The 143,686-nt window shown below is 45.8% G+C and overlaps 2 protein-coding genes across 4 annotated transcripts; one reads left to right on the plus strand and one right to left on the minus strand.

The window, feature by feature from the left end:
• Positions 1 to 1,838: 1,838 nt before the first annotated feature.
• On the minus strand, positions 1,839 to 14,759 carry PIH1D1 (PIH1 domain containing 1). Of its 2 annotated transcripts, XM_060255436.1 has the most exons (12): positions 14,709 to 14,759; positions 14,405 to 14,525; positions 13,402 to 13,499; positions 11,659 to 11,725; positions 11,074 to 11,259; positions 8,666 to 8,727; positions 7,169 to 7,253; positions 6,839 to 6,935; positions 5,607 to 5,657; positions 3,790 to 3,880; positions 3,528 to 3,671; positions 1,839 to 2,131 (listed from the first exon to the last, which is right to left on the minus strand). In XM_060255436.1, exons 3-12 carry the CDS (start codon positions 13,486 to 13,488, stop codon positions 2,045 to 2,047), a joined length of 957 nt encoding a protein of 318 aa, XP_060111419.1. In that variant the 5' UTR covers positions 13,489 to 13,499; positions 14,405 to 14,525; positions 14,709 to 14,759; the 3' UTR covers positions 1,839 to 2,044. The 2 variants fall into 2 exon arrangements, with proteins under 2 accessions (XP_060111419.1, XP_060111418.1); XM_060255435.1 differs by lacking the exon at positions 14,405 to 14,525 and having other exon boundaries at positions 14,709 to 14,753.
• A 9,383-nt stretch (positions 14,760 to 24,142) lies between these two features.
• Positions 24,143 to 118,303, plus strand: ALDH16A1 (aldehyde dehydrogenase 16 family member A1). 2 transcript variants are annotated; one of them, XM_060255704.1, is made up of 18 exons: positions 24,143 to 24,248; positions 28,330 to 28,709; positions 35,791 to 35,893; positions 38,263 to 38,389; positions 39,602 to 39,780; positions 50,235 to 50,312; positions 52,265 to 52,449; positions 52,844 to 52,996; positions 54,175 to 54,372; positions 55,707 to 55,805; positions 57,627 to 57,763; positions 58,106 to 58,211; positions 58,955 to 59,124; positions 68,971 to 69,138; positions 77,046 to 77,250; positions 78,334 to 78,519; positions 106,780 to 106,905; positions 118,026 to 118,303. In XM_060255704.1, the coding sequence occupies exons 2-18, from the start codon at positions 28,443 to 28,445 to the stop codon at positions 118,200 to 118,202; spliced, it is 2,664 nt and encodes an 887-aa protein (XP_060111687.1). In that variant the 5' UTR covers positions 24,143 to 24,248; positions 28,330 to 28,442; the 3' UTR covers positions 118,203 to 118,303. The 2 variants fall into 2 exon arrangements, with proteins under 2 accessions (XP_060111687.1, XP_060111686.1); XM_060255703.1 differs by lacking the exon at positions 24,143 to 24,248 and adding an exon at positions 25,918 to 26,749.
• Positions 118,304 to 143,686: the final 25,383 nt, after the last annotated feature.

Genomic DNA, 143,686 nt, shown 5'->3' on the forward strand with positions numbered 1-143,686 from the left:
GGCGGTGCAAATATTCCTGACAAGGTTTGTTTGGTGGGTGCCGGCTCGTTTCCTTCCTTCCAGATCTGCTCATGCAGAAGGTGGGGAAACGTGGGCAGGAGAGGTAGAACAGATCCAGCTTGCCAAGCCTCGCCCTGGTGGACCACAGCGAGTTAATTTGACATCTCTGAAGAAACAGCAGCCCGGGACAGCTCAGGGATAACGCAAGGGATGAATGCGCCTCTTCACCCAACAGCAACCTTGCCCCCAGGCTCCCTTTGGCTTATCCTGCCCTCATCAGCTGGGCACTGCAGATTTCGCTGTAGAAGCAGAAGTAGAAAAACCAGCATGACGCAGTGGCTAAAGTGTTGGACCAGGATCTGGGAAACCTAGGTTCGAATCCTCATTCGTGCTATAGAAGCCTGCTGGGTGACCATGAGTCAGTCACACACACTTAGCCCAAACTACCTCGCAGGGTTGGTGTGAGGATAAAATGGTTGAGGAGAACGATGTCAGCCACTGTGGGTCCCCATTGGGGGGGGAAGGTGGGATATAAATTAAGTAAATAAGTAAGTAAAGCCAATGAACATTTCTTTCCTTCCCCGGGAGGACAATTCTTAGATTCCGGGTGGGTCTTTGTCTTTTAAGTGAAAATCTTTTACAACCACCTACTTCAAGCAACTGAATGGGAAGGCTAAGGAAAACTGCAGTTTTGGATACAACATACCAAAACTGCACACACACACCCCCCAATCAAATATAGGGATGGCCCAAACATGTGAAGCTGCCTTAGACTGAATCAACCCCCTGCTTCGGCAGTGTCAGTCTTGCCTACTCAGACTGGCAGCTGCTCTCCAGGGTGTCAGGTAAAGGTCTTTCCCATCACCTACCGCCTGGTCCTTTTGTAACCGAAGAAGCCAGTGATTTGAACCTGAGACCTTCTGTATGCAAAGCAGAGGCTCTTCCACTGATCCACAATCCCTCCCCCTCTTCTGCATCATCCCAGAAGAGGCTCAGTAAAGAGAAGAAGGAAAGGAAAAAGGAAGGAGTGATGCTACCACAAGGAGAGAAGGCGCACACAGAGAGACTCAGGACAGAGCTGGATTAGTGGTTTGGCTAAAGAGGCTGAAGAGGAGGGCCTTGGCTTGAGTCATAAGGTAGCCATGATCCTACATGGAGGCCTCTGTAACTGCTTGCAACTGTTTCCACTTAAAGCCTACATAGCTCAGAACAAGGGCAGAAAGAATCCTACTCACAGTGGTAGGAAACGTTACAGGTATCCTGGCTTGCATTGAGGAGGTGCAGAGATGGCTGCAATGTGCCAGGGATAAAAAGGAACAATGCCTGAGCACCTATGAAATCTGCCGGCGGAGAAGGGACTGTGGAGGCAAAGAGGCCTTCTGAACAGTGGGTCAAAACAGACTGCACCATTTGAGACTGCGGGGGATATTTGGGATGTTCCCCTCCAAGACCCTGCAAAAAATAAAACCCCAGCCCCTTAGGGAGAAAGATTCTACTCAGACCTACTCACAGGGAGGATTCTAAATGAAGAAACAGTAAACAAACAGGATGCTCCAGCAGCCATCTGAAGATGGTCAGTCTAGCAGCCCCTCCCCTTCTTTTTAGATTGGCAGAGGAGGACCCTCCTTCCCTTCACTAGGTGATGAGCGCAGGGGGCATGGAGCCGAGCCAGCCCCAGCCAGCCAAAGAGGCTCAACTGCCTGGAGAACTGCACACGCATGGGCAGATAAGGATGTGGGGAGGAGGAGGCGGATAGAGAGGCACATGAGAAACGCCAACAGCTGCTGGGGAAGTCAAGAACATGCATCGTGGGAGGAGAGAAAGAGGCACACTCTGGATCCCATCCAATGCGCTTTACTGTATGTATCTGGATACGGAGTAAGCTTGCCATCCTTGAGCCAGGTGTTCCTCCTCTCCTCTGGGCTCAGCACTGGGCCATCTGCAGAAGCTGCAAACTATTCAAGCTCCATTCCGCACAGCATGCCGCTCCATTCTCCCTCGGGCCAGGACTTTTGGGGTGGTGTGCTCACACCAGTGCTCTGGCCTATGAGATGATTGCTCTGTCAGATTGGCTACTTGTTGCTGACAACAGCAGAGAGGAGCGTTGGATGGGCATCGTCACAGTTAGAATCTGCAGCAGGGAGAAAAAACAACAACAGAGTTGGGGGCTGTCTGAGGGTTTGAGCACCCCCTGCAGTGCCAGAGAAGGCAAGGATTTTCTCTCCATTAAGTTGCACAAGGCCAAGCAAATGGCCTGCCCACTATGCATTGTGAACAAACAGAAGCTACATCCCACATAGAGCTACACCCCACCAGTGCTGCATTAAGGAGGACAAACTAAAGCTACCGGTACATCCCACATAGAGCTGCCAGATCTTTGGCAGCGTTTGGGCAAAGGTTGACAAAATGAAGGCCTTTTCAATGGTGACCCCCTAACCATAAAAACCTTTCACAAAGATGTTCCCCTGGTTCCTGTGTCACTGAAATTTAAGCATCAAGTAAAGAATGTTTTATTTCCCCACCTCAATTAGTGATTTTTTTCTTTTTTAACTTGTAATTATGAGGGTTGGTTGAATGTTAGTGTGATTTTTGCAGGCCTTGTCATGACAATGTTCTGGTACTTATGTCCCTGCATTATGTCAAAATGCCTGGGACTGAAAGCTGGGGTGCTCCGATCCATAACAACGAACACAGGCTGCAGAATCTGGATTGCTAAATGCTAATATGGCAGATTCCCAAAAGCAAACACAGAATCCATGGTACACTACCAATTTAAAATATGCCCGGCATGTGCTAGGATGGGGACTCACCCACCCCTGGGCTCTGCTGGGTTGCCAAGCACCTACTGGGGGGGGGGGTGTAAAGTTGTTAGATCCAGGTTAGCAAATCCTGGCGATTTGGGGTTGGAGCCTGGGGAGGAGAACAGGGACCTCAGTGAGGTCCAGTGCTACAGAGTCCACCCTCCAAAGCATCCATTTCCTCCAAGGGAACTGATCTCTGTAGTATGGAAATGAGCTGCAATTCTGGGGGATCCCCAGGTGCCCCCTGGAGGTTGGCATCACTATTGGATGCTCCATCACTTTGATGGTGGAAGCCACTGAGGCTTCGCTGCCTCAAAAGCTGCATGGCAGCAGAGGGCCGAAGGACAAGGGGCAGCACAGTGAGGACCAGTATGGACCAGAACAGGAAGTCTTGTGAGAAATGCAGGCTCTCGGTCTCCTGGGCTACCTTGGCCTGGAAAGCAGCCAACGAGGACATGCCTGGCCACTTGCTCCAGGCACTGCAGGGCAGCAGTTTGCCAAAGGAAGATGGCCCCGGTGGTGGGCAACAAGACCCCTTCCCTTTTGATCCCCGGCTGTAAGGGGCCAGGAGGGCTGGCTGGTGGCCAGGGCCAGAGGACAGGGTGAGCCCCCCTCCAAAGACTGGAAGGGGAGGAGATGCCTCTGCAAAACATTTTAAAACAAACCTCAGTTCTTATGCTGGGTAGAAAACTACCGTGCAAAGAGGAAGGGATCTTTTTCGCTCACCTTGGTCCTTTTGTGAAACTGGGCCTTACTCTCCTCAGGGATGATGCTGAAAGGAATGAAGATGTCCAGGTGGTACAGACCAGGGTGGTCCTGCAACACAATTCGATCTTCTCCCAGGTCCAGGTCCAGGGACCGCACAGAGTTCTGGAAAGGAAAACCAGAAGAAGGCATGCGGTGTGCTGCAGCGCCACCTGCTGGGACTAGGCTACCTATGCACCCTTCCCAGAAATCACAACACTTCCTTCCTGAATGAATCCCTTACCGTTTTAGGGAGGCTGATTCTCAGGACAAGGCGTTCAGGGTGGCTGCGTGAGGGCTGGGCGACAATGGCAAAGTCGGGAACTGTGGCAGAACTGAGAAAAGAAAGCAAGACAGATCAGATCTGTAAGCTGCAATGAAGGCATTTCCTAGGCGGGAGGGGGGGGCGGGGAGCATATCCAGTCAATGTATGCTGTCTTCTGGAATCCTTTTAACTGACTCCTACATATAGCAGTCAATAACTTGCCCAAGATTCAGGGCCATGTCGAAAATCAGGGCCAGCTGCCCGCCTTGGCGCATGAAAGGCCTCTGCATTCCAACAGAACATTATTTTATTACACGTGCAGCCAAGTACATGTATATATATCCATCATGTCAATTATTCTATGTTATTCTTGGTCACTAAAAACCCAGTTTTGAATAACAGTAACTTGTGCTTCTTTTGGAAGAAGAGTCTTTGGGAAAAGAAAATTCCTGAGATGCAGGACAGCCCATTGAGAGCACTTCTCTGCATACTGTTTGGCACACAGAGAAAGAAGAAGACCACAGAAGAAGACTGCAGATTTATAACCTGCCCTTCTTTCTGAATCAGAGTCTCAGAGCAGCTTACAATTTCCTTTATCTTTCCCCCCCACAATAGACACCCTGCGAGGTGGGTGAGGCTGAGAGAGCTCTCCCAGAAGCTTCCCTTTCGAGGACAACTCCTGCAAGAGCTATGACTGACCCAAGGCCATTCCAGCAGCTGCAAGTGAAGGAGTGGGGGAATCAAACCCGGTTCTCCCAGATAAGAGTCCGCACACTTAACCACTACACCAAACTGGCTCTCCCAGGAATTACTTTCTACAAACTGCAATGGGCTAGAGAGGTGGAAGTGATCCCTTAGGGATGCAGGGCTCAGGATGTCTCAAAGGGCTGCCATGTTGTTTTTCCATGAGCCTCAAGAGCAAAAGGAAGAGCTGGAGAAAGAACACATAGAAAAGACGAACAGGAGGGCCCAACCCTGTCTTGGAGGGTTGGAGCACCATCCCTATGAGGACAGGTTGAAGCGTATGAGACTTTTCAGTCCAGAAGAGACAATTAAGGGGAAACATGTAGAGGTTTCTAAAATTCAGCACAGGATGAAAACTGCTGACAAAGAAATCCCCTCCTCCCAAAATACTAGAACTTGAGGGCATTCAGTTAAGCTGATGGGCAGAAGGTTCAGGACAGACAAAAGAAAATCAGAGTAATTAAAATGTGGAACGCATTGATGGCTACAGGCATAGACAGCTTTAAAGGGAATTAGACAGATCCATGGAGGATAAGTGTGTCAGTGGCTACTAGCCATGATGACTGAGGGGAACCTCCACATTCAGAGGCGCTAATCTTCTGAATCCCACAGCCAGGGAAGCCCTTGGCCACCATGCCCTGTTGTTGGCCCTCCATAGAAACTAGTTGGCCACTGTGCAGCAATGGTTTATTCTGTTGTCAGGACAGGGAGCGTGGCTCCCTTTCTCCCCCCCCCCCCCGCGCTTCCCACTGTGTGAGGGGGGTTGGTTGAGGGGTGGCAGTTGGCCCAAGGTCCGCCCCCAAGAGCTTTCTGGCCAGATCAGGATGGAGCTCTGGTCTCTCTGGTGTGAATCCGGCTCTTTTCCCATGAGATCCCTGGGTCTCTCTCAGGATGGGCAGTTTCTCAAAATCAAGAACATGAGAAGAGCCCTGCTGGATCAGACCAGGGGTCCATCTAGTTCAGCATCCTTTCTCTGTCTATCGCCACATCTTCCTCAACCCAACCCCCTCCATCCCTGTAACATGCTTCCTCCCATCCCAACCCCAACATACCTCTGTGAATAAAGGGGCTGCAAAAGTGGACTGGTTGTCTCCTGGGTTTGACTGCAGAAAAGCAAACAAGGGCATAACTTGGGTTTAAAAAAGGGCATTAACAATCCTTTTGCCACTCCCCAATGCTGCTGAAATCCATGGTCTTTTCTGGTCTGGCTCATGGCTCGCCGCTCTTTTGTCAAAACCAGAGGGGGGGGCTGTCCCCGCTGGTTCATCTCAGGATTATGGTTTCTACCACCTGACAAAAGCTTCCATACCACAAAGGCTAACGATTGGCACACACCCCGTCCCCTCTGTCCTCCCTTTAGCCCTCTAACAGAAAATTATCCCAAATCATTCTAATGCTGGGATTTCCAGTTGACACCCTCTCCCCCTCTCCCACGTAATAGGTTCCTCTGGGCACCCACCCTCTCTAGTTCACAGCACATCCAACCCTCACAAGCACCGAGAGTTTGGTGAGCAGAGATCCTATTGTACCATCCTGCACTAAAGTAGGCACTCTGGTATGCTATGAAAGCCATCCAAGAAGTCTAATCATGCCCCTAAACCCCCCAAGCCCAGAATGTGTATCCTTTGCTGAGCCCATTCGCATAGCTTTGAGTTGATTTGTTTGGCCTGCAGAAAAGCTTCCATGAATTTCACCAGTGTGGGTGCATGATGTGCCAGGATCAGGACCACCTCCTAGTGTAACCCCCGTTCCAGTCAAAAGGTATTCAGAGACATGAGGACTGCCGTCTAGCTTCTGTTTTCATAAGGCAGCCTCCCCTGCACATAAGCCCCCCTGTGAGCACCAACTGAAAATGGCTGCACGATCCCCTCTCGACTCTGGATTCCTTTATTTCTATCTTAAGCATTTGCCTTGGGCTGCGTGAAGGACTGTAAGATCAGCAGGATTTGCATTAAAGCAGGGGCTGCATTAATGGGAATTTGTGTCTAATCCTGCACAGAAGTGACCACTTAGATGCAGGCCACAAAGTCATGCTAATTTAAGTGTCCTCCCCCTAACCATTCACCAACAGACGATTCTTATTACTTTATCACGTGAGTGTTTTAGATCTCCTTGACTATTAAGCATTATGGATTCATGTAAGGCATGCACATCTGTTTCTTATTCAAGAGCTTATGAAGCCAGGTATTGTCAAACAGAGGCGCTCATTATTTGATTATCTAACAATGTAGGGGTGTGTGTGAGGTTAAAAGGGAGCTTGTGGCAGCCCTAAAGCTCAGCATACCTGCTGTCCATCTCCTGTATGAAGGGTCTGGATTTTGTGCGGATGGTTTGCTCGGAGATGGAACCCATGAACTTCCTGTTCTTCAGGATGCGCCATTCTGGAAGGTGACGCACAAGAGACAGCCCATGAGTCCGGCTGCAGTGTTTCATTCTAAGGCACAAAGCTGCAATCAGATCCAACGAGGAGGAAGCGTGCAGCTTGCATTGCTAGAGCCAGGCCACATTCATTTCTGCACACGGGCATCCCTCCAGGGACGCCACAGCAGGACCTCAGAAGGGGCCTCCCAAGAAAGAGGAACTGGCTTCCCGGAGCAATGCTGACTTCCCATACCTGCGTCGCCGATCTCCATCTTGTATTTCTCTGATAATCCCTCCAAAACAATTGTAATGAAGAACTCCCTAAGGAAATGGTTGCTCTTGAAAGAGGGAGAGAGAAAAGATTAGGAGGCCGTTGTAAATTTCCTGCATTGTGCGGGGGAGTTGAATAGAGGACCCTGGATGACCCTTCCACATCTAGGATTCTATGAACTATTAGGAGGAAACATTCCATGGGCTTAATTGCTAAACATTCTCCAGAAACCCTAGAACACAATATGGGGGAAGATTGACCCAGAAGTAGCCATGTTAGTCAGCAGCGGAAGAGCTAGATCTGAGTCCAGTATCTCCTTAAGAGACTAACAAGATTTCCACAGTAGAAATCAGGGCTTTTTTTGAGCAGGAATGCACAGGAACGCACTTCCGGCTGGCTTAGGAGGTGTGGCCTAATATGCAAATGAGTTCCTGCTGGGCTTTTTCTACAAAAAAGGCCATGGCAGAAATCATTTTAGAGAGTCAAAGTTCTCTGACAAAGGGAGCTTTGCTCTCAAATGCTTAGACCCCCAAAATCTTGCTGATCTCAAAAGCACTACTAGACTCGAATCTCACTCTTCAGCATGGAGAAGAGCTCCCAAACCCAGCGTGCACATGCCAGAGCTTGCTGGGGAATGGGGGTAGAGAAAAAAGTGGCTGGGAGGAATATTCATGCATAAGCTAAGGGGCTGAGGGTGCAGCATCACCATAATGTTCCACCCCACTAATCACCCATTATCCCCACTGACATTTTCCTTGGGCTGAGGTCCAAATCCTGTTTCCAGGGTCCTCACAATGCTAGCCTTGAGCAGGACAGCAGGAGAAAGCAAGGGTTTAAAAAAACCTCAGCATGGGAAGGATGCGGGAGCGTGGAGGGAAAGAATGATGGGCTGTTACGGAGATGGATGATCACAGCCCATCAGCTCCCACCTCCTAGAAGAGGGGTTCTCAGGTGAAAGAGCTGTGCTCTGCAACCCTCCTCCACAGGGGGTCACAATAAAGGGGACATAAGAGTCATTCCCCTCCTGTTACTCCTTGGTGCCAACAAACCTAAAAGGATAGGGCTGTGCTTTGTCCTGGGTGTGTGTGCATGCAAGGGGATGGCACTGGCACATTCAATGAGAGCTCCTGGAGGGCATCTTGCCCAGGGTTGAATCCTGGAGCCAGCCCTGCTCCTCCTGCCTCCTCACCCTGCTGAGCAGCCAGGACTCACAAGGAAAGGTCTCCTAGCAGAAGAGCTGCCCCTCCCCCCCAAAAAAAAGTGGAAGGACCAGCTCAGAGTCCTCCATGCAGAGATACTCACCTCCAGGGCTTTTTTTCCTGTGGGAAACACAGTGGAACAGAGTTCCAGAACCTCTTTGTGGAAACAAAATTCTCAAAAAACTGTTTCAAAATTAATGAGAGGCACCCATGTCTCTCTCCTTCACTCCCCTCTTGAGAGGTCTGGCACCTCATTTTCCAGAAAAAGAGCCTTGCTCACCTCCATCTTGGTGAAGAAGTCGGTGTTGATGGTGACATCGTACGCAGTGCAACCGTGACTGCCTGGAAGGGAGGGAGGAGGAAGAGGAGGAGTCAAGCTCATCCTGAAGTAGGGTGGCCATAATGTCTGAAGGCCAGCCAGGGACACCTTTGGGGGGGGGGGGGAAGGTAGGGGTGCTTCCGGCGATGTCACTTCCGGTGACGGCATGCCACCGGCGGAAACAGGAAGTGACGTCACTTCCGGCGACGGCACTTCCGGTGACGTCATGCCACCGGCGGAAACAGGAAGTGACGTCACTTCCGGTGACGCCATGCCACCGCCAGAAACAGGAAGTGACATCACTTCCTGTGACATCATTTCCCCGCGCCACCTGCCGGAAGCAGGAAGTGACATCACTTCCTGTGACATCATTTCCCCCAAATGACATCATTTCCCCCAAATGCCACTGCCGGAAACAGGAAGTGACTTCACAGCACTTCCTGTGACGTCCCCAAAAATCCCCCAAATATCACCGCCGGAAACACCAAGATTATTTATAGAGAGGGAAAGGGGGAAGTAAAGTTAAATGAAACTCTTTTTTTACTTTTTTCAAAGTGAGAAGACTAGAGAGAACGGGTTCCATGCTGAGAAGCCAGTCAGATTCCAGTGAGATTCCAGTGAGACTGTGCTTCATAATGCAGCCTATTTATTTTGTCCTGTTTGCTCTGTTGGCTCTATCTGCGCCACCTTCATCACTTTCGGGGTGTGGATCCCCCAGTGGGGTGGTCTCCCGACTCCCTCCGCCGGCTGTTTCTGATAGCCCTGCGCCCCCTCTTTCATTTGATATGTGTCCCGTGCGGGTGCCACCCTCTCGCCAGGAGATGCCGCAAAATGAGCCCCCTTGAGGCTTATGGCGGCAGGGCTCGGGGGAAGCGAGCTAGACTGCTGTTCTTTTGAGGGATTATAGAGTGTTTCGAGCCCATCCCTGTGGCATCGGTCCCATCGTTGTGGGACCCAGGGGGCCGGCGCAGCGGCACGCCGAAGCAGCCTGTCACTAATAACACAGGTCGAGATGCAGGACAGGAACCCGGAAGTGACCGACAGGCTGGAAGGAAGGAAGGCCGGCCGCCCCCTCCCGCCAGCCGCCCCCCCCCCCGCTTTCGGCCCCCTCCCTCCCTGCTTACCTTGTTCCAGGGCGGGTGGCGGCCTCTCCTCCGGGCGGCTGGTGCTGCTGGCGGGGCTGGCGGCGGCTGCGGAGAGGCCGGCGCTGGTCTCTGGAGGGCCTCCAGGGACCAGCGCCAGCCTCTCCGCAGCCTCCGCTGGTCTCTGGAGGCCCTCCAGGGACCAGCGCTGGCCTCTCCGCGACCTCCGCAGGGCCTCCAGGGACCAGCGCCGGCCTCTCCGCGGCCCTCTGGAGGGCCTCCAGGGACCAGCGCCGGCCTCTCCGCGGCCTCCGCTGGCCTCTGGAGGCCCTCCAGGGACCAGCGGCGGCGTCTCCGCGGCCTCCGGAGGCCCTCCAGGGACCAGCGGCGGCCTCTCCGCGGCCTCCGTGGGCCTCTGGAGGGCCTCCAGGGACCAGCGGCGGCTTCTCCGCGGCCTCCGGAGGGCCTCCAGGGACCAGCGGCGGCCTCTCCGCGGCCCTCTGGAGGCCCTCCAGGGACCAGCGGCGGCCTCTCCGCGGCCTCTGGAGGGCCTCCAGGGACCAGCGGCGGCCTCTCCGCGGCCTCCGCGGGCCTCTGGAGGCCCTCCAGGGACCAGCGGCGGCCTCTCCGGCCTCCGCCACCGCCTCCGGGCCCCACGGCGGGCAGGGAAGGCGGCGAGTGAGGGAGCCAGCGTCCCTGCGCGTGCGCACACCGCCGTGCACACGCGCAGGGACGCTGGCTCCCTCACTCGCCGCCTTCCCCGCCCGTGCGCGCGGCCCACAGGCTCCCCGCTGGCTATACCGGGACTTCTAATGGTCCCGTTATAGCCAGCCCGGGAGCCGGGAATTGGGGGCCAGAACCGGGAAAGTCCCGGGAGACCAGGACGGTCTGGCCACCCTATCCTGAAGACAAGACACCCAGCTCCTAACACCCACAAGCAGGGCTGGGCTATAGAGGTGCCCTTTGGGTGATGGGTCCACATTTTAACATCTTGCTGGAGAAGCACATGTGTCAAAAACGGCTGACTTCATGCCACGGCTCCACACATTTCAAATTCCTCTCTTAATCTACTAAACTGTTTGTTTTGTTTCTTTAAGCACCCCTCCTCTTTCTGTGGAGCGTGGAATACGCTTGGCATCACCTGAACTAAACTAAAACAGAGAACAGATAACATAAGTTATCTGCTGTGCTTCAGTCCCCTGTCTCAGTATCACCCTCCCACAGCCATTTTTCCCATTTATGCCACTAGCCCATTCCCCCCTGCTATGAGCACCGCTGAACACTCACTGTTGTCCACTTCTGCGTGGGGCTCGCCCAGGCTCATGGGGATCCGGAAGGTGGAGGCGTTCTCCGACTCAATGAGGCACTCGAGCTCTTCATTGGTCAGGTTGGGAGGTGGAGGAACATCAGAGGACCTGCAGATGTTGATGAAAATCTTCTCGCCTGCATTGGTGTGGGTTTTAAGGCAGAACCCTGGAGAGGACAGGTGCAAGCTTAAAATCGTCAGGCAGACGGAAGTTGCTCCATTGAGCCAAAATATTTGATGGCAGGATTAAGACTTTACAGGGTGGCCATCAGGGATGCCAGGCAGGAATTTTCCCTTTTGTATTACACTCCCCACCCCCAGACCTCACCAGTGGTGGAACTACAGAAAGGCTAGCCATACCAGTGAAGGAAACCTCTGTGTGTGCATCAGACAGATCAGGTGACAGCCCCTAGAGAAACTTCCTGGCTAGGCTTCTTTCTAGCCAGGCCACCTTCACCTTGTCCTGATCTGCATAGCAACCAGGTGTAACACCCAGTCCCTTACTCTCCTCTTCCCAGACACCCCCATCACATCTCTGTTCTTTTGTCCTGCCTGAAGCTCTTCACCTGGAAGTGGTCGGATGGGCTTGGAGTCCGTTGGAGGTGGAATTGCACTCTGGATCTTCTGGGTTGCCTGGGGAGACAGAGTTTTGATTGGTTTGTCACACCATCCCACCACATTGACTCAGAAGCCAGTCTCATTCACTTTTCCATATATATTTGAATCCCTAGTATCATTAGGGCCAGAACTCAGACAACACAGCAGGCTCATGTTGCCTTCCAGTCTTCTCCTCGCAATCTCCCAAGATCCTGCAGCCACACCTCCCAGCCACGCCATCGGCAACCACTTACAAGCAACAAGGAAAATCACAGGCCAACAAGGTCATAACCCTCATTGGGAGTCCTTAGAAGTAATATTATTGCTTTTACAATGTGCTGTACACTTTATATTTTAACACAGACAGCTGGGATGTCTATGGCGCTTTCTGGCATTCAAAGCACATCATGAGCATTCTCTTGTTACAATCCACACAATGATCCTATGAATTCCTCTCCAAACTGGGAAACAAACAGCAGGCAAATGTCAATGGAAGTCAGTGCAAAGTGATGTGCAGTATGGGGGAATATCCTATTTTCAAAGATACTCTGATGTGGTGGTGAACTGATGATGACAGACCAAGCAAAAGATATTCGGTGGACAGCTCACTGAAAACATTGACTCTGCATGCAGCAGTGATTTTTAAAAACCTCATGCGAGGGAACCATAAAGAGTGCAACTGACAACAAAATTGCTAGCAAAGTAGAGACCACATATTAAGTCCCTGATGCAGCCTCCTTTGAAATATGGTGGAACCCTCTGCCAAATAACATCAGGGCCCTGAGGGATCTGTTGCAATTCTGCAGGGCCTGTAAAGCAGAGATGTTCCACCAGGCTTTTGGATGAAGACAGCAACAGTTACCATCTTGGCTGGCACCCTCTCCTGCTCTCCACATTCTTGCCCTCCTTTCCCCCTCCCCACGATACAGCTGGCAGTCTGCAACTGTAATAATTTGGATTTTGCCATCAGATTTTAGATTGTAAATAATCATTATTTTAATTGTTTGTTTGCATTGGTAGTTTTTATCTCTGTTGTATATCACCCGGGGCCCTGCTATATAGCTGGGATAGGTGATTCATTAATCCAATAAGTAATAAATAAATACACAGTTATGGTTGCTGCATCTCCAAAAAAGATGCTGAAGGCCTGAAAAAATTCCGGAAAGGACAAGCCAAAAGGATTGTGGTATTGGAGCACCTGTCCTATGAGGCAAGGACAGATAAAAGAAGGAAGCACGGGAGAGACAAGATTATGCCCAGCATAGAGAAAGCAGAGAGAGAGGAACATTTCTTTATTTCCCGTAATATTATAGCTTAGGACCACCCTATGAAATGGATTGGCAGTAAACTCAAGGCAGACCAAGAGAAGTAGTACTACTTCTCACAAAATGTAGCTGATGTGGGGAACTCAGTGCCGCAGGATGCGGTGGCGGTCATAGGATAAGATGGATTCAAAAGTGGGTTGGACAGCTTTATGGAGGAGAGGCCTAACATTAGCTATCAGCCATGACAGCTTCTGGGTTTAGAAACCAAATGCTGCCAAACATCAGGTGCTAGGGAGCAGTCAGCAAACAAGGGCTGTTGTCCATAAGCCCTGCCTGTGGGGTCCCTGCAGCAACTGTCTAGCCACTGCTGTAAAATGGATGCTGGACTGATGAAGCCATGTTTCCAGTCATCTTGCCAAGGAGAAAAAAGCAGTATCAATGGCACACCTGGAGCAGAAGGCGTTGGAACTCCTCCTCTTCTTCCTCCTCTTGCAACTCAGCCGATAGCAAGGACTTGTCAGAGGTAGATGCCATGGTGGGGCAGCCTGCAAAGACCATGACATAACCAAGGATTAAGAACAATCCCCTGCCCCCAACACAGGAAAGAGCATGATCCCTAAGGCAAAGGGCAGCAGACCAAGAGAGTCAGGAAGGAAAAAGCTTCAATGCAGGGAGAACTGCCACCCTTTCTCCTTTTTCTGTTAAGTCCCCATTCACTTCCCAGAAAAGCCAGACTTCAGAAGTCTTAGACTTTGGTCAAATGCTCTATATTCCCCAGAGCTAAAGTTACCACCCTCCAGGTGGGATCTAGGGATCTCCTGGAATTATAACTGATCTCCAGACACAGAGATCAGCCCCTCTGGATAAAATGGCTACTCTGGAGGGTAGCCATTTTATGTGGCATCATGCCCCATTGAGCTCCCTCCCTTCCCCAAACTCCACATTCAAAATCTCCAGTCATTTCCCAACCCAGATTTGGCATCCCCATTTAGAGCAGATAAAATCTGGCAGGGGGAGGGGGATCAGATACCTACAGGCTTGTCTATTATTATGGCAAACTAGTACGAAGGAAAAGAAGGTATTTTGTCCCTTTACATTATAACCCAACTACAATCTAAAACAGCAGGAATCCCCAGCACCCATTCTAGTCAAGACTGTGCCATGAAGCTGCATTGCACTGGTCCACCTAATACAACCTGCCACTTAAGTTTCTTCAGCAAAAAATTGCATCTTGGGGCTACTGCATCCAAACCAGGTATGCTAGCCACTGCTACCACTTCCGCCCCAACTCCCTGTACCTTATTTGCTTCAATGTAGGAAGAACTGCTACCCTTTCCCCTTTTCTATTCTGATGTTCCCTTGTGGAATAGGGACCCCCCCCCCTTCCCCTGCATCTTATGAGCCCTCTGCCCACCACACCTCCTCTTCCTTCGTCTCCCCTCCAACTGACCTCCTTCAACCCGCAACCCTCCTACGCGGATCTACGTGGAAGGAAGCTCTCCCGCGTCTTTATTTTGATCAGTCGACTAACATCCCAGAGGCCCAAACTTCCGGTATTGCTATAGCAACTCCTAATCAAAGAGAAAGCAGAGAAGGGGAAACTTTTAAGAGCACAGAGATAGTGGCTTTGTTCCCCTCGCCTTCCGGCCCCTTTTATTATCACTTCTTTTACTGGCGCTCACCTGGAAACGCTCCCCCTACTTTAGGCAAAAAAACCCAGATTTTAAATCCCCCCTCCCGCTAAAAGAAATTACCTCTCCTGCTTATTTCCTTTCGGTAGGACGGGCGGAAGTGACGACGCACACAGCGACTTGCAGGGCAATTAAACGGAAGTCAAGATTTCTGCCTCTCTATTCAGTTTAAATGTCTCATGGAGTTTGATGCGGGGGGGTTCAGCAGAGTAGGTGCCTTAGGGGAGAGGCCGCATGCTCAGCCAGCCTCCCTAGTTCATCCCCTAGCATCTCCTGTTAAAAGGTAAATGCCAGAGAGCCCCTGGAGATCGGCTGCTTGATCGTATCTAGAACAGCGTGCGTGATGTAAAGTACTTTCCTATGTTCATAGATAGATACATTTGTGTAGGTTACACAGCAAATCTATTGTGGCATAATCTTTCTGGACTAGGACCCTTGGCAGACACACAATGTCTGCCCTGAACCTAATATATCCCATTTAGCCCCACTCCTAGAGACTTCTGATGATTTTAAGGTTCTTTCTTCCCCCTGTGCAAACACCAGTCGTTTCCGACTCTGGGGTGACGTCGCATCACCACGTTTTCATAGCACTTTTTACGGGGTGGTTTGCCATTGCCTTCCCCAGTCATCTACACTTCCCCCCCAGCGAGTTGGGTACTCATTTTACCAACCTCACAAGGATGGAAGGCTGAGTCAACCTTGAGCTGGCTACCTGAATCCAGCTTCCACCAGGATCGAACTCAGGTCATGAGCAGAGAGCTTGGACTGCGGTACTGCAGCTTTACCACTCTGTGCCACAGGACTCCTCTTTTCTTGCTTAATAATTGAACCCAGATATTGAAATAACTGAAATAGTAGCAAAGTTTCTTCATAGTGTTTTGGTTACAGGCAGGGCTTTTTTTGGAGCAGGAACGCAGTTCCAGCTGGCTTGGCACCAGGGTGTGGCCTAATATGCAAATGAGCTCCTGGGCTTTTTCTACAAAAAAGCCCTGTGCAAAACAATGGTGATGTCAGGGGGTGTGGCCTAATATGCAAATGAATTCCTGCTGAGCTTTTTCTACCCAAAAAGCCCTGGTTACGCGCCCTGATAAGTATTAGGCTTTATTATGTATTAATAAGGCTTTATTTATTAATTAGGCTTTATTAAGTATTAAGCTTTATTATGCTGTTATTTCTGTTTTCATCTTGTACTTTTAAACTTACTTTGTATGGACTCTGTATTCTCCTAATTTGTAATTCTGTGGATCTTCTATTGTATATGTCTATATGTGCCAATAAAGGCTGTCTGATGATGATAATCTTTCAGAACTAGGACCCTTGGCAGATACACAATGTCTGCCCTGAACCTGTGTGTGTGCACGTGCATGGAAGCAAGAGATGGGTAGAGAGGAAAAATAATATTAAAGTGTAGAACAGCGATAGTAACACCTCATGCAAGAAATGGGTCTGGGTAAAAGTCGGATCTACACGGATCTTCATGAATTCATATGATTTTTACATTGAAATGAAATCAAACCACTGTAATTCTATAGATCCTGTCTTAGACTATAGTATAGGCAGGACCACAAAAATCATGCCTTCATGAATTCGTGGCGCCTCAGCAATGCAAAAACCTCTGTTGAAACCACGGATCGTCATGGATCCATGTGATTTTTGCCTTGGATCCCCCCCAAGCCCTCCATCCAGTCATATATCATGTCCATGGGCAGAGTTTCCACCACAGAAATCATGGATCCACGGTTTCGTGGCAGCGCCAGAAATAAAAAACTTGGTTATGAACCATGGATCCTCATGGATCCACGTGATTTCTGCTTCGGATCCCCCCAAGCCCTACATCCAATTGCATATCATGTCCATGGGCAGAGCTTCCACCACAAAAATCATGGATCCACGGCTTCGTGGCAGCACCATGGAAGAAGAACTTGGTTTTGCACCATGGATCCTCATGAGTTTACACCCCGGAAATCATGGATCCTTGGCATCGTGGCAACATCATTTTTTTTTATTTTATTTTATTGTTGTTTTAAAAACCCCACATGTGAAGCCCCAGTGCATAAAATTACAATAGTTACTCAAGTTAAACATTAATAGATATCAGAAAGAAGAACATCAACCTAACTTTCATATAGTGAATACAAGAAAAGTAAAGCGATACAGTTTACAACGATATCAAATCAAATCAGCTAAACATTCATCATTTGCATAAATGGACTCCAAATCTCATTAAAACGACACATTTGTCTACGACCAGAAAATGATATTTTTTCAAAAGCTGCGAAAACATGGCTTTGAAGCTCATATCCTCATGGATCCTCATGATACCTGCATTGGCTCATCCCAAGCTCACCATCCAATCTCATGTTGCGTCCATGGAAAGAGCTTGCTCTACAGATATAATGGATCCATGGCTTCGTGGCAGCACCATGGATCCAGAACATGATTTTGAGGCACGGATCCTCATGGGTACTCTTATGAGAAGATAGGAGTCTTGGAAAACAATTTCACAGTAGACCTTTTTCCTGGTTTAGCAGTGTCCCCAAATTGACATTCTACACCAGGGGTGGCCAACGATAGCTCTCCAGAAGTTTTTTGCCTACAACTCCCATCAGCACCAGCCATCAGCCATGCTTGCTGGGCTGATGGGAGTTGTAGGCAAAAAACGTCTGGAGAGCTACCGTTGGCCACCCCTGTTCTACACTAAAATCATAGAATTGTATAGAATCTTAGAATCATAGAGTTGGAAGGGACCTCCAGGGTCATTTAGTCCAACTCCCTGCACAATGCAGGAAACTCACAAACACCTTCTCCAAAATTCACAGGATCTTCATTGCTGTCAGATGCCCATCTAGCCTCTGTTGAAAAACCTCCAGGGAAGGAGAGCCCACCACCTCCCGAGGAAGCCTGTTCCACTGACGAACCGCTCTAACGGTCAGGAAGTTCTTCCTAATGTTGAGCTGGAAACTCTTTTCATTTAATTTCAACCCATTGGTTCTGGTCCCACCTTCTGTGGCCACAGAAAACAATTCCACACCATCTGCTATATGACAGCCCTTCAAGTACTTGAAGATGGTGATCATATCACCTCTCAGTTGTCTCCTCTCCAAGCTAAACAGACCGAGCTCCTTCAATCTTTCCTCATAGGACTTGGTCTCCATGTCCCTCATCATCTCCATTGCCCTCCTCTGGACATATTTCCTTATTAACCTGTGGTGACCCAAACTGAACGCAGCAGTCTAGTAGGGTCCTAACCACAGCAGAGTAAAGTGACACAATCACTGAACATGATGTGGACACTTGGTTTTTGGTGGTTCAGCCCAAAATTGTGTTTGCCTTTTTGGCTGCCACATCACACAGCTGACTCATGTTCAGTGTGTGGTCCACAAAGCCCCCTAGATTGGTTTCATACATAGTACTGCAAAGATAAGTCTCCCCCATGCTATAATGAATATGCAACTAGGTTCAGAAAAAAATCCTGCAGTTGTTTGAGACTTCAAAAATAAAACCCAGAACTGTAAATAGGAACTATAAATAGGCCAGCCGTCCACAAAACTGTTTTTATGTAACTATAGCATGATCCTTATATTCTGCCCCCACTTACATCCAGAGAGCTCACGCAAGAGCAGCTGTCATTTCTGTACACTTCCCAAAAGCACTATATCAAAGAATAGGTACTCCAGTCTGAATATCTGTAAGGAAAAGTATGGTGATTCGGTAACATCATCCAATCCTGGTTCAGTTAATGGGAGAGAGATGGATTCATCAGAATATCACACAACAGAGCAGGCCTTGAAATCCCTAGTCTCGTTTCAGAAACCAATCTATGAAGCTCTTTTGCCCTCAGGCATAGAAGGCAGAGTGCACAGCTTGCTCTTTCATGGGAAAACCACAGATTATGCAAAGTCACTATGTTTTTATTGTAATTAAAAGAAGACTCAATAAGTTTTAATTCTGAGCAGGTAAGTGATGTATGGAAAAAAGTCAACCCTTTGCCACTGCCCCTGTTTCACTCTCAAGGTGTCCCATCAAGACACATATAACATATGTATGACAACACTTCTGTCCTCAGTCATATGCTCTGCAATTTGATGAGGGAAAAGGCCCAGCCACACTGCATATTCCACAGGTATATGGGGGGACTCATGGATGGATTCTCCTTTTGCATCTCATTCCATTAGTCTCCAAAACTACCTTTGTTTGCTGGCTTCGTGTATGTATCACTTTTCTCCCCAATGAAAGCAAAGGGGCTGACATCATTCTCCTGTCCTCCACTTTTATGCTCACAGAAACTCTGCAAGGTGGGTTAGGCGGAGAGTGCATGACTGTCCTGAGGTCACACAGCAAGCTTCCATGGCAGTCAGGATTTGAATCTAGGTTTACTAGATCCTAATGTAATATTCCAACCACTACACCATACTGGCTTTGCATGACCTGGCGAGCCAAGAGTACAGCATGTAGAATAAGAGTGTACAACTTCCCTAAGTGTAATGTACTCAGAGACGAGACGTGCTGAAGGCAAAAGGCTTTATTCGATGGTACATCACAGAACAGGGCAACGCGGGCCGGGACCCGCTTTATATACATTCAACCCGGAACAGCCCTCCAGCTGGCCAGTCCAATCCTGGCCAGTCAAACTTCCCGCCACTGATCTTGATTGGTGGAGCCTTTTCCCGCGCTGCGCAGGGCGACCATGGGACTTCCCCTGGTCGCCTCTGCTGCATGGCCGCGCGGTGCTTCAGTTAATCCCAAGACACTACACTAAGCCTTTCTGCATCTTTGGAATCATGACACAGCATGTTGGCTGCAACCAATAAAATGGCTGTCACAAAACAACTGCTGCAGGGCAAAGCCAGCAAAAGAATGGATGCCACGTTTTACCTTCAGTCACACAGAGAATATCCTTGTACTGTTGGAGGCAGCTGCTGCCAAAGCGACATCTACCAAAATCCACACAGTCAATCAAATGTACAACAACCAATCAGAAGCCCAGCTGGGCACAGTTTGCCACCTGATTTAAAAAAAACCACTCCACTGTTACCAGGAAAGGTGCTCCTAGGGACCATGGCACCTATAGGCATCACTAGTTTGGAGACTTCTGCTTTAGAAGGGTGCATTAAAGAAGACTCTTGAGAGTCCCTTGGACTGCAAGAAGATCCAGTCAGTCAGTCCTAAGGGAAATCAACCCAGACTGTTCCCTGGAAGGTCAGATGCTGAAGCAGAAACTCAAATCCTTTGGCCACCAAATTAGAAGGGAGCACTCACTGGAGAAGATCCTGATGCTGGGAAAGACAGAAGGCAAAAGAAGAAGGGGACGGCAAAAGATGAGATGGCTGGACAGCGTTACTGATGTAACAAACACGAATTTGAGCAGACTTCGGAAGATGGTGGAAGATAGGAGGGCCTGGCGTGACTTTGTCCATGAGGTCGGTCGCAAAGAGTCGGACTCGACTGTGCGACTGAACAACATTAAAAAAATCTGCTGACCATAATCAGTTGTGATTGCACCTACGTTAATGAGTACAAGACAAACTCACCCCTAAACAACAAACTGTCCCCCTTAAACCATTTACAGTTGAATTAATGTAAGAGAGATGACAGCTTTTCATTATTAATGAAAATAATTATTAATGAAAAGTCCTATGAAGAAAGGTTGAAGGAGCTGGGCATGTTTAGCCTGGAGAGGAGGCGGCTGAGAGGTGATATGATCACCATCCAAGTACTTGAAAGGCTGTCATATGGAAGATGGTGTGGAATTGTTTTCTGTGGCCCTGGAAGGTAGGACCAGAACCAAAACTGGTTGAGATTGAATCAAAAGTGGTTTCGGCTCAACATCAGGAAGAACTTCCTGACCGTTAACGATTTCTCAGTGGAACAGGCTTCCTCCTCGGGAGGTGGTGGGCTCTCCTTCCTTGGAGGTGTTTAAACAGAGGCTACACAGCCATCTGACAGCAATGAAGATCCTGTGAATTTAGGGGGAGGTGTTTGTGAGTTTCCTGCATTGTGCAGGGGGTTGGACTAGATGACCCTGGAGGTCCCTTCCAACTCTATGATTCCATTATTCTAATTTGGTGGCCTCTATCTAGTGAGCAAGATGTTTTGCAGTCAAAGATAAGACCATTACAATATCTGCCTTGGATAGTTTTGCAACTCGGTGGCATCAGAAAGTTCAGAATGCAATTATTTGCAGTGAAAGGTATGGACATGATTTTGATTTCTCATGTTACTGTGGTGTTCATGGTAAGGTAGAACCATTACAGATACTTTTTTGTTTGGTCATCCTGTAGACATTGGTGTGATGTCATAATGCACAAGCCTCAAAGTATTTGAAGCAGTGTTTGGCATCTTGGCAGTGTTCTGAGGTTTTCGTGGGTTATTCTGTGGTCATGGATGTGCTGTGTGATGTGAAAGAAACCTCAGGGGGACCACGCATGATGAGCCCAACTATTCAAAAATGAAAAGTCACAGAATTCATGAAGATTAAGTGTTTCAAAGTATGTAAGCACACTGTGACAGCATACAAGGTACTCGAAATCCAATTTGTATTTTGCAAACAAACGCTGGACATAGACGTGACCTGGATGGATAATGAGTGTGGTGAGCAATAAAATTGTGAATGTGTGATAGTTGTTCAGCAAGCTATGACCATGGATATTACATGTGGTATAATGTCGTGTTTTCCTTGATCCAACGCAAATAACTTTAAGATCAAGAAGGATCCGCACTTCGAAACCATATTTTGGCTCCTTGGTACCGGCACAAAGCCATGGACCTGTCATTCCTGTGGTGCAAGGTCTGCCAAAAATCATGGTGGAATCCAACGCAAAAATCATGTGGATCCATGAGGATCCGTGGTCCAATACCAAGTTTTTGTTCCATGGTGCTGCCACGAAGCCGTGGAGCCATGATTTTTGTGGTAGATGCTCTGCCCATGGACATGATATGTGATTGCATAGTGAGCTTGGGGGGATCCAACACAAAAATCATGGGAATCCATGAGGATCCATGGTTAATAACCAATTTTTTGTCCTTGGTGCTGCCATGAAGCTGTGGATTCATGATTTCTGTGGTGGAAACTCTGCCCATGGACACGATATGTGATTGCATGGAGGGCTTGGGGGGATCCAAAGTAGAAATCACGTGGATCCATGAGGATCTGTGGTCCAAAAGCAAGTATTTGGTCCCTGGCACTGCCACGAAGCCGTGGATCCATGATTTCTGTGGTGCAAACTCTGTCCATGGGCATATGTGACTGGATGGAGGGCTTGGGGGGATCCGAAGCAAAAATCACGTGGATCCATGAGGATCTGTGGTCCAAAAGCAAGTTTTTGGTCCACAAAGCTGTGGCTCCACGATTTCTGTGGTGGAAATTCTGCCCATGGACATGATATGTGACTGGATGGAAAGCTTGGGGGGATCCAAGGCAAAAATCACGTGGATCCATGAGGATTCGTGGTCCAAAAGCACGTTTTTGGTCCCTGGCGCTGCCACGAAGCCGTGGATCCATGATTTCTGTGGCTTAAACTCTGCCCATGGACATGATATGTGACTGGATGGAGGGCTTGGGGGAATCCAAGGCAAAAATCTAAGGTCCAAAAGCAAGTTTTTGGTGCCTGGTGCTGCCACGAAGCCGTGGATCCACGATTTCTGTCGTGCAAAGTCTGCCCATGGACATGATATGTGATTGGATGTAGGGCTTGGGGGGATCCGAAGCAGAAATCATGTGGATCCATGAGGATCCGTGGTTCATAACCAAGTTTTTGATTTCTGGCGCTGCCACGAAACCATGGATCCATGATTTCTGTGGTGGAAACTCTGCCCATGGACATGATATGTGACTGGATGGAGGGCTTGGGGAGATCCGAAGCAAAAATCATGTGGATCCATGAGGATCTGTGGTCCAAAAGCAAGTTTTTGGTCCCTGGCGCTGCCATGAAGCCGTGGATGCACGATTTCTGTGGTGGAAACTCTGCCCATGGACATGATATGTGACTGGATGGAGGGCTTGGGGAGATCCGAAGCAAAAATCATGTGGATCCATGAGGATCTGTGGTCCAAAAGCAAGTTTTTGGTCCCTGGCGCTGCCATGAAGCCGTGGATGCACGATTTCTGTGGTGGAAACTCTGCCCATGGACATGATATATGACCGTATGGAGGGCTTGGGGGGATCGAAGACAAAAATCACGTAGATCCATGAGGATCCATGGGCAGAGGATGCCACGAAGCCGTAGATCCATGAGGATCCATGGGCAGAGGATGCCACGAAGCCGTGGATCCATGATTTCTGTGGCTTAAACTCTGTCCATGGACATGATATGTGACTGGATGGAGGGCTTGGGGGAATCCAAGGCAAAAATCACATGGATCCATGAGGATCCGTGGTTTGGAAACGTTTTTTCAGTGCTGTGGTGCCACAAATTCGTGGAGGCATGATTTTTCTGGTGCTGCCTATAGTCTAAGAGAGCATCTACAACATGATGGTGGTTTGATTTCATTTCACCATAAAAATCATATGAATTCATCAGGATCCGTGCTTTGGAACCCAGTTTTTGCATTGCTGAGGCGCCAGGAATTTGTGGAGGCATGATTTTTGTGGTCCTGCCTATAGGCTAAGACAGGATCTATAGAATTACAGTGGTTTGATTTCATTTCAATATAATCCATATGAATCCATCAAGATCCGTGTAGATCCGACTTTTACCCTTTTCCGCAAGAAATAGATAAGCACACATTTAAAGACTTGGGAGACAAACCCGCGGTCTCGATTTAATGCTAAACCAATTATAGTAAAACTTGATGAATTAAAATGCTGCAAATGGGATTCATCTTGCAACTCATTACAGACCTGTCCATGAGTTACAGTGAACATATGGACAGTCCGTGTACAATGCGCTTGATTTTTCTTTATATATGCTCATGTTACATTCAACCCAGTTCATGTACAGCTGAACATGCGATTTAAACATGATTTATTCATTCAGATATCGTTCCCCAGTTTCATTTGTAAAGTGAACACGCGTTGGCTCTTTCGTAAACCAGATGTACGCACAATTCCCCCCTAGCAATACAATTTCATTCTATCTTCTGTATTCCTCATCTTTATACGAGAAGAAGGTCGGAAGTGAGCGAAATCATACCACCCGTTCATTTCTGTACTGTGTTGCACTTTGGATGGAGAAGGTCGGGAGTAAAGTGCTTCTGTGACTTCCGATCTGAAACGGAATTCGTTTTCCACTTTGATATCCAAAGCCAAGTGTCTAGAGTGTTCTACCATCGAGATGTCCACGAGGAATAGAGCGGCACTACTCTAAGAATCGCAGATAGTCGTAGCTTTGCCAGAAGTTCAAACTCAGTTACTTTCCAAATGAGATATAGACCTAATGCTAAGATTGAGTAGTCTCTATGGTAGCTGGGAAGCCGGAAGTGCGATCTGGAGTGGGCGGGCTGTGGGTTTTGATTCAGGCTGGTGAGTTCGGCTTGTCAAAGGAGGGCAGCGCAGGGTCCATGGCTGGCACCGCGGCACCCAGCAGTCGTGGGGCCCCTTCAGTGTTCGCTATCTACAGCTCCATGGAGTATGGGCCTGTCCCAGAGGGGACTGGGGCAGCCCAGGTAAGGGAAACAGCTTGAAATTGCTCGTTCTCCTCCTATCTGAGTCCCCCAAATGCGGGCCTAGAGGCTCAAAACCTCTGAGCGCTGACAAGCATTCCTGCAAGGGAGAAAGAACTGAGTTGTAGTGGGGATTGACGCCTTGGTAGATTAAAACACAAAGAGGCAGGGGAGGATTCGTTACTGGGGAGCGGGGTGGGGGGACGCTTTGCATCAACTACCCCTCCCTGGTTTGGTACAGAATCCACCTTTTGCCTTGCATTTTAGGCTTCTTTTTTTTTAAAAAAAAGCCGTGTTAAATATTTCTTCTGCTTCTCTCGGTCGGTTGCTAACCTTTGCTCCGTTGATCCAGCAGCTTGTGCTGAATAGGCGCCTCGGTCGGTGATTGAGGGTCACTGAGCACCCAGCACTGAAACTTCTTTCTCACGAAGTTTCAGTATATTTTTTGGCGCGTGTCCGCATATTGGGCTGTTTTAAATCTCTTGGCTTGGGTCGCGCTGGCGGGGCGAACGACACACAGAGAGAATGCACGTGTGCAAGTGCCCCCTACTGTCTTTTATCACTACGCGTCCGCGTTCTTTATAGAACCCAGGTGGTGCCGTGGCCGGCGTTATCAGCCTATGAGGGGGGAGACGCTCCAGTCAAACTAAGCACGACATGGGGTAGTTGTGTTTTCCAGCCTACCTCCTAGGATTGTTGTGAAGGCTAAAATGCAGACGAGAATTGCTTGGCCGTCCACGCCTGAGATCCTTGAAGAGCGGGATAAAAACCCTGTGATGGTGACTTTCCAAGATCCTTTCCCTCTGCGGTTCCCAAGTCTCACCTCTCCCTTTCCAGAGAAACCTAGAATCCTGTCTCTCTCACACATACATTAAAATATGCTGTGATCCAGACCTCTTCCTGCTTAGCTACCGTTGGATGGAGTAATAGCTGCTTGCATAGATTTGGAAATCAGAAAGATTCATGGGGTTGGTGAGTTAAGGGAACGTCCATATATATTCAGAGGCAGTATACCTCGGAAGACGAGTTCTGGGAGGCAACGTCGGAAGGGCAGTGCTTGGCACTCTGCATTCGTGGTTGGCCACTGCACGAGACCACCTGCTGGCCGTGACGGAGCGCTGCTTTGATTTCGCCCGGCGCCTCTTATGTTTTAAAAAACCCTGATCGCTACCCAGAGGCGCGCCCGCGCGCTCCTGTAAGGACCCCTGCCAAAATCGAGCTTCCCCAGGCGGGAGATCTCCGGGATCGGGCAGAATGCGGGGTGCGTGAAAGCACAACGGGATCCCGGAGCCTTCGGGGCAGTAGGATCCCGGGGTCTCCTCCGGGGTGAAGCCCCCCCCCCCTCGTTTCTTTGGCGAGAGGGGTCAAAAGATTTCTCTTTCTTGCTTTTGCCTCGAGCAGGAGGGACCGAAAGCGTTGATTTCAATTAGGGTCATCTGCATACTGCGCCCCCATTGGCCGCGGCGCCCGTGGTAAGTCCCACCTCGGGTTACGTCTTACCGCGGAGGTACCCGCCCCTCTACTCCGCCTCGCTCTGTCGGCAGGGCTGGGGGGGTATCCCAGCGTGCACCGGGGTTAGGCTTTTAATTAAACCGAGGTGGGGGGGATCCCCTTCTTCTTGTTGTTGCAATTCCTTCCCCCCCACCCCCTTTTGCCCCCTTCCTGCCCGCCCACCCACCCCGGGATGTCCTCGGCGTCCCCTTCTTCTTTCCTGGGCCCCAAGAGCAGCACGGATCGTCCCAAAGCGCCCCGGACGCGGGCGGCGACTTGGAGCCACCGGGAGACGCTGGATTTCCTCGCGCTGTGGGGGGAAGAAGGGATCCAGGCGCAGCTCAACCGGTGCCACCGCAATGCCGACGTCTACCAGTGGATCTCGGAGCGGATGGCCGAGAAGGGCTACTTCCGAGACGAGGACCAGTGCCGCACCAAGGGCAAGGACCTGAAGAAGAGCTACAAGCAAGCCAAGCTGCAGGACGGCCTCGCCCGCCAGCGGTGCCGCTTCTTCCACGAGCTGGACGCCATCCTGGGCGGCAGTCGGGGGGGCGGCGGCAACGCGGCTCCCTGGTGCCAGGTGGTGATCAAAGAGGAGAGCGATCCGGAGCTGGATCCGGATCAAGGCCTGCCGGAGGACGACTACGCCTGGACCCAGGTCTCCGTCACCGACGGCAGCGATCCGGAGCCGCAGGGCGAGCCTTCCTCCGCAGTCGCCGCCGGTGCCTCCTCTTCCTCCTCCTCCTCCTCCCAGGCGCCCGCTGGGCTGCTCCACCCCGAAGACGTCGCGGCCCCGCTCCTGCTCCACCCCCGGGCCTCGGCGGGCTTCGTCAAGAGGGAGAAAAGCCCCGGCGGGGAGGAGGACGAGGCCGGAGCGGCGCCCTTTCTCGTCTACCCGCCGGAGAGCCCCGCCGAAGGAGGGGACAGGCCGCAGGGCGGGGAGGAGCTGCTCCTGCGCCGGGAGACCCGCGCCCATCTGGAGGCCCCCTGGAGGCCCGGCCTCAGCCGGAGAGGTGAGTGCCCAAAGGGGTGCTCCTGGGCCTGGATGTGTGTGTGTTGGTGGGGGGCCCAATATGCGTAAGGTTAGAGCCAGGTAGAATAAACATCAGGTGTTTGAGCCATGTGCTGAGAGCAGTCCATTTGCAGAGAGTAGAGTTCTAATCCCTGCCTTCCACTGAGTGAGACCGTTGGTCTATCTAGCTCAATCTGGTCTACTGGCAGCGGCTCTTCTGGGTCTCAGGCAGAGAACCTTTTAGAGCCACCAGTGAATGTCAGATGTTTGAGAGCTGCGAGGCAGGAAGGATAATAGATGTGGGGAGGGAGAGGTGGAAAGAAAGCAACTTTAACTTCAAATGCCTTCTCCATGCATGCTGATGGGGTGGGGGCTTTGAGAGCCACACAATATGTGTGAAAGAGCCACATATGGCTCCCGACCCATAGTTTGGCCACCTCTGGGGATAGAGCTTCTTCAGCATTAGGCATCCACCCACCACCACCCTCTCCCAAATCTTCTGCCAACAACCCACTAGTGGGGGGTGTAGGGAAATGTCTGTTGGGTATTCCATTATACTCTATGGAGACTGGTTCCCATAGGGCAGTGGCTCCCAACCTTTTTGGCACCAGGGACCAGTTTCGTGGAAGACAATTTTTCTACAGATTGTTAGGGGGCGGCACTGGGATTTCTGCCACCTTGCCTCTAGGTGACCAGACGGCAGATGATGATGATGATAATAATAATAATAACAATAATAATAATAATAAAATTTTATTTATATCCCGCCCTCCCCGCCTAGGCAGGCTCTGGGCGGCTAACAACATTTCATAAACATACAATATAGTGAATATAAAACTTTAAATGGCCAATCTGCGTCCCCCTCCCATTTAGAGACCCCCACCAGTCAGCTGCTCTGGTCCTGGGTAGGTGGAAGGGGCAGTGGGGCTGCTCTGCCTTGCTATGAGGCTGTCTCTGCCACACTGCCTCTTCCATCCTCCCAGGTCCTGGGTGGGTGGTGGTGGTGCAGCACCTCTGCCTCACCCCACAGCCCAGTTGCTAGCTGGCCACAGACTGGTACTGGTCCACAACCTGGTGGTTTGGGACCCCTGCCATAGATTATAATGGAAAATTGATCCGCAGGGATCTGGGGCTGTTTTTTAAGGTAGATGTACCACATTTTCAGCATAGCATCCAGTGTCTCCCCTCAAAAGACCAAGTTTCAAAAAGATTGGACTGGGGGGTAATTCTATGAGCCCCAAAAGAAGGTGCCCCTATCCTTCATTATTTCCAATGGAGGGATTTAAAAAAAGGTGTGTGGTGGTCTCTTTAAATGTGGTTGCTAGAACTCCCTTTGGAGTTCAATCATGCTTGTCACACTCTTGTTCTTGGCTCCACCCCCAAAGTCTCCAGATATTTCTTTAGTCAGACCTGGTAACCCTAAACAGTGCCCTTGTGCATTTCCAAGCTAATGGCCCACTAAATCTACTTCTGATGTTTAAAATTCTTCCATTTGTGCTGCTGAACCCATGCTGGAATCTAAAGCTGTGGTCTTGATCCCGTTTTTTGAATGAACGCCTTCTCTTTGTTGCCTTCCTCCAGCTTTTCCTAGACCGCGAACCCTGCTGAGCACACGCGAAAAACTGGCTCAGCTTCGAAACAGAAGGAAGAGGCCCCGGGATGACCGATTCGATGAGCTGATCCGGGATATCCGGATGCATTTCCGGGAGCGGGAGAAGCTCTTCCAGGGCTTGTGGGAGGAGGAGAAGGCCCAGCGGGAGAAGGACAGGAGGCTGTGGACAGCCGAGATGGACTGGATTCGGCAGATGTGGGCGAAGAGCCAGAAAGAGAGAGAAGCTGCTGGAGAAGAGAAGGAGAAGAAGGGGCCTCGACTCATAAAGGAGGAGAACTGGAATCTCTGCAAAGACCTGGATGGGGACACCTCAAAAGACACCAGTGTTCCAGAGCCCCCGCTCTTAAAGGTTGCATGTGCTGAGAGCAGTCCATTTGCAGAGAGTACAGAGTTCTAATCCCTGCCTTCCACTGGTTCCATGTGGCTTCTTGAGAACTTAAGCTCTGTAAAATCGCCTTCCACTGAGTGAGACCGTTGGTCTATCTAGCTCAATCTGGTCTACTGGCAGCGGCTCTTCTGGGTCTCAGGCAGAGAACCTTTTTCAACATTGGCTCCCTGAACTCTTTCCTTGGGGGTGCCAAGGACTGCCACTGGCAGGACTGGCCCTGCCACTAGGCACACTAGGTGATTGCCTATGGCGCTGGCCTTCTGGGGGCACCAAATTAGGCACCCCCATGTGACTCCGTGATGACTCTGGGAAGGCACCAGAAATTAGCCTTGCCTAGGGTGCCAGACAGTCTAGGGGCAGCCCTGGCCACTGGCACCTATTGCTTGCAAATATTTTCTGCGTTGGCCGAGGTGCTCTATTTTCTGTATTGGCTGAGGTGCTCCTCCCTTGGGGAGGAAGGGGGGTGTAATAGCTTGCTTTGCCAGGCTCTCTCAATCACACAGCAGAGCTACTGAGCCAAGCCTCTCTTCCTTCTATTGGCTAAGGCTCCTTCTCCTCCTGGTCCCCTGGGGAAGGAAGGAAAGAACCAGAGCTTCCTTTGCCCAGTTCCCTAGATCCCATGGGAGAAATACAAAGGAAGTCTTTTAAGACCAATGAGTGCCAATGTTTTAAGCATATTTAAAGTTTTTTTAAAAAAAATCTTTAATTGTGTTTGTCTGTGTCCTTTATAAAGTTTATATCCTCTACCAAATCTTAAATAGGGACACACATGGTCCAGCCCATCATGCCCCAGCCCAACAAGGTCTCATTTATGTTAGATCTGGCCCTCATAACAAACGAGTTTGATACCCTTGTTCTAGTCTATGGAAGGTTCTGCTGCTCTGTTGGTCAGCAGGGTGCTGCAAGATTCCTTTGCTGCCCCAGCTGTTTGCTTTCTCTGTTTCGTCTTTAAGTGACCTTAATGGGTCTCTGGGATGAGGGAGGTGGGTGGAGCGGAAGAAGCCAGCAGAATTGCAGTGACTCAAGAACAAGAGAGAAAGTGTGCATGTGTGTAGGCGTGCGCACATGTGTGTGGGCGTTTCCGCACAGTCTCCTATCCCCATCAGGTCAGGAGTGTGCACCGGGTTTAGTGAAGAGTTCCGCACAGGCTGCTCCTGATCAGTTTTTTGGTCCTTCTTTTCTGCCTCTAACGCGGGTTTTCTGGACTCCTGATTTTTGCGGTGTCACATTTTTTGCTTCTTCTTTAAAGCCGCAGCTGTGTGTGTGAAAATCATACATTTGGGGAAAGATTGCCCACCCCTTGACAGATCTTCACTCCCACCATTCTCCCTTCCAATGACGCATATGGTGACGCAGTAAAAGCTTTTCTCGCTACCACCCGCAATGGCGCCTCGCACCTCTTTTTTGAAAAACCTGCATACTGTTTGCGTTACAACGTAATTTCAGGCCATTTCAGCAGTATCATTCTGATAAATGCTATTTTGAAATCGCTTGCTGCTCTTTGTTGCTGAGCCTCAGCATCGCCCTGCGAATGTTTTTAAAAATATTTATTCATGTTTATTTTTATGTTTTGAATCATCCTGCTGTGCATGGCACATTGCTGTTGAGCTTCTTGTTTCATCCTCAAAATTCCTCCTCCTAACGGGCTCTGCACATTTTGGTGTATTGTGCTTTGTTTACGTTTCACTGCATTCTGCCCCCACCACTTCATTAGCATTCCTGCCATCTTTTGCCTCCTTTGAACATAAGAACATAAGAGAAGCCATGTTGGATCAGGCCAATGGCCCATCCAGTCCAACACTCTGTGTCACACAGTGGCAAAAAATTTTATATATACACACACACTGTTGCTAATAGCCACTGATGGACCTCTGCTCCATATTTTTATCTAAGCCCCTCTTGAAGGTGGCTATGCTTGTGGCCGCCACCACCTCCTGTGGCAGTGAATTCCACATGTTAATCACCCTTTGGGTGAAGAAGTACTTCCTTTTATCCGTTTTAACCTGTCTGCTCAGCAATTTCATCAAATGTCCACGAGCTCTTGTATTGTGAGAAAGGGAGAAAAGTACTTCTTTCTCTACTTTCTCCATCCCATGCATTATCTTGTAAACCTCTATCATGTCACCCCGCAGTCGACGTTTCTCCAAGCTAAAGAGTCCCAAGCGTTTCAACCTTTCTTCACAGGGAAAGTGTTCCAGCCCTTTAATCATTCTAGTTGCCCTTTTCTGGACTTTCTCCAATGTTATAATATCCTTTTTGAGGTGCGGCGACCAGAACTGCACACAGTACTCCAAATGAGACCGCACCATCGATTTATACAGGGGCATTATGATACTGGCTGATTTGTTTTCAATTCCTTCCTAATACCAATTCCCAGCATGGCGTTGGCCTTTTTTATTGCAAACGCACACTGTCTTGACATTTTCAGTGAGTTATCTACCACGACCCCAAGATCTCTCTCTTGGTCAGTCTCTGCCAGTTCACACCCCATCAACTTGTATTTGTAGCTGGGATTCTTGGCCCCAATGTGCATTACTTTGCACTTGGCCACATTGAACCGCATCTGTCACGTTGACGTCCACTCACCCAGCCTCAACAGATCCCTTTGGAGTTCCTCACAATCCTCTCTGGTTCTCACCACCCTGAACAATTTAGTGTCATCCGCAAACTTGGCCACTTCACTGCTCACTCCCAACTCTAAATCATTTATGAACAAGTTAAAGAGCATGGGACCCAGTACCGAGCCCTGCGGCACCCCACTGCTTACCGTCCTCCACTGTGAAGACTGCCCATTTATACTCACTCTCTGCTTCCTATTACTCAGCCAGTTTTTGATCCACAAGAGGACCTGTCCTTTTACTCCATGACTCTCAAGCTTTCTAAGGAGCCTTTGATGAGGAACTTTATCAAAAGCTTTCTGGAAGTCAAGGTAAACAAAATCTATCGGGTCTCCTTTGTCCACATGTTTGTTCACCCCCTCAAAGAAATGTAACAGGTTAGTGAGGCAAGATCTTCCCTTACAGAACCCATGCTGAGTCTTCCTCAATAACCCGTGTTCATCAATGTGCCTACTCATTCTGTCCTTGATAATGGTTTCTACCAACTTTCCCGGTATTGAAGTCAGACTGACTGGCCTGTAATTTCCCGGATCTCCTCTGGAACCCTTTTTAAAGATGGGGGTGACATTTGCTACCTTCCAGTCCTCAGGAATGGAGGCAGATTTCAATGAAAGATTACAGATTTTTGTTAGAAGATCCACCAGTTTAACTTTGAGTTCTTTCAGAACTCTTGGACGTATGCCATCCGGACCCGGTGACTTATTAGTTTTTAAGTTGTCTATCAGTTGTAGGACCTCCTCTTTTGTCACCTCAATCTGACTCAGGTCTTTCAACACCCCTTTCAAAATTAGTGGTTCTGGGGCGGGCAAAAAGTTCTCATCTTCCACAGTGAAGACGGAGGCAAAAAATTCATTCAGCTTCTCAGCCATTTCCCTATCCTCCTTCAGTAATCCTTTTACCCCATGGTCATCCAAGGGCCCCACTGCCTCCCTGTCTGGTTTCCTAGTTCTAATATTGTTGGTCTTTTATGTTTTTTGCAATATGCTCCTCATAGTCCCTTTTTGCCTGCCTGATCACAGTCTTGCATTTGATTTGCCACAGCCTGTGTTCCCTTTTATTAATCTCACTTGGACTGGTTTTCCACCGCTTAAAGGAGTCCTTCTTACCTTTTACAGCTTCCATTACTTTGTTTGTTAACCATGCAGGCCTTTTCTTATGCCTGTTTGTGCCTTTCCTAACTTGTGGCATGTATTTTATCTGAGCTTCTAGGATTATAGTTTTAAATAGTCTCCAAGCTTCCCCAAGGGTTTTGACTGTATTTACCTTTCCTTTCAGTTTCCTCCTCACATGCCTATGCCTCCTCAGCTCAGCGTATTTACCCCTTTTAAAGTTAAACGTGGTTGTGGCGGCCTTTTTGGACAACTTCCTATTTATACAAACGGTGAAATCAATAACATTATGGTCACTGCTCCCAAGCGGCGCAATCACTTTTACATCTCTCACCAAGTCTTGGGCATTACTTAGGACCAAATCCAGGATCACCCCACCCCTGGTAGGTTCTGAGACCATCTGCTCCATAGCACAGTCATTGAGAGCATCAAGAAACTCAATCTCTTTCTCTCGACCAGAACACATATTGACCCAATCAATCTGCGGGTAGTTAAAATCACCTATTACAACACAGTTTTTACGTTTAGCCGCTATCTTTAAGCCTTCCATCATATTATAATTGTCCTCTCTCTTTTGATTTGGTGGGCGATAACAAACTCCCATAGTTAAATTTCCTTTTGGGCCCTCTATTTCAACCCAAAGCATTTCTAAAAGGGAATCTAATTCTCTGACCTCAGTCCTACTGGACCGTATATCCTCTCTGACATACAGAGCCACCCCACCTCCAGCCCTTCCCTTCCTACCCTTCCGATATAACTTATATCCAGGAATCACCGTGTCCCACTGATTCTCCTCATTCCACCAAGTTTCAGAAATTCCCACAATGTCTATGTTTTCTCCCAACACTAAACATTCCAATTCACCAATTTGACTTCAAACACTTCTAGCATTTGCATACAAACATCTGTAATTTCCCAGGCAAGCTAGGCCCGCCACCTTCCTCTTGCCGCCTCGAGACTCTGGCAGACAGTCCATACTGTTTGTCACCATCACAGTGGACAACTCTGGTCCATTACCCGGTAGAAAAATAGCAGCCAACCCTTCATTTCTTTGAGACGAGTCCTCCCGAACCAGAGACATTTCATCTCCTGTCGGCTTTCCCCCAAGATTTAGTTTAAAAACTGCTCTGCCAGATTTTAAGCGCCAGCAGCCTGGTTCCATCCGGGGACAAGTGGAGACCGTCTCTTTTGTACAGATCCCACTTGTTCCAGAAAGCATCCCAGTGCCTAACAAACTTAAACCTTTCCTCTTTACACCATCGTCTCATCCACACATTGCTTTTGCTTTTGCCTACTGCTCCAAGCACCCTCCGACATCTGTTTGTGGGCTTGCTTGAGATAAAAGTTAAATAAAATATGGTGTTCCTTGAGTTTGGTTTCTTCAAACTTCCAAAAAAAATAATTCAAGCTGTGGTGGCTACATACATCTGACCAATCAAATTGCAGACAGAGATCGCAGCGTCTATTGGTTACGCTATAACGTAACCACACATGCAAGCAAAAATAAAAAAGTAAAGGAAAAGAGACTGGAAAAGGGGGAAAGGAACAAAATTTGAGAAGAATTAGTCAGTGCAGAACCATTTGCTATGGAGCACACTGAGGTTGAGGCAGTAGTTTGAGGGGGAAAAAATGGAACTGGGAGAAAATCAACCCGCGGCACACAAGAAGCAAACAGATGGTGCGGAAAAGGCCCCGTGTATGCGCCTGTGTATGCGTGGCTGGAGCAGCCAGGGGAATTAACAGACATTGTTGATTCAGGCAAACAGCCCTAAATTTATGACCTCTGTGCAGCTTCCAGCCCATTTTCAGCTCTCTCCCAACTGACATAAATGAAGAGGTCAGCCTAGGGCAGGGTCAGCTGCAGATATTTTCCTCAGATGGTGATTATATAATTCCCACAGGAGTTACAAAGTAAATCTTTTCAAAATGTCTGTCATGTTCTATGACCATGTCTATGGCAAAGTCTTAAAGAGCAACTGACCAAATCTTAATTGTTGCTGCAGATAAAATTGTGTTCCTAAAAGAGGGTTTTTGTCCCATCTGTCTTTGTCCCTTCTTCAAGGAGAGCTTAGGGCGGCATATATACAGTTGTCTTGTCCATTTTATCCTCACAAACAACCCTGTAAGGTAGGTTAGGCCAGGAGGGAAGAGTGGGATAGAAATGTAATAGGGATCAAATTGGAGACCTTTGTGCCAGACATCTCTTTCACTGGCATAATTTGCTAGCAGTATGTGGTTGGTTAAGGTGCCCTCTGTGTGCTGTCTGTGTGTTATGTGGAGGGTAGGTTTGCTCCCAAAAATGGGGAGTTTCTCAGAAGCATTTACCAATGTCCCTGTGAAGTGTCCACATAGTGAGTGAGGTCATTTGGTCCTTTCAAGCCTATCGTTTTCTGCTTTGACTAGCAACAGTTCTTGATCAGAGAAAAAGGTGCTTCTTAATATCTGCTTCTAAAGATGCTTTAACTGAAGGTTCCCTGACCAGAGCCTTTTGTATGCATAGCACATGATATTTGGGCCTGGTCCATGCTGAAATCACCACCAGGTGACACCCTCTTCCCAGATAATTTTGGGGCAGTTGAACCAATGTTTTAATTGCATGGGTGCTGGGATTTACCACTTCCTCCCTCACTTTCACCAAGTTTCCAGAGTTTGGCAGATTGGGAACAAAATATGTGTTCAGAAAGCCAACTTTGCCCCTTCTTCCCTCCCCCACAGTATTCACACAAGCCATTTCAAGCCCCTAAGAACAGCCCTGCTGGATCAGGCCAGTGGTCCATCTAGTCCAGCATCCTGTGACCAACACAGCTCCACTGGAGGTCCAACAACAGAGCTCTCGCACAGTGACCAACCAGCTCCACTGGAGGTCCAACAACAGGACATAGAGACTGAGGCCTTCCCCTGATGTTGTCTCCTGGCTCTGGGATTCAGAGATTTAGTGCCTCTGAACATGGAGGTTCCCCTTAGCCACCATGACTAGTAGCCACTGATAGACCTCTCCTCCCTGAATCTATCTAATCCCCTCTCAAAGCTGTCTGTTCCTGTGGCCATCAATACATCCTTCAGCAGCAAATTCCAAATTTTAAACCCGCTTTATGTAACAAAGTATTTCCTTTTGTCCATTATGAATCTACTGCCCATCAGCTTCATTTTTATTTTATTTTTTAATATGAATTAGAACTGATTGTTTTGGGGATGGTTTCCCCATTCTCTCCATCCTTCCAGGAGAGGACTGGTTCTGTTTTACACCTTCATCATTTATTCTGGATTATATTCCTTGAACCTACATGGATAATCTCCTCTCCTACTTCTTTCCAGGCCTGGCTGGAGTCTCATGGCCGCAGCTTTGGACATTTTGTAGGCGGCAAGTGGCTGAAACCAGAGGGAAGGGAGACCTATGCCACCAAAAATCCCACCACAGGTAAGGAAGACATGAGGTGAGCAACTATCTGTGCAATTCTGTGCAGATTTATGCCAGTCTATCGAATTCAGTGAGCTCTGCATAGGATTGCCCTGGTGGTGTATTTCACAGGTCTCCATACTATGCAGGCTCAGGATTTGACCCTGGCACACAGAGAAACACAATAAAACATTCCAGGGGCCTTGGATTTGTTTTCTGTTGAAGCATGGTTGTGAAATCTGACCTGGATAGCCCAAGCTTGCCCAGACTCATCAGATCCCAGAATCTAAGCAGGGTTGGTCCTGGCTAGTATTTGGATGGGAGACCTCCAAGCAACACCAGGGTCGTGACGCAGAGGCAGGCAATGGCAAACCACCTCCGAACGTCTCTTGCCTTGAAAATCCCACAGGATTGCTGTAAGTCAGCTGTGATGTTCGCGGTTGTGAAAATAGGTATGATGGGATAATTGCTAAAGGGTGGTTATGCGGGGCCTTTTCATGGTCATCATGGTGAGGTTTCATTATTGTCAATAATATTACTTGAGGATGGAGTCAAAGGTGTCCTCTGTGAGTAGAAGGTGTCCTGTAGATCCAGCCCCATGGAGGGAGAGAGGAGGCAAGCTTTGAGACTGGGTAAATTTAGCAGAGTCGCCAGCACTCTCTTGCTCCTTTGTGTGGCTGGAGGAAACCAAATATGTTATGTAAAACACCATTACTTGGATCCCACCTGGATTTTTGCAGGCATGGAGGGAGGGGGGTGATTTGCACTGGTTCCCCCCTCCTGCAAGAGACCTCTTGGGGGCACTGCATCCATCAGGAGCAGCATTTCTGCTTGCGTTTTGTGCTGCCACTGGAGGGAGGAATGGATGAAAATCGTCTGGGAATCTCAGTGGGATCCAAGCCTGGATGCATTTTGTTTTTGTTTTGTGTTTTTTTGTCACTCCAGAAAACCTGGTGCAAAAATCTTAGGTATGTCAAACTGGACTTCCTAGAATTGCATGCTTAAAAAATAATCACGGGAGCATAATGCCTTAGATGTTAAAGAAAACAAAACAGTTTGTGAATAATTATATGCTTTCATTTACTTGAATTGTTCCAGTTGCCTTGGGAGATATGCAAAGTTATGGAGCTACTAATGGGTGTAGCCTGAGGCTGAAGGGACCGGTGTTGATGAATAATAGTTGCTCTGAAATGTATTTATGAAGGGGCCTGGTGTTGGTTTGTCAGGCTGTGGCAACCAGCAGGAGGTTCGGGCACGGGGAGATGTGGAGGGGCTACATTGTGTGCACCATTTTGTCACTTCTGGGGAAAACCTGGAAGTCATGTTAGGTAGCTCTAGGAATCACTGGAAACTCTCTATGGAAAAACCATAGAGTCCCCAGTGATTCCTAGAGCTACCCAGCATGACTTCCGGGTTTTCCCCAAAGTGATGTAGTGTTGCACAGGACACGAGTGTTTTATTCTTATTTTTCTCCCACCGTTGCTTGGATTCTCCCACTGCTGCTTGGAATAGCGGTAGGCAAGGACAGCTGCTGGCAGGAGGCCTCTTTCTGTAACAGGAGCCTGGCAGTCCTAGCTTGGAGGCATCCATGCACTCCTTCCTTGCTTCTAAGTCATTTGCATGAATGACCTACACGTTTTCTCCAAACCCATGAGAGCTAGATACCTTTAAGCAGACAGAGATAAAACACGCAGTAATTAGATCCAGCCAGCTTTTCTCCTGTTGAAAAAGTGAGAAAGGGTTCCCTCTGTCCACTTGAAAGTCTATGGTGGAGATCATGGGACTGGCATGTACCAAACCCCCATGGCTACTGTAGGGTCTGTGGTAAAGAAGAGAACTGGCTGAAACTGAGTGTCGGAGGTGGCTGAATCCAGCCCATTGTCTTCTGACTAACCCAATGTCCAGCCCAGTGTCTTCTGGTTATACAAACCTCAGAGTCCAGCTGCACTAGTTTGGAGATTGTGCACATAACAAATGGCACAACTTGTTTTTAAATTATCCTGTTTTAATGTGTTTTAATTATTTATTAATTTGAATATGTTGTGATGCTGAATGGTGTTTATCTGTCGTGATCCGCCCTGAGCCCACTGTGGTGGATCTGTGGTGACACTCTAGGAATTTTATATTCCTGTGGTCTTTAGCATCAAGATTTAGCATCAAAATTGCCCTTCCTACTTCATTCATCAACAGAGCTACGCTGGAGAAGAAATGGAGGTTGTGAAATTGTGAAAAATCAATAAAATAAACCCCTCCACCACCTGATGATTAATTTAGAAATCTTTTGTATCCTGAATTCCAAGTTGTGGTAGTGGCTCCGCAAATCTGGAGTCTTTCCCCAGCCAAAAGACCAAAAGGAAACCTTATTTCTTTCCTTTCTGCCTCACTCTCAGGGGAGCCCTTGGCCACCACCCTCCAGGGGAATGGAGAAGATGTCAAAGCAGCTGTCAGTGCTGCCACAAACGCTTTTGAAATCTGGAGCCAACAGCCTGCCCACATTCGAGCCCGACACCTCTACAAGTGAGTGGTCCTCTCCAAAGGCAAGGCTTATCATGGCCACTTCTTCTAGAATCCTGGTGGTTCTGGAATTGTCACCAAGGCTACTTTGGTGGTGCCAGATGCACTATGGACTTAATTTTGGTTAACAGTAATTTTTTTCCTCCTAGGGATCTCTGGGAACTGTAGTTCCATGGGGGTAGGGGGTTGTGCGTTTCTTATAGAATTCTGTGAGGATGCCGGTATATACTGGTGTAAGTTTATACTCTAGATATACACATGAGGGTTATAGTTAGGTCTCTAATGAACCCAGCCTTGATTTCTTCTGGATTAGGAAAACTGATATTCAGACATAACAGGAAGGATTGGATCCTAGCTACTGCTAGCAGAAGGAGCACAGATCTTGATTCCATTCCTGTCTGCTTCTCCGTTCCCTTCTAAAGTAGTTTCCTCAGGTTTCAGGAACCTAGTGTTGCTAGCTAGGCCCTAGTGAATGCTAGAAGATTTATGGGGTGGAGTTTGAGGAAGGTGGAGTTTCATGGGAATGCGATGGCACTTCAGATGATGCTCTTGGAATCTCCCAAATAATAATTTAAGGAACTGGTGAAAACAGGGTGGGTTCTGTGGTGATACTCTAGGAATTTTATACTCAGTCTCTATGGGCTTTAGCATCAAGATGGGAGAGAAATTCCTAGAATGTCACCATTGATGTTGCTTACCCCCACACCCATTTTTCCTCCTGCTTCTCAAATTATCAAAGACTAAGAACAGGGGCAAGTGACTGCCTGCTGCCACTAGGCAAATGATAAGTCTTCAGAAATTTCCCTTCCTGCTTCATTTATCAACAGAGCTATGCTGATGGAGAAGAAATGGCATTTTTGACCCCTCTCCACATCCTGGTTCCTAGCAAGCTACATGTTTGGACATCTTCATCAGAGAAAGCAGCAAACAGTTTTTGTTCTCCTGCCTATACACTGGGATTTCACTGTGGTTTGGAATCCTGGCTTGTCTGCAAGAGAGCCTGGTTTGCCTTTTTGTACAATTCAGATGTCACAATGAAATCTGGTTTTCTGGGGACAAAGAAATATTCATTCTCAAAGTGGTGGAAGGAAGGGGAAAATTCAGGCCCGAGGATTTCAAAGACTTGTTCATGTAATAACAAACTACAGTTTGTTGTTGGTTCTGAGGTATTTTCTCAGCCTACTTAAATTGACATGATGCCTTCTGTTTTTCCAGCATAGCCAGGAACATCCAGAAACACCAGCGGTTGCTCAGCCTCCTGGAGAGTCTAGACAGTGGGAAACTTCTCTGTGAGGCCCGGGATGCGGACCTGCCTTTAGTTGTCCGGCATTTCTACCATTATGCTGGTTGGGCCCAGCTAATGGAGGTGGAGATGAAGGGCTGGAAACCTCTTGGTGAGTTGGGGGATATTGGAGTTCTAGTCTCCTGTCCCTGGACCTTGGACCAGTTTTGGGGGGAGAAATGTGGGGCTTTACCAATGAGTGGTTGGTATAGCCACACCTGGGGGGCAAGAGACAACAATGGCCAAGGGTCAACCATAAGAACATAAGAACATAAGAACATAAGAGAAGCCATGTTGGATCAGGCCAACGGCCCATCAAGTCCAACACTCTGTGTCACACAGTGGCAAAAAATGTTATATACACACATACACTGTGGCTAATAGCCACTGGTGGACCTGTGCTCCATACACTGTGGCTAATAGCCACTGATGGACCTGTGCTCCATATTTTTATCTAAACCCCTCTTGAAGGTGGCTATACTTGTGGCCGCCACCACCTCCTGTGGCAGTGAATTCCACATGTTAATCACCCTTTGGGTGAAGAAGTACTTCCTTTTATCCGTCTTAACCTGTCTGCTCAGCAATTTCATCGAATGCCCACGAGTTCTTGTATTGTGAGAAAGGGAGAAAAGTACTTCTTTCTCTACTTTCTCCATTCCATGCATTATCTTGTAAACCTCTATCATGTCACCCCGCAGTCGACGTTTCTCCAAGCTAAAGAGTCCCAAGCGTTTCAACCTTTCTTCATAGGGAAAGTGCTCCAGCCCTTTAATCATTCTAGTTGCCCTTCTCTGCACCTTCTCTAAAGCTATAATATCCTTTTTGAGGTGCGGCGACCAGAACTGCACACAGTACTCCAAATGAGACCGCACCATCGATTTATACAGGGGCATTATGATACTGGCTGATTTGTTTTCAATTCCCTTCCTAATAATTCCCAGCATGGCATTGGCCTTTTTTATTGCAAACGCACACTGTCTTGACACTTTCAGTGAGTTATCTATCATGACCCCAAGATCTCTCTCTTGATCAGTCTCTGCCAGTTCACACCCCATCAACTTGTATTTGTAGCTGGGATTCTTAGCCCCAATGTGCATTACTTTGCACTTGGCCACATTGAACCGCATCTGCCACGTTGACGCCCACTCACCCAGCCTCAACAGATCCCTTTGGAGTTCCTCACAATCCTCTCTGGTTCTCACCACCCTGAACAATTTAGTGTCATCCGCAAACTTGGCCACTTCACTGCTCACTCCGAACTCTAAATCATTTATGAACAAGTTAAAAAGCATGGGACCCAGTACCGAGCCCTGCGGCACCCCACTGCTTACCGTCCTCCACTGCGAAGACTGCCCATTTATACTCACTCTCTGCTTCCTATTACTCAGCCAGTTTTTGATCCACAAGAGGACCTGTCCTTTTACTCCATGATTCTCAAGCTTTCTAAGGAGCCTTTGATGAGGAACTTTATCAAAAGCTTTCTGGAAGTCAAGGTAAACAACATCTATCGGGTCTCCTTTGTCCACATGTTTGTTCACCCCCTCAAAGAAATGCAACAGGTTAGTGAGGCAAGATCTTCCCTTGCAGAACCCATGCTGAGTCTTCCTCAATAACCCATGTTCATCAATGTGCCTACTCATTCTGTCCTTGATAATGGTTTCTACCAACTTTCCCGGTATTGAAGTCAGACTGACTGGCCTGTAGTTTCCCGGATCTCCTCTGGAACCTTTTTTAAAGATGGGGGTGACATTTGCTACCTTCCAGTCCTCAGGAATGGAGGCAGATTTCAATGAAAGATTACAGATTTTTGTTAGAAGATCCACAAGTTCAACTTTGAGTTCCTTCAGAACTCTCGGATGTATGCCATCCGGACCCGGTGACTTATTAGTTTTTAATTTGTCTATCAGTTGTAGGACCTCCTCATTTGTCACCTCAATCTGACTCAGGTCTTTCAACACCCCTTCCAAAATTAGTGGTTCTGGGGCGGGCAAAAAGTTCTCGTCTTCTACAGTGAAGACGGAGGCAAAAAATTCATTTAGCTTTTCAGCCATTTCCCTATCCTCCTTCAGTAATCCTTTCACCCCATGGTCATCCAAGGGCCCCACTGCCTCCCTGGCTGGTTTCCTACTTCTAATATATTTGAAGAAAGTTTTATTGTTGGTCTTTATGTTTTTTGCAATATGCTCCTCATAGTCCCTTTTTGCCTGCCTGATCACAGTCTTGCATTTGATTTGCCACAGCCTGTGTTCCCTTTTACTAATCTCACTTGGACTGGTTTTCCACCGCTTAAAGGAGTCCTTCTTACCTTTTACAGCTTCCATTACTTTATTTGTTAACCACGCAGGCCTTTTCTTATGCCTGTTTGTGCCTTTCCTAACTTGTGGTATGTATTTTATCTGAGCTTCTAGGATTATAGTTTTAAATAGCGTCCAAGCTTTCTCAAGGGTTTTGACCGTATGTACCTTTCCTTTCAGTTTCTTCCTCACATGCCTCCTCATCTCAGTGTATTTACCCCTTTTAAAGTTAAACGTGGTTGTGGTGGTCTTTTTGGACAACTCCCTATTTATACAAACGGTGAAATCAATAACATTATGGTCACTGCTCCCAAGCGGCGCAATCACTTTTACATCTCTCACCAAGTCTTGGGCATTACTTAGGACCAAATCCAGGATCGCCCCACCCCTGGTAGGTTCTGAGACCATCTGCTCCATAGCACAGTCATTGAGAGCATCAAGAAACTCAATCTCTTTCTCTCGACCAGAACACATATTGACCCAATCAATCTGCGGGTAGTTAAAATCACCTATTACAACACAGTTTTTACGTTTAGCCGCTATCTTTAAGCCTTCCATCATATTATAATCGTCCTCTCTCTTTTGATTTGGTGGGCGATAACAAACTCCCATAGTTAAATTTCCTTTTGGGCCCTCTATTTCAACCCAAAGCATTTCTAAAAGTGAATCTAATTCTCTGATCTCAGCCTTACTGGACCGTATATCCTCTCTGACATACAGAGCCACCCCACCTCCAACCCTTCCCTCCCTATCCTTCCGATATAGCTTATATCCAGGAATCACCGTGTCCCACTGATTCTCCTCATTCCACCAAGTTTCTGAAATTCCCACAATGTCTATGTTTTCTCCCAGCACTAAACATTCCAATTCACCAATTTTACTTTGAACACTTCTAGCATTTGCATACAAACATCTATAATTTCCCAGGCGAGCTAGGCCCGCCACCTTCCTCCTGCCGCCTCGAGACACTGGCAGACAGTCCATATTGTTTGTCACCTTCACAGTGGACAACTCCGGTCCGTTACCCGGTAGAAAAATAGCAGCTAACCCTTCATCTCTTTGAGACGAGTCCTCCCGAACCAGAGACATTTCATCTCCTGTCGGCTTTCCCCCAAGATTTAGTTTAAAAACTGCTCTGCCACCTTTTTGATTTTAAGCGCCAGCAGCCTGGTTCCATCCGGGGACAAGTGGAGACCGTCTCTTTTGTACAGCTCCCGCTTGTTCCAGAAAGCATCCCAGTGCCTAACAAACTTAAACCCTTCCTCCTTACACCATCGTCTCATCCACACATTGAGACTTCTAATTTGTGCCTGTCTCTCCTGCCCTGCACGTGGAACAGGTAGCACTTCCGAGAAGGCTACCTTGGAGGTCCTGGCCTTAAGTCTCCCGCCTAGCAGCCTAAATTTTTCCTCCAGGACCTCACGACTGCATTTCCCCACATCGTTGGTGCCAACATGCACCACGACCACAGGCTCCTCCCCAGCACTGTCTATCAGTCTATCTACTACACGCGTAATGTCCGCTACCTTCGCACCAGGCAGGCAAGTCACCATACGGTCAGTACGCGGTTTCGCCACCCGGCTGTCTACTTGCCTAATGATCGAATCACCAACTACCAATACCCCCCCTCTCCCCCTGCTCAGGGATGGTTCCTTGGCGCGAAAGGATTCCCGCTCACCGACCGAAGAAGAGGTCCCTTCTGAGGGCGCATTCCCCTTATCCTCAGCACGGTGCCCTGTTCCCTCTCGACCCTCACGCTCTCTGGCAGCAACGGGGCTGCTACGTTCAGAGCGGGGCTCATCTAATACGCCCCCGAGAGTCTTCCCCAAGTGCCTAACTGACCGTCTCTGCTTCTCCAGGGCAGTCACCTCGGCCTCAAGGGTACGAACTCGTTCCCTGAGGACCAGGAGCTCCTTGCATCGAGCACACACCCAAGACTTCTGTCCTTTGGACAGATAGTCATACATGTGACACTCAGTGCAAAACACTGGAAAGCCCCCAACCCCCTGCTGGCATTCTATCTTCATTGTATATATATATATATTAAAATATACAGTCCTCTTTAAATCCCCTTCTGGCGGGTCAACTTACCTAAACTTACCTTATTGGGAACTTACCTTATTTGGAGAACAAGGAAGCCAGGGATCTGGGTTCCTGCTCCTTAGAGAGCCCCTAGGCGAAGAGCCACAGGCCAAGAGCCCTTTAGCTCTCGCCCTTCGGCTCGCGCCAAAGGCTCGCGCCTTTGGCAAGGCGCAGCTTAAAATGCAAAGAGGTGGAGCAGGGCACTCCTCAGCAATCACTCTCAATCAGCAGCAATCACTCTCAATCTCTTTCACCCTGTGATGAAAGAACCTGTGATGGTTAGCCTGTGTGGTGCCTCTTACTTGAATGTGTGTGTTGCATTTTCCTCTATCAGAATTCAGAATATCTTTCTTGGAGAACCAGCACTTTTACCCAGTTCTCTGTTCTTAGGGTTGATGGTTAGCTAAAATCATGTCTTACATACTAATCTATAGTGTTCAGTTTAATTTAAGATGAATATAGATGAACTGCAACATGTCTGGAGAAAGGCAACATGTCTGGAGAAAGGCAACAAAGATGGTGAGGGGTCTGGAGACGAAGTCCTATGAGGAAAGGTTGAAGGAGCTGGGTTTGTTTAGCCTGGACAGGAGACAACTGAGAGGTGATTCATTCAAGTACTTGAAGGGTTGTCATATACAGGATGACACAGAGTTGTTTTCTGTTGTCCTGGAAGGTTGGACCAGAACCAATGGGTTGAAATTAAATCAAGAGTTTTTGGCTAAACATGGCAGTCAGAACAGTTCCTCAGTGGAACAGGCTTCCTTGGAAAGTGGTGGGCTCTCTTTCTTTGGAGGTTTTTAAGCAGAGGCTAGATGGCCATCTGACAGCAATTTTGATGTTGTGAACTTAGCAGATTGAGAGGGAGAGCAAGAAGGGTTGCATCAGTGCTAAGTTGTTTTTTTGTTATCATCTGGGCATGAAGCGGGGGGAAGGTATTTGTGAATTCCCTGCATTGTGCAGGGTGACCCTGGAGGTGCCTTCCAACCCTGTGATTCTATGACTGTAAACTTGGCTTTTCCCACTCCAGCCCTCAAAAAAGAGGTCTGTTCAGGAATGAATCTTCTTGAAAAGGCTGAACTTCCTACAGCACTCTGCTCTAGTCCCCTGCTTGAGTTTTTGGGAATGAAATGCTTGCGTTGCTGTTCCCTTTCATAGATCATAACTCCATTATAGTGAACTCAGTTTGAATAATACATCCCACTGGGTCAGGGTGCTGAAACATGCAATTCTGCCTGTTGTTGTATATGCAATATCTTGCAGGGCATGTCTTTGAACACTATCTGCTGGGCAGATAGCGGTTATAATTGAAGTGGAAAAGGGTTAATTGAAATAAGAATCTTTGTGGGCAAACAGCTCTCTGGTCATTGCACTGGTGACTTCAATGTAGCCATTTTCAGACTATTGAACCCGGAGCTGAATGAAACTTGGGGTGCTAGAAGAGGAATTCATTTGCAAATTTGGTTTGGTGAATCAAAGTCTAAATTGGGATTGCAGTTTCTTTCCATGCAATAAGAGTCAAGAATAGCTTTGTACCTCCCCCCCACTCCCAACACCATGAATAATAATTATTGGTGGATGTCATCACATACATATTCCTAGGGTGGCCAGAACGTCCCGCCCTCCCGGGAAAGTCCCGCCTCCGCCTCCTGAATCCCGCGTCCCGATTGGCCACGCTCGGGACTCATTCAGAGTCCCGGATTGGCCAGTGCCCCTGTCCGTCATTTTTTCTCCATTATTTTTTTAATGATGAAGCCAATTACAAGGCAGCCTGCCTCCCCCAGCCAATCACAGGGGCACCTGGAAGGCGAGGGGGGGCATGCCAGGCACCAGGGCTCTCACCAGATTGGGCCCTGCTGCCTGCCCTGGAGGCTCCGCCTCCAGGCTTCCCGCCCGACTGCAGTTAACCAGAGAAAGAAGAGAGGAGAGAGAAGAAGGTACGATGGGGAGGGGAGGGGGAGGGAAAACTGGGGTGTTTGTGGGAGGAGGGGAAGCCCCAGGACCATGTGCTTTTGCACCTCCTGTGGCAGCAACTCGTGAGTAGGGAGGCCAATCCCCCTTCAGAGGCAACTAGCCAGGAACGGGGAGGAGGGGAAGCCCCAGGACCATGTGCTTTTGCACCTCCTGTAGCAGCAACTCGTGAGTAGGGAGGCCAATCCCCCCTTCAGAGGCAACTAGCCAGGAACGGGGAGGAGGGGAAGCCCCAGGACCATGTGCTTTTGCACCTCCTGTGGCAGCAACTCGCGAGTAGGGAGGCCAATCCCCTCTTCAGAGCCGACTAGCCAGAAAGGGGGGGGGGGCGGAGAGAGGGAAACATCTTCATTTCCTTTAAATGTGATGGCCAGAACTCTCTTGGAGTTCAATTATGCTTGTCACACCCTTGTTCCTGGCTCCGCCCCAATGTCTCCTGGCTGGCTTCACTCCCAAAGTCTCCTGGCTCCACTCCCAAAGTCCCCAGATATTTCTTGAATTGGACTTGGCAACCCTATCCTTAGGCCAGCTTGCTTTTTAAAATTGGGGTTTCCTCTCCCACTTTGCCGTGTAAAATTGTCTATCACAGGGTGCTTAGGCTGCTTGGTGTAAAGGTTGCTTGTTGGCTCTCTGGATGTTGTTGTGGTGGTGGTGGTGTATATTTTTTTAAAAAAGAGAAATAATATCTGTCTCCTCTCCGACAAGAGGCTTGTTGTGGAAAAGACCAACCCCCTGTTGTCTTTTTTTTCCCTCCTTCTCGCTCTTCCTTCTTTCTTTCTTTCTTTCTTTCTTTCTTTCTTTCTTTCTTTCTTTCTTTCTTTCTTTCTTTCTTTCTTTCTTTCTTTCTTTCTTTCTTTCTTTCTTTCTTTCTTTCTTTCTTTCTTTCTTTCTTTCTTTCTTTCTTTCTTTCTTTCTTTCGTAGGGATCCCTGGAGGTCCCTTCCAACTCTGTGATTCTTTGATTCTAAGCAGGTGCTCTGCCACTGAGCCACAGACCCTTCCAGTCTGCTGTAGACTGACCTTTTGTCTAGCGAGATGGGTATTGTCTGCTCAAGCTAGCATTGGCTCTCCAGGGTTTCAAGTGGAGGTCTTCACATGACATGATCCTTTTAACTAAAGATGCCAGGGTTGAACCTGGGACCTTCTGCATGCCAAGCCAAAGCCGCTTTCTAGCTGCTTATACTGCTTTCTAGCTGTCTTATACTGCTTTCTAGCTGTCTTATACTGACCTTTGGTCTATCAAGATGGGTATTATTCAGAGGTGGAATTCTAGTCGGAGCTCCTTTGCATATTAGGCCTCACCCCCTGATGTAGCCAATCCTCCAAGAGCTTACAAAAAAGAGGGTCTAGTTCCATAGAACTTACAGCAAAACCCCAAAAAGAGTTATAGTGTTTTAAAGGCAGTCTTTGTGTGTGTGTGTGTGTGTGTGTGTGTGAAATCCTTTTCTGTTTGCCATTAGAAGTTGTGGAAAGTACTTCTGAGCATCTTTTAATAGAGGCATGTGAGAGTCCTGAGATCTGGGGTGGCAGGGTGGCATCAGGAAATACTTCTTAGTTTTAGGAAAGGAGAATCTAGGTTGTTTTTGTAATAGTTATTTGAGGGTGGAAGATAAAGTGAGTAAAAGTTTTACACTGCCCACAAATAACGTTCCTGAAATGACCAATAATATTAGTACTGGGATCAATGACTAGGAGTTGTTGCATTCATAGGATGTAATAGAATGCGGGCAGAATGAATTACTACAGAAACTCTGAATGTGCCAGTATTCTCTTAAATATTATGATCAAGTTTCACTGTCTTGATTCTGCACTTGCCCCGTGCATGCATAGAGACCATGTGATCACATTTAAAGGATTGTGCATTATTATTATAGTGAATAATAATCCTTCAGTGGAAATCTGTTGCTCATTCTAACCAGTGTATGTGCTGCAGTATCTTAATTCTTGCTCCCAGAGTTGTGGTTAACCAAGAGAAGACTGTGCAACTTTATTCAGTTTACTTTCTTTTTTGAGAGAGCAAGCAAGGCCCTTCTTTGCATCACATTGCATGTCAGCAGCATTTTTGAAATTATTAACTTAAAGGGTCTATGGTGTGATTCCAAGAATAGTTAAGCAAGCACGTTGTGAGAAAATACAGTCAGTTTATGGCATAGTTGACAATATGTCTATTTTTAAATAGAAGAATAAACTTTTAACTAAATTGAAGTGGTCTGAGTATCAAAATCTTCTAAATTTTGTTTCTTAAAATGAGGCTTCAGATTATGAGCTCTTCTGCCAGTAGGTAGAAATGTCTTTTTAGGTTTTGGCTAAGCAGGATTGGCATTTGGAAGACCACCAAGGACAACTGTGCAGAGAAAGGTAATAGCAAACCACCTCTGCTTCTCACTTGCCTTGAAAGCTCTTGCTGGTTTCGCCATAAGTCATCTGCAACTTGACTGCACTTTACACACATGCACACACACAGTTGAACAAACATTCTGCTGGGATATGGGACCTTTAAGGAATTCTTTATATCCCCTTTGGACACTGGGTGTACTGTTTTCCACTTTGGGAGAAGAAAAATGAAACTGGCATATGACTCATCCGTTGGAAGGGAAGGTGGCATGGTATAGCTAGATCTTGTCAGTCTTAGTTAAGTCTTTGGATGGGAGACTTCCAGGAAGGCTGCTGAGGAAGACAATGGCAAACCACCTCTGCTTTTCACTTTCCTTGAAAGTCCCTTGCCGGGGTTGCCATCCGTTTGACGGCACAGTACACACACACAGCTTATCCATTACACTGCATCTGGCGATCTTTGCGGACTCCGCTTCCTTCAGCTTGCGTGTTTGGAAGCTCTCTGGGGCGGGGACCTGGCAGAAGTCCGGCAGCTGGAGGCGGATGGGAGCACCCCTAAACGGTGTTCCACCCCCGCTCCCCGAAATGCGAATCTGGGAGCACCCTATGGATTGCAAAGCAGGTCTCTCTGCTGGGAGGGAAGGCTGCTTTTGCTCTTTCCCCAGGATCGGAGGAGCGCCTGTGGGGGGAGCGCGGCAGGGAGGAAAGCCGGACGAGAGTTGAGATTGGCCAGCCGCTGGCCGTGAAAGCAGCCTGAGGGGATAGGGTTGCCAATCCCCAGGTTGGGGGCAAGGGATCCCCCAGTTTGGAGGCCCTCCCCCCACTTCAGGGTCATCAGAAAGCAGAGGGGAAGAGGGAAATGTCTGCTGGGCTCTCCATGATTCCCTATGGAGACTGATTCCTATAGGGTGTAATGGAGAATTGATATAGGGTATAATGGAGAATTCTCGGGTGTCTGGGGCTCTGAGGGGCTGTTTTTGGAGATAGAGGCACCAGATTTTCAGCATACCATCTGGTGTCTCTCCTCAAAACACCCTTCAAGTTTCAAAAAGATTGGACCAGGGGGTCTTATTCTATGAGCCTCCAATGAAGGTGCTCCTAGCCGTTATTACCAATGGAAAGGAAAGGTCCCCTGTGCAAGCACCAGTCGTTTTTGACCCTGGGGTGACGCTGCTTTCACGTTTTCACGGCAGACCTTTTTAGGTAGTGGTTTGTCATTGCCTTCCCCGGTCATCTACACTTTCCCCCCAGCAAGCTGGGTACTCATTTTACTTCCTGTTTCCGGCAGTGGCATTTGGGGGAAATGATGCTTCCGGCAGGTGGCGCAGGGAAAACGATGTCACAGGAAGTGATGTCACTTCCTGTTTCCGGCGGTGGCATGACGTCACCGGAAGTGATGCCACTTCCTGTTTCCGGCGGCGCGCGCTTTGCGCGTGCACACACACATTCATTCCCCCCTCAAAGTGTCCCTGGCTGGCCTGCAGATATTATGGCCACCCTACATATTCCATTAACTAATTTCTCTAGCTTGCTGTTAACTGATTTACATAGGGATGTCAAAAGTGGGCTGGAAAAATCCAGAATATTAAGGAGAGGGTGGGGTTTGGGGAGGGGAGGGGAGGGACCTCATCAGGGTGCAGTGCCTTAGAGTCCACTCTCCAAAGCATCCATTTTCTCCAGGGGAGTTGATCTCTGCCGGCTGGAGATCAGTTGCAATTCTGGGCTATCTTTAGGCCCCATCTAGAGCTGTTGGCAACCCCCTGTGTTCCATTGGCATCCAAAGCAGTAGCTAATAGCTTATGAGAACTTGAACTCTGTAAATAATAAGTATTAAATGCTCTTAAAGGTGCAACTGAATGTTTCCTGACAGAACATAACCCTTCCCATAGGTGTTGTTGCTGTCCTCATCCCGCGGAACTTTCCTCTGCTGACTCTGGCTTGGAAGGTGTGTCCAGCACTGGCCATGGGTATGTCCTTTCCTCTGTTGGTGCAAGCATTATTATTATGGGTGAGATCCAGCCAGCTATCCAATTCTCCTCCGCTCTCCAGCCCCCATCCCACATGGCTTCTGCCATGATCCCTGTCAGAGCCCTCTTGCGTTGTCAGAGGGGGGCACTGCCCATTACTTTTTCACTGGCAGAAAGGCTACCTTGGTCCATCTCTGTGTTTTAAGGGAAAAGGCTTAGGAGGTGTATGCAAATCTATATATGCCCTTTGGTAGGAAGCCAGCTTTTAATTTTGCAGTCCAGTGTAAACAAGAATATAAGACCTATGGGAGCCAGTTTTGTGTAGTGGTTAAGTGCACAGACTCTTATCTGGGAGAACCGAGTTTGATTCCCCACTCCTCCACCTGCAACTGCTGGAATGGCCTTGGGTCAGCCATAGCTCTCGCAGGAGTTGTCCTTGAAAGGGCAGCTGTTGCGAGAGCTCTCTCAGCCCACCTCACAGGGTATCTGTTGTGGGGGAGGGAGGAGGTAAAGGAGATTGTGACCGCTCTGAGATTTAGAGTATAGGGCAGGATATAAATCCATTATCATCTTCTTCAAAATCTGTGTAGTCCAGCATCTAATTTTCTGCAACAGCCCTCCAGAAGCCCTCAAACAGAGCATGAATGCAGCTGATTTTCCCTGTTGGTTGCCCCTATCTTCTCATAGTTGAGGGGATACTGCCTCTGGAAGTGAAGGTTCCATTGAGCTATCACAGCTGATAGTTCTGTCTTCCAATAATTTGTACAATCCCCCTTTTTAAAAAGCCAGTAGCTCCCCACAGCATATATTTTTGTGGCAGCAAATTCAATAAACTTTAAGTTGCACTGGGTGAATTCCCCATGAGTCATCCTGTTTCTAATGTTAGAAGAGAGAAAAACCTACCTCTGTCCTTTTACTTACCTACATTTTTAGAAACGTTTTTCGTCCCTCTCCTTTTAGCTGCCTATACTTGCAAACAGTTTTCTTTTTTTGTAGAAAAAAACCAGTAGGAGCTCATTTGCTTGTTTGGCCACGCTGCCTGGCCTGGGAGCACGGGGCTGCCACATGGAAGGTCAGGCCAGTCAGAGCTCTGGCTAGCCCTGCTTGCAAATGTTAAATTGTATCTGCCTTGCATAGTTTGTATTCAGCCACTATGGTGTAGCTGGTTTGGGTACTGGGCTAGGATCTAGGAAACTGTGGGACGTATCCCGGCTATGCTTTGAAGCTTTCTGGATGACCTTGGGCCTGTCACCTTCTCTCTCAGCTTATTCTACCTCACAGGATTGTTGACAGGGCTTTTTTTTTTTTGTAGCAGGAACTCCTTTGTATATTAGGCCACACACCCTTGATGTAGCCAATCCTCCAAGAGCTTACAGGGCCTACTGTAAGCTCCAGGAGGATTGGCTACATCAGATGGGTGTGGCTAATATGCAAAGGAGTTCAAGCTACGAAAAAAGCCCTGATTGTTGGTATTGTGAGGATAAATAATTTGAAGGAAGGGGAAAATGACGTGCCATAATGAGCTCCTGGGAAGAAGGGTGGGGACAAGAACGTATTCTATGAAATAATAATTATCATCATCTGTTTCTTGTACTCAAGGGGAAGGGCAGTGGAATTTTGCTTGGCTTCTGCATGCTGCCCCTTGAATACCTGCAATCAGCACGAAGCCATTATGGGGGCAGAATAGGGTTGTCAGCTTGGAGTTGGGAAATCCCTGGAGATTTGGGGGGGAGCCTGGGAAGGGTGGAGTTTTGGGAGAGAACTCAGAGGGATATAAAAGCCATAAAGCCCTTTGTCTGAGTCTGCCATTTTCTCCTGGGAAATTGATCTCTGTAGTCTGGAGATCAGTTGTCATTCCAGGAGAACTCCGGGCCCCTTCTGGAGGATGGTAACTATTTGCCTGGGCTTCTTCCAGACATTTCCAAGCCTTTCTTTTTCTCCTCGTCAAACAGGGAATACAGTGGTGCTCAAACCAGCCAGCTCAACCTGTCTGACAGCTCTGCTCTTGGCCGAGGTCTGCACTCAGGCGGGGCTTCCTCCTGGAGTCCTCAACATTGTCACGGGTGACCAGGGGCTGGGCAAGACATTGGCCACCCATCCAGGCCTTGACCAAGTGGCTTTTGCCGGTTCTGCTGAGGTAAACTACTTGCTCTGGGAATCTAGGGCATACTCTCAACATCTCAAAAGAATGAAGTTTGTGGGCTGGAAATGACTAAGTGAATGATCTGTGGTCTCCAGTTCAAATCTTGCCTCAGCTGCAAACCTTTTCAGTGGCTTTCAGCCAGCGCCTCTTTCTCAGCTTCCGCTGCTCCCTTGCTTCATTACAATATGGAGACTGCCCTTGCTGGCTGTTACACAAGATTATGGTGATAGTATATATGAACTCTTTAATAACAGAAAATGCTATAAATGTGCTTATTGGTTTTTCAAAATTCATGCATTGCATTTAATGGATGTGGGTGAAGATGTGGCACAAAAGTAGACCTGAAAGCACTTTCTTAGTGAATGCAGCATCTGTTTTGCCCCTCTAGGCAGGTCGCAGCCTGCGCTGTGCAACTGCTGGGACTGGCAAGAAGCTTTCTTTGCAACTTCAAGGGAAATCGCCCTTCATTGTCTTCGACTCTGCTGACTTGGATAGCGCTGTTGATGGGCTGGTGGATGCCATTTGGCTGAACCGAGGACAGGTATGCTTGGTCAGGGGGGATTAATAGACCCAAGAGGGCACGTAGGAAATGGCCTCTCTTTTTATTTGAATGAATGGCAGGCTTACCCTATCACTGGGTTGCCAATCTCCAGGTGGGGCCAAAATTACAGCTGATTGCCAGATGACAGAGATCTGTTCCTCTGAGAAGATGGCTGCTTTTTGTAGGCATGATGGTATTATGCCCACTCTCCCCAGGATCCACTTCTAAATCTCCAAGAATTTCCCTGTCTGGAGTTGGCAACCCTATCCCACCGGCAGCTCATAAATTCTGGCCATTTCAGCAATTTTATTCCCACCCTCAGCAAATTCTCTTCCTGAGATTTTTTTCCCCTGAGGTTTCCTTCCTTGGAGGTTTTTAAACAGAGGCTAAATGGCCATCTGACAGCAATAAGGATCCTGTGAATTTAGGGGAAGGCATTTGTGAGTTTCCTGCATTGTGCAGCGGGTTGGAGTAGATGACCATGGAGGTCCCTTCCAGCTCTATGATTCTATGATGTAGCTATCAAATCTTCTCTCTTCTGAAGAAAAAAAGTTCTCTGAGACAGCCTTCTAAATACTGCATGTGCAAATGGACAGAAAGATGTAACACTGATATCCCATTAAGCCTGCAGGCATGTGAGAGGCAGGGTGGTATCATAACTACAGTAGAGGAGAGAGATTCAAGTTCAACTCTCCTGCCGGTTACAAAGTTTACTTGAGAATTTGGGCCAAATACTATTTCTCAATACAGTTTACCTCACAGGTTTGCTGTGAAGATAAAAGGGGAGAAAACAAAGGGCAGGAAGTGTTTTAGTTTTATTTAGTACAGCATTTGATTAATGTAGTTTTTTTCTATTTGTTGGTTGCTTTAAAGTGTGATGTTAAATTTTGTATTTTTTTAAATATATTTTATGGCTATTGCTTTGTTTACATTGTAACCCCCTTTGAGTACCATGAGGCAGAAAGACAGCTAATAAGAATTCTAAATAAGAGGTAACTTAATTTTTTGAAAGCTGCTGATTATTTTAATAATGCCAGCTTTCTAGATCCTGGCTACTTGGGAAGTCATTGGCATGTATTTGTGTAAAAAAACAAAATTAAACTTCTGGTCACTGGAGAATGAGTAGTCCTTAGAGCCCAGCAGCTGTCTGATCTATTTTGTGTTTCTTCCCCGCTTAGGCCCACAATGCCGGGTCTCAGCTGCTCCTGCAGGAATCCATTGCCAAAGATTTCATTCAGCGCCTGAAGCGCCGGATGGGCCAGCTGCGTGTGGGAGACTCCCTAGACAAGGCCGTGGATCTGGGTGCCTTGGCTGATGAGAAGCAGCGAGACACCATCGAGAGCCTTGTGGAGGAAGCTCGGGGAGAAGGTGCTGAGGTGAGCAAGGGGTGCTGCGTGGGAGGCCTTTTGGGTCCTCTGCAGGGTAGAATAACTTCAGTCATGGCAACACTGGCAACCTGTATTGATTTGTTTTCACTGAATTTTTGTCATCCTTTCAGCCAAATATTAACTTCTAAAAGAAGTTAAGGGTTTGGGGGCCTCTTGAACTGTAGTGGCTTCCTTCAAAGAATTGAGTTGTTTGGCGAAGTACTTGAAAGTTCCATTAGCGAGAACTTGGCTAGCTTAACCCTTACAGGACTACAACTCCAAGGGCTCCATGGGAATAAGAAGTTAATCTTCGTGACTTCAGTGTAGTCCCATTCTTGTGGATGGAGCAGGGACAGGGGGAGGAGAGTCAGTAGCAGACTTGGGTTGTGTTAATAGGGTTGCCAACCTCCAGGTGGGGCTTGTACATCTTATAAAATTATAGCTCATTTCCAAACTACAGAGATCCCCTGGAGAAAATAGCTGCCTTGGAGGGTGGACTCTATGGCACTGGGTCCCACTGAGGCCCTTCCCCAGGCTTTACCCTCTAATCTCCAGGAATTTCGCATCTCAGAGTCTCTCAGTGAGATTCTATATTATACATTCTAAACCTGGTAAAAATGCACCTTGTTTTAGTATTAACTGATATGAGATTCCTGTTGGGGCAGGGAAGGGTAGAAAAGGCTTAACTGTGCAGATGAGTTCCAAAAAGAATAGTAACAGGCAATTATAATAATAGCGATCATAAGAACACTTTCTTGAGAATTCCTGTTTCTTGGGAATACCTTGAGAAATTCCTTTTGAAGACACCTGAAAAGGATTCTGTGTAGACCTGTTTGAGAACTGGTTTGGCACAGTGACTAACAGCAGTGGAGTTTAATCTGGAGAACCAGGTTTGATTCCCTACTCCTCTATATAAACGCCTGCTGGGTGACCTTGGGCAAGTCACAGTTCTCTCAGAGTTGTTCTCTCAGGAGCAGTTTCTGTCAGAGCTCTCTCAGCTCCACCTACCTCACAGGGTGTCTGTTGTGGGGAGGGGAAGGGAAGAAGATTGTAAGCCGCTCTGAGACTCCCAAGTTAAGGGTGGGGTATAAATCCAGTCTCTTCTCTTCTTTAGGATCATTGTTTAGAAATGCGGCTCAGCTCAAAAAGTCTGAGAGTGGCTGATTTAAGTATTTAATGCAGATGTTGCTCTTAAGAGGTTGGGAACTGGAGCATCTGGGTTTTCTGCTGGCAGGTGGACTCTGAAGAACCTAGAGATGTGGATGCTGAGAACTAAAGTTTCTGCAGTGAATGAGAAAGGAGGCTTTTGAGTCCTGCTGGTCATGCTGTTTTTTTCCTTTTAGATCTTCCAGGCCTGGGCCGCCCTTCCTTCAAGTGGGCGCTTCTACCCTCCAACCTTAATCACTGGTGTGCACACGACCTCCCGTTGCGTCAGGGAAGAGGTATGAGGACACGCAGGGTTAATTTTTACTAGGGCCGGTTCCTGGATTCCCCCCCTTTTCAGTTTTAGATACAGTAGTAGTGAAGAATCCCTGAGCACATGCAGAATGCCTTTTTGTCACCACTTCGTCATCCCTGCCTGCTCATTTGTGTGTCACAATAAACTGGTTAATAAACAATGGCTTGATCATCAAATCTTTGTGACATCTGAAAGCAGATGGCCTGAGAAAATGAGTCTTGTTGGTTGACTGCAAACAAAAGCTTTGTTGCTGGTTGGCTAAACCCTGTCGCTAGTTTCACTGTCTGATTTCACTGCCTCCCTGCAGCCACAGTGGCCTCGGAGATCACACTGCAGGGAAGGGTGTCTTCCCAACCAGGAGGGCCAGAGAGGAGGCAACTTGACCATGGTTGGTTTCTTACATTTGGCAAACCATGTTTTCAATAAGCTGCCTGAACACAAACAAATGGCAGGACTTTGTGGCAAGTTTCAGCCCCAGCCAGAGGTGGATTGAGCCATTCAAATAGTCCAGGAGCTGCTTGGCTCACTTCTGACCTCTTGTGGCTTAGGAGGAGATGACAGGGAGACTGAGTTTTTTTGCTGCTGGCTAAGTCCCAGTGGTGCTGCAGGGTCTCAGCTTGTTTTTATCCTAGCTAACAGCTGGCCTTCCAGGGGCTGGCTGCCCATTAACTATCCCACAAGGCAGCAGGCCATTCTTGCTCTTCGTGACCTCCCAGCATTGCTGCTCCAGCCCAGCTTGGAATCTGACCCTCAAAGCAACAGGAGGCCTAACTGTAGAACTTCCATGTTGCCTTTCATTGCCCTTGGGACACCCCTGCAATCTTGTGGAGTGTGTCTGGAAATATAGTGAAGTCTGGCCCAGGGGTGGCCAAACTTGCTTAATGTTAGAGCCACATAGAATAAACATCAAACGTTTGAGAGCCACAAGACATGGACATCAAATGTTTTAAGGAGGGAGGCAAATAGATGGGGAGGAAGAGAGAGGCGGAAAGAAAGCAACCTTAACTGTAAATGCATTCTTCAAGCTGCTAGCCAGTGGGGGCTTCGAGAGCCACACTATGTGTGAAAGAGTCACATGTGCCTCCTGAGCCACAGTTTGGCCACCCTTGGTCTGGGCCATTTGGGGAAAGTAGAGACCTCTTGTGGCAGAAATAAAAAATGTCGTTGGCATCAAATGATAACAGTCTTCTGTTATTAATTGGTTTATTTCACTTGTAGTCTGCTTTTTAGAGACTCAAGGCTGATGGCACATTTAATGCCGTGCAGTATGAATACTACTGTACATGCAGCCCACAATGCTTTAGAAGTGGAAAATACATACAGTAAACCTGGGTGAAAACGTACAACGCAAGCCAACAAAAAACAGCATGATCAGTAGTGCCATGATTAATGTAGTGTTTCCTATTAGCTATGGCCTTTGACCCACCCCCCCTGCTCTTCCTCTGGATTTCCATCCTTTGACTTCACACATCCTGCCACTGATATCTTTCTGTTGAAACCAATCCAGTTGTTACAAAGTAAGAAGGAAGATTTTGATGTTCCCCTGAATGCTTCATCAGTCTGTGCATTTTATGCAAAAAAGAAAGGCAAAGTTGGGCGGGGGGGGGAGCTATTTACTGTATTTTAGGCTTTCTTGAAATGTAGCCTAGGAATCTCTGTAAGAGATCAGATGGCACTGGATGTCAAACAAATTTCAAGATGCATCTCAGTTTCAGGTTATCCTGGGAGGTACACAGTTGATTCCAGAATCCTTCCTCTTTCTCCCTTTGTTTCTTCAGGTTTTGATTAATAGCTTAAATTGCAGGTATTTGGACCTGTTCTGGTATCATTGACTTTCCGGACAGCCAAGGAAGCAGTGGCGTTGGGAAACAGCACCCCCTATGGGTTGGTTGCCAGTGTGTGGACAGAGACACTTCCACTAGCTCTGGAAGTCGCCCACAGGTAAGCTTCCCTATCTCTTGCTAGTATGTTTAGTGATAATCATTTGGCTGTAGGCTGTGTGCTTTGCAGGCAGAATGGCCCTGAGCCCAAACTGATCTGTGGTCACAAGTGTTTGGGGGGGGGGGTACATACCTATACCTTCCTTTTTTGGACATTCTGAAGAGCAGCTGCCAGTCAGAGCAGACGGTGCAACTCAAAAGGGGCCAGTGAGCTGCCTTGACATAAAGTAACTGCTCCCTGGGATACAGAAATCCAGTTTTGCTTTTCCTCCTGGCCCCTTGATCAGTGCCGTGGCTGATGATCTGCACCTGAGTCTCCCCTCCCCCAATTCCACCTTCTCAGTTTGCAGGTTGGAACAGTCTGGATCAATGGCCACAACATGCTAGATGCTGCATCTGCGTTTGGAGGCTGCAAAGAAAGTGGCTATGGTCGGGATGGAGGCAAAGAGGTTGGTCGGGCTGAGATTTAACTGGGGAGAGGGTGGGGCCAGTGCACCTGCAAGTAAGCAGGTGTGATACTCAGCATCTCCAGTTAAAGCAATGACACTTGCTCAGTGGCTGGGGAGTGACCTGTGTCTCCTTGACATGGCACCTGTGGCTTTTCTGAACGCTGTTTCCCAGGGCTTCTTTTATAGCAGGAACTCCTTTGTATATTAGGCCACACACCCTGATGTAGCCAATTCTCCAAGAGCGTACAGGGCCTAGTGTAAACTCCAGGAGGATTGGCTACATCAGGGTGGTGTGGCCTAATATGCAAAGGAGTCTCTTCTACAAAATAAGCCCTGCTATTCCCCAACATGATACCTGCCCCATGTTTCAGAAAAGTGGGCAGGGCCTTTGCCTGTGGGGGCTTGTGATTGGCAGACAGCTTCCACCTTGAAATGGTTGCTGCCAGGGAAAAGATGTAAGCTGCAAGTCCCTTGCCTGGGACTGAAAGAAATGTGGCTCTTTTGGCTAATGGTGATTGTGAATGTGGCTCTCTGAGTTAGAGGGTCTCTGGTTGTGGGGAAAGGCCAATCTGCTACCAGTCAAGAGGAAACAATAATGGTTTAAAAGGACCATCTGAGTCAGGATTAGATAGCATTGTAGGCTAGTGCGGGGACAGGGGGGTGTTATGGCTGCTCAAGACTGAAGGACATACGGTTTAATAGATCTGTCAATTTAAATAGGAATCCTTTCTTTCTGCCCTCAGAGCCTTTATGAGTACGTGAGACCAACCTGGGAGATCCGCCGATGCTCCAGCGCCGTGGACGTCAACTGCAAAACCTTTGCTACCTCGCAGGGGACTGGGGCTCCTCTGAATCTTGGAGAGAAAAGAGTTCCACATTCCATAGCTTCTGATCCAGAAGGAAATATCCCCAGGTGAGAGCAGGTGTGATTATTCGTACTGCTGGATCTGGCGTTAAAAACAACCCTGTGGTATACCGGCTAACAATGTTTAGTAAAACTTTTAAAGAGTCATATAATCTTTTGTACACATTATAAAGAAGTTTAACGTTACAACATTACAAGAAAGGTCCATCCAATGAGTACCCGGATATAGGCTCATTTCGTTAAAAAATAGGAATACTCCTGAGGAAGGCTTTTTTTGATGAAATGAGCCTACATCTGGGTGCTCATTGAATGGACCTTTCTTGTAATATTGTAATGTCATACTTCTTTAGAATGTGTACAAAAGTTTATATGACTCTTAAAAAGGTTTTACTAAACATTGTTAGCTGGCATATCACAGTGTTGTTGTTTGTGTTGCCTGTAATATGAACTGTGATCCCAGGTTGTTACTTAAAAACAACCCCACAGCCAATGGAGCTGAACGGCCTCTGCAGCAGGGACACCACTGCCATGGGGGCTTCTCACCGGGGCCATGGCCAGTGGGCATGGAAACAGACGTGGGCTGGCTTTATAACTTCTCCCACGCCACTGCAGGTGATGGGCAAGCCTGTGGCTGCCGGGCTTGGCTTTGCTGGCCCTCTGAGGCAGCAGCCAACCCATGAAACTTTCCCAGGATATTAATGCCCAGGTCCTGCTCCCATGCCCCAAATACCCAGATTGCATCAGACTCTTCTGTTAGGAGGACTCTTTAGATGCATGCTGTATTTTATTTTTCTTATATACAGGAGTGTGGTTTTTTAAAAAAAATACAGAATTGGCTTTGAGGCTGTGTGGTAGGACAGCAGACTGCTGTTCTGGTGGTCTCTTTCCATTAAATAATAATAATAATAATAATAAATTTTTATTTATATCCCGCCCTCCCTGCCAAGGCAGGCTCAGGGCGGCTTACAAGACATGATAGATATACCATGATATAACAATAAAATACAATAAATGCAATAAAATAAAGTTAAATACAGGTTTTAAATTTAAGTTAAATAAATAATTTAAAACCGATATAAATTAATGGTTTCAGTACATATATAAAGATGGCTAGGTATCATTGCCAAGATTCCATCTTAGAAGGCAAGTTGGAAGAGGGCGGTTTTACAAGCCCTACGGAACTGGTTAAGATCCTGCAAGGCCCGCACCTCCTCTGGCAGCTGATTCCACCATTGGGGAGCCATTATCGAAAAGGCCTGCTCCCTTGTTGTTTTTAGCTTGGTTTCCTTTGGCCCAGGGATTTTTAGAAGATTTTGCGAACTAGATCTCAGTGCTCTCTGGGGAACATATGGTGAGAGACGGTCCCTTAGGTAGGCAGGTCCTCGGCCATATAGGGCTTTAAAGGTAATAACCAGCACCTTGTAACGAACTCGGTACACAATTGGCAGCCAGTGCAGTTCCCGCAGCCTAGGCTGCACGTGTTCCCACCGAGGTAGTCCCATTAGCAGTCTGGCTGCTGCATTCTGACTAGCTGCAGTTTCTGAGTTCGGTACAGGGGCAGCCCCATGTAGAGGGCATTACAGTAGTCCAACCTCAAGGTGACGGTTGCATGGATCACTGTTGCCAGGTCGCCATGCTCCAGGAAGGGGGCCAACTGCCTCGCTCTCCTAAGGTGCAAAAATTCTTCATTAATAGAAGAAGAGGAAGAATTGCAGATTTATACCCCGCCCTTCTCTCTGAATCAGAGACTTGAAGCAGCTTGCAATCTCTTTTATCTTCTTCCCCCACAACAGACACTCTGAAGTGGGTGGGGCTGAGAGGGCTCTCACAGAAGCTGCCCTTTCAAGGACAGGAGCCCTTACAAGAGCTATGGCTGACCCAAGGCCATTCCAGCAGCTGCAAGTGGAGGAGTGGAGAATCAACCAATATTCTCCCAAATAAGGGACTTCCGGGGTTGGAAAATGGAGAGCTAAGTTGCTTTTCCTAACGGGGGCAGGCTGGCACTTCTGTTCAGGGTAGTAAAAGGCATATTAATGCCTTCTGCCTATGTTTCTCAGCTAGATAATTGTCCAAGATATGCACAGATACTTTGAGGAGACATACCTTGACTGAAAGGGAGCTCCTTTGAGGCTTTGAGGGATCTCTGGAGAGAAGTTGCATATTCATCGTCTGCAGAAGTTTTTAGAGTCATCAATTTGGCAAAAGCTCATCAGGATCCAAACCTTCTTTTACAATTTTAAACATCTAATCTACAAAGGACTGGTGTTAGTTTGGTTAAACTACGGAAAAAAGGTACTGATTGCTATCTCTTCATTCCGGGACTAATTAAAGTTAAACAAAACAAAAGTAAAAGGTGGGAGTTGGAAATACTGAAAGCCTGAAAGGAGAAGAAGATAAGGGGCTAAATTTGAACTTTGTAAACTTATTAGACAGTGTTAAAAGAAGAAAGGAATTTATTGTTTAGTCTATCTGTGGTTGAGGAGGCACCTCCAGCGTTACAGATCTGCAACGTTCATAGTCATCACAGGAAGTATGTCAGATATCGTGAGATTTCTCTACCAGTGAAACAAGATTTGAAGGCAAGAAAAGCAGGAAGTATTGGAGGAAGAAGAGGGAAGTCAACGAAGCAAACAGCCTACTCTAGGATTATCATACCAGAGAGAAGCATCAGTGGCCATTGTTGTTGGGAGGACTAAGTTTTAATATTGTTTTTAAAGTGATTGGGACATTAAAAATTGGTGGCGTTAACAGATTTGGCAATTAAAAATTATTACTGTTGGATAGTAGATAAGAAGAATTGAACTGGTAAAAGGGGAAAAAGAATTTTTTTTTAAAGTGAAGCAAAACTTGTGACTCATTTTGGGAGAAATAAAAACTTTAAACATTAATATCTGAGCCTGGGAGGCTCAGTGAAATTGGGTGCATTGGAAAGGGTAAGGTTCACTTTATCAAACCTGATGGTTCAAATTTAATTTGGTGAGATCAAAATTTTTGATTTTTTTTTTTTACATCAGACCCAATACAAACTCGTGCTAGGTCTACTTCAATAGAGAAAATGCAAGCCCAATTAGATGCAATGGAAGCTAGGATAATGAAGGGGGTGAAAGAAATGATAACTGCCTCTAAAAAAGAAATTTAAAAGGATATTGAGGACTCAAAGAAAGAATTAAAAAAAGAAATAGAGAGTCTCAGAAATGATACTGTGGTAATAACAAAGAAAGTACAAGAAGTGGAAGAGAGAGTGAAAACACATGACTGCACCTTGTTAAAATTACAAGAAAAAGTGACAATTCATGACTGCAAATTGATGGAAACTCAGATCCGTCTGAGAGGTATACCTGAAGATGAAGAATCAGACTTGAAAGAATACATAATAAAAATAATAGCAGAATTTTTGGAGGAAGATCCTGAAGGGAATAGAAATATGTATGCCTATATGTATAGAGTAAATTCACTCTATGCAAAAAAGAACAATCTGCCAAGAGATGTGGTCATAAGATTTATGACAAAAGAAATGGTGGGAAAGATCATGAATAAAAACTTTGAAAAGTCATTGACAGTGGGAGTCAGTAGAGTAAGAATTATGAAAGAACTGCCAAGACAAGTGCTAACTGACAGAAAGGCATATAAAAATTGACAGAAAAACTATGTGACAGTGGAATGAGGTACAGATGGATAATACCTGAAGGTTTGAGCTTTGAACTTCAAGGGAAAAGGATTACAATCACAAATACACAGGAACTGCGTAGATTTTATGAAGAAAAAAAAGAATTTGCACCATGATGGATTACAAATTGATATCTTGGAATGTAAATGGACTAAATTCACCACAAAAAAGAAAGGCAACATTTCATTGGATAAAAAAACAAAATTGTAATATAGTATGTTTGCAAGAAGTGCATATTAGACAAAAGGATTACAAATTTTTATGGAATGAACGATTGGGACTAGAATTTTTTACATTGGCTGAACAGAAGAAGAGAGGAGTAGTTTTTTATGTTAAACAAGAATTAGACCCGAAATTGGTATTTAAAGATAAAGATGGAAGATATATAGCAGTAGAAATTACTTGGAATGCCAAAAAGACCTTGTTGTTGGGACTTTTTACTCCAAATGGTGCTAAAGACATTTTCTTTAAAAATATTACACAATATCTTGATGAAGTGACCTATGAGCAAATTTTATTGATGGGGGACTTTAATGGAACAATTCAGAATACGATAGATAGATCTGGGAAGAAAAAAAATGATAAAGAAGAGAAATTGCCAAAGTCTTTTTTTGAATTGGTTAAACAGGAGAGTTTGGAAGCTATATGGAGGAAGTTTAATCCTGAAGTACGGGACTATACCTTTTTTTCAGCCAGACACAGCTCTTTTTCTAGAATTGACATGTTGTGGGGTACTAAAGATTTGGGACATATAACGAAGAAAATAGAGATATTACCTAAAATAGGAGCTGATCATAACCCAATAATGTGGATTACAAAATTGTCAAAAAAGTCAAGAAGATGGAGATTAAATGAAGATTTACTACAAAATAAAGAAATAGTGACACCTCTAGAAAATGAAACCAAAGTGTCCTTCCAAGTAAATGACGGAGAGGATATAGAATTTCAGACGGTATGGGATGCCTACAAGGCAGTAATGAGAGGATTATTAATAACATTGAATAATAAAGACAAGAGAGCAAAAGATAAACAGATGTTGGACATTCAAAATGAAATTAAGAAAAAAGATGAATTAAAGAAAAGACCAGGAAAAAAGAAAATTATAAGGGAGATTACAATATTGCAAGCACAAATCAGATATCTGTTAAATAAAGAATTGGAATGGAATTTGAAAAAATTAAAACAGAAATCTTTTGAGGGAGCAAATAAACCTGGAAAATATTTAGCCTGGCTATTGAAGAAAAAGAGAGAAAGTAAAATTATTAATAAAATTGTGGCTGATGGAAGAGAGATGGTAGATCAAGAAGGAATAGAGAGAGAATTTTTTAAATATTATGCTAAACTATTTAAAAGCGTTAAAGTAAAGAAGGAAAAGTTGGAATTGTATTTGCAGAAGATTAAAATAGCACCCTTAACTGATTAAATGGAAAAAGTTTTGAATGATCCAATTGAAAAAATAGAAATTGAAGCAGCGATTAATGCAATGAAAATTGGAAAGGCACCTGGACCAGATGGATTTACATCAAATTTTTTAAAAAGTTTAAAAAAGAATTAATACCGAAACTTCAAAAATTAATGAATGTGATAAGAATAAATGGGAAAATACCAAATACATGGAAGGAAGCAGTAATTTCGTTGATTCCAAAGGAAGATAGAGATGTCACTAATGTCAAGAATTATAGACCAATCTCATTATTAAACAATGATTATAAGATATACACAAGAATCTTAGCAGAACGGGTTAAACAATATTTAATAAACTTTATAAAGGAAGACCAAGCGGGTTTTCTCCCTAAAAGGCAAATAAGAGACAATATTAGAACTGTTGTAAATATTGTAGAATACTATGAAAGACATCCAGAGAAGGAAGTTGCATTATTCTTTGCAGACACAGAGAAAGCTTTTGATAATTTGAATTGGGACTTTATGTTTGCAGTAATGGAGAAAATAAAGTTGGGGGAAAACTTTATAAGAATGATAAAAGCAATTTATATTGAACAACGTGCAAGGTTATGTATAAATGCAGATCTTACAGAAGAAATGAAAATCAGCAAAGGTACAAGGCAAGGTTGTCTGCTTTCACCATTGTTGTTTATAATGACTCTTGAAATCTTATTGATGCAAATACAGGATGATGAAGAAATTGAAGGAGTGAGAATTAAAGGATTTTCCTATAAATATAGAGCATTTGCAGATGATATAATGTTTATAAATGAAAATCCTATGCAAGTAACACCGTTGTTGTTAGCCAAAATAAAAGACTTTGGAGAATTGGCGGGACTTTATGTTAATAAAGAAAAGTCAAAAATTTTGTGTAAAAATATGCAAGTAAGTAAACAAAAGGAATTGCAGAGATTAACGGGATGTGAAATTACCCCTACAGTAAAATATTTGGGCATGGAAATAACAATGAAGAATATTGATTTGTTTAAAAACAATTATGAAAAAGTTATGGCGTAAAATGGGCGTAAAATGGACGAAGATATGATAAAATGGAACAAGCTTAATCTGTCACTGCTTGGTAGAATAGCTGTAATTAAGATGAACATTTTGCCGAGAATAATGTATTTGTTTCAAACTATTCCGATTGTGAAAGACAGTAAACAATTTAATAAATGGCAAAGAAAGATTTCAGAATTTGTATGGGCCAGGAAAAAAACCAAGGATTAAAATAAAAGTTTTAACAGATGCTAAAGAAAGAGGAGGATTTCAACTACCCGATTTAAGATTATATCATGAAGCAGTTTGTCTAGTGTGGATAAAAGATTGGGTGACTCTGTTGAATAAAAAACTTTTAATGTTGGAAGGTCATGGAAATAAATTCGGCTGCCACGCTTATATGTACTATGGAAAGAAAAAGTCGGATGGTTTTTTTCTCACAATTATATAAGAAATAATCTACTAAATATTTGGATGAAGTACAAGAAATATGGTGATGAGAGAGAACCACCATGGATAGTGCCAGCAGAAGTAATAAGAATAACAGCTGAGACAGGAGAGGAAAAAGGGATGTCATATAATCAATTACTAAAAATACAAAGCGGTAAAATAGAATTGAAAACTGCTGAAGAGTTGAATAATAAATATGATTGGTTTCAAATGCAACAAATAAGTTTGGTGGAAAGCGATGTTAAAACTGAAGGAATAAGACGAGAACAAACAGAAATGGAAAAAGTTCTGCTTGGAGATAATGAAAAATTAATTTCGAAAATCTATGAGTTACTTTTAAAATGGTCTACAAAAGATGAAGTAGTGAAATCTCAAATGATTAAGTGGGCAATTAATGTAAATAAAGAAATACAGATGGACACATGGGAATATTTGTGGAAGAACTCTATAAAACTCTCAACGTGTCAGAGTATTAAAGAAAACTGTTTTAAGATGATATATAGATGGTATATGACTCCCAAAAAGTTGGCAAAGATGAACAATAAGATGCCAAATAGATGTTGGAAATGTAAAAAACATGAAGGTTCTTTCTACCATATGTTGTGGACTTGTGAAAGAGCGAAAAAGTACTGGCAGATGATTCAACAAGAGATTTCTAAGATCTTGGGATACAAATTTAATAAAGTTGTAGAGACTTTTCTGTTGGGATTACAAATGGAAAAATTTCCAAAAGAAGATTGAACTTTAATTTGGTACTTGCTCTCAGCTGCTAGGACATTGTATGCGCAGTTGTGGAATCAAGAAAAAATACCAGAGAAATGGGATTGGATTGTAAAAGTTATGACATTGAGTGAAATGGACAAGTTGACAAGAACCTTAAGAGACTATGATTTAGAAGTATTTAAGATGGAGTGGAAAAAGTTTAGAAGATACGTAGAAAAAGTGTGGAAAATAAAAGGACATTGGACAATTTTTGATAATGACTAAGTAATGAAGCTTTTGTCTTGTTCCCTGCAACCATGGTCGTGATTCAGCAAGGGAAGCGTAAAACATTCTACTCCCCTCAGAGTGCGGAAGAATTCCTGAGAACTTTATAACTATCAACTGTTGTGAACTCATCAAGGCCACAGGGAGGGAATGGAAGGTCTATGGAGACGTAATTATGTTTGGGCCTTAGATGTGTGCTGCTGCAAAAGAAAGGAAAGGGAGGAAGAAGGAGAATACACTGGATGGTCGCTTTAATCTATTACTATTCGCTCAACATTTTTTTTTCCCCGTTTTTTTGTTGCAAGGGGGTTCTGACGGTTTGGTTCTCTTCCCTTAGACTGTTTCACCCCAATGCAATCTACTTTTTCGAGAAGGCTGGGTTTGTTTGCCCTCTAATTTATTACTCATAGATAAATGCCTTCTTTTCTGGGAAACCCCCGTGCCGCCTTGACTCATTACCCAGATTTCCCCCCCCCCTTTGGAGAGAGTCTTTTTTTTTTTCTTTCTCTCTTCTATACCCCTTTGCCTAATAAACTTTGACTGCATTAAGATAACTGGCACGTAATGGATCACCGCAGCTACTCTTACGGCTATTAGATAAGTTTTGCCTGTAGATGGCCTGCCCTGCATCTCCCACTTATGGAACTAGGACAGACTGAGGGATTTGTAACAAGGAGAGTGGACTAGGATTTGGGACAACCAGGTTTGAATCTTTGGTCTACATGGGTGACTTAGGGCTTCTCACTTATCTTAACCCCAGGGGTCTCCAAGTTTTTTGAAATCCTGACACAGGGTGGCAGGTGCAGCCACAAAATGGCTACCCTAAGAGGTGAAACCAAAATGTCCCCAAAATGTCAGGAAGTGAAGTTATGCATAGCTCTCATAGTAAATGTTCAACATTGAAGGCAGAAACTCTGTTGAATAGGATGCTTCTTAATCTGCACAGCCAATCAGAACCCCTGCTGGGCACAAACCCCACATGGCGCTGCCCACTTTCTAAAAACACTCAGTGGGTGCCAGGGAAGGAGTTGGTGATTGACGTGGTGCCTGGAGGCACCGTGCTGGGAAGTCCTGGCTTGACCTGCTTCACAAGGCAGATGTTTTGTGGATAAGGTAATAATAATAATAATAAATTTTATTTGTATCCCGCCCTCCCCGCCAAGGCGGCTCAGGGCGGCTAACAGCATCTATACATGTACAACAATAGGTAATAGATAAAACTTAGTTAACAATAAAAACATCTAAACATTATAAAAACCCGTTAATAATTAAAAAAAATTTAAAATTCACAGTTTGAGTTAAATTAATCTGGCAGCATAATAATATTCTGACGCTGGTGCCTGCCAGTGTAAGTATCTATACTGACGAGAGTCTTGAGACACAGCTACTCTAGGTCCTAATTCAGTAACCGGCATACGCTTGTTTAAAGAGGACTGTTTTGCAGGCCCTGCGGAATTGGTCGAGATTCTGCAGGGCCCGCACCTCCTCTGGGAGCTGATTCCATAGGACCGGGGCCGCAGCTGAAAAGGCCCGCACTCTGGTGTTTTGCAGCTTGACTTCTCTCGGTCCAGGGATAATCATTTTGTTTTTCCCAACTGATCTCAGTGCCCTCTGGGGTTCATATGGGGAGAGACGGTCCCTCAGGTAGGCTGGTCCTCGGCCATATAAGGCTTTAAAGGTAATAACCAACACTTTGTACTGGACTCGGTATGCAATTGGTAACCAGTGCAGTTCGCGCAGCCCTGGCCGTATGTGCTCCCATTTCGGGAGCCCTAACAGTAGCCTGGCTGCCGTGTTCTGCACCAGCTGCAGTTTCCAGGTCCGGCACAAAGGTAGCCCCAAGTAGAGGGCATTACAGTAGTCCAATCTTGAGGTGACCGTTGCGTGGATCACTGTTGCGAGGTCGCGACGCTCCAGGTAGGGGGCCAACTGCCTTGCCCGCCTCAGATGGAAGAAGGCTGACTTGGCAGTGGCTGCTATCTGGGCCTCCATTGATAATGAAGGCTCCAGCAAAACACCCAGATTCTTTACCTGGCGCGCTGGTTTCAATGAGGCGCCATCGAGAGCTGGGAGAGCTATTTCCCCTCCTAGAGCGCCGCGGCCCACACAAAGGACCTCTGTCTTCGCTGGGTACAGCAGGAGAGAACGATGTGATCAGCTACTTTGGAAGAAGAAATGGAATAGAAATTTAAAAATAAGCATAAAGATAGGAGGCACCCTCAGAGAACTTCAATTCCTAAAGTTGTTTTTGGGGGAATCCTTTAGATTGGTGGAACTAGCCTGAACACGATCACTGTAAGGCAGAGGACTTGTCCCTTGATCCTTGTTCCTGTTTGTTCATATGCTGGCAGTGTGGACCAAACTTACAAGCTGTACTATGGGGGAGTCCAGAAGAGGCCGGACTCTATGAGTTCCCAAGCGGTCCTCGACCACGCTGGCAAAATCCTGGCCTATGTGGCAGACGGGAGCATCAAAGATATCCGTAATGCTGTGGAAGTGGCCCACAAGGCTGCCCCTGGGTGAGTCTGACTGGGGAATTGGGGGGAGGGGATGGGACAAGTGGGGCCTGTTGCCCAGTTGAGAGGGGGCAATAATGCCCCTGGGTGTTTCCCCACACATGTGCACACAAAGAACTTTTGGCTGGGTCCATGGGTCTGTTCTACTATTGATGGGGCCTCCCCCTGGTGTTAGGAATATCTTGCCCTGAAGGAAAGCTCCACTATCAGCATAATGGAATAACTCGATCTTTGCCCCCCCCCCTCTCTCCATGAAGACTACAATTCAGGGGGCAGACAATGACCTTTTCCTGTATCAACTGAGGTCCTGTTTTGTTCCCTCACACTTCTAGATCCGGCCCCTGTGCCAAGATCACAGTCATTTTCTGTAGCTGAACTGTTCTTTGGAACACCCTTCCAAAGAAGTGAGTAAAAAACCACTTCGCTGTCCAAGTCTCGGAACGTTTTTTAGGCAATTCTGTTCCAAAGTGGTTTTTTTGCTTAAAAAAAATGCATTAAACTCAGTGAAGGCTTTGTATATTTCTGTTGTTTTTGGCTCCAGTGGTTTCAGGCAGTGTATGTAGGCAGTGCTACTATTGATTATTTCCTGCTTGAGGTGGTTATGATGGAAGGTTTTGTATTGTATTTTTTTTTTGTAATATCATTGGCAGCTGCTTTCAGAAAGCAGGATACCTTTTAAATAAATAAATAATAAACTGATGGACAGACAAAAGAAAGCACTTCTTCACCCAAGACTTCAATTTAAATTGGGTGGATGACAGACAGACAGACAGACAGATAGATAGATAGATAGATATCCCACCTTTTCTAAAGGCTGACGGAAGCTCACAAGTCATAATTAAAAACATTGCAATATAAAACTCCAGATAATGCCCCCCCTCAACTGTGCTCCTGACCTCGTTTAAGGAGGGTGAGCAGATATATCTAAGTGAATGCATGCAGATTTGGAACTGCTTTTTACCAAGTCAGACCGTTGGTGCATCTCACTCAGTATTGCCAACTTTCCCCAATGCCTGCCCTGTGAGGTCTTTTTGCTGGCGATTCCAGGGACGGGGAACCTTTTGCAAGGAAAGCAGGTGTGCTCTGCTGCTGAGCCACAGCCCCCATCCCGGAACCTACCCTTAATCACTAAATTCTGGCTTTGGACCAGGTGGGTGAGATTTGCAAGGTGTTTTTGGCATGGGGGCGGGAGAGTGACAGAGACTGTGTTAGAAGGAAAAGCAAATCTTCCTTCTAGGTCCTGAAAGCACCACCCCTTGCAGCTCTGTAGACTTCAGGTAGCTAATCCCCAAGAGTTATAGAGGACTAGAGGCTTGGGCTCACCCCCATCTTTCTCTTGCTTCCATTTGTTGAGCAGTTTTGGGAATCCGGCTTAGAAGGAAATACTGGCAAATGTTGACTGGCAGCAATAAACTGAGCCTGACTTCCCGAAACTTCCCAGAAATGGGGTGTGGTGGTTCAGAAACTTCCCAGAAATGGGGTGTGGTGTTCACCGTCCAGCAGGTCAATGCTTGCTCCGCCTGCGCACAGGCTCTCATTTTGTCTCCTGCCTTATCCATAGCACTGTTTACCCCCCTGGGCTCGTGTCGGGGAGCAGGAGGCTTTCTGGGCCTTTGCCATGTCGATTGCAGCTGGACTTTGAGCTGTTTGTTGGATTTAACCTTTCCTGCCGGCATGGCCTCTCTGAGTTTTTCCTCCCTCTGACAATCTGCCAGCAACAGGCTCAGCTCTGGGTCTCTCGTCATGAAATACGTTGTGGGGAAGAAAAAAAGAGATGTTTTTGCCCTGACCTTGATAGCCCAGGCATGCCCAATCTTATCAGATCTCGGAAGCTAAGCAGAGCCGACCCTGGCAAGTATTTGGATCCAAGGAATACCAGGGCTGGGAGGCAGAGGCAGGTTATCAAGCCACTTCTCTGAATGTCCTCCATGATCCAATAGGAGTCGCCGGAGGTCTTTGTGATTTCCAGGCATAGGTGTCACATCTGAACGTCTCTTGCCTTGAACACCCTACCAAGTCACCATAAGTTGGTTGTGACTTGACAGCACTTTCCAACACCGCTTGGCTAGCCCAGCCTTGCCAGATCTTGGAAGCTAAGCAAAGCCAACCCCAGCAGGTATTTGAATGGGAGACCTCCAGAGAATACCAGAGATGGGAGGCAGAGGCAGATTATCAAGCCACTTCTTTGAATGTCGCTGTGACCTCCAGACCTAGGTGCACGCACACAGAAATGCAAAAAAAAGTTTTAAATGGGAGGAGGTGCCTAGTTTAATGGCATAGCACCTGCCAGTATTCTGTTCCTAGCCTCTTTTAGCAACATTCCCTCAACTGTACCCCACTCCCAGCTGTGATAGCAGAATCCCAACAATCAGGCCTTTTTTTGAGCAGTTCCGGCAGGCTTGGTGTCAAGGGGTGTGGCCTAATATGAGGCCTTCCTGGGCTTTTTCTACAAACAGCCCTGCGCAAATCAATGATGTGAGGGGTGTGGTCTAATATGCAAATGAGTTCCTGCTGGGCTTTTTCTACAAAAAAAGCCATGCCAATAATATTAGCACAGTGATGCTCACTAGTTTGGGAGTCACATGTGGTTTTTTGATGGCTCCCCTCCCCTGTTAGGTCTTCCATTTCCTAATGTGGCACCTACCTTATGTCCCAGGAAAGTCTCAAGCATATCTGGTGGTATAAAATTTATAAAAAGTGGACAAGGCTAGGGCTTTTTTGTAGCAGGAACTCCTTTGCATATTAGGCCACACATCCCTGATGTAGCCAATCCTCCTGGAGCTTACAGTAGGCCCTGTAATAACAGGATTGGCTACATCAGGGGTGCTTGGCCTAATATGCAAAGGAGTTCCTGCTACAAAAAAGCCCTGGTTAAATCCCACTTGTTCTTTGGTGAAAACCATACGCAATGAAAAACAAAAATTACTAAACTATTAAAGAGTACATCAAGTCTAATGAAAAAGTGCATTATCAGTGCTTTAATGTTGATACTCTAAAATCACGTTCTGCCTTGTACATGAAAAGGACCATGACAGATTCCAGATGACAACTGATTCCCCCTAAGATAGCAGCTGTAACCGAAAAGACCCTGCTTGGTGCCCCAGCTGGTCCTGTATCTTGAATAAGTAAACAGGAAGAAACGGACGGACGGATCCCACAGGACTTTGTCTTGGAAGGACTGCACATGATTTCAGATAGCGAATGCCAGGAAATAGTCATGTTGCAAGAAGTTCTTCTGGGACACAACAGTAAACATCACATATGGATCCATTTGAAAACATCATATCTATGTGGAAGGCATAGGGTTGCCAACTCCAGGTTGGGAAATTTCTTGAGGTTTGGGGATTGAACGTGGGAAGGGCAGCCTGGGAGGGATGTAATGCCATAGACTTCACCCTACAAAGCAGCTGTTTTCTTTAGAGGAACTGATGTTTACGGTCTGGAGGTCAATTGTAATTCTGGAAGGCAACCTTTGTGTGAACCAGAGGACCAGCCACTCAAAGTTCTGGGCTTTTTTGAGCAGGAATGCACCAGAGCACAGTTCCGGCTGGCTTGGCTTCAGGGTGTGTGTCCTAATATGGAAATGAGTTCCTGCTGGGTTTTTTCTACAAAAACATCAGATACATCACCTAGAAGAACTGAGCTACCACTAAGTTTGGAAGTCTGCCGTCTTTCCCCAGATGTACGTGCTTTGTACATCTGTGTTCATGTTCCGGTTCTAACTCGGCACGTTGCCAGCAAAAAAGATAATCTGAAAAGCAATATACCAATGAAGAGAGGGAGAACAAGTTCAGCTGCTTTGGGTCCTTCATCAGGGAGAAAGGCAGGTTGTAAATAAATAAGAGCGTAGTAATAACACTAATAATTAATATAGGACATGCAAGAGCTGCCAAGAATAGGCAGATGTCTAGAGGATGCTGTGTCTTGTTGATGGGTTGAAAGGTCAGAAGAGAACTGCCGTTCATGTTAATCTTGTAATGTCTCCCAGCTTTATACTCTCCTTCCTACTCAGGCAATGCTGGTAAGCCAGTTTGGTATAGTGGTTAAGTGTGTGGACTCTTATTTGGGAGAAGTGGGTTTGATTCCCCACTCCTCCACTTACAGCTGCTGGAATGGCCTTGGGTCAGCCATAGCTCTCACAGAGTTGTCCTTGAAATGGCAGTTTCTGTGAGAGCTCTCTCAGCCACACGCACCTTACAGGGTGTCTGTTATGGGGGAAGAAGATAAAGGAGATTGTAAGCTGCTCTGAGACTGATTCAGAGAGAAGGGCAGGGTATAAATCTATGGTCACCTTCTTCTATGACTGTCAATCTCCAGGTGGGGCCCAGGTTTGTAGGGACGCCAGCCTCCAAGTGGGACCCAGACATCCCCTGGAATTACAGCTCATCTCCAGTCTACAAAGTTCAGTTCCCTGGAGAACATAGATGCTCTGGAGGGTGGGTTCTAGGGCATTGTATCTCAGTGGGGTCCCTGTCTTCTCAAGGCTCCTGTGAAGGACTTGGTCCATGTCTGCTTGGAAGGGCAACTACTTTGAATTTTTCCTCAGTCACCTTCCCTCAGTCACACTTACAGAAATCCTGTCAGACTTTTCAAAATTAGGCACCAGACCGTTTTAAAATTCAAAAACCACAAAAATATTTATTAGATAATAAGGGAGAGGGATAAAATAATATTGATTATAACTTCAATATTCAAAAGGCAAATCAGTTGGCAGATGGTTGGCAGAATAAATAAATTACTGAGAGTAGAGAGTTTATCAGGCTGAGGTAAAATATAACAAATAACACTTGGAGAAGATCTTTAACATAAACAGGCAGGCTTCAGAATCCTACTGAATTCTTCACACAGACTGTGCCTTCTGGGCACTCAGAATGCTGTTACTTCAGTTGTTTAGCCCTAGCTTTAGCTATTTTAAAATAATAAAAATAGCAAACCACAATCACTCTTTCCACACACACATAGAGAACTCCTGGCTGGTGCCAGTATATTCTCCCTCACAGACCCTCTCACACTAGCTTCCAGGACTCGCACCTTGTAACTAGTTTCCTGGTCTGAGTCTTGGGTAACCCTGCTGACCACCAGAATCCAGTTCTCCCTTCAGTGTGTATTTGTGTGATCTAGTTTGTACACGGAGATTGCCTGGTGTGCTGGCAAAATCTCCCTCAGAGTTTCAAACTGCCTTAAAACTCTCTCTTCCAGACAGAGACCACACAGCTCTGTCTCCCCCAAGGAGCCCAGCCTCACCGGCTGATCTCAGCCCCTCGTTCAGTTGTCTTTACAACTGACCAGCCTAAGCTCAGTCTTCACTTCAGATTCCTTCTCTGAAGATTTTTCTCGAAGACCCCCCCAGCTAAGACTCAAATTCTGAGGTGTTCCACTGCTAAGCAAAACTCATCTTGTTACTTTTACGTTGCTAGGGCAACGTTCCAGCCAATAGCTGCAAGCCTGTTCCCCAGGTCTCCTGAGTCTGTCACAGCTCCATTCCCAAATCGCCAAGAACTTCCCAACCTGGTTCTTGAAACCTTATACGTTTGTCATTTTCAGAAATATGTTTTGATGAGAGGATTGAGTGACATACAGGTAAAGCACAGACCCAGACAGCAGCTATCATCCTGTGCCATGATGTTTCTGTTCCCAGGCCTGGGATGGCAGTGCACTCCAAAGAACTGGAACTGTGAGAAGGCAGAGGGTCAGGTTGAAAGACAGTGTTCTGAACTCCTCAGGAGAACAGTCTTGCGGCCTAGAGTGTAGGCTGAACATTAATACATTTTTGGCTCCTTTACTTTCTGATGAATTTTCAGGGAAATCTAACAACTTGGATGGAAGGTTATGCCATGTCTGTCACCTCCAATTTCAGGATCTCAAGTGAGGGAGGCATCTTGGGAAAGGCCTTTTTCTACCTGAGGCCCTGGAAAGCCCCTACCAAATCAAACAAGGCAATACAGAGCTGTTTGGACCAAAGACTTAACAGGCTGCAACAAATTTTCTTTGGCTGTAGGAGCCAGTCTAGAAATTTTGGAGTCAGAATGATTTTTTGTTTCAGCCTTCAAGATTTGGTATTTTAATGAGCATATGGTTGATTACTGTTGCATAAAATGTAATCCATGCCTCTGCACATTGTCCTTAAAGCTGTGACAAAAGTTTTGTAGCATATAAATAAATAGAAGGGCAAAGCTGACTGTGATCACAAAAAAAGTCATCCTCTAACCCTGGGGTCCCTAGTTTTTTTGAGCAAAAGGGTGCCTTTGGAATTCTGACACTGGATGGTTGCCACTAGGGGTGGAGCCGGCCACAATATGGCTGCCACTAGAGGTGGAGCCACTGACAAAATCTCAGGGAGTGAAATTATGCATAACTCAAACAGTAATTCTTCAACATTTCAGGCAGAAGTTCTGTTTAACAGGACACCTTTTAAAATGAACATATTGTTTAAAAACATTTTCTTGCACACCCAGATTGTCTTCAGTCACATAGTGAAGATCCTTGTGCTGTTAGTGATAGCTGCTGCTGCAACTTGTTTAAAAATATTCTATGAGCACTGTTGGAATGAAACTCTATTTTCAAAACGTATATCCTACCTTTCTTCCCTCACAAGGGCCCAGGCAGCTAGCAAAACATATCTAATAAAATCACATCTTAAAACCATTAAAAATCAATACACTTTCCCCCCAAAAAATTATTAAAACAATGAAAAACAGAACTAAAATACATACAAAGACATAACAACAATTAAAACATTGGTCAGGAAGGAGGGATCTCTGAGAGGAATGCCAAACAAAAGAAAAAATCTTCATCTGTTGGTAGAAGACAATGACAGAAAAGGACAGATGTCCCTGGGGAAAGAGTTCCAGAGCTAAGTCAATTGACAACAGAAAATTGCTGCCTCAGGTTAGGGTTGCCAGCTCTGGGTTGGGAAATTCCTGGAGATTTTGTGGTTGGAGCCTGGAAAGGGACGTCACTGGGGTATAACTACAGCTAGTGCAGAACGTTGCAGCGTGGCTGCTAATGGGGCTCCCCCGGTGGAGCACATTCGGCCAGTGCTGAGAGAGCTGCGCTGGCTACCTATTGTGTTCTGAGTCCGTTTCAAGGTGTTGGTATTGACCTTTAAAGCCCTCTATGGTCAGGGGCCTGTCTATCTGCGGGACCGCCTTTCCCCACACGTTCCCCGGAGAGCACTGCGTTCAGGGACAAAAAAAATCTGTTGTCCATCCCTAGACCAAGGGAAGCTAGGTTGCGGCAGACGCGAGCTAGGGCCTTCTTGGTGGCAGTGCCAGAACTGTGGCCTCTCCCAGAGGCCATAAGGGCCCTGCGGGATCTTTCTACTTTCCGCAGGGCCTGTAAGACCGAACTGTTTTGACAGGCCTTTGAGACCTAACCTAATTTGGGAGAGAGCTGCCACTTTACACCGTTACAGAGTACCATGATCACCATTTACATTTATATCTACGTTAAATTATATTATAGTGATACAGCACCAAAAATGCAATGGAATGTTTTAAATGTTTAAGTGTTTTAAATAATTTTAAATTGTAGCTTTTTATTGGTTAAATTGTAAAAATGTATGTTGTTAGCCGCCCGGAGTCCGCTTGCGGAGAGGGCGGGATAGAAATGTAAAGTAATAAATAATAAATAAATAATATAATATAATGCTGTAGAGTCCACCCTCCAAAGCAATTGTTTCTCCAGACTGATCTTTGTAGTCTGGAGGCCAGTTGTCATTCTGGGGGGAGGGTGTCTTCTCCACCCTCTACTTGGAGGTTGGCAACCCTCGATCTGATAGTCACCAGGTTCCTCAAGAGGATTGATGCTCTCTCTGCAAGGTGTTTCCCTGTGGCCATTGGGGTTTGTGGGAACAAGGAGTCTGGGCTTGTTGGGATTTCCTAAACTAACAAGGAGCTGGGTCTCATCAGATGGGCAAAGCAGACGGCTCATACTCGGGCGCAGATTTTGTACTACCTGGCTGAGAATCTTGAGCTTCGTCGAGCCGAAGTGGCGTCCCGACTCGAGGCCTTGACCGGTGCAGGGAAAGAAGAGGCCCTGCGGGAGGTGGACCTCAGCGTACAGAGGCTGTTCCACTGGGCGGCGTATTCTGACAAATACGGTGGGGCCGTGCAGGTGAGAAACAGCAGGGCAGTGTACTTGGGTGTATGTGGTAGGGCTCTGTCTGTTTTGGGCAGGCTGCCAGCTTGGAAGGAAGGGTACAGAGGACCAGACCTAGTTTAATATTAATTGGGTCTGAACTGTGGCTTCTTCTTATCCAAATACTTGGAAAATATAATTACTTGGATGGAGAATTTCTGCCATGCCTCTGCTTGACTTTATGTTGTAAATTTGATTCTCAGTGCTAAAAGTCGATTGGGAGGGGGGTGATTTGGGGAACTGGAATTCAGTCGCTGTATGGGACTTCGAAGATTTCTGCATGAAAGAGAGGGTTGAGTTTGGGAGTAGTTTTTATACCCTTTCACAATCCGTATAACCCCAGAGCATCTATTTATAGCATTTTAATCAAACCTGTTAGCTGCTGGTGCCTGAAAGGGCTTGCAGTTAAGGTTGCCAACTCCAGGTGGGACCTGAAGTTCTTCTGGAATGACAGCTGATCTCCAGTTCCCTGGAGAAAATGGCTGCTTTGGAGAGTGGACTCTAGGGCACTGTACCCTGCTGAGGTCCTTCCCCAAACCCCATGATTCTCAGTCTCCACCCTGCCCCCCCCCCAAAAAAAAATCTTCAAGAATATCCCAACCCAGAGTCGGCAGCCCTACTTACCGTACATAAAAATAATATGATAAAAATGATGGAGCAGTTAGGATGGCCATTTAAAACCTAAAAGCAGCAGTCAGATGTGCATCACCCGATCCCCTTTTAGAGCTTCAGGTTAAAACCAACTTATTGATTCACCCAAAAGCCAGGGCCAGCAGTAGACTGTCTGGCTCCCTAGGCAAGGCTACCTTCTGCCCCCCCCCCAACTGATAACGTCATAAGTCACATCGGGGGGCACCCAATTTGGCACCCCCAGAAGGCTGGTGCCGTAGGCAAATGCCTAGTGACTGGGCCAGCCCTGCCAACTGGGAGTCAGCATGAGCTGTCTTTGTCTTGGATGAAATTACAGCAGGTCGCTGTTAGCAGCCTGTTTCCTGTATTCTAAACGAATGGAAGACTTCCCTCTTTCACGCCTGCCTGCTTGCTTCCCTCTCTTAACAGGAAACCATCTTGTATGGTGCCTCCCTTCTCTTCCGAGAGCCTGTCGGTGTCATAGGAATCGCCTGCCCCAATGAACAGCCGCTGCTTAGTTTCATCAGCTTGTTGGCTCCCGCCGTCATCCGTGGCAACTGCGTGGTGATGGTCCCCAGTGAGCGGTACCCGTTGCCTGCCCTGGATTTCTACCAGGTACTGCTCTTTCTCTTTTTTCCTCTTTTCCCTTGTATCCCAAGGAGAACCTGTGCACATTGATCCATGCGTCGTGTATATGCAACCGTGACCTGACCTGGATGGCCCAGGCCTGCACCATCTTGTCAGATCTTGGAAGCTAAGCAGGCTTGGCCCTGGCTAGTACTTGGATGGGAGACCGCCAGAGAAGTCCGGGTCACCACAAAGAGAGGAAGAAGAAGAAGATATTGGATTTATATCCCGCCCTCCACTCCGAAGAGTCTCAGAGCGGCTCACAATCTCCTTTACCTTTTTCCCCCATAACAGACACCCTGTGAGGTGGGTGGGGCTGAGAGGGCTCTCACAGCAGCTGCCCTTTCAAGGACAACCTCTGCCAGAGCTATGGCTAACTCAAGACCATTCCAGCAGGTGCAAGTGGAGGAGTGGGGAATCAAATCCGGTTCTCCCAGATAAGAGTCCGCACACTTCACCACTACACCAAACTGGCTCTCCAGAGGCAGGCAGTGGCAAACAACCTCTGTTCACCTCTTACCTTGAAAGCCCTACAGGGTTGCCGTAAGTTGGCCACAACTTGGTGGCACTTTCCACCACTAGCACCATAAACAAGTGTGCTTGGATGTGATCCTTGGGAAAGAGAGGAATTTAGAGACTTGAAGAGTCCAGAAGTTTAAAGCTCATAAACTCATGAGTCCAACGCAGACTGCAGATGTTAAAAGTGCTCCTCTGCTCAGTCACCCTCAAATTAATTTAAGCAATTTAGATAAGCAAAGAAATTTATCTATGTTTGGTGAGATTCCCGGGCTTCACAGCAATTTGGCTGCTCCATTTTTATCTTCCTGGCAAACAAAACAAAGGTTAGAACCTGGTTTTTGGAGCTTTATAGATCTTAGAAATCACCACAGCCTCTTGCTTATGCTGCCGCCCACCGGAAGTCCTCAGCAGTGGAGTGATGGGGCCTGGTGTGGGGGGGGGGGGGGACACCTTTGCCTCCACCAGGGGAGCTGGCAAGGAGATGGCTGTTCTTCAGTTGTTCACTTCAGGAAAGGGGAGTTTGATTGCTATACTGGCTGTGACTGGATTGTTTGAGAGCACCTGAGAATGTCGCTTGATGGTCCACTGGCAACTTAAACATCAAAACTGATTCCACTTGGCTAGTAGGAGTAATAGTAGTTGTTAATTCAACTTGATTAATCACCCCATCCCAGCTGAATCCGGCTCTTGGCGATATACAACAATAAAAACATATAATAACAATTAAAATCAATTTCTAAAAACAGGTTACAAACCTGATGACATCTGTTATGAAGTGCTGTCAAATTCCTGTTTTCTGGACGCTGCATTAGGGCAAGGAACCCCCCCTTGGAGGGGGGGGGGAGGGAGTGGGATGCCAGCCAGGCAACTGTCGCTGTCTTCAAACAAATGCATTATGCGTTTGTATTTCCATAAGTTATCTCATCTGGAATTGCAAAACCTGGTCCAGAGCAAGGAGATTTTGAGAGCTGTGTCCTAATTACATCAGAGTATTGGGGGGACTTTCAGTACATGGAGTGGCAAAATACTGTTAGAAGAAAACAAAATCATGTGGTTGAAGAATTCTTCCCTAGTGAACAGGGCTTTTTTGGACAAAAAAGACCAGCAGGAACTAATTTGCATATTAGACTACACCCCCTGACATCACCATTGTTTCTCACAAGGCTTTGTTGCAGACAAAGCCCAGCAGGAACTAATTTGCATATTAGGCCACACCTCCTGGTGCCAAGCCAGCTGCGTTCCTGCTTTTAAAAAAAGCCCTGCTAGTTAATATAAAGTCTTTTACCAAGTGGCAGCTGAACTATGCAGTACGCAGAAGCTATACAGCACCCAGGAGCAAGAGAAGGGACACACTAGGTGAATGCATCGGTGCATGACCTATTGAACGAATATCCTGTATGCAGCAGCAACGCACAGGATCTTGGAACTTCTTAAAACATTAGAGGAGACAATTTTTTACTACCCCAGACACCTTCCTGGTATTATCATAGCGATCATGAAAAATGTTAAGATGCAGACAGAGTCTGCACAAGGAATAGAGCCAAGAACTGGGAACACCCATAGAGAAACGCCCACAGGAAGCATCAGGGAATTTCCCAAAGCTTCAAAGTGGAATTTGATCCAACAACTACTACTAAGTCAGATCCAAAGTAAGGTGCGCAGGAAGGGTCTTTCCCTCCTCCCCTTCCCATAGCCCACTGAGCCTTCTGATATTCTGCTCCTGTAGGTGAGGAGACCTTCACAAACAGGGTGGAAGGGCAGAGTGGGGGTGGGGCTGCTGTAGGAAGATGAGGTCTGGCATGACCCGTCCCCATCTCACACACACATACACTACAGAGAGCACTGTTTCACTACCAGAGACCTCTGGACCCAAGCTATTGATCAGAAGTTGCTATACAACCTCTACTATGGCTTTTCCAGGAAGAACTCCTGCAGGATATAAGAACTGTGGACACAAAACAGGGTTATGAATCTGCAGGGCATGGAATTGTCCAGTGATGAGTTGACTTCTGAGTAGGGGGTTGTGCTCAGATGAATTAACTATTAAAATGGCAATTGTCAGGCATACATACTTCCGATAGGCTACATTCCAAGCAGATAGAATAGGGTGGGGAATGCCTGACCCAAGGGCCATTTACGACCCTTGAGATCACTTGGTCTGGCCCTGGGGAATTGCTGGGCCAAGCTGAGCCACATGGCGGCCTCCCTGGGGCCCAGCTGGTGGGCGAGGATCTTGGGGCCCAGCCGGCCTGGCTCAGGCTCTCTGTGGAGCCTGAGTGGTGGGCATTGTAAAGGACTGCTGCTGGGGTATATGGGTGCCCTTAAAGGTCTGCTGGGAGCAGCTGCAGTTTCCGCATGAAGGGAGGGAGGGGTGGCAGGAGTGGGAGCCAGCGATCACCAGTTCAGTATACACTTGATTATCCCAGATGGTGTGGCCTAATATGCTAGTAAGTGTGTGACCTAATATGCTAATATTAGGGGATGTGGTCTAATATGCTAATGAGTTCCTGCTGGGCTTTTTTTTTTTTGCATTTGCCTAGGGCAGCGGGCTGGGGGTTGCGCCAAATTAAGCTCTCCCCACATGATTTCAAACAGAAAAAACAATCATTTGCATTAATTTTGCTCCCTCAACGGAGCACTGTTTTTTAAGTTGATAATTTTGTATGGCCCGCAAATTATGTTAGAAATATCCAAACGGCCCTTGGCAGAAAAAAGGTTTCCCACCCAACAAAGAACCATAAAACAGACTGTAAACTGTGAAATTTCTGGACTACAGTTGCAACCAGTGGGAGTTGGGGGGGGGGGGGGAATTGTTTGAGGGTGCTGTCAGCTAAACTGTGTTGTGTCACTTCCAGGAAAAACCTGGAAGTGACATCACAGTGCTCTAGGGATAGCTTGTGCATCCTAGGTCTGTGGGACATTGTGTCTGAGTTTCCCCCCAAAGTAACACCAATGCCCTTTTCAAATTCTATTTTTTTTCTGCCAAGAGTTGTCAGCAAGAGGTCTTTCATTCTGTCAGGAGACCTGGTGACCTTTTTTCCTAACAGTAAAAGGACTAATACAGCAGGCTTGGAAAAGAAACAGCCTCCGTACACTGGCTGAAAAGAAGATACAACTGCTCTAACCAACTAAAAGATGCTCTGTTAGTGCAGAGTCTTAAAAGTGTCATGTACACTAGATAGTTTGGTGTAGTGGTTGAGTGGAGAGCCAGTTTGGTGTAGTGGTTAAGTGCGCGGACTCCTATCTGGAAGAACTGGGTTTGATTCCCCACTCCTTCACTTGCAGCTGCTGGAATGGCCTTGGGTTAACCATAGCTCTCCCACAGGTTGTCCTTGAAAGGGCAGCTCTCTCAGCCCTACCTACCTCACAGGGTGTTTGTTGCAGGGGAGGAAGATGAGATTGTGACCACTCTGAGATTTAGAGGGAAAAGCAGGATATAAATCCAAAAATGAATATTTGAGCACCCCACCATGAGCAGATAAATCCTGGCCCTAAAGCACAAAAAAAGCCTTCTTCCGTCTATAGTTCATTGCATCCTTGGCCCCCTTCATATACATTCTTTTGCTTAGATTTTATTATGTAATACAATAAATATTTTGGTAGAGAGACATGTTGGGTCAAAAAGAAAGAACTATACCCAAATGATAACAACTAAAAGTATACATTTGTTGTGACTTAATGGTGGTTTTCCCTCCCAAGTATAATACTTTTTTTTTAAAGGACACTTTTTGGGTGGTACATAAAGAACTGTTTATAGAGATGTTACAGACAGTTCCAAAACTGCCTTGATATCAAGCTGCTGACTCACCGTCCGGGAAGATGCTCCCAGTGAGCCATCACATCTTTCCATCTTTTGCTTAAAACCTCTTTCCTACTGTCCTGCAGTGGTGATTCTTAATAGCCTTGACTAGTCCTATCCCATCAGATCTTGGAAGCTAAATAGGGTCAACCCTAGTTAGTACTTATATGGGAGGCCCTTCAAGGAAGATGCGGTTGCTATGTTGAGATGGCCAGATGTGGGTGCTTTAACAAGTAGCAGTTTCTTTCCTGATTACTTGCTGGGAGTCTGAACCATGGTTTAATTCTTGGAATTCTAGTTTGTCAGCAAGAAACAAACTGTAAACTGCTACAGGACCCTCTTCTCCCTTATGTTCCTGCCCAGGAATTAGGATCACAGGGAGAGGCCTTCCTGTTTGTTCCACTAATCAAAGAAGCTCATCTGGTGGGCACACAAAAGAGAGCCTTTTTGGTGGCAGCCCCACAGTTTTGGAACAACTTCCCCAGAGAGTAGAGTTGCCAGCTCCTGGTTGAGAAATTCCTGGAGATTTTGAGGGTGAAGCCTGAGGAGGGCAGGGTTTGGAGAGGGGAGAGACTTCAGTGGGGTATAATGCCATAGAGTCCACCTTCCAAAATGCCCATTTTCCCCAGGGGAACTGATCTCTGTGGCCTGAAGATGTAATTGTGGGAGTTCTCCAGCTACTACCTGAAGGTTGGCAACCCTACCAGAGAGGTGACCCCCCCCCCCACCACCACCACCACCCCCTCTTTCAGTCTTTAGGAGGCAGCTGAAGATGGTTTTATTTAGGATGGCATTTGATTAATGTAATTTTCCTATTTATTGGCTGCCTTAAACATGTTATTTTAAATTGTGGGTTTTGATGTATTTTGATGGTTATGGCTTTGTTTGCCTTAGAATCATGGAATCATAGAATTGGAAAGTACCTCCAGGGTAATCTAGTCCAACTCCTTGCACAATGCAAGGTTCACAATTCACAAGTACCCCCCCACACACACACATACACAAACACACAGCCTTTTAAGCTGCCTTGAGTCCCATAAGGTTGAAAAGCAGCTAGTAAATGTTTTAAATCAAATAAATAAAAAGTGCCTGAATTTGAACAGTCCAATAACTGCTTCATCTTTGAAGCCAGAAGTCCTGAAACTTGGCAACGGGCTGAAGGAGGGGCTTGGGAGCCGGCTGTTCGAAAACTAGGACAGGCTGATTCTGACCAAGAAAGCACCCTTGGGAACAATAGAGCATCCTTGGGAAAGATTATAATCTATTATTTTGTTACATATCTGGATAGGCATTTGTTGACTATTTGAAGCTATTAATTCTCTGGGTACTGACATTGGAAATGCTTAAAAATGCAGAGCCAGTGTCAAAAAGTTAGAATTATGCTTGTCTTTGGCTATTTTCCTAAGGCTCCTGTATCTGTTGACTTTTATTTCCATGGTGTTTCTCAAGAAATGCTCTTAAACTCTTCAGGCTCAGTATCACTTTATGCATAGATGTTTAAGTTGTGGTGCCAGTTTGAAGTTAAGTAAATGATGTTAAGAAGACTCCTTGTACACGCACAGATCTGCACTCAGTTTTTCCCTTCCCTGCAAAGGTGACCTCTACTTCACAGAAGTAGCTACCAGATGCCAATGGGCTGTGAAACTATTGTGAAGTAAAAGCCCAGTGGGGATCCACTGTAAGAGCCAGTTTAGTGTAGTGGTTAAGTGTGCAGACTCTTATCTGGGAGAACTGGGTTTGATTCCCCACTCCTCCACTTGCACCTGCTGGAATGGCCTTGGGTCAGCCATAGCTCTCACAGAGGTTGTCCTTGAAAGGGCAGCTTCTGGGAGAGCTCTCTCAGCCCCACCTACCTCACAGGATGTCTGTTATGGGGGAAGAAGATAAAGGAGATTGTAAGCCACTCTGAGGCTCTGATTCAGAGAGAAAGGCAGGATATAAATCTGTCTTCTTCTTCTTCCGTGTATAAAAGGGAGGTGTTGTTTAGGGGAGTTTTACAGATGGCAAGCGGATGCTCTTGCTGCCAAGTACTTCTGGAACAAGCAAGGTTGTCAGCTACAATACTGCAGTGAGACTCCAATAAATGATCACAGCTGTGTTAAAGAATAAATTTTGGCAAGTTTTTTTTAAAAAAGATTTTTTTTAAAATTTTATACTTACAAACATACAGAGAAAATGAAACAGAAATACTACAATACTGCATTTTCCTGTACACAATCGTATTTGGTGGACAAAAGTTTTTTCCATTTCTTTTTTAGTAATTTTAAAACTTTTTGTGCCCAATTTTGGCAAGTCTTGAGTGTGAGGGAAGCAGCACCTGCTGAAATCATCCTCTCCCTATGCAAGGATGAAGAAGCGCCAGAGCAGCTCCTACTTTCCTTGATGATTCACCCATTCTGTCAGCTTCCAAAAGGCCAGATGGGAAGAAGTCATTGTTGTTTCTTCTTGGCCCACAGCATCAGAAACTCTCTACACCCAGGGAGGAGGCCTGTGGAGTCTAATTGGATCCAGCCATCTTCCCTCACCCCAAGTCTTGCTCAGCCCTTCTTCCATGATGATGATGATATTGGATTTATATCCCGCCATCTACTCTGAATCTCAAGAGTCTCAGAGTGGTCACAATCTCCTTTACCTTTCTCCCCCCCCAACCCACAACAGACACCCTGTGAGGTGGGTGGGGCTGAGAGAGCTCTTGCAGCAGCTGCCCTTTCAAGGACAACTCTTGTGAGAGCTATGGCTGACCCAAGGCCATTCCAGCAGCTGCAAGTGGAGGAGTGGGGAATCAAACCCGGTTCTCCCAGATAAGAGTCCGCACACTTAACCACTACACCAAACTGGCTCTCAAACTGACTTATGTCCATGTAGATACTATGGCCCCTAGCATAGCTTGTATGAGTGGTCTCATGGGACCCTTTCCCTTCTTTTTCACCAACAGAAAAGTCGATTGGATCTAATGACATTTCACAATAATGGGAATGCATTCAGTTTTCACAGATTATTAGGTTCCCAGAATGAACAAACATAACTCAAAGTAAATTAATTGTTCCAGAATGACTCTCGGTAGAATACAGGGAGTTCTTCACTTCTTGAACGTTTACAAAAAAGAGCTTGTCATGCAATGATAAATGGCTTTCATATGATGAGTCTTTTGGAGAGCTGGACTAGATGGGTGATTCTTTTCCATTCCTGAGAAAGGTGGCTTTAGAAGTAAGAGCCAAGTGTTATGAAATCCCTTTCCAGCTGCCCCATATTTAGGGCTAGGGTATAACAAATGTTAGGATTGTGACCAGAGGGTTTGGGGTGCATTTGTTGGTTAGGCAATGGATTGTAGATAGTCGATCTTATCAGATATCCAAGCAATGGCTGGACTTCATCCAGCAGCTTCGGAGAAGTCTCAAGAGCTTGTTACAGAGATTTATTTTATCTGGCAAGTTTATCGATATTATTAAAAACTGCCAGGAGAGAACTGCTTTGATGTTAGTTGCTTTTGAGGGAAATGTATCTGGCAAGTTTATTGATTCTTATTACAATCTCGTCTTCTCATGACTTTTATAGAATCTGGAAGTGCACATCTGGCCGAACCAGGCAGATTCCCTTTTGTCCTTATTGATAACATGACACTTTCGTGTAACAGGGGAGGAGAGCAATATGCTTCCATGAATATGAGGTCAAAGGGGTGGGGGAAGCGTTCTCTTTTTCATTTTTTTTGGGGGGGGGGCATGTTTCACATGTTTGGAAGATACTGTACCATGGATGAAGTGTGCTGGGCAATGATTTGGACAGTCTGCAACTGAAATTGCATTTTTGCCATGAACTCATTGGAGTGACTTTGGACAGACCCCCCTCCCCCTTCTCAGCCTCATCCCTCATGGAATCTCTGTCAATAGAGAACTCAGCAGGAGCATCTTCCAGGAGAAAAGCCAGTGTTAATGTAGCGGTTAGTGCTGGACTCGAAACTGCCACTTCTTGGGCCTGTCAACTCCTTCAGCCTAAAGTTCTTCACAGGGCCGCTGTCAGGGACATCCCTGCCACTAGGCAAACAAGGCAATTGCCTAAGGCACCGGCCTTCTGGGGGCGCCAAATAGGGCGTCCCCCCACATGACTCAGTGACGTTATCAGTGCAGGGGGTGGGGCGCCAGAAGTTAGCCTTGCTTAGGGTGCCAGACATTCTGGGGCCAGCCCCGGTAGCTGTGACAGTAAAATGGAGGAGGGGAGAACCATGTATGCCTTCCCCAAGCTCCATGGAGGATGGGCAAGGTAAAAACATGCTAAATAAACTCTGACACTTTTTGTACTTTGGGAAAGGCCCACCAATTAAAAAAAAAAACCCACATGGCTTCAGCTGGTTGTGATCCATACGTTCAAGTTTAAATTGCTGCTGCAGAATACTTTATGTAATGTAGGAGTAACGTCTGTGGCAACGCAGCTGTGAAGGGATCTTTTTTCGAGAGATAAAGACTTCCTTTTTGACATGGAATCCTCCCCCAGACTGTTTACACGATGCTGCCTTCCTTCAAATCCCTCCTAAGAGCCCGCCTTTTGGACATCACTCTTGTGAAGCACTGCAGCAACCACATCGCTTGGGTCATAGTTCAATTGGGCCAGGCTTAGCAACTGGCTTTCCAAGTGGCTCTCATGACAGACTAAATAATTTCCCTCATCCCAGGGATCTCTAGAATTGTAGTTCAGTGAGGTGGCCTAGATACCTCTGACTGCCAGAGAGCCATAACAGTTCAACTGATGCAAGACCAACATGTGTTTGCAGTTTAAATATAGAGTCTCCCCTCTCCACAGGGGATGGTCCATCCAGACCTATAGAGTGAGGGGTAGCATTCCTCACAGAAGAACTGTGAGACCTGTCCATGGTGCTAACTCTTGCCCTTCAAATCCCTTTGCCAACACCGGCCATTTCAACAGGGACTCGTGCTAATTCCTTTAAGCCTCATTCACAATTATGAACAAGCTTTATATTCACCAAAACTACATCTGCCCATAGTCCTGTCACCCCACCCAGCGCACCTCTGCTCTGTCCTCCACCCCTGCATTCTCTGTTCTTGGCTGTTAAGCTCTATCAGGGTTTTAACAGGCTTCACATCTGCTATACAGCGTACACTTTGTATACAGACGATGCGGTTGTCTATTCTATCACTACCGTCCCCAGCTCACCTTCATTATTCTTTCTCTTACTTCTCCCAAACACATCCTGGTAACTGTAATTCCCAGAGCCCTGACTTCAAATATCCATGTTACAATTTCCAGAAAAAAACCCTGACCTAGATAGCCCAGACAAACCCGATCTCATCAGATCTTGGAAACTAAGCAAGGTCCACTCTGGCAAGTACTTGGATGTTAGACCACCTTGGAAATATCAGAGGCAAGAGGTGGGAGCAGGCACTTTTCAGCCACCTCTGAATATCCTCCAGGCCCCCAGTGGGGGTCAGTCATTAGAGGTCATGACTTCCGGGTGCGCATACACATGTACATTTAAAAAAATCCCAGTAGATGAATTTGGGTGGGCAGCCATGTTCATCTGAAGCAGTAGAACAAAGTTTGAGTCCAGAGGCACCTTTAAGACCAAAACCGTTTAATTCTGGGTATAAACTTCCATGTGCATGCACACTTCTTCAGATACATTGAAGCATATTTTCTCAAGCCTTACATATAGGTAGAGAGAGGGTGGCGGCGGTTAGTTGCCTGGAGGGACCAGTTAGAGTTAAGATGCATAAGTAACTGGACAATAAGTATAGTGGAGACTGGATTAAAGCAATTGGTAAGACCTGTGAATCGCAGCAAATCAGAATACAAATAGAAGAGTTAACAGATATGGAACGAAGTTTGAGTCCAGTGGCACCTCCAAGACCAACAAAGTTCAATTCTTGGTATAAGTGAGAACTGAGAGACTTAGCATGTGTAGATACACACTTCTTCAGATATACTGAAACAGATTTCCTCAAGCATTATGCAGGCTGTAAGGGGTTAGTTGCCAAGAAGGGCTAGTTAGAGTCAAACTGCAAAAGTACAGCTAAGATTGGATTGACACAGTTAATAAAATCTGTGAATAGCAGCAAATTAGCATACAGAGAATTAACAACATATGTAAGAACTAAGTTCAGTTAACACCTTTAAGACCAACAAAGTTTATCAAAGATTTCAGGTTTTCACGGCTGGTAACATCATTAGGGTTTGTAGAATCTTTCGGGCTCAAGTGCCGTGTTCTACTGGAGAAAGTTTTCCTTCCAGACGTTTCGTTCTCAGCTGTGGAGAACATCCTCAGTGGCGTTTCAGCCGGAGCAGGCGCTCTGACCTTCTTGGCTGCTCAATGCACAGCAGCCAAGAAGGTAAGAGCGCCTGCTCCGGCTGCAACGCCACTGAGGATGTTCTCCGCAGCTGAGAACGAAACGTCTGGAAGGAGAACTTTCTCCAGTAGAACACGGCACTTGAGCCCAAAAGATTCTACAAACCCTAACAACAAAGTTTAATTCTGGATATAAGTAAGGACTGAGTGACTTAGCATGTGTAGTGAGATAAGAACCTGATATCTCTGTTAAGCCCAGGGGGTTCCATTATCCTGAGTGTTGAAAGGAAGACAAGGTGTTCAGTAGGATTTTGAGAATGTAGTTCTGAGAATGCATGGGGCAAGGAAATAATGTGGAGCAGGACCATAGCCAGCTGGGGGTTTGGGGGGCAGAGCCCCCATCGTATATTTAAAGCCCCCATCTCAGTCTCCCCCTTTAATCTGGAAAAAATATTACTTTCTATATATTAGTTATTTCAGTCATGTTGTCCCCTAGTGTGCACGAGCTAACAGGCATCATTGATTCCTTCCTGGCTGGCTTCCTCTTTTGATTGGCCAGTAGCTTGCTTCCTCCTTTAATTTGCCGGTAGCCAAGTTTACTCCTGAGCAGCCCTCCACTCTCTGCACCTCAGTGTGTGTGCAGGGGACAGTGTTGTTTGCTGTCGAGGGTGCCACAACAAACAGTTTTCTTTCTCTTCCCCCTTTCCTTCAGCCCATGGGAAGCCCCTCTCCCTCTGTGACTGCTGGGTTTGTCTAGGCAGGGCAGCCGCTCTGTCTTTGGGCTGTCTTGCCATTGTTTGAACAAGGCTCTTTCAAGCCAGCTGGGAAATTTAGACTGCTGAGTAATTTAGCTTCAGAACAATCCCACAGTTTCAGGCATGGGCTGTAATTATTTCCCCCTTATCTCTCTCTCGTCTTCTCTGGGTCTGTCACACAGCAGGCGCAAGGGATCTCTCCTGCAGCCTTTTCCAGAGAGAACACACCTGTTCCTCCCAGGTCCCACCCCTCTCTGGGCTAGTTTCCTTCCAAAACTTTGCCACCCAATCAGAGGACAGAAGGGATCATGGGAAATGTAGGCTTTCTTCAGTAATTCCTAGGCAGGCTTCTCTGGAGCCTGTAGGCTTCACTTGGCCCAGGATCATGACAGGCCCACATCAGCACACAAGAAATCTGGGGGGGGGGGGGGGAGAGGCAGGACAAAAGTCTGAAAGAATGCCAGGCAAGGAGAGGCATTGCTTTCAAGCTGCCTTCAAGGCAGAATTCCTCTCTCCCCACCCTGTTCAGAAATTCTTGGGGAGAGAGAGACCCTGGGTTGACCAGGGTGGGTAGCCCAGCTAATTTAATTAGCGCCCCTTCAGTGCTCCAGCACTCCCTCCCAAAACAATTTCTGGCTGCAAGACTGATGTAGAGGGATAAAGAATATAGAGGGATGGTACTGTAACTATTTTCTCCTCTCTTCTGTAATGTGGAAACTGTGTAGAGTGGGTGGGGGTTTTGTTTTTGTTTTGTTTAATACAGAATCAACAGAAATTGACATTCTAATGCTGAAAAAGGAGTCCACAAAGATTGCAGCAACAAGCAGACCATTGCATTAATTTCCCACACAAGCACAGTGAGGCTCAAAATCTTACAACAAAGGCTCTTACCATGTATGGAATAAGAAATGCCAGATGTTCAAGCTGGATTCAAAAGAAGAAGTAGTACTAGAGATATTACTGCAAATTCATGTTGGTTACTGAAGCCTATGAGAGAATTTCACAAGAAAACCAGTGTTTGCATTTCATAGATTACATCAAAGCTTTCGACTGTGGGGATCATGAGAAGCTGTGGATGGTTTAAAAAGAAATTGTTTTGATGTACAACCTGCACTCTGGCCAAGATGCTACTGCTACAACAAAATATCGAGAAGCAGAATGGTTTCCAGTTGGCAGAGATGTCAGACAGAATGGTTTCTAGTTGTCAAAGGTGTATTTAATTTCCTTATCGGTTCAGTCAGTATGCAGAACATATAAGGAAAGCTAGATAAGATTTAGATGAAGGGGGAAGGGAAACGGTGAAAGATATGAGATGTGCGGCTAACACTACATTGCTGGCAGAAAATAGTAAAGACTTGAAACCACTACTGATGAAGGCTAAAGGAGAAACTGCCAAATCAGGATTACAGCTGAACATCAAGAAGACAAAAGTAATGACTGCTAAGGAATTGTACATCTTTTAACATCGACTGTCAAGCATGCGGGTTCAATGACGAGTCGAAGTTGCTACAAAGACTAGCCATAAAGTGGGACAGGGGGGAAGGGAAAGAATAATAAGGCAACAAGGTTGAGCCCTCCTTGACACTTCCCAGACCAGGCTTGAGCAGGACTCTAAAACAATCAATTAACAATGGAATTTTACCATTCTTGACATACTGCCCCCCCTAAAATCAGCCTTGGGGCTTCTGACGAAAGGCTTTATGAAATTTATTTATCAAGTCAGGAGCTAACACATCTTTCTCAGCTACCCATTCATTTTCACTGGCTGGGAAATGTTTCCATTTGATCAAATAGTACAATATTCCGCTTTTCACTTTCAAATCTAAAATCTCCTGCGCTTCATGATGACTGATTCCCAATCTGGATAGGTTGTGGAGCTGGTGGTTGAGGGTGCCAAGAAGAACCACCCGGGTCTCTTTGCAGAAGACTGCAATGAAAGACAGGGTGTATTTTACTAAACATTTTGGGCAGTTCTAGTTCTACTGTAACTTTATTGATCACCCGTTTGATCTTGAAGGGACCCAAGAATCTATAGGCCAATTTCTTGGACGGCTGGTTCAAGGGGAGGTTTTTGGTTGAAACAAATACAGAGTTCCCCACCTTAAAATCCCACACCGGTACATGAGACTTGTCATACTGCTTTTTATACGCTTCCTTCGCCACCTCCAGATTCTCTTGGATCACTTTCCAGCTACTCCCGAGTTTTCCCCACCATTGTTCGAATGATGTGGGGTCGCGGGTTCGTTCGCCCCCTGGCAGGAGAGGAACAGGCTTCCCTTCATACCCATTCACAATCTGAAAAGGGAAAGCCTTTGTCGAGCTGTGCACGCTGTTGGTGGTTCACATAGCACTGTGCACGCTGTTGGTGGTTCCAACAAGGCGTTCACGCGTTCCGTCTGTCCATCCGTTTGTGGGTGGTAGGCAGAGCTCAACCCCTGTTCTATACCAGATAATTTGCAAAACTCCCGCCAGAAGTTGGCAACGAACTGCGGGCCCCTGTCACTAATGACCTTGTCAGGGAATGAGTGTAATTTCACAATATGATGGAAAAATAGATAGGCGAGCCTCTTGGCGGTTGGCAGCTGCGCACATGGAATAAAGTGCGCCTGTTTGGAAAAGGTGTCTACTACTACCAGAATTACTGTCTTGCCCTGCGAGACTGGTAGTTCGACTATGAAATCCATTGACACCATGGACCAAGGGTGAGTAGCCATCTCCAAAGGTTTCAGCAGTCCCGGGGGCTTCCCTCCCCTTCTTTTAGTCATGAGGCAGATTGGGCAGGAAGCTACGAACTCAGAAACATCCTTTTTCATAGAGGGCCACCAAAACTGTCTACTAATTAGGTGGAGTGTTTTAACGTACCCGAAGTGGCCAGCCAGCTTGTTAGAATGACAAAATTGTAAGACCTCTGACCGTAGGCTTTTCGGAACGTACAGCTTACTCCCCTTATACCAGAGCCCATCCTCCCCTTTCTGCATGTCTCCTGGTCGGTCTTCTCCCTCTTTTTCGGTCTCAATGGCCAAATGCTCTCCCCCCCACCCGTTTGGCTGCGGCTTCTGCTGAGTTTTGGACCTAGTGGTTACCATAGCAGCCACCTGAGTGGGGGGAATCAGTGAGTCCACCACCTCCTCCTTTTGACTGTTATGCTGAGGAAGGCGCGAAAGAGCATCAGCCAAAAAGTTCTTCGTTCCAGGAATATGCCTCAGCACAAAGTCAAATTTGGAGAAAAACCCCGCCCACCTGATCTGTTTTTCATTGAGTTTTCTCCGGCCCATTAACGCTTCCAAATTCTTGTGATCAGTCCAGATTTCAAAGGGCACTTTGGCGCCTTCCAACCATGATCTCCATGTTTTCAAAGCATAAGTCACAGCGAAAGCTTCCTTATCCCAGACTGACCAATTTCTCTGCTCTTGAGAAAACTTTTTAGAAATATAGGTGCAGGGCTTCAGCCTTCCTTCCTCATCTTTCTGCATGAGGATGGCTCCGACGGTGACGTCGGAGGTGTCACATTGCACAATAAAGGGTTTCAGCTCATTAGGGTGACTCAGAACCGGTTCACTCCTAAATAGCCGCTTGAGTTTGTTGAATGCCTCCTGGCATTTCTGTGTCCAATTTAACCTCGACCCCGGTTTCTTAGCGTCTGGGCCCTTCCCTTTAGTTTTTAATAATAATAATAATAATAAATTTTATTTATACCCCACCCTCCCTGCCGAGGCAGGCTCAGGGCGGCTTACAGGACATGGTAAAAACCATGTTAAAACAATAAAACAAGATTATACAGTTCAATACAGATAACAATTAAATATTTAAATAATCTAAAAACAGTCTAAATAATATAATCTAAAAGTGCTATTATCTCAGTTATGTTAATGTTAATGATGGCGTGATGTTTATTCCAAGCTCCATCTTAGAAAGCTAGCCGGAAGAGGGCGGTTTTTCAGGCTCTACGGAATTGGCCAAGATCCCGCAGGGCCCGCACCTCTGCCGGCAGCTGGTTCCACCATTGGGGTGCTTTTATAGAGAAGGCCTGTTCTCTAGATGTTTTTAGTTTGGCCTCTTTAGGTCCAGGTACTTCCAGAAGGTTTTGTGAACTGGATCGTAGTTCTCTCTGGGAAACATATGGAGAGAGGCGGTCCCTAAGGTAGGCAGGTCCTCGGCCATATAGGGCTTTAAAGGTAATAACCAGTGCCTTGTAACGAACTCGATAAACAATTGGCAGCCAATGCAGCTCCCGCAGCCTAGGCTGCACATGTTCCCACCGAGGTAGGCCCAACAGCAGTCCGGCTGCTGCATTCTGCACTAGCTGCAGTTTCCAATTTCGGCACAAGGGCAGCCCCATGTAGAGGGCATTACAGTAATCTAGCCTTGAGGTGACCGTTGCATGGATCACTGTTGCCAGGTCATTGTGCTCCAGGAAGGGAGCCAACTGCCTCGCCCGCCTAAGATGAAAGAAGGCGGATTTGGCAGTGGCTGCTATCTGGGCCTCCATTGTCAAGGAAGACTCCAGTAGCACTCCCAAGCTCCTGACCCTGCGCACTGGTACCAGTGACGCACTGTCAAAAGCTGGAAGGAAGATCCCTCCCTCCGGACCACCGCGCCCTAGGCAAAGGACCTCTGTCTTCGCTGGATTCAATTTCAGCCCACTTGACCTAATCCTATCTGCCACAGCTTGCAACGCCCGGTCCAAGTTTATAGAGACATCGGCAGCCCGGCAGCCCATCAATAGATAGAGCTGGGTGTCATCCGCATACTGGTGACAACCCAGCCCGTACCTCCGGGCAATCTGGGCAAGGGGGCGCATGTAGATGTTACAGGCACCCCACAGTTAAGTAGGTGTCTCCGGGACAGCTCTCCCCCAATTGCCACCCTTTGTCCCCGACCCTCCAGGAAAGAGGAAAGCCACTGCAAGGCTAGCCCCTGAATCCCAACGTCGGCGAGGCGGCAGGTCAGCAGCCGGTGATCGACCATATCGAACGCAGCCGAAAGGTCTAACAACAGCAATACTGCTGCACTGCCTCGGTCCAGATGTCGCCGGAGATCATCCAAGAGGGCGACCAATACTGTCTCTGTCCCATGGCCCGGGTGGAAGCCGGACTCAGTGAGGGGTAGCATGATTTGGGCAAACCCGGGTATGAAGGTTCAGTAAAAATTTGCGAACCCGAGGAAGGATTGGAGCTATCTACGTGTCCTCGGGGGTGCCCAATCCAAGACCGCTTTGACCTTGCTCGGGTCCATTGCCAGTCCTTGAGCTGAGACTCTGAAACCCAGATAGTCCAATTCGGTCTTGTGAAACTCACACTTTGAAAGCTTGGCATATAACTTATGCTTTAAAAGGGTGCTAAGAACCTCCCTCACTAGTTTCACATGAGATTGGAGATCTTGTGAATAGATAATGATGTCATCCAGGTAGACCACCACCCCCTTAAACAAACATTCCCTAAACACTTCATTGATAAAGTTCATGAACACTCCGGGTGCCCCCTGTAGCCCAAATGGCATCACTAGATACTCAAACTGGCCCATGGGGGTATTGAAAGCACTCTTCCACTCATCCCCCTCCTTAATGCGCACTCTAAAGTACACGTCCCATAAGTCCAATTTTGTGAATATTTCCCACTCTGAGACCGTGCTGAGTAAGTCCTTGATAAGGGGAATTGGATAGGTATTGGAGGTGGAAATCCCATTAATCCCTCGAAAATCAGTATAAAGTCTGAGCGAGCCATCCTTCTTTTTCCTAAACAGGATGGGGGCAGCATGGGGGGCCGTCGCCGGTCTGGTAAAACCCCGTTTCAAGTTTTTGTCTAAAAATTTCCGCAGTTCCACCTTCTAAGCCCAACCCATCGAATAAAGCTTGGCTTTCGGTAAGGTCTACCCCGGAATCAGTTCAATGGCACAGTCCGTGGCCCTATGGGGCAGGAGTACATCAGCTCCCTGTTCGCTGAACACCCCCTGCAAGTCTCTGTACTCCTTGGGAATGGAGTGGACCTCCTCCATAGTTAGGCAGACCTTCTCATTTCGAGAAGGTGGACGAGGGCCCCACTCTTTATTCCAGTGGTGGGTCTCACATCTCGGGTCATTGAATTCTATGGTTTGGTCACCCCATCGGATGTCTGGCTCATGTTTAGCCAACCACCCTACTCCCAAAACTACATCATAAGTGGAGGAGGGGGCAATCACAAAGGCTTCGTGATCCCAGTGGTCTTTGATACCCACTGGTACCATTTGAGTCTCTAACACGCACGGTTCTCCCCTAATTACAGACCCATCCATTTGCTCAAACTGGATGGGACGTGGTAAGGCCATTGTGGGGAGCCTCAGGGCGTCCATTAATTTAGGAGTTATTATATCCCTCGTGCAGCCCAAGTCAATTAAGCACTTACAAGTCCCCGCTGGCTTCCCTGTCGCGCACCCGCCTTGGGGCTTCTTTGCCTCCACCTTCCCCCCGGGTTTCGGGTCCCGACCCGACTTACTGCTCTGGTGCTGATGTTGCATGGCCACTCTCTTCATGTTGGTCTCCACCTCGCCCGCCAGTTGGATCCACCCCACCAGGGTGGTTGGTCTGGCCTGCTGCAGGGCGCGATCTAGAATACTTGCATTCAGCCCATGGGTGAAGTGTTTGATCTTCATCAGCTCACTCCATCCTCTTACTTTGGCAGCATTCGTGCGTAACTCCGCTGCATATTCTCGAATTGTCTTGGAGCCTTGCTGCATGTTCCTCAGGGCAGCCTGTAGTGGGTCCTCGTATTGGGCTAGCAGGGCCTGTAATTTTTTTTTTAATTTTTTTAAAAATTTTATTGTTATATATTCCAACACCAATCCACCTCTGTGAGAGTCCCAGGCCATAGATACATTATAATATTCCATAAATTTATAACTATTAACATTTCATCCAAATACAACTCCATCACTCTATTTAAACATCTTATCCATTCATTTTCTTATTAACCAACCAATCGTCTTAAATTGTTTAAACTTTTCCAAATATCTCACCATCTTCCTAAACCACCCCTCCTCCTGTTCCCTAACCTTTAATCTGTTCATTCTTCGTATCTTCATCGTTAAATACTCCAAAATAATTATATTATTCATTTTATCCCTCCAGTGATTAATTGTCAATTCCTCAGCTTCTTTCCAATTCCTTGCTATCACTTGTCTTGCTGCTACTAACATCAAATTAATCCATTTACTATCCTCTTTTGATCTTAATCCCACACCATCCAAATTAATAATAGCCATTGCTTTAGATATACTTATTTTCCATCCCATAATCTTTGTCATCTCTATGCCAACCTGCAACCAGAATTTTTTCACTAAGGGACAATCCCACCACATGTGACTGAAAGTTCCAATTTCTCCACATTTCCTCCAACAATTTTTACTCCCTGATTTAGAAATATAATACATCTTAATGGGTGTATAATACCATTTCTGTATCATCTTCAATCCCTGCTCTTGCACTAACCTAAATGTTGTAACAAAGGGAGGTAATCTAAACATCCTCTCCCAATCTTCATCTAAAATTTTATCTCCAATATCTGTTTCCCAATGCTCCTTCAAAAATTCTCTCGGGGATTTCCCTGTACCTAATAAAATCTTATACAATTTTGAAACTATTTTTGACTTATCTTCGCTATACTCTTTCACCAAGTTTTCAAAGGGAGTATTAATTCTTTTACCAATATTTTTAAGTTCTTCCTCCTTCAGCAATGAGGAGATTTGACTTTTTAACAACCAATTAATATTATTCAAAATATTATACTCCTCTTTCTTCACCCCATCAGTACCCCAAACCTCTTTCAATTCTCGAATCGTAATCCTCTTCAGTTTATCTCCTACTTCCTTTGACAGCGATCCCCTTAATGGAGCAAATTTATCATAGTACCACATTTTAGTAATAGATGAAATCTCCGGAGAGAGTTCTTTTTTCCACTTCTCCCATACCCTACTGGGCCCCATAAAGGTTGATAATTTATCACCTATCTTCTTCCTCCTTTTCGTTCTCTCAAATAAACTTTCCTTTCCTCCTACTACCTCTAAATTTTCCTTTTCTATCCCGTTCAGCTCTTCTCCTAATTCTCCCTCCAACCAAATCATTAAGTGCCTTAATTGATATGCATCATAATAGTAAATTATATTGGGAATCCCCCATCCCCCATCTTTAATACCATAATATCTATACCTATTAGCTGTCCTTGGTTTCTTTGATGCAAAAACAAATCTATCTATATCTCCTTGCCATCTCTTCAGTACGTATTCTGGTATATGCCAAGGCAATACATAAAATAAATAAGTCAACCTAGGAACTAGAAACATTTTAACCATAGCATTCCTTGTACTAATTGACTCCTTCCTCTTCCTCCAGCCTCTCATTTTAACTTGAATTCCACTCCAGATTCTTTTATAATTATACTCAAATATTTTTTTAATATTCCTAGGAATATTAACCCCTAAATATTTCACCATTTTATTTGCTATGGGAATACCCAAAATTTTTGAAGCTGCTAATTGTAACCCTGGTTTTACATTAACACACATCATCGAAGATTTTGAAAAATTCAACTTTAACCCTGACACTTCCTCAAATTCCTGTAGTATCTTTTTTAAAGGTGCCACTGCGGGCTCCACATCCTTAATTGTCACCATCATGTCATCTGCATACATTGTTAAGAGATTCCCATCTATTTTCCCTTTCCCTGGAACTTCAAAGCCTATAATTCTTTTGTCCTTTTTTAATTTATTCACTAACGGTTCCAATGCTAAAATAAATAACATAGGGGATAAAGGGCATCCCTGCTTCGTACCACTCATTACCTGAACATATCCCTCTACTGATCCACCAACTCCTATCAACGCCTTGGATTTAGAATATATTGCCTCAATCATATTTTGAAATTTCTCCCCAATCCTATACTTTTGAAATATAATCTTCATGTATGTCCAATCCACAGAATCAAAGGCCTTATAAATATCCAACGCCAAAAGCGTAAGCGGCAAATCCTTATTTTTAGCTAAATAAACCATACCCATCACCTTCCTAACTGCCTCTACTAAATACTTTTGAGGCATAAACCCAAATTGCTCTTTCCCTATCAATTGCGCTATACATTTTTTAAGTCTCATTGCCATAACCTTTGCAAATATTTGATAATCCATATTGGTAATTGAAATTGGCCTATAAGAATCCCTTAAAGTCTGATCTTTCCCAGGTTTCGGAATTAACACCAATCTCGACTCCAACCATGTAGGCGGTGTAGGAGATCCATCCAAAATTCCTTGAAACAATTCAGTCACATGAGGCACCAATATATCCTTAAAATGCTTATAAAATACCGCATTAAAACCGTCCAGTCCAGGTGCAGATTGCATATTCATAGAATCTATAGCCATCTTAACTTCTTCTTCCGTTATATCCTTATCTAATTCTTTCCTACTATCTTCACTTAATTCTAAAAATTCCAGCCCCTCACAGAATTTTTCTATATCTTCCTTTTTAATCCCTTTGTTTGCGTACAATTTATTATAAAATTCTATAAAATTCTCCAGTATCATTTTAGGTTCAGTTTCCAAAAACCCTATATCGTTCCTGATTGCCTTAATATTTTTCCTAACCTGAAAATTCTTAATTTTATTTGCTAAAATTCTTCCTCCTTTCCCTTCAAACTCATAATACTTCTGTCTGTTATACCATAATTTTAACGTAGTCCTATTAACATCCAATACATTCAACTCTTCCCTTTTCCTAACTACTTGTTCTTTATCCTCCTTCTTCTTAGATTTCCTAAATTTCTCCTCCAATACTCTAACTTCTTCTTCTACTTCTTTAATTTTCCTATCTTTACCTTTCTTCAATCTCACCAAATTCTGTATACACACACCTCTAATAGTGGCTTTCATTGCTTCCCATATTATTGTTAATGAAGTATCTGATTTCCTATTCTCCTCAAAATATCTTTCCATTGCCTTTTTAATATTACACTTACTTTCTTCATCTGCCACTAACCATGGATTAAACTTCCAATTATAAGATCTATTACAATGACCTATTTGCAAAAAGGCTGAAACAGGGGCATGATCAGTAATCTTAATCATCCCAATCTCCATATCTTTTACCCAATTCCTCATTTCTTGAGAGACTAGGATTCCATCCAATCTTGAATAAGTTCCATGCACGGCAGAGTAAAAAGAATACACATCATCATTAGGAAACATTTCCATCCATAATTCTAGCAGACCAAATTTCCCGCACACTCTTTTAAATTTCTCTGCCTTTCTTTTTTTAACATTGCCTTTCCCCTGCAAATCAATATTAAAATCCCCCCCTATTATTTTAGTATAGGGTGAAAATTTTTCAAACTTCTGCAAAAATCTATACAATACATTCAACTGATGCACATTAGGGAGGTACAAAGAAGCTAAAGCCACCGGCTCTCCCTCCAAATGACCCTGTACAAAAATAAACCTTCCATCCTTATCTCTCATTACCTTATCTGCAACAAAATCTATTTTAGAATTAAATACTATTCCCACCCCTCTGCTCTTCGAGGAGCCTGGAGCAATAAATTTCTTACCTTTCCCAAATCCAGGGGAATTCATCTCTCTTTCCCCCCCATTATATACCTCCTGCAAAAACAGCACATCTGCTTTTAATTCTTGAATATATCTCCCAACTCTTGCCCGTTTCACAGGATTTCCTAGCCCTCTAACATTAAGAGTTGTACATATAACATTAACATTTTTTATCATATTATACCTAACCATAGCTCTTCCCCATATCTCTTCTGTTCTCTACCAGCCTGGAATTCTAAACCCCAACAACCCTTAACCAGCCCCACCTGATGTTGCTTATCTACCCTCCACCTACCCTCCATCACCAATTCTACCCATCCAAGAGAAATGCAATATGCCAATGCTCATGGCATATCTCTTGTATAAAAAATTCTACCCAATATGCATTCACTCACCTTCTTACTCCATTCATAATCCACCCATTCACCCCTTAGATCCCAATCATCCATCCATACCCCAATCACACCATCCAAACATACCAACATCATCCCAATCAGCCACCATCTACACATCTTCTTCCCAATCATACCACTAAACACATCAGACATCCAGCTACCACTGACATCCATATGGGGGAGGGGGGAGAAAAAAGACATCTCTCCCACACTGTAAACTCAAAAAGAGCAACAGCAACAATAAAAAAACCCAAAAAAACTGTTCATGTTGAGCTATTCCGGTCCTTCTATCTTCTTTCCTTCTTCCTTAATCCATCTTCCCTTAATCATTTCTTAGTCTTAGTCCTTTCCCTGAAGTCCCAAGTCTTTTTTTCCTCCTTTTTTTTCTTCTTCTGTTTCTGAGTGTTCCCCATTTCCTCTTCCAAACTATTTTCCCCTTCTGAGTCCCGGTCAGGGAAATGCTTGTAATCCTTAGGCAGCTGCAGTCCCACACGTTTAAATAGCTCCTCCATCTGCTTCTGATCTTCTGCAAACAGCTCTACTCCTTCATGCACCATTTTCAGAGCAAAGGGTGCCATTCTCCAGCTGTATTTCATTCCTTTATCCTGCAGCACCTTGGTAAACACTCTTAACTTTTTCTTCCTGTTAATTGTTTCCTGTGATAAATCTTCAAAAACCAACACTTTTTATCATTATACAGTAACTTATCATGCCTATCCAAGGCCTTCATGCCTTTAAGCACCTGCTCCTTTAATATATATTTTCCAAAGCACATTACCACATCTCTCGGCCACCTCCACTCAGCTGTCTGCTTCCCAACTCGATGAATACGGTCTAAAACTTCCCTTGAAATTTCTAAGTCTGGGAGCATTTCAGCCATCCATTTAATCACATTATCCATATCCTCCGTTTCTGGAATATTTTTCAACCGCAAATTTGACCTTCTGGCCCGATTTTCCAAGTCCATCAGTTTATCTTTAAAGTATTTATTTTGCTTTTCCAACTGTCTGGACTGTTTTTGCAACAAGTTAATTTTCTTCTCATTTAGCTGCGCCATTTCCCATGCACTATTCACAGTCTCTTCCATAGCTTCAACGGCCTCAGCTAAATTAGTTATTTTTTCATCCACTATCTTCGTTATTGCTTTAATAATGCTGTGTTTGGCAGCTCCCACTGCCTTCTTAACTTCTAATTGAAAGTCTTTCGGTTTCATTACCTTATCTTCACTTTCAGCTTCTGAGTCCGAGGTCGCCATTGCCGTTTCTCTCAAAACCAATTAGTTTTAACTTTAGCCTCTAGCCAACTTCCAGACTCCCACTTCACAACTATCACCAGCTTATATTAAAGTCTTCAAGGCTTTGTTATTTTTATCACCAGAAGAAGGAATACTTAATTCCCTTTAGCATTCTACCGGGAGCTCAAACAAAACACGTCTTCCTCTCAGCTGAGCATGCCACGCCCCCCTAGCAGGGCCTGTAAGAAAGTTGCCACAAAGTCCATTTCTGGGCTCATGGCTTCATACAGACTCACGTACCATCTCTTCGCGGCCCCCTTTAACTTTAACCCCAGGTAGTCTACCCGGCTGAACTCATCAGGGAAGGTGTTCCCCCAATAGTTCATATAGCTATTAGCCTGGATCGTGAAGTACTCCACCTCCTCGGGGTCTCTGTCAAAGGTAGCTTCCAGCTCCAGTCCACGACCTCCCTCCCGAGGAGGCTGGGGCACCGCTGGTGGGGGTGGTAGTGGAACTAAGGGAGGTCTAGGTGGAGGTGGTTGTGGGGCTCTCCTCGGGGCCGGAAAACCCAGAATTCGATCGATTTGCCTGTTGAATTCTTCTGCCATCAGGGTGGTCATCGCCTGCATCTCATCCTGTAGCCCCTTAGCTACCTCTTCCACCTCCTTCCGGACCATCGCCCGGAATTCACGAGCCATCTTGTCATCTTCTTCTTTTGGACCTGGTACATTGGGGTCCTCATCTCCTCCCCCCACTGGGGCGTCGGCATCCACGACGAGTACTGCCGCGGGCCTTGTTCCATCCTCCTCTCCTGGTCCCGGGTTGTCTCCCCCTTCGTTAGCCATTTTCACCCGGCGCATGTGCCTGGTTAGTATGGCCTCTCGTCGCACCGGGGCTTCATCCATCGTGGTGGCAGAGGTGTGTGGCTGCCACTGCCGGGGGATGACAAGGAGCTGTTGGATGTGGAGAGGGGACCCCAGTCCAGCAACTCTCCGGGCGTCCAGCACATGCCACATTGGGGTTTGTGCTCTCGCCCCTTCTTCAGGTTCTGGAAGTTCACCGCGCACTGGAATCTTTTCAGCCATTCAGTTATAAAGTTGCCAGGGCTGTTAAACTTCTTGTAGGATTCTTCTCAAAATGTCAAGCATGTGGGTTCAATGACAAGTCGAAGTTGCTACAAAGACTACGTTTAATGATAGACCGATACTTTAGCATAGACAGTTCTTGAGAAGACTGAAACTGATACATTGATACAATACTTTTAAGGCTACTTCAAAGAAATTCCAAGGGAGGGGGTTGCGGGGTAGCATTCACACATAAATGTCTAGGTTCCCATCCCGTTATCAGGACTTTGTCCTTGCTTTCTCCAGATGGCCTCTACTCCCTTCATGGGATGTATGAGAAGGTGCTGATTACTTGGTTTCAGTTCTCACTACTTCTAATTGCTAGCCATAAAGCGGGACAGGGGGGAAGGGAAAGAATAATAAGGCAACAAGATTGAGCCCTCCCTGACACTTCCAGACCAGGCTTGAGCAAGCCTGTGTTCTTCCTAGAAGCTACAATTATTCCAGTGAGGCTTTCGTAACTCTGGCCAAATCATGGGGAAAGACTCCCTGGAAAAGACCATAAGGCTAAGAAAAGCTGAAGGCAGCAGGAAAAGAGGAAGACGTATCTATAAGGGAAGATACAACGACCTTCAGTTTGCAAGATCTGAGCAAGGCTGCTAATGATATGATGTTCTGGAGCAGGGGTGGCCAAACTGAGGCTCGGGAGCCACACGTGGCTCTTTCACACATATTGCATGGCTCTTGAGCTCCACCTTGCCCTGTCAGTCGGCTTGGAGAAGACATTTGTCATTTTAAATCACTTCTCCAAGCCAAGTCAGCCAGTGGCTTGGAGAATGCATTTAAAATTAAAGTTGCTTTCTTTCCACCTCCTCCATCTATTTCCTTCCTTCCTTCCTTCCTTGCAACTCTCAAACATCTGACATTTATTCTATGTGGCTTTTAAATTAAGCAACTTCGCCCACCCCTGGTCTGGAGGTCTTTAATTCAGAGGGTCACCATAAATCAGAAGCAGCTTAATGGCATATAAGACAAACATATAACAGGACTATGAGGACTACAAATGTGGTTGTTTGAAGGGAAAAAAAGGCAGAGTGACAGGATTGTGGAAACTGAAAAACCATACCTGGATGGCTGTACTTTTAGGGAGGGCAGAACTGGATGAGGGAGAAACCCAATGGACAACTGGCAGTACCCAATTTGGAACTGCCGTCAGAATCTCAATTTTGGGGGGTGGCCTCTTCCAGGCCTTAACTTGTTTGTCATTCCAAGCAGCTTCAGTGGAAGAAGCGTCATACAGCTGGAGATGGAAGACCATTCTGTGTTGACAAGAGCTGCATGTTCTCAGAGATCTGTCAAGAGATTAGATGTAGTTATGTAAAAGCTGCATTTGACATTTATAAATTCTGTTAAAAGCTGCTGAGAACTTTTGGGGCTGCCAGTTGCTAGAACGTTGGAAACTTCTCCAGTTTCTGTCTTTGGAAGAGTCAGTGCGTACAACCGCAGAGCTCACTTCAGCAATGACATGCTAGATCAGGGGTGGCTAAACTTGCTTAGCATAAGAGCCACATAGAGTAAATGTCAGATGTTTGAAAGAAGGAGAGAGGGATGGAAAGAAAGCAACTTTAAATGCATTCTCCAAGCCACTGACTGTCTTGGCTTGGAGAAGTGATTTAAAGAGACAAATACCTTCTCCAAGCTGGCCAGTGGAGTGGTGGGGTCTTTGAAAGCCACACAGTATATGTGAAAGAGCCGCATGTGGCTCCCAAGCCACAGTTTGGCCACTCGTGTGCTGGATGATTCTTTGCAAGACTACACGCACACCCCTTGAAGAGTTTATATGTAAACTAGAATTAGATTGGCTAGTCAAAGCAATATCAGTATAGTGCTGCAACCAGCTTACAAGGAGGGACCCCCAGGGAGTTTTCAAGGCCAAAGACATTCAGAGGTGGTTGGCCATTGCCTGCCTCTGCATCACACCCCTGGTATTCCTTGGTGATCTCCCATTCAAATACTAGCCAGGGCCAACCCTGCTTAGCTTCTGAGCTCTATTGAGCTTGAGCTAGCCTGGGCTATTTAGGCTGGTATGTTTATTCGAATGTAATCACAGCAATACACAGTAATAAATGGTGCTCTTCTAAGGAAGCTCCACCTTGATAGGTCTGCCAAGGGCCCTTTCATTTGGGGATCCAGGGCCTCCCTTGGGGAACATTTTGGAGACTCTTGGATCTGGTTTCTGATGGTGCTTCAGTTGGGTCTGGGCAGTGAAAAGTGCAGCAAAGGGAATCTTTGTTTGGAGATTGTGGCAATTCTTGCCAGCTCCCTCCGGAGCATGTATAAGGGTATGCCATTCACTGACCATGGCCTTTTACCTTTGTTCAGTTGGTGGACGAAAGTGGGGTCTAGAACTGTGTTGAGCTTACTTCAGTCCAACTCCTCCTGCCCCCCACACACATACTGTAGTATAATCGGTGTGGCCCAATAAGCTTAGGGAGCAAGAGAACACTCAGGCAGTGTCATGGCTAACAGACTGAATCTGGAGATCTCCGGTTTGAGTCTCACCTCTGCCATCAACTCACTCTGTGGCCTCAGGCATAATGCTGTCTCTCCTCCTCAGTCTTCAGGGTGGGGGACGAAAAGACAGACATCCAGCTTGCAGGGTTGTTTTAAGGGGCTTTGAAACCCTTGAAGAAGGCCTGTTAAGGTCTGGTGAACTGCAGCTTTCCTCGGCTGCATCTTGCTGTCCAAGTTACTTGATTCAATTTTTGGTTGGCAAGGCAAAGAACATTTTGTGTGGTGGCTCTTACCTTTCGGAACTTGCCCTGGAGCTGACAACCGTGTCCCTCCGCTCCTGTGACTGTGTGCAGGAGGAGTTGATGAAGAGCAGAGAGTATGCTATCCTTTAACAAATGTTTTCTGCAGTTGCTGGGTTTTTTTCATTGAGGAACTTCTATGAAGTTTCTAGTGTGATGGAGAATCCAGTCTGGGCCCCAGTTACACTCTTTATGTCATAGACAATGTTCCCTGTAAGCTGAGTTAGTGTGAGCTAGCTCACAATTTTTTAGCCTCCAGCTCACACATTTTTGTCTCACCTCAGGAAAAACGGCCCCAAAGCAAACTAATTTATGCAGCAGCTCACAACTTTAATGTCATTAGCTCACAAAGTAGAGTTTTTGCTCACAAGACTCCACAGCTTAGAGGGAACGTTGGATATAGGGCTTTTGCAAAATGCAGGTTTCACCAGCTTTTCAGGCAGAAAATTGGGTCTGGTTGACAGCAGCACAGTCAGAATACAGATGGGAAAGCCTCAGCAACAGCCCAGTGCAACTCTCAAGAATAGTGATTCACATGAACTCATGGTAGGTTCCTTTGAGGGCAGGTTTTTTGTTTTCTTTTTGTTGTGGTGTTGGAGTGGCTGACTCCAAACGAAGTGTGAAAACACCAAAGAGGAGAATTTTCCTATTGCAATGAGCTGCCTTCTTGGGAATCCAAGAAGTCTTGCTGTCATCAAGATCTTTTGTATTCTAACCAAATTATCCATCATATCCAGAACCAGATTTAGCTGGTTTTGATTTAGGCCTCTAATGGCTTCCATCTTTCTTCCCATGCCACCCACATCAGGTACTTGACACCTCAGATGTCCCTGGCGGAGTGGTGAATATTATCTCTGGCAACCGGGACTATCTCAGCCGGGCTTTAGCTGAGCATCAAGATGTACAAGCCATGTGGTACTTTGGCTCCAAGGAGGTGAGTGTTCCTTGACAGTTCCTTGCAGCGGGGAACTGAGGTGGCACTGGGAAAGCACAGAATTCACAATTCAGCTCCTGTAGTATTTTTGCTTTGATTATTAATGAACGACACAAGTTTCTAGTCTTTATGGATGAAAAGAGAATGCCACGCCTATCAGGCAAAGGGAATGGGTAGTCTGTACTGTACAGAAAATAAAAATTCTGCACCTAAAAGTTGTGTGAAAAATATAAATTCTGCAAATTGAGCAAATGTGCAGGATTTCTCTTGTTTTGTATAATTTATTCTACTTTTGCTGGTCACTGGAAAGGTTGCACTAATACCCAACTGCTGGAAATTATATTAGGCAGCTCTCTCCAGCTTCAGAGATTTTAGCTGGAATTACCTATGCACCTTCAAGCAAAATTTTCCAACTTTAAAAACAAGAAACTTGCCTTTTGGGGGGTTTGTTTTAGAATGACAGCTAAGATTCTTGAGTTTTCCAACTCTACACCTGCCACATTTTCCTCAGCTACTGCACAATCTCAATATGGATCCAATTTTTTTCATGCTATCTCAATGAAAGCCCAGAAATTTGTGCAGAGATTTCTTGTTTATTCTGGGCTGGAACAGTCCAGCTGAAGGAAGAGAGGGGTGGTTCATGCATCCTAATCAAATTCTTGGGAGCTTCCATGGGGTAGAGAGAGTTGGCAAAGAGAACTTTTTCCCCTTCTCCCAAAATACTAGAACTCAAAGGCATCCAATGGAGATGATGGGCAGTAGGTTCAGGATGGACCAAAGGAAATGGTACTTTACACAGAAAGTGATTAAAATGTGGAATTGACTGCCAGAGGATGTAGTGGTGACCACAGGAATAAACAGCTTTAATAAAGGATTAGATAGATTCATGGAGGATAAGTCTGTAATGGCTACTAGCCATGGTGACTGAGGGGAATCTCCACATTCAGATGCATTAATTCTCTGAATCCCAGAGCCAAGAGGCAGCATCCAAACTTAGTCTCTATGCCCTGTTGTTGGCCCTCCAGAGGAACTGGTTGGTTGCTGTGTGAGGATGCTGCACTAGATGGACTGTTGGTCTGATCCAGCAGGGCTCTTTATAGGTTCTTATTTTTCCAGCAGTGATTGAGTGAAAGGAAAATAAGTTTAGTTTTTTTAGTTTATTTAGTTTATTTATGATTTATATCTCGCCCTTTCCACCAAGTGCCTCAGGGCGGCTCACAACATAAATATTAAGTTTAAGCATTTAACAAAGTTAAAACATTTAAAACATTAAAACATTAGGGATAGCAGAAGTCTAATAGAACTACACTTAGTTTCTGGTGCCGGTTAGTTATAAGCCAGCCGGAAGAGGGTTGTCTTACAGGCCCTGCAGAACTGAGCAAGGTCCTGCAGGGCCCTCACCTCTTCCGGCAGCTGGTTCCACCAGGAAGGGGCCATAACAGAGAAAGCCCTGTCTCTGGTAGATTTTAGGCGGGCTTCCTTTGGCCCGGGGATAACGAGAAGATTTTGGGTTCCCGATCTCAGTACTCTCTGGGGAACATGTGGGGAGAGACGGTCCTTCAGGTAGGCAGGTCCTAGGCCATATAGGGCTTTAAAGGTAATAACCAGCACCTTGTACCGGACTCGGTATATTATTGGTAGCCAGTGCAGAACCCGGAGCCCCGGCCGAATGTGCTCCCATCTTGGGAGCTCAATAACAGCCGGGCCGCGGCATTCTGCACTAGCTGCAACTTCCGGGTTCGGCACAAGGGAAGCCCCATGTAGAGGGCATTGCAGTAGTCCAACCTCGAGGTGACCGTAGCATGGATCACTGTTGCTAGATCGTCGCACTCCAGGAAGGGGGCCGGCTGCCTTGCCCGCCTAAGATGAAAAAATGCGGACTTGGCAGTGGCTGCTATTTGAGCCTCCATCTTTAAGGAGGGCTCCAATAGTACCCCCAGGCTTTTGACCCTGTTCGCCGCTATCAATGGCGCACCGTCAAAAGCTGGCAGGGGGATTTCCCTCCCCGGACCCCGACGACCCAGGCAAAGGACCTCTGTCTTCGCCGGATTTAGCCTCAGCCTGCTCAGTCTGAGCCACTCAGCCACAGCCTGTAACACCCGATCTAGATTTTCTGGAGCGCAGACTGGTCGGTCATCCATAAGCAGATAGAGCTGGGTGTCATCAGCATACTGATGGCAACCCAGCCCATACCTTCGGGCGATCTGGGCAAGGGGACGCATATAGATGTTAAATAACATCGGGGAGAGAACCGCCCCCTGAGGTACTCCGCAATCAAGCGTGCACCTCCGGGATAGCTCACCCCCAATCGCGACCCTTTGTCCCCGACTTTTAAGGAAGGAGGAAAGCCATTGTAAGGCCAACCCCTGAATCCCTGCGTCTGCAAGGCGGCAGGTCAGTAACTGATGGTCGACCGTATCGAACGCAGCCGATAGGTCCAACAACATCAGCACCGCCGAGCCGCCCCGATCCAGATGCCGTTGAAGGTCATCTACCAGGGCAACCAACACCGTCTCCGTCCCATGGCCCAGGCGAAAGCCGGACTGAAGTGGGTCAAGGACGGAAGCATCCTCCAGGAAGGTCTGTAACTGCATCGCCACTGCCCTCTCGATAAGTTTGCCCAAAAAGGGCAAATTTGAGACCAGCCGGTAATGTGCCAATTGGGCCGGGTCTAAGGTTGTTTTTTTCAAGAGGGGACGGACCGCCGCCTCTTTAAGCGGCGTTGGAAAATGCCCTTCGGTCAGGGATCTATTTTATGATATCCCGTACAGGATATCTGAGCTCTCTCTGGCAAGATTTAATAAGCCAAGAGGGGCAAGGGTCCAATTTACAAGTTGTTGGGCGTGCAGATAGGAGGATCCTGTCAACTTCCTCCAGGCTGAGAGGACTGAAGCCATCCAGAACACGATCCGAAGACAGGCCCGGAGCCTCGGTTTCGCTAACTGCCTCAAATATGGCAGGGAGGTCGAGGCGGAGTGACGCGATCTTGTCTGCAAAAAATTTCCCAAAAGCCTCACAGCCAATCTCCAATTGAATAGAATTTGGTCTGCCTTGTGGCAGCGTTGTAAGACTCCGAATTATATCAAACAATTGTGCTGGGCGCGAAGTTGCGGACGCAATCTTAGACGCAAAGTATGCTTTCTTTGCAGCTTTGATTGCCATCTCATAGGATTTCAAACTCTCTCTATAAGATGTTCGGATCACTTCGTCTCGAGTACGCCGCCATTGCCTCTCCAGTCGTCTGAGTCCCTGCTTTTGTTGCCGCAGCTCCTGGTTAAACCAAGGCGTCGGCTTCAAACGGGGACGCAGAGGGCGCCTAGGTGTGATCTCCTCGATGGCTCTGGAGAGTCCATCGTTTCAGGACTCTACCAGATCATCCAGGAAGTCGCCAGTGGGCCAGGAATCCTGCAGGGCCGTTAGATAAGAATCATGCTTGAATCATAGTGGATATTCAGGACATCTCTGGATTATAAAGGAATGTGGGAAATTTACAGCCTAGTCAGAAATCTGGAACCCAAAGCTGGGAGCGCAACAAAGATTTCCATAACACTTTCCAAAGATCTCCAAACATTGGTTGGGAGACTCCGAACTGGGCCAAGTTCATGCCGAATTTCAGCTCGTGAACCGGTTCATGCCTATCTCTGTTGAGAATGTCACCCAGTCCAGCAGGTGAACTTTACCTCGACTGAACTAATTTACACACAAGGCAAATGCCAGATCACTTCCGTGTTTCCCATCCAACACCCACACTATGCAGCTTTGCATCTCCCTAGAAGCTGCCTGCGTTCTGGGGGTCGTGGCCTGGTCACGGCTTGGTAAATAAGCTGTGCTTGTAACTTCCCTGTTGCTGTTTGAGGCCATTTTTGTGCTTGTGCGATGACATTTTCTCTGTCACCAGGAAAGGTAGTTACAGGTACATCTCCCCCAAGGATGTGGTGTGGGTCATTAAAGCACAGAATGACTCACAGTTTGCAGGACCACTTGCAGTTGGCCCTTTCTCTGCGCTTGTACAGTTTGACACATCCTATAAATTACCTACAGTGGAAATGCTGCCTGTGGAGGCATGTAAACTACAATCTGAAACTGACGCTCACTTGGAGCAAGTTGCTGGAGAGCTAGGAGGGTCATACTGCTTTGGACCAGCTCAGAAATATTAATACAATTGAGAAGGCTTAGCCTTTACTGCTCATTCTATTTTGTAAGAGTCTGTTACTGTTAATCTACGTCACCCTGCCTGGATCTCTTTCCCTTGGTCCACTCCTTCTTTCTTTCTCTTTCTGGCTTCCTCTTGCTTTTTCTTCTGCTTTTTTTTTTTTTTTAACTTTTCATTCTTACAGTACAACAGAAGTCAGCTTTTGTAATGGTCTACAACGGAAGCATGCTTCTCTGTGAGAACTCTGTTGCATAGAAAAGGTAGACGCTTTAAGAAGCAACAATAATGGAGCATGTACCCCAGAATCCTCTGCAGTGCACAGAGGTTCCATGACAGAGCTTTAGGAGTTCTGCTGCAATGTGAGAAGGGTACCTAGAAGTTTGAGAGTTTGAACAGCACTGCTCTAGACTAATTAAATATGAATACTTTAAGAGCTTCCTCGGGACTCTGTCTGTGTTCCCTTTACAGTCTCATAAGGTATGTTGTTCATATGCAGAAGACGGGGCCTTTTCAGCAGTGGCACCAAGATATTGGGCCTTACAATCCAGCAAGGTTCACTCTGCTCCATTTATAGTTGCTTTAAGATATTCTAGGAAGCTTCTGCAAGTATCCGAGTTGTTCAGCATCCTAAATAGCCCAGCCTAGTCTGATCTCATCAGAGCTCAGAAGCTAATCAAGGTTAGCCCTGGTTAGTAATTGGGTGGAAAACCACCAAGAAAGCCCAGGGCTCCTACACAGAGGCAGGCCATGGTGTCAAGTCTGAGGTTTCAATAATGAGACTTTCTTGATAAGAAGTTCTAGTTTATTGTAACATGTTGCAGAACTGTAGCTGAAAGATTGCGAGACTGGCGAGCATACACAAAGAGCAAACTTTTAAGGTACAAATCAAAAGCATTCCTGAGGGGAGGGCACACTATGCAGGGTACATTCACACATCGTTGTTACATTTATCGTTCTCAGGCCTTGGTTGGCCTTGGGCGCTTCCTGGCGCTCGTTATCTCTGAGAAGGCTTCATAATCTTATTTTCATGCTCTCGTTACCAAGCAGTACTACATAACAAAGGGGAGGTGATGGGGGAAGGCAAGGGTGAGCTAGCAGCAGATGAATACAGTATGGCTTTTACCCAGGATCCCTTTCCTGAACCAGCGTTTTGGGCCTAGACTACTCAGCATCATAACAGACTTGACATACTGCCCCCCCTAAGCCCCCTCCACCGCGGGGGGAGGGATTCTGGTGGCGTCATGCTCCCGGACTCCTTGGTTAAAGGCACAGCGGTCGGTTAGGGCGGTGGTGGCCCCCGCAGGGGGAGGGTGCCAGCTGGACGGCCCGGGGTCCCGGCGGATCAAGCTGCAATGAAAGACAGGGGGGATTTTACCCAAACGGGGGGCAGAGCCAATTCCACAGTCACTGGATTAATCACCCTTTTCACCTTGAACGGCCCCAAGTATTTTACTGCCAGTTTGCGTGAGGGCTGGGTTAGAGGTAGGTTCTTGGTTGACAGGTACACAGAATCCCCGACCTTAAATTCTCCCGCCGGGACATGGGATTTGTCATATTGTTTTTTGTAAGCCTCCTTGGCAGCTTCTAAGTTTTCCCGTATAAGATGCCAGCTGCTGCTTGGCCCCTCCCACCATTGCTCGAACGATGTGGGCGCGTCTTGTCCTTCTCCCCCCGGGAGCAGGGGGAGGGGTTTCCCCTCATAACCGAACACTGTAAAGAAGGGGGAGGCCTTGGTGGAGCTTTGCATGCTATTGTTGTAACAGTATTCCGCAAAAGGGAGCAAGTCTACCCAATCGGACTGTCGTTGGTTCACAAAACACCTTAAGTACTGCTCCAGCACCCCGTTAACCCTCTCCGTCTGTCCGTCCGTCTGAGGGTGGTAGGCAGAGCTCAGGCCCTGCTCCATCCCCACTAGCTTACAGAACTCCCGCCAGAAGGTGGCAACGAACTGAGGCCCACGGTCGCTAATGACCTTGTCTGGGAACGAGTGTAGTTTTATGACGTGGTCAAAGAACAGGGCGGCCAATTTCTTGGCTGTGGGTAGTTGGCGGCAGGGGATGAAGTGGGCTTGCTTAGAAAAAGTGTCCACTACCACCAGGATCACGGTTTTTCCCCTGGAGGGGGGGAGTTCCACAATGAAGTCCATAGAAACTATGGCCCAAGGGCGTTTAGCGGTTTCTAACGGTTGTAAGAGACCGGGTGGTTTCCCTCCCCTCCTTTTTGCCATTATGCACATTGGGCAGCTTGTGACAAATTCAGAAACATCTTTCTGGAGGGACGGCCACCAGAACTGCCTGTTGACCAAGTGCAGCGTTTTTACATAGCCGAAGTGCCCTGCTAGCTTGGATGAGTGGCAGAGTTGGAGGATTTCTCTCCTTAGGCACTTGGGCATGTACAGTTTGTCCCCTCTATACCACAATCCGTCCCTCCCTTTCTGCACTCCCTCGGGCCGCTCGTCCCCTTCCCTCCGGGTCTCTAGCTCTATGCGCTCTCGGTTCAGTCCCTCCAATTCCTTCCTTTTCTGGGAGCGGGTGGTGACCATGGCCGCTATTTGAGACAGCTGAATTAAGGAGTCCACCACCTCCTCCTTTTGGCTCTCGTGCTGCGGGAGCCGTGATAGAGCGTCTGCCAGGAAGTTCCTCGTCCCGGGGATGTGCTTTAGGGTGAAGTCGAACTTGGAAAAGAAGCCCGCCCACCTGATTTGCTTTTCGCTCAGTTTGCGCTTCCCCGTCAGCGCTTCTAGGTTTTTGTGGTCGGTCCACACTTCGAACGGGAGCTTTGCCCCCTCCAACCAAGATCTCCAGGTTTTTAGTGCGAACACGACCGCAAACGCCTCTTTGTCCCACACTGACCACTTGCGCTGTTCGTCAGAGAACTTTTGGGAGATATAGGCACAGGGCCGCAGTTTCCCTTCTCTGTCTCTTTGCATGAGAATGGCTCCTACGGCCACGTCGGAGGCGTCACATTGGACCACGAAGGCCCTCTGCTCGTCCGGGTGGCTGAGGACCGGTTCACTGGTGAACAGCCGCTTCAAGTGATCGAACGCTGCCTGACACTCGGCCGTCCATTTCAACCCTGCCCCAGGCCGCTTCGCCTCTGGGCCCTTGCCCTTGGTCTTTAGGAGATCGGTCAAGGGCAGGGCTATTCTGGCAAACCCCTCTATGAATTGTCTGTAGAAATTTGCGAACCCGAGGAAAGATTGGAGCTGTCTACTTGTCCTCGGGGGAGCCCATTCTAACACGGCTTGGACTTTGGCCGGGTCCATCGCCAACCCCTGCCCGGACACCCGGAATCCCAAGTAGTCGAGCTCCGTCCGGTGGAACTCGCACTTCGATAGTTTCGCATACAGTTGGTGCTCCAGTAGGGTGCTTAGCACCTCCCTCACTAGTTTCACATGCGATTTCAGATCTTGTGAATAAATAATGATGTCATCAAGGTAAACCACCACCCCCTTAAACAAGTACTTCCGCAACACATCATTAATAAAGTTCATGAACACTCCCGGGGCCCCTTGCAACCCAAAAGGCATCACGAGATACTCAAACTGTCCCATCGGGGTGTTGAAAGCGGTTTTCCACTCATCCCCCTCCTTGATGCGCACGCGGAAATAGGCGTCGCGCAAGTCCAGTTTGGTAAAGATCTCCCCCCCCCCCGCCACCGTGCTCAGCAAGTCCCAAATGAGCGGGATGGGGTAGGCGTTGGACATGGACGCCGCATTAATCCCGCGAAAATCTGTGCAAAGTCTAAGCGAGCCATCCTTCTTCTTCCGAAATAGCACCGGGGCGGCGTGAGGGGCCGTGGCCGGTCGGATGAACCCACGCGCTAAGTTCAAGTCTAGGAATTTGCGGAGCTCCTTCTTCTCCGCCCACCCCATCTGGTATAGCTTGGCTTTGGGCAACACCTCCCCCGGGATCAGCTCTATGGCGCAGTCCGTGCTCCGGTGGGGGGGCAATTGGTTGGCCTCTTCCTCGCTAAAAACCCGTTTCAAGTCCCGATAAACCGCGGGGATTGGGTGCACCTCCTCCACCGACACGCACGCCCTCTCGTGGGCTACTGGGGCTTTGGGTCCCCATGCGGGGTTCCAGTCGTGCTTCCTGCACCCAGGGTCTAGGAACCGAATGGTCTGCGCCCTCCACCTGATCAGGGGCTCGTGCTTTTCTAGCCACCCTACCCCCAACACGATCAGGTAGGAGCAGGAAGGAGCGATTACAAAAAATTCTTGATCCCAGTGCTCCTCTATCCCCATGGGGCAGGGCAGAGTCTCACGGGTGCACGGCTCTCCGCACATAACGGATCCGTCCATTTGCTCAAACAGCATGGGGTGGGGTAGCTGCGAGCTCTCTAGTCCCAACGCCTCCACCACCTTGGGGGAGATTAGCTCCCTGTTGCACCCTGAGTCTATGAGGGCCCGAATTTGCATGAACCTCCGTAGTTTGGGGTTCAGTAATTTAACAGTCACAAAGTACAGCCTCCCCTTTACACTCACCGTCAGCGGCGCCTCGTCACGGTCGACCTGCCGTTGGGCGCCCTTCAGAGCAGCAGGTCGGGCTCGTTTCCCGCCGGCTCTTCCAGCCACGCGAGGTCGGCCAATTCCGCGGAGAGAAGCACCTCTTCCTCCTGCAGATCCTCCTGCACCAGCGCGCTGCTTTTTGCCGCATCCTTAGGGCAGCCAGGAGGCTTCCTCGGGGTGGGAGCGGTCGGCTTCGGTGGGGCCGGGGGCGACTTGGCCGGCGGGGGGTGAGGGCAGGCGGACGCTAGGTGGTTCGGGTCCCCGCATCGGTAGCATCTGCGGGGTCCTGCCGGGGCAGCGGCGGCCGGTTTCTTCGCTTTGGTCGGCTCGCCCTTTGCCGGGGTCCCCTTCTGGTGGGCCTTCCCCGACTGGTGTTGTCGCAGCATGGCCACTCGCTTCAGGTTGTTTTCGACCTCACCAGCTAGCTGGATCCATCCCACCAGGGTGGTCGGGCGGGCTTGCGTGAGGGCCAGATCCAAGATGCTGGCGTTCAGCCCGCTCGTGAACTGCTCAATTTTCATCACCTCGTTCCAACCCCGGACCCGGCCGACGTTGGCTTGGAAGTCGGCCGCGTACTCGCGGATGGGGCGGGCCCCCTGCTGCATGTCGCAGAGGGCCACCAGTGCCCGGGATTCTTGCAGCGGGTCTTCAAACTGGGTCAGTAGGGCTTGGAGGAAAGTGTGCACGTCGTCCAGGATCGGGCTCCTGGTTTCGCACAAGCTCACATACCATCTCTTGGCTGCCCCTCTCAACTTCGACCCTAGGTAGCCGACCCGGCTGAATTCGTCTGGGAAGGAGTTCCCCCAATAGTGCATGAAACTGTTTGCTTGAATCCCGAAGTAATTCACCTCCTCCGGGTCCCCGTCGAAGGTGGCGTCCAGCTCTCGGCTCACATGCCTCGGCCCCACTAGCGGCGCCGGAGGTGGCGGGGCAGGGGGGGGCGGTCCCGGCTCGCGCCGGGGCTGCCTGTGTGGCCGGTTGAGTGGGCCGGTCGCGGGGCCCCGCCGGAGCCGCAGCTGGTCTTCTGGAGGTTGGGATTCCCAGCGCCCTCCCGAGCTGGATGGTTAGGTCGCGCAACTCATCCCTCAGGCTTCCGATGGCCCCGTCGACCTCTCGGCGGACCATCGACTGGAACATTTGGTAGTCCTCCTCGTCTTGGTCCTGGAGCCTCCGCTCTCCGCAGTCGGCCTTCTGGCCTCCCGCCTTTTCTTCTCCATCGTCTCCCACCTGGATGACGATAATGCTGTCCGCTTCTCCCGTCTCCCCCGAGCCCAGGCTCGCGGCTTCAGACCCTGCTACCTGGATCAACCTGATGTGGCGGTTCAGGATAGCCTCGCGGCGCAGGGGAGCTTGATCCATGATGGTGGTCGAGGTCCTCTGCTGATACTGCCGGGGCGATAGCACCAGCTGGAACTCCGGGGGGGACTCCGCGGCTCTTCTAGGGTCCAAGACGTGCCACGGGGCCGGTCCCTCGGAGCCCGATTCAAGTGGGAGTTCTCCATCGTCCGGAATCTGGTCGGCCATCGGGCCTTTCAAGTTGCCGGAACGGTTAGGTCCCAAAAAGGGAGTCTCGCAAAATGTCAAGTCTGAGGTTTCAATAACGAGACTTTCTTGATAAGAAGTTCTAGTTTATTGTAACATGTTGCAGAACTGTAGCTGAAAGATTGCGAGACTGGCGAGCATACACAAAGAGCAAACTTTTAAGGTACAAATCAAAAGCATTCCTGAGGGGAGGGCACACTATGCAGGGTACATTCACACATCGTTGTTACATTTATCGTTCTCAGGCCTTGGTTGGCCTTGGGCGCTTCCTGGCGCTCGTTATCTCTGAGAAGGCTTCATAATCTTATTCTCATGCTCTCGTTACCAAGCAGTACTACATAACAAAGGGGAGGTGATGGGGGAAGGCAAGGGTGAGCTAGCAGCAGATGAATACAGTATGTCTTTTACCCAGGATCCCTTTCCTGAACCAGCGTTTTGGGCCTAGACTACTCAGCATCATAACAGACTTGACACATGGCAGATCACCGCTGAGCGTCTCTTGCCTTGGGGTCACCATAAATTGGTTGTCTTGACAGCATGCTCTACTTTTTACTTAACAATGGTCCCCTCCTGAATTTTTTCAAGTTTTTTTAATTTTTTTTAAATTGTATTTAGATTTTATAATCAAAATCAAAAGCTAGAATTTAAATATGTTTATTTAATCTATAAACCTTATTACTACTTCTTTCAGTTGGAGCCTATGATTCTATTCCATTTAACAGCAGAGCCTTTCTCTGAGGTAGGAAGGCTTCCTCCAGTCCAAGAGGTGTATCTTGCCATTACAAGGCCCTTTCAGACTGAGGAAAGTTCTGCTGTAAGCATAACAGGTTCATGGGATCCATCAACGCAGTTGTTCAGCAGATCTAAAGATCTCTTGTGGTGTGTTTTGATCCCCCCACCCCTTTTCATCTGCAGGGTTCTGCAGTTGTGGAATGGGCCTCCTCTGGGAACCTGAAGAGGACCTGGGTGAACTATGGAGCAGAGCAGCGTTGCTGGTCCATCCCTCAAGAAGGAGCGGGGGAAGAATTTCTCTACCAAGCCACACAGTGCAAAAGTGTCTGGATGCCCATGGGTGATATATTTGCCAACTAAGCCTCGGGATCAGTGGGCAGAACTGCAAGGCAATCAACAAAGGATGGGGGGAGAGAATTGTAGGGTCTGAGAATAAAGACTGTTTGGTAGAAATCTGTAAACTCTGCAGTGGAAGTCTTGCCTCATTCGTAGCTGGAAGGGGAACCACAGTTCCCTGAACTGGGATGCACTGAACAAATGTGGATGTTGTCTTTCCTTCTCCAGTTCTCTTGCTGCAGAAAACATGGCTGCAGAAAGGGGAAAATAACTCCCTCTCCAAGAGGTTTTGCCTTGGGGAAACGGCATGGGGGGGGGGGGAGCAAGGAGCCCCTCCTCCCTACATGGCACAGTTCTGAGCTGAAGTGGGTTCACACCAGTGTTTAAAATGACATTCCTACAGTTGTTGTGTCACTGCAGCCATGTCTATTTTATCCCCTATATCCAGAGCTTTTTTTGAGCAGGAATGCAGTTCTGGCTGGCTTGGTGTCAGGGGGTGTGGCCTAACATGCAAATGAGTACCTGCTGGGCTTTTTTTTTTGCCTTGATCCCATTCCCCACCCCCCACACACACACACAAACTGCTGTCAGAACCTCCCTGCTCTGCCCTCCTGATGCTCAAGAGCCCTGGGTAGCAGAGATCAGTTTGATGAAGGTACAGCTAAAGGGCCACTGATTCACTTGCATGAGCGAAGGCAAAGGGCTCTTCACTCTTCCCCTACCCCTGGATACAGGTGCTGAAGCACCAAGGCCGTGGTCTCCCATGTAACAGAACAAGGTAGGTGAATTGCTATGGGACCAGGCTACTTCATACTGCAGGTGGAGAATTCCAGCTCTGAAATATTCCTCCCTGTAATAAAATCCCATGCAAGTGGAAATCTAGGGGAAAACTATAACCAGCTCCCTTCCTCTCTGTCTTCTGGGCTTTCTGCTTGCAGGGAGCTTTTAGCATTCCAGAATGAGATCCTTCACCTGCTGTCTGAAGCTGTGCAGTTCATTCTGCCACCTCAGGTCTTTCCTGCCTCATCACCCAGTCCCCCCTGTGTCAGGGGATGAAAACTTACCTGCCCCCAACTAGCAGGCAATGCCATGGATTTAGGGGAAGGAACACCTAATGCCTTATGAGGGCCCCTGCAGGGCATGTGCATAACTTGCTGTGCCCCCTTCCAAATGGCAGGGATGCTGGCCAAAAAGGACTGTGGACTACAAGATCCAAACTACACAATGGGGGGAGGAGGAAGAGCTGACTAATGTTTGCCTCCTTCCCTTTCATGCTAAGGCCATGCTGTGGGTAGTGGCCTCAACCAGAAGGGGGGCTGGCATACCGATATTGGCATTTCCCAGCATCCTGCATGTATGGACCAGGTCTAGATTGTTGAGGAGCACTATACTGGGTGAAGCGGTCATGCATTTGAGGCATGGGATCCCTGCCCTGGGGTCTTCTGCATAGACATTTTCATCCTACCCTTCAACCAGAGGAATAGTTAGCCCCAGTGTGAAACAGGATGCTGGGTAAGATGGACTGCTGACCTGAGACAGCAGAGCTATGTTCTTATGTGAAATGACTGGTTCCCAGGACATATTTAGCATCACAGTTAAAAATTGTAGTAATAACATAAAAATTGTAGTAATAACATAAAAATTGTAGTAATAACATGTTCCCTAACAACAGTGCTCCTGAAGCTACTATCTACCCATTTAAGGGGAAGTGAACCCCGGTTCTAGCGTTATGAGAAATATAGCCAATTTCTCTACACCGGGATTTTATAACCATCTGTTAACTCTCTCTCTCTCTCACACACACACACACACATATATAACCCAGGTGTCTTTTTTCTCTCTCTTACGCACATGGCCCACACTTCTCTTTGGCCGCGTGTCTTTCAGACTCTTCTGAGCAATCTGCATCACAAGTCATCTTTCCATCATAGCCCCCACTGGAAAATCCCCCTGCTTTGATGTGTCCTGCTCTTTCCTGCCCACAGCCTCTGGGCAGTGAAAGGGGCTGCGGTATTTGTAAAGTCGATGAAAGACAGAAAAGGTCACAACGTAGGTGTGTGGAGAAGGGAGGGAAATTCTGACATGAGTTGGTGTTGTGTTGATGACTCAGAAAAATGGAAGATCACACAATGGATCACAGATGTTGCTTACAAATAATTCCAGTACAGGGGGCTCTCAAAGGTGTTTTGAACTGGGGAGTAAGCCCTATTGATATAGTAGGACTTACTTCTCAGTAAATATGCACAGAGTTGTACTTTGTTACTCTAACCGATTTCCCACTGACCTTACGCCGCTCTCACGTTCTCAGCAGGGCTTCCTTCTGATTTCACACTATGCCCCAGGGCTGCAGCAAGCGTCAGCGTTTTCACGCAACAAACAGAAACCGCTAAAAAACAGTTTCTGTTTGCTGCATGAAAATAGCGATGCTTGCTGCAGCCCCAGAGCAGAGAGGGTAAAACCGGAAGGAAGCCCCACTGAGAAGCGGCATAAGGTGAGTGGGAAATCGGTCTCTGTCTGCAATTGGCAATGCTACCCAATTTAGCCTCTGCTGACTCCTCTAAGGTTACCAGTTCTAGGTTGGAAATATCTGGAGATTTTTGGGGTGGACTCTGAGGAGAGGTGTTGGGAAGGGGAGAGACTTCAACATGGTATAATGCAGTCATTTTCTCCCAACTGCTGTTTGCCATATTCTGGCAGGGTTTGTGTGCCATTAGTGTGAAAAGCACAAAAGATAAACATTCTGCTTCCCTTCCCCAGGTGTCCAGAATTTTTTACATGAGTCATCTGGAGCTATTTGCCACCTTTGGGCATTGGACCAGCTGGTGATTGGCTGGCCTGCTATTCAGGAAGAAGGAAACTGATGTCACTGATCTGCTCCATTCATGCTTTGATCCCTCTTCCACCTGCCTTAAAGCAGTCCCATGGCACAGAGTAGAAAAGCTGCAGTACTGCAGTCCTAAGCTCTGCAGTACTGCAGTCCTAAGTTCAATCCTGGTGAAGCTGGGTTCAGGTAGCCAGCTCATGGCTGACTCAGCCTTCCATCCTTCTGAGGTCGGTAAAATGAGTACCTAGCTTGCTGGGGGGAAAGAGTGAGGGCAAACCACCCCGTAAAAAGGTCTGCCATGAAAACGGAAACCGACTGGTGCTTGCACAGGGGAATACCTTTACCTATTTACCCACCCACCTTTGTTTTTTGCAAATACTTGCACATGGAATGGAAACTGCATCACCAGCCAAATATGGAATCTGAGTTCTACAGGATTCCTGTTTCATCCAGAAAATGAGAGAGAAGGATTTTCCACATGCTTCAAAGCCTTCCCACCTTCTGGAAAGGGCAATCGAAAAGGCAACTCAAGTAAATGGGGGCACTTGCTTTACAGGGCAAGAGTTTGGGGCTTTTTAGTTTAGGGAGAAAAGACAGCTATCAGGACCCTAAAAGAGGTTTAAATGAATAAATGCTTGGTGTGGACTTTTTCTGCCCTTTCTCTTATATCACCACAGCAAAAAGCATTGAAGATGTAGGGCCAAAGTAGCCATTAAGTTCATTTGTATTCTGATTGGGCTTGAGATGACAACATAGGGGGATGAGAGCCGCCTCCTGGCTTCCCCCATGGGGGAATTACTCTCCCCAATTGATCAGGGGAACTATCTTGGTTGTCTGGAGATCAATTGTAATAGCGGAGATCTCCAGGTGCCACCTGGAGGTTGGCAGCCCTAAATAACACATATGTTGATATATTATAACAATATAAGACATATGTACAGTGTGTAGTTAACTGTGTAGTAGAGATGCCAGGCTACTGGCCAGCATCCCCAAGAACTCTCTGGCTGAGGCAATGGTGGAAATGATGTCTGGTAATGTATGACATCACATCCATCCCAAACCCCAGATGTGACCTCAGCATGCTAGTTGTACCTGAAAACTACACAGCATCACTTGACATGCCTATGTCATGTTTGGGTTTTCCAGCAGATGCTGGATGTCATCTCCAGTCTGGGCTTTTTCTCCTGCTGCTTAAAGGAGGAAGGGGATTTATGTGACCCAAAGAGAAACCAGAGTGGGACTTCTCAGCCTTTTGGCTAAGATAGATAAGACTGCCAGACTTCCCACTGTGAAAGGAGGCCTCTCGCCAGCAGCCCTAGTTCTCTAAAGTCGGCATCTGTGGTATGACATCACTTCCAGGGAAGACCTGGAAGTGCCACTGGGTAGCTCTAGGAATTAATATAAACTTTATGGTTTGACAGATTTTTCTGGCCATTCCTAAACCTACCTGATCATTTTTGGGTTTTCCTGAATATGATACCGTGAGGGCCCCATCCCCATCTCTGAAGCTCCCATCAGTTGCCAGATACAGCCTGGATAGATAGACTAGACAGGCAAAATGTGCTTCTTAGTCAACTTTGTGAGGAGCTGCCCTGAAAGTCAAAGGTCAGATGTGTGCAATCTTGCTTATGCAATAATCAGAGGCTACATGAACCAATACATTGGGGTCTCCATCCTGTGGTGCCTGGGACAGTTTGCTGTCTCCCCCTCCCCCTCCGCTGTCCTCAGTCAGTGGCCTGACCCTTTATGGGAGCTTCATTTGCTCAAAATTCAGACTTGGGAGTTTCCAGTCACTTTGTAACTTCTGGGTTTGTCCCCCACCTCCCCACAAGTTTGTACAATGCAATGGGGAGTTTCCTCCCCATAGACACTGAAGTCCCAATTGCACTAACCCTGCTCCTTCACTCTGCCAACCCCCAAAATGAGTAAGTGAACCAATTATTTGGGAAAGGCAGGGGATTCCCACAACTGCATAGTCCTCATTTGTTGCTGATGCAGAGAGAATGTAATGGGAGGGAGATTACACGTTCTCCAGTAGTTTATGGATGGAAACAGGGACTAGCCCCAGCCCAAATTGCAAATTGCTCTGGAGATGGAACAAGTATCTGACTCCCACACAAATATTTAGCTTCTGTTTCCTTTCTTTCATTTATAATCTTACCTTTTTCACCGGCATGCAGGGCAGGTGACAACTTCAAATTACACGGGAAGAACAGTATGGAACCAACAAAGCACCATTACAAAACTGGAAGAAAATGCAGAGAAGTATTACATTACGTGAAGCTGGATTACAAAATGACAGGACTACAAGCAGTGGACCTGCAAGGACTTGCAGGGGCATCTCTGCATCCCTTCTCCCTCCCTTCTCTTCTTCCCAGCCACCAGCCAACTCACCTGCATCTGCTCCTCTGTCTCCAACTTTCCCTTCCCCTGGCAGACGGTACCTGGGGAGGGGAGGGGACTCAGGGAGGGACCTCAGTGGGTTATAGTGCCATAGAGACCACCCTCCAAAGCTGCCATTTCCTCCAAGGGAACTGATCAATGTAGTCTGGAGATGAATGGTAATGCTGCCAGGAGGTATCTAGGGCTCTCCTGTTGGGTGGTGGCCACTGACCCAAGTGAGTGGTATGGGTCGTGTACCTCTACCTGGTAGCAAGTCCTCCTTCATCAGGGGACATGATAGGGGAGGGTCAGGAACCCTTCAAGCATTGTTTTGCCCAAATCCTCCTCTGCATTCCCCCTCATGGCTTTGCTTTCCATAAATCAAGGCTTGGAATGCTCAGGAGTAGCACCATGGAAATATGCAGAAGTGACCTCACATCTCTCTAGGAATTGCTGTAAACTCTATGGTAAAACTCTATGGTAACAGAGTTACCCATTTGCTAGGTGATCAAGCCATTGTCAAGCATGCGGGTTCAATGACGAGTCAAAGTTGATACAAAGACTACGTTTATTGATAGACCGATACTTTAGCCGAAGCCATTTCTTGAGAGTAATGAAACGGATACATTGATACAATACTTTTAAGGCATACTTCAAAGGGATTCCAAGGGAGGGGGCTGCGGGGAAGCGTTCACACCTAAACTATCAAACTATCTACTTTCCCAGGACGTTTATCAGAACTTTGTCCTTGCTTCTGCCAGATGTCTCATCCTTCCTCCAGAAAATATATGGGAAGGTGCTGATTACTTTGTTCCCTTCACACTACTCTAACTTAGCAGCCATAAAGCAGGAAAGGAAGAGGGGAAAGAATAATAAACAGACTTGGGTCCTCCATGACAATTCACAGATCAGATTTAGGCGGACCCTAAAACAATCAATTGACAATAATATTCAGCCATGCTTGACAGCTATGGGATGAAACTGGAATAAACCTAGTACATGTGTACACTCACTATATTTTTAAAGTTCTCTAACACCCTGAATTAGAGACAGGGATTTAGCAAAGATAAATACCCAAAAACGGGGACTGTCCTTTCTGTTTAGTAAAGACAGCTGGGCTCCTTTCAGTTGTCACAAACAAAACGGAGTTTGTTCTTGATGAGCATGAGCCTGCTTAACTGTAAGCTTCACATACTCCCTCTTCTTTCCCCTTATGTGGCACACAGACTGAGGACAGAAGTCTTTAACTGCAATTGGTCATGACATCTGAACACAAGCCCTCTTAACAAATGGGGATTTGCTGCTTTCCCAGTAACTGGGATTCTTAACCTGCAATAACAAATAAACAATAGAGACAGAGAAGATGGTGGAGCCAAAACTGTAGGCTCCTGCCCCAATCCGGTAGATCTGGCTTCAATAGTCTCATGCGCATCCCAACCCCTCTGAAGCAGTGTGGCCAACTTAGCTTGCAAAATTCCTGAAGATCCCATGGGGAGGGATGTATTTGAGGGAGAGAGTGGGGTTGCCAACCTCTTAAGTGGGAGAGCTTTTGCAATTGTAATTGCTCTAAAACAGAGTTGGCAGCTGTGGATGGTAGACTTCATTGCATTGCAGCCCTCCCATCCCCAGACCCCATCTTCTCCAGGCTCCATCCCCAGGAATTTTGTAGGGTTGCCAACTCTGGAATGGGAAATACTTGGAGATTTGGGGAGGTGGAGGCTGGGGAGGATGGGGTTTGGGGACAGGAGGGACCTTAGCAGGGTATAATGCCATCGAGTCTCAGGCCTGTAGCCACAGGGGGCCTGTGGGGGCACCGCCCCCTGACTTCCAGGGGTCAGCCTGCTTCTCTCTCTGTGTCTGTTTGTCTCTCTCACCATGGCCGAGCTGCTAAAGTGTCAATAGCAGCAGCCGGAGGTGGGAAAGCTGAGCAAGACACAGTGCACTGCAGCAGCAAAAGCAGAAGATGGAGAGGAGAGAGGTGGAGTAGTGGGAAGTGGAGGAAGCCACATGGAATGGGCAGGGGAGGGGGAACAGATGGAGCTGCTGGCTGCAAAGTGCCAGGGTAGGGGAGAGAGAGGTGGAAGGAAACCCCTCCCTGCTTTCGTGCAAGGTGCAGTCCTTTCTTGACTCCAAAGTTTTAGGGCTGGCTGCCTTGACATGGCCACTTTCAGAGCTTCCAGCTTTTGCCCTTACCCTGAGAAGTGGCAAGCCCTGCAATGAATGGGAAAGGGTGCCCCCTGACTTTTAAAATCCTGGCTACAGCCCTGTTGAGTCTACCTTTCAAAGCAGCTGTTTTCTCCAGGGGAACTGGTCTTGGTCACCTGGAGATCAATTGTAATAGTTGGGGCTCTCCAGGTGCTATCTGGAGGTGAAAGACTAGACAGCAGCGACTGTGAATGATTAAGTATTAACCTTATACAATTTCAGCCTATAGTGCTAAATAAACATTGATATTGAAGTTATGGAAAATAGCCTCTGACTATATTTCATGAATTACACTAACAATGTCTAGCAAATATGCCCACAATTCATACATGCAATTAAATACAAATCCAGTCATTATAAATCATCATTCACAAAGATGATCAGAAATAGTCAGAGTTCCTTGAATGAGTAAAGAGCCAAATGCTTCAACCATAGGGTTGCCAACTCCAATTCAAGAAATATCTGGGGACTTGGGGAGTGAAGCTGGGAGACATTGGGGGTGGAGCCAGGAGCCAGGTTGTGACAAGCATAATTGAACTCCAAAGGGAGTTCTGGCCATCACATTTAAAGGGACCGCACACCTTTTAAATGCCTTCCCTCCATTGGAAATAAGGATAGGGGCATTTTCTTTTGGGGCTCACAGAATTGAACCCCTTGGTCCAATCCTTTCGAAACTTGGAGGGTATTTTGAGGAGAGCCACCAGATGCTGTGCTGCAAATTTGGTGCATCTACGTAAAAAAACAGGGGGGCCCCCCAGAGCTCCAGATAATGGAGTGCCCAGCAGACATTTCCTTCCCCTCCCACACTTTCTGATGACCCTGAAGTGGGGGTATGGCCTCCAAACCAGGGGATCCCCTGCCCCCATCTGGAATTAACAACCCTACTCAATCATGGGAAAAAATGCTTGTGCAGATTCCTTCAAAAATAAGCAAATTGGACTCCTTGTTGCCACTTCTGATGGAGCCCAGCTAGCTTGCGTAGGTGCACCATTTCCAACACTTTGTCCAAGAGGGGTACAGGCAGTCCTGCCATTACACCTTCAGTGTCTGAAACAAAATCTAAACCAGGCTTTCCATACCAATATTGATATTAAAAGCTTAGTGCAAATAAGAGCTAAAGCAGACCTTACCCATAGCGAATAATGCATCTCCACAAACAACAAGCATGTGCCTTTGGAGCATGATTAATATCAATCATTAAGCAGAACATAAAAAGGTAAAGGTAGTCCCCTGTGCAAGCACCAGTTGTTTCCAACTCTGGGGTGATGTTGCTTTCACATTTTCACGGCAGAATTTTTATGGGGTGGTTTGCCATTGCCTTCCCCAGCAAGCTGGGTACTCATTTTACAGGCCTTGGAAGAATGGAAGGCTGAGTCAACCTGGAGTCGGCTACCTGAACCCAGCTTCCACCGGGATCGAACTCAGGTCGTGAGCAGGGAGCTCAGACTGCAGTACTGCAGCTTTACCACTCTACGCCACGGGGCTCTTAAGCAGGACATACAGATATGTAAACATACAGTCTCGCTAATTAATCGCATCTGTTAACAGCATTTATGTTCTTCTGAGTCACTCCAGGTCTGGCTTGATGGTTTTTAGGGAGGGGAGAGCATTAAGAAAGATGTCCTCCCCACATCCAAGGACACTGCCATCCACTTTTCATCACATTCAGCTGCCTCAGGCAAGTGAGGGATGAAGCCAGAGATCGATATCTCCACCCCTATGCTTCATCACGGGGGTCTCCCATCCATCCAGACCTTTAATGGCATAACATTTAGACATACAATCAGGGGATCTGTAAAAATATAGCTGAGCCTCAGGAATAAAGAATTCCTATAAATAGGAATCAAAATTCCTCATTTAACTTGTATTTCCTGGAAAAATTGCTTCCCTTTTTTGAGTTAATAGAAAATCAGAAGTTTACTAAAAACTGGCTTCCTGATAAATACCATTGCTTAACATTATATTGAAGTATTATTTTTGTACCAACCTTTCCCCCACTTAATTTTATCATTTCGTGTTATATTCTGATATTTTATGGTTATTTGCTTTTTGTTACCTGACTACTACTGCAATGCCTGACTTATTTATATCACTTGCACTTACCTGATTGTATGCTTACTTAGAATAAATAAGAGGTTTTTTGCAAAAAAAAAAAAAAAAGAATTCCTGTATATTAGCCAGTTTGGTGTAGTGGTTAAGTGTGTGGACTCTAATCTGGGAGAACCAGGTTTGATTTCCCACTCCTCCACATGCACCTGCTGATGTGGCCTTGAGTCAGTCACAAGTTCTCGCATTGCTGTTCCTCTCAAGAGCAGTTTTTGTCAGGACTTCCGGGGTTGGAAAATGCCGAGCTGAACTGCTTCGCAGAACGGGAGCAGGCTGGAACTTCTGTTCGGGGTAGTGAAAGGCAGTCTAATGCCTACTGCCTGCTTTTCTCAGTCAGAGATCAGTCCAAGATATGCACAGGAAACTTTGAGGAGATTTACCTTGGCTAAAATGGAGTCCCGGGGGGGGGGGGGGGTGCTCCTTTGAGGCTTTGAGGGATCTCTGGAGACGAGTTGCATTTTCATCATCTGCAGAAGTTTCCAGAGTCATTTATTTGACATAAGCTCGACAGGATCCTATTCTTCTTTGATACTGCTAAACATCTAAAACTATACAAGACCGGTGTTGATCTGGATAACTACAGAAAAGGTACAGATTGCTAGCTTTCATTCTGGGACTAATTAAAGTTAAACAAAATAATATCAGAAGGTGGGAAATTGAAATCTAGAAAGCTTGGAAGAAGAAGGGGAGAAGGGGCGAAATTTGGACTTTGAAAATTTAAAGGACAGTGCTAAAAAGTGGAAAAAAAATTATTGTTTTGTCTACTTGTGGTTTTGGAGAAAAAGCCCCATCGTCATAGACTTGCACAGCCAACACAGGAAATATGTCAAGCATCGTGAGTTCTTTCTACCAGCGAAAACGGGATTTGGTGGCAAGTAAAGCAGGAAGTATCGGATGGAAAAGGGAAATCATTGAAGCAGCCAGCCTACTCTAGGACTATAATATCATAGAAAAACATCGGCAGCCATTGCTAGAAGGCTAAAAATTAAATAATTTTTTTTAAATGTTCGGGACATTAAAAATTGGTGGAGCCGACAGAGGTGACAATTATAAGGTAAATACTATTGGACATTACTGTTAATAACTATTTTAGAAGCCTCTAGAGGAAAAAAGAACAATTTTTTGAAGTGAGGCAGAAAGTCGCGACCACCATTTTGGAAAAAGTAAAAACTTTAAAGATTAATATCTGAGCCCAGGAGGCTCTGAGGACAGCGAAATTAGGCTTATTGAAAAGAACAAGCCTCACTCTTTTAAATCTGATAGCTGAAATTTAATTTGGTGAGGTCAAAATTTTCGGTGTTTTTACATTAAAGGGATGAAGGAGATGATAACTGCTTCCAAAAAAGAAATTAGAGAAGATATTGAAGAGCTAAAAAAAGATATAAAGGATCTCAGAAATGAGACTGTGGTGACATCAAAAAAAGTGCAAGAGGTGGAAGGGAGAGTGAAAGTACATGATTCCACCTTGTTAAAAATACAGGAAAAAGTGGCAATTCATGACTGCAAATTGATGGAGACCCAGATACGTCTGAGAGGAGTACCTGAGGATGAAGAAACTGATTTGAAAGAATATATAATAAAAATAATTGCAGAATTTTTGGAGGAAGATCCTGAAGGGACTAGAAACATGTATGACTATATGTATAGAGTGAACTCACTATATGCCAAAAAAATAATCTACCAAGAGATGTGGTTATAAGATATATGACAAAAGAAATGGTGGGAAAAATCATGAATAAAAACTTTGAAAAGACATTGATAGTGGGAGGCAGCAGAGTAAGAATTATGAAGGAGTTGTCAAGACAAGTGATAAATGATAGAAGAGCATATAAGAAATTGACAGAAAAATTACGGGACAATGAAATGAGGTATAGATGGATAATACCTGAAGGTTTGAGCTTTGAGCTACAAGGAAAAAGGATTACAATTACAAGCACACCGGGACTGTGTGGATTTTATGAAGAACATAAAAAATTTGCACCATGATGGATTACAAATTATTATCTTGAAATGTAAATGGACTAAATTCACCACAAAAAAGAAAGGCAATGTTTCATTGGATTAAAAAGCAAAATTGTAATATAGTTTGTTTACAAGAAGTACATATCAAACAAAAGGATTACAAATTTTTATGGAATAAACCACTGGGACTAGAATTTCATTCATTGGCTGAACAGAAGAAAAGGGGAGTGATTTTTTATATTAAGCAAGAATTGGACCTGAAACTAGTGTTTAAAGATAAAGATGGAAGATTTGTAGCGGTAGAAATAATATTAAATGCAAAAAAAAGTTGTTATTGGGACTGTATGCACCAAATGGAGCAAAGGATGCTTTTTTCTTAAAGACATTATACAACAATTTGATGTAGTGACATATGATCAAGTTTTGATAATGGGGGACTTTAATGGAACAATTAAAAACACACTGGATAGGTCTGGGGGAAAAAATAATAAGGAAGGAAAATTGCCAAAGTCTTTTTTTGAATTGGTCAAACAAGAAAATTTGGAGGATATATGGAGGAAATTTAATCCTGAAGTGTGGGACTATACCTTTTTTTCAGCAAGACATAAAACTTTTTCCAGAATTGACATGTTGTGGTACTAAAGATTTAGGCCTTATAACAAAGAAAATAGAGATTTTACCTAAAATAGGGGCTGATCATAACCCAATAATGTGGATTACAAAATTGTCTAAAAAGTCGAAGATGGAGATTGAATGAAGATTTACTACAGAATAAAGAAATAATGACATCTCTAGAAAATGAAACTAAAGCTTTCTTCCAAATAAACGATAAAGAAGATATAGAATTTCAGACAGTGTGGGATGCTTATAAAGCAGTAATGAGAGGAATATTGATTACATTGAATAATAAAGACAAGAGGGCAAAAGAAAAACAGATGCTGGACACTCAAAATGAAATAAAGAAAAAAGAAGGGGAACTGAGAAAAAAGCCAGAGAAAAAGAAAATTATGAGGGAGATTACAATATTACAAACACAAATGAGACATTCGTTAAATAAAGAACTGGAATGGAATCTGAAAAGGTTGCAGCAAAAATCTTTCGAGGGAGCAAATAAACCTGAAAAATATTTGGCCTGGCAATTGAAGAAAAAGAGAGAAAGTAAAATTATTAATAAAATTGTGGTGGAGGGAAGAGAGGTGGTAGATCAAGAAGGAATAAAAAGAGAATTTTTTAAGTATTATGCCAAATTATTTAAGGGTGTTAAACTAAAGAACGAAAAGATGGAAGAGTATTTACAAAAGATTAAAATAGCACCCTTAACAGAAAATATGGGAAAAGTCTTGAATGATCCAATTGAAAAAATAGAAATTGAAGCAGCAATTAATGCAATGGAAAATGGAAAAGCACCTGGGCCAGATGGATATACAGCTAAATTTTTTAAAACCTTCAAAGAGGAGTTAATTTCGAAACTTCAGAAATTGATGAACATGATAAGAATAAAAGGGAAAATGCCCAATACATGGAAGGAAGCTGTTATTTCGTTGATTCCAAAGGAAGATAGAGATGTCACGAATGTAAAAAATTATAGACCAATCTCACTATTGACTATAAAATATATACAAGAATCTTGGCAGAACAGCTTAAACAATATTTGATAAATTTTATAAAGGAAGATCAAGCGGGGTTTCTCCCCAAAAGGCAAATAAGAGACAATATTAGAACTGTTGTAAATAGTGTAGAATATTATGAAAGACATCCAGAAAAGGAAGTAGCATTATTCTTTGCGGATGCAGAGAAAGCATTTGATAATTTAAATTGGGACTTTATGTTTGCAGTAATGGAGAAAATGGAGTTGGGGAAAACTTTATAAGGATGATAAAAGCAATATATACTGAACAACATGCAATGTTATGTATAAATGCAGATCTTACAGAAGACATGATAATTAGCAAAAGTACAAGACAAGGCTGTCTGCTTTCCCCACTGTTGTTTATAATGACTCTTGAAATCTTACTGATGCAAATCCAAGAAGATAAAGAAATAGAAGGATTAAAAGTAAAAGGATTTACTTACAAATATAGAGCATTTGCAGATGATATAATGTTTATAAATGAAAATCCCATACAAGTCACACCTTTGTTGTTAGCTAAAATACAAGAATATGGGGAATTGGTGGGACTGTGTATTAATAAAGAATAATCAAAACTTCTATGTAAAAATATGCAAGTAAGCAAACAAACGAAACTGCAGAAGATAATGAGATGTGAAGTTACCTCTAAGGTAAAATATCTGGGTGTGGAGATAACAATGAAGAATATTGACTTGTTTAAAAACAATTATGAGAAGCTATGGCGTAAAATGGATAAAGATATGACAAAATGGAATAAACTTAATTTGTCATTGCTTGGCAGAATAGCTGCAATTAAAATGAATATTTTGCCAAGAATAATGTATTTGTTTCAAACTATTCCAATTGTGAAAGACAGTAAACAATTTAATAAATGGCAAAGGAAAATTTCAGAGTTTGTGTGGGCTGGGAAGAAACCAAGGATCAAAATGAAAATCTTAATAGATGCAAGAGAGAGAAGAGGATTCCAATTACCAGATTTAAAAAAAAATTATGAAGCAGTTTGTCTAGTGTGAATAAAAGAATGGGTGACACTGTTAAACAAAAAACTTTTAGTGTTGGAAGGTCATGGAAATAAATTTGGCTGGCACGCTTATATGTACTATGGGGAAAAAAGATGGATGGTTTTTTCTCTCACCATTATATAAGAAATAATTTGCTAAATACTTGGATGAAATATAAGAAGTATGGAAATGAGAGAAAATCTTTATGGACAGTGCCAGCAGAAGTAATAAAAATAACAGCTGAGACGGGTGAAGAAAAGTGGTTGTCATACAATCAACTATTAAAAATACAAAGTGGCAAAATAGAACTGAAAACTGCTGAAGAGTTGAATAATAAATATGATTGGTTCCAAATGCAACGAATAAAGAGCTTGGTAGAAAATGATATTAAAACTGAAGGAATAAGAAGAGAGCAAACAGAAATGGAAAAAGTTCTGCTTGGAGACAATGAAAAATTTATTTCAAATTTATATAAATTACTGTTAAAATTGTCTACAGAAGATGAAGTAGTGAAATCTCAAATGATTAAGTGGGCAATTAATGTAAATAAAGAAATACAGATGGAAACTTGGGAATATTTGTGGAAGAATTCTATAAAGCTTTCAACGTGTCATAGTATTAAAGAGAACTGTTTTAAAATGATGTACAGATGGTATATGACTCTTAAAAAGTTAGCAAAGATGAACAATAAGATGCCAGATAGATGTTGGAAATGTAAAAAACATGAAGGTTCTTTCTACCATATGTGGTGGACTTGTGAAAGAGCAAAAAAGTATTGGCAGATGATTCAACAAGAAATTTCTAGGGATACGAATTTTAAAAAGTTGCAGAGACTTTTCTGTTGGGATTGCAAATGGAAAAATTTCCAAAAGAAGATAGAACTATAATCTGGTACTTGCTTTCAGCTGCTAGGACACTGTATGCGCAGTTGTGGAATCAAGAAAAAATACCAGAAAAATGGGATTGGATTGTAAAAGTTATGACATGGAGTGAAATGGACAAATTAACAAGAATTTTAAGAGAGTATGACTTGGAAGTTTTTAAGATGGAGTGGAAAAAGTTTAGAAGATATGTAGAAAAAGAGTGGAAAATAAAAGGACATTGGACAAGAAGGAAGAAGAATATTAATCTTTGTTTTTATTAGTTAAGGGTACCTTTAAATGTTAGTATTTTAAGTAAATAACACCGGTGGGGGTCAAATAACAGGGGGGGTTAGAAAGTAATATATGGGATAGATAAAAAGAAGTTATTAACGATGCAAGAAATAGATATTGTTACCATATGTTACTAAATAAAATTGTTTCAAACAAAGAGCAGGTTCTGTCAGAGCTCTCTCAGCTCTACCTATCTCACAGGGTGTCTGTTGTGGGGAGTGGAGGAGAAGAGAAAAGAGATTGTAAGTCACTCTGAGTCTCCTTTTAAGTAGTGAAGGGTGGAGTATAAATCCAATCTCCTCTTCTTCTATTAAAAACAGAAACAATTTGGAAAGACTGTGATATCTGAGTATGTGAAAAAAAATAGTTAATATGTTGTCATCCCAGGAGCCAAAAGCCAGTACACACTGGACAAAGCAATGTCATTATTCAAATAGGTTCATTGTAGGAAAATGCACTTTTTCTTTCTAGTTTTGCCATCAAGTCATAACTGGCATACTATAATATAGTGGGTCCAAGTGGGCAGCCGTATTGGTCTGAAGCAATAGAACAAAGCAATAGACAAGATGTACCTTAAAGACCAACTAAGTTTTATACAGAATGTAAGCTTTTGTATGCTCTAAGCAGACTTAATCAGACGAAAATGAAATGGCAAGCAGTCCTAAATATAGAGAAAGTGGGCAGTGAGTTGGTATATAGCTTCTGAGATCTGATGAGATCGGGCTAGCCTGGGCCATCCACATCACACTCCAGAATGAACCAATTAGAATCCTAGTACTTAAACAATGCTCTTAAGAAATATTGGACCAAAGGGGTACCTGTTGTTTCTGTGCTCAGCAATGCAGATTCTAATCTTCCTTGGGGTTTTGCCAACATATATCACCATCCCTAGGGCACTGTATCATATAAGCCACACTGCGGGAACTGTAGGTAGTGATATCCTTAAGAATGCAGCATTTTTAGCAATCGCATTTGTGAAACTTCTCATGCTGTATGTGAATTTGCAAAAGATGCCTTTTCTATTGAGAAATTGTTCCCGAGGGAAGCTGAAGCCTGGCAGGAGTCATTGGATATTTACAAGCTAAGACATACAGTATCACTGTGTACTGCTGTGTTCCTAAGTGAGATGGTCTCTCTTTTTCCCTTTGTCATATATCTAATATGTCCCAGATCTTATATTAGGGTTGTCAATATAAAGAGGATCCCCCAGTTTGGAAGCCCTCCCCCCACTTCAGGGTCATCAGAAAGTGGGGTGGGGGAGGGAAATGTCTGCTGGGCACTCATTTCCTATGGAGACTGATTCCCATAGGGAATACTGGAGAATTGATCCTCGATATCTGGGGCTCTGGGGGGCTGTGTTTTGAGGTAGAGGCACCAAATTTTCAGTATAGCATCCAGTGCCTCTCTTCAAAAGATACTCCAAGTTTCAAAAAGATTGAACTGAGGGGCCCAATTCTATGAGCCCCCAAAGAAGGTACCCCTATCCTTCATTACTTCCAATGGAGGGAAGTTGTTTAAAAGGTGTGCGGTCCCTTTAAATGTGATGGCCAGAATTCCCTTTGGAGTTCAGTTACACTTGTCACAACCTTGCTCCTGGCTCCGCCCCCAAAGTCCCCAGATATTTCTTGAATTGGACTTGGCAACCCTATTTTATACATGCTCTTTTCTGAGCCTGATTCAAGTCCAGTAATATCTTCAAGACCAACAAGATAATTGAGATATGAGCTTGAAGAGTCAGAGCTCCGATTGTCAGGGACCAGGAAGCATGGAGATCCCTGAAGCTTTTTGAGCTCAGTCAGAAATCTGACAAAGGGAGTTTTGACTCTCAAAAGCTCAGACCCCTCAAATTCTTGTTGGTTTTGAAGGTGTTATGGGACTCTGTTCCACCTATGCTGGCTCCCAGTTTGCTTCTGAGCTCAATTTGAGGGGCTGGCATTGACATTTCAAGCCTGATACGGCTTGGGGCCTGCACACCTGAAAGATCACCTTCTTCCGTATGAATCTACCTGTCCATTCCAGTTATCTTCAGAGGGCCCACTTCAGGTGCCCCTACCATTCGAGACTAGCTGAGGGGGACAACTCAAGAAAGGGCAGGGCTTTTTTTGTAGCAGGAGTTCCATATTAAGGCCACACACCCCTGATGTAGCCAATCCTTGAGGAGCTTACAGTAAGCCCTGTAAGAAGAGCCCTGTAAGCTCTTGGAGGATTGGCTACATCAGGCATGTGTGGCCTAATATGCAAAGGAGTTCCTGCTACAAAAAAGCCTTGAGAAAGGGTCTTCGTGGTCCTGGTGCTGAAACTTTGAAATTCTGTCCACTGGAAGGATAATATGTCTTCCTATATTGCAGTCTTGTGCCAGCTAGTGAAGACTTTTTTGTTCTGTTTGGCATTCCCTAACTTTTATTAGCCGGGTCGCCAGCCTCCAGGTGGTGGCTGCACTGGCTGGAGATCTCCTGGGATTACAACTGACCTCCAAGCAAAAGAGATCAGTTCACCTGGAGAGAATGGTCGCTTTGGAAGGTGGACTCTGTGGCGTTATACCCCATTGAAGTCCCTCCCTTCCCCAAATTCTACCCTCCTCAGGCTCCACCCCCAAAATCTTGAGGTATTTCCCAACCTGGAGTTGGCAGCCCTACTTATTAGCCTTTCCCCCTGTTTGTGTGCTTTGGTATGTCTTTCCTTTTGCTTGCATTTCTTACGTGTTCACATTATGGCTGGTTTAATTGTTCTGCAAATTTTATACTTTTCAATATCGCAGGCGTTGTAATGTTTTGTTTTAATGTTTGCCATCTTGGGAACCCTGAAATAAGTAGTAGCAGTGTAGGGATATTGTAAAAAATTTTTTAAAAATAATTTAAACAAATTTAGCAGCCTGCACTACATCCCGTGGGAGTGAGTTTCACAAATGCGTTATGTTAAGAAGTATTTTATTTTATGTTTCCTGAATCTACTGACTATCAGTTTCATTGTGTGCCATAAATTCTAAACCTCTCAGAAAGGAAGAGAAAGTTCCTTTCCCTTACATCATTAATGATTTTATAAGTCTCTTATCATATAACCTCAATCATCCTTTTTCCTGAGCCAATTTTTCCCCAAACCAAAATATTACAATCGCTTCAGTAGCCCCTCTTCTGGGTTTAATCACTCAAGATTCAAGAATGAGATTATAAAGAGTAACTCCAGCCTAAATCCCTTGAAATTAATGGACTTTGACTGGAGTAAGGTTGCAGAATAACAATCACTTTTTAATGCACTGCTTTCCAGATTTTCTTCAAAGGATAAGCAGGGATACAAACAGATAGATGCATAGATCCAACCTTAGGTTGGAGGAAGTTCTTCCAGGCCAAGGAGATTTCTGCCAAATGTAAGGGGTTCTGTTGGAGGAAGACTCCTTAGGCTGGAGGAAGGCATCAAACTTAGCTCAGAAAAGTGGTGGGATAATAGCCATGCCAGTGACTTCTCCCTGAAAGTGGTCAGGAAATTGGAACAGGAAAACAGGGGCCCCAATCGCAAGCAGCAATGAATGCACATATATGCAGAATGCTGCAGCATGGCTGTTAATGAGGCTCCCTCAATGGGAGCACATTCAGCCAGTGCTGAAAGAGCTGCACTGGCTACCTATTGTGTTCCGAATCCGTTTCAAGGTGTTGGTATTGACCTTTAAAGCCCTTTATGGTCAGGGACCTGTTTATCTGCGGGACCGCCTTTCCCCATATATCCCCCAGAGAGCACTGCGTTCAGGGACAAAAAATCTGCTGTCCACCCCTGGACCAAAGGAGGCCAGGTTGCGTTTTATTGTTTTAAATCTTGTAAACGACTGTTGTAAGCCACCCTGAGTCTGCTTGTGGAGAGGGCGGGATAAAAGTCTAATTAAATAAATAAATAAAATATATGTGCACATACACAGGATGATGCAGAGTGGTTTTCTATTGCCCCAGAAGGTCAGACCAGAATCAACGGGTTAAAATTAAATCAAAACAGTTTTTAGCTAAGCATTAGGGAGAACATCCTGAAAGTTAGAGCAGTTCCTCAGTGGAACAGGCTTCCTCGGGAGGTGGTGGGCTCTCCTTCCTTGGAGGTTTTTAAACAGAGGCTAGATGGCCACCTGATAGCAATGCTGATTCTGTGAACTTAGGCAGATCATGAGAGAGAGGGCAGGAAGAGTTACATCAATGCTTAGTTCTCCTGCCCTTTCTTACACACCCAGGGAATAGATCCAAGTGGTCTGAAACAGTTGAACAAAGCAGGAGTCAAGTGCACCTTTAAGACCAACCAAGTTTTATTCAGAACATAAGCTTTTGTGTGCTCTCTAAGCACACTTCATCAGACGAGGGGAACAGGTATCACTATACCTCATCCCCTCGTCTGATGAAGTGTGCTTAGACGGGACTTCCAGGCTATGTCGCCTTGAGCTCAGCAGGGGTCCATGGATCGTCTCTCCTGCAGCCCCTCTGAATCAGGGGGTTGGAGGCGAGACCCTGGAGAGGTTTTCTTTCAGCATGGGACTTTTGCAGGAAGCCAGGGGCACAGCGGCGGCTGTTCCTGTCCTTCTTGTATGCCCCGAAGCTCCAACGCCATGATAGCTATCACAGCAGCAAAAGGTGAATGCCCGACAGCTTTCTTTCTTTTCTCTTAACAAGCTTCTGATGTATCACTTTCCTACCTCAAGCATGGCAATTCTACTTGGCAAGTAAGTGTGCTTTCAATACCGCTGACTAATGGGTTGTTTTACATAACAACAAGCGCTGGTTCAAAGGAAGGGAAAGAGGTCGATTCTATCTCCACTTTCCCTGTGAATGAGGCTTCAAAAAGTTTAAGAACAACTTTAAGTATTGGCAACAATCTGGATTAGATTGAATATAGATACCTAAATCGACCCGGATTATAATTGGATATGTGTTAAAGAGACTATTATTTGGCTGCAATATGATCTGAACAAAACCGAGATATATTCTAGAGAGATCTCTCTTTGTCATCTGATTACAACTGAAATGGTAACATTTAAAATCACAGCTGGAGGATATTTGAAAAGGCAGACTAACTGGATCTCTGAGCTACTTTTCAACTTGGATTAATAGACTGAGTTTGTTGACAGAGAAAAATGGCATTGCCAAGCGAAATGTTTTATAAAAAAGACATATTACGTAGCATAATTTCTCTGAAGCAGGATATTGGTTCATTAACACAGTTGATTAAAAAACAAATGGGAGCTTATATGCTGAAAGCTAGCAAAATCTCAAATCTACGGTGAGCAGAATGTTAAAGAGAGCCTGGTGATGTCTGTGGAACTGGAAAGGGAGAGTGATCCACTGGGAAACAAACAAAAGAAAACCAAAATGGAACCTTATGGCGTAGCTAAAAAGAAAGACCGGAAATAGAGACTGATTGAAGTTTTGTCGAGAGGAACAAATGGCGTGGAATTCTTCCTACTTTTACTAAGAGGGGTGGCTGTATTAAGGAGAGAGAAGGTGCATCTTAACCAAAAAATCAAGATGTGGAAATTTTTCAGGAAGAAGGATTTTTGAATTGTCTCTCTCTAAGGATAGTTGGACATGGAACTCTCAATAAGAACTGACATGTGATTTTAAAAGGCTGTGAGATTTTTGCGCTATATTAAGTTGTTTCATCTAGAGTAATATGGATATAAGAGCTAAAGGATTGAACATTTTGAAAAGAATTTTATGAAAATAAATAGTTAACTTGGATTAACTTTTAAGAAGGCAGACACATAATGTTCTTATAATTTGGTAGACTTGTTCTTAATAGATAAAGACATTTGTTTCTTATGCTTATTTTAATGACGGTATTGTTAAACTAACAAGTTAGTCTGTATTTGAAATATGGTTGAGTTAAGCAGCAAAAAATTAAGACATGGAAATCTTTTAGGAAGAAGGGTCTTTGAACTGTTGTTCCCTCTGTGGGTAATTAGATATGGGATTTTTAATAAGAACTGATAGGCAATTTTAAAAGGGCAAGTGAGATCTTAAGGATGGAAAAGTTTTGCAGAAATGTTATATAAATAGTTAATTTGGGTCAATTGTTAAGAAGGCAGGCAGCACAATTATTTTGTAATTTGGTAGATCTGCTCTTAGCATGTATATTTGGAGAAACTGTTTATATTGAGACAGATAAATTATTATGTTTTATTTTTAGCTTGTTGAGGATAAAGATAACTGTTTCATATGCTTATTTTAATGATGATATGGTTAAACTAACATGTTAGTTTATGCTTTCAATATGGTTAAACTTAGCCAGTCAACCAGCCAGCCAGCCAGCTCTGTGTTGAGACTGTTCTGACTCTTTTATACTTATACATGCTGAAGAAGAATTGTTTAGACTTGTATTTGAAGCAATAGTTTAGTAAAAAATCTATAATGTAATAAAGATGGTAAAATATATGGGGAGAGCCTCATACTTGCAGGTAGAAAGAATTGGGTATTTCATTTGGAGGTAGAATTGTAACTGACATATTTGTATTTTTCTTTGCTTCTGTTTTTCCCACTTTGTATTCACCCCTTCCCCTCTTTAATGTATTTATGCTTGTGCTTCTTCTTATTGTAGTTAAAATCAATAAAAATTATAAAAAACTTAAAAAAAGAAAGAAGAAAGAAGTGTACTTAGACTCCTGCTTTACACCCAGGGAACTTTGGGGTCAGGAAGCAATTTCCTCCAGGCCATTTGGCCAGGCGTCTTGGAGATTTGTTTGTCTGGGCATGGAGCAACTGGGGTGTTTGGGGCAGAGGTATTTATGAATTTCCTGAGTTTTGCAGGAGGGTAGATGAGATGACCCTGATGGTCCCTTCCAACTCTAAGATTATAATCCATATTAGGAGTATGCTTGGTTTTTTAAATACACGAGTTCAGTAATTCTCATGTTACAGTCAATGTATCTGCAGCTGAATGTGTGATTTGAATCATGAACAGCTGGCGTCTATGCAGTAGAATTGTTCCAAGAAGGCAGGACTGTCTCAAACTCCATCTGTCCTGATCACCAACTTGCTCCACTGCTTCCCTTAAGAACAAACAAGCTTTTCCACTGTCAGCTCTGTGCTTGCCTCATGCCTTGCTTTATTGCTATTTGTGCGTGTTAAGTCTTGTCAGCTTCCGGTGTGAAGTGGAGAAATCTCTTGCTTCAACCACAAAGATGCTCAGATACAGTTCCACTGTTCCGTACACTGCTTGGTTGTTGCCGGTGGGTGGGAGAAGGCAGGGCCGCGGTTTTGCCTGTGGTTAATTTCTAAGAAATTAATTGGCTGGAGCTCAGACCTACTAAAAATGGAAGCCGTATCCCATGACCTATAAAAACCTGTCCCTGCCAATAGTCCCTCTAAGCCATGGAGTCTTGTGAGCAAAAATTCTGCTTGGTGGGCTACTGGCATTCAAATTGTCAGCTACTGCATAACTTAGTTTGCTCTAGGGCCATTCTTCCTGAGCCAAGACGAAACTTTGTGAACCGGAGGCTAAAAAACTGCACTATCTCACACTAACTCAGCTTAGAGCAGGGTTGGCCAAAGTGTGGCTCGGGAGCCCCCACTGCCCTGACAGCCAGGTTGGAGAAGGCGTCTCTCTCTTTAAATTATTTCTCCAAGCCAAGCTAACCGGTGGCTCAGAAAATGCATTTAAAATTAAAGTTACTTTCTTTCCACATCTCCCTCTCTCCCCATCTTCCTTCCTTTCTTCCTTCCTTCCTGCAAACATCTGAAGTTCATGTCTTGCAGTTCTCAAAACATCTGATGTTTATCCTATGTGGCTCTTACATTAAGCAAGTTTGGCCACTCCTGGCTTAGAGGGAACACTGGTCCCTGCCACCTCAGTCCTAGATTTGTAGGAGCAGATGATGATGCTTTCTTAGTGATGCACTCTGTGCATGCTCCAAAGACCATTCCTTCACCACTCTTACATTGTTACATGTCCCTATTTACCAGGATTGCCCTTACTTTCTGGCAAACATCCCTGATAAACTGTTACTATCTCATCCCTATCTTTGCTTTTGCGGAATGCTGAGGTCAAATTTCACCAGAGACCTGGTTCATATGTAAGGCCGCCAGCTCAAGATTGGGAAATACCTGGAGATTTTGGAGGTAGAGCCTGGGGAGAATGGGGTTTAGGGAGGGGAGGGGAGGGACCTGAATGGGGTATAATGCCATAGAGCCCACCTTCCAAAGCAGCCATTTTCTGGAATGACCCACTGTCATTCCAGGAGGCTGGTAACCCTAAGTGGGATTGTCAGTGGCCTTACTCAAACCGTTAATAATAAGAACAGTAGCTCAGCTGCTAACAGAGTGCAACATCAGCAATAATAAAACTTCAATAATTCATACAAATAACTGTAATAAATTAACAGACAATAATCTGCAGGTTTTTCAGTCCATCAAAATTCAAAGCCACATTTTTTTTTCTTGGAAGAGAATCCAAAGATAATGATAGATGCCATCTACAGTCCTTCTTAGAGATAAGTAACACAATGACAAATCTCCAGGTCTTTTTTTTGAGTGGGAACACACAGGAACGCAGTTCTGGCTGGCTTGGCACCAGGGGGTGTGGTCTAATATGCAAATTAATGCCTGCTGGGCTTTTTTTCTCCAAAAAAGCTCTATGTGAAACAATGGTGACATCAGGGGGTGTTGCCTAATATGCAAATGAGTTCCTGCTGGGCTTTTCCTACAAAAAAGCCCTGCAAATCTCCAATTTACAGAAGCAGTTAACAGATCTCAACAGATTGCTGGCTTCATTCCCATTTCAAGTAAGTCATCATCAGAGTTGTTCTTATCTAGAGACAAAATATACTGCCAACTAGTAATCAAACAATAATCACACTTATAACAACATTGATAACTAACAACACTAACCTTACAATTCCATGTAAAGTACATCCATCAAGCTTTTGAGCTTCAAATGAGCAGTCATAAAAGCCTAATACTAGGAGGGCTGTTAGAGAATTACCTGTTGTAGCTTTAAGCGTTTTTACTATTTGTGGAATGTGAGAGAGGCCTGCAGCTCTACCTTGTAAATTACCACTGAAGTGTTTTTATTTGACCTTGAATGAATATGTAATTGCCTTTCTAGTAGTAGGAGTTTATGACTGCTCATTTGAAGCTTGAAAGTTGATTGATGCCCTTTATATGGAATTGTAAGGTTAGTGTGGCTATGCTACACTTGATATATCCAAGGAGAAGAACCTTTGAAATTTTTTTTGTATTTGGGTGTGTATGTGTGTGCGCATGTGTGTTTGTGCTCACACCTGGAAGTCATGTTGACCTCTGGTGACTGACCTCTACTGGGGGACTGGAGGATATTCAGGGAGGTTGCTGAATAAAGCCAGCCCATGCCTCCAGATTCTGGTATTCCAAGTACTTGCCAGAGTCGCCCCTCCTCAGCTTTCGAGATCTGATGAGATTGAGCTTGCCTGGGCTATCCAGGTCAGGGCTAGAGAACCTTTGAAATTTGATGGACTGAAAAAGCAGATTATCATTTGTTATTTGTATGTATTATTAAAGTGTTGTTACTATTGCTGATTTTATACTCCACATCCTGCCTCAGAGAGTTTTGAATATGGATGAATGTGGTCAACAGAGAGACTGTTTTGGGCCTCATCTGGGACTGCATGGAATTCAGAAGTGAGCCCCAGAATCCTTTGGGGCCACCATGGCAAGTGGGTAATTGAATGTTCAGCCAGCATCTTGAGCACCTTGCCCTCTGCCTTTTCAGTTGGAGGAAGCTTCCCAAGGCCAGATAAAGGGTTCAAACTTTACTTAACAGGGGGATAAGATGCTAGCCACAGACCTTGCTGTGTAAAGGGATGAAAAAGTCACCTTGTGATGACTCCTCTCTCATAGGCTGTCTATGCAGGTGATCCCAAGACCTTCCAAGGGTAGCACTCGCAAAAGAAAGATTGTCTCTTCTTCCTGTTCTCTTAGTTCACACTTGTATGGACTTACCAGGTTAATAATAAAACAGGAGTCCAGTGGCGCTTTTAAAAACGATCCAAATTTATCCCAGCACAAGATTTCATGAGTCAGATGTTGCTTCATCAGATGCATATGGAGTGCAAAATCTTTCTACATAGTTTTTTAAAACCAAAATCACAGGCGGAGAGGGGGGGACATAGCAGAGTAGAGAGAGACCTGATGTAAATCATTCAGAGATGTGTCCCTGTGTAAGCAGGGTTGCCAACAGGCCTGGAGAAAAATATCCTGTCACTTTAATAGAAGCACAATGTGTAGAAATGGGCAGCTGAAACTTTA

Source organism: Heteronotia binoei, chromosome 15, assembly GCF_032191835.1.
Source record: "Heteronotia binoei isolate CCM8104 ecotype False Entrance Well chromosome 15, APGP_CSIRO_Hbin_v1, whole genome shotgun sequence".
NCBI classification, from domain to species: Eukaryota; Metazoa; Chordata; class Lepidosauria; order Squamata; family Gekkonidae; genus Heteronotia; species Heteronotia binoei.

Excerpts from the sequence above, each read along its gene's own strand:
- PIH1D1 (XM_060255436.1), bottom strand. The coding sequence starts at position 13,488 with ATGGCATCTACCTCTGACAAGTCCTTGCTATCGGCTGAGTTGCAAGAG. Across the intron at positions 6,936-7,168 it reads GATGGAGATCGGCGACGCAG|AATGGCGCATCCTGAAGAAC; the intron begins GTATGGGAAGTC and ends GTCACCTTCCAG. Across the intron at positions 3,672-3,789 it reads GAATCAGCCTCCCTAAAACG|AACTCTGTGCGGTCCCTGGA; the intron begins GTAAGGGATTCA and ends TTTCCTTTCCAG.
- ALDH16A1 (XM_060255703.1), top strand. The coding sequence starts at position 25,930 with ATGTCCTCGGCGTCCCCTTCTTCTTTCCTGGGCCCCAAGAGCAGCACG. Across the intron at positions 28,710-35,790 it reads CAGAGCCCCCGCTCTTAAAG|GCCTGGCTGGAGTCTCATGG; the intron begins GTTGCATGTGCT and ends ACTTCTTTCCAG. Across the intron at positions 52,997-54,174 it reads TTTGGCTGAACCGAGGACAG|GCCCACAATGCCGGGTCTCA; the intron begins GTATGCTTGGTC and ends TTCCCCGCTTAG.